This window comes from Prorops nasuta, unplaced genomic scaffold (assembly GCF_024137725.1).
Source record: "Prorops nasuta isolate Cenicafe-Biocafe unplaced genomic scaffold, Cenicafe_Pnas_1.2 PNAS00006, whole genome shotgun sequence".
In the NCBI taxonomy this organism is placed as follows: Eukaryota; Metazoa; Arthropoda; class Insecta; order Hymenoptera; family Bethylidae; genus Prorops; species Prorops nasuta.
This window is the reverse complement of record NW_027116803.1, coordinates 2,260,261-2,377,495: the sequence shown is the minus strand read 5'-3', so window position 1 is coordinate 2,377,495 and position 117,235 is coordinate 2,260,261. Positions and strand designations below refer to the sequence as shown.

The 117,235-nt window shown below is 36.2% G+C and overlaps 12 protein-coding genes across 18 annotated transcripts; 8 read left to right on the top strand and 4 right to left on the bottom strand.

The window, feature by feature from the left end:
- Positions 1 to 3,990: 3,990 nt before the first annotated feature.
- brp (bruchpilot) lies at positions 3,991 to 55,776 on the bottom strand. 5 transcript variants are annotated; one of them, XM_066728792.1, is made up of 23 exons: positions 54,991 to 55,776; positions 41,007 to 41,156; positions 38,819 to 38,915; positions 36,340 to 36,395; positions 31,184 to 31,372; positions 28,815 to 29,735; positions 22,767 to 22,934; positions 21,064 to 21,231; positions 19,060 to 19,323; positions 18,359 to 18,751; positions 16,166 to 16,468; positions 15,894 to 16,046; positions 15,582 to 15,770; positions 15,349 to 15,488; positions 13,060 to 15,280; positions 11,302 to 11,556; positions 11,029 to 11,216; positions 10,879 to 10,936; positions 8,279 to 9,703; positions 8,047 to 8,207; positions 7,832 to 7,979; positions 7,565 to 7,758; positions 3,991 to 7,465 (listed from the first exon to the last, which is right to left on the bottom strand). In XM_066728792.1, exons 1-23 carry the CDS (start codon positions 55,774 to 55,776, stop codon positions 7,384 to 7,386), a joined length of 8,709 nt encoding a protein of 2,902 aa, XP_066584889.1. In that variant the 3' UTR covers positions 3,991 to 7,383. The 5 variants fall into 5 exon arrangements, with proteins under 5 accessions (XP_066584889.1, XP_066584890.1, XP_066584892.1 ...); XM_066728793.1 differs by lacking the exon at positions 31,184 to 31,372; XM_066728795.1 differs by lacking the exons at positions 28,815 to 29,735; positions 31,184 to 31,372 and adding an exon at positions 24,631 to 24,642.
- LOC136774479 (beta-hexosaminidase subunit beta-like) lies at positions 52,576 to 66,732 on the top strand. Of its 3 annotated transcripts, none has more exons than XM_066728798.1 (8): positions 52,576 to 52,696; positions 60,817 to 60,993; positions 61,094 to 61,319; positions 64,732 to 64,853; positions 65,114 to 65,486; positions 65,586 to 65,881; positions 65,994 to 66,253; positions 66,403 to 66,732. In XM_066728798.1, exons 2-8 carry the CDS (start codon positions 60,823 to 60,825, stop codon positions 66,578 to 66,580), a joined length of 1,626 nt encoding a protein of 541 aa, XP_066584895.1. In that variant the 5' UTR covers positions 52,576 to 52,696; positions 60,817 to 60,822; the 3' UTR covers positions 66,581 to 66,732. The 3 variants fall into 3 exon arrangements, with proteins under 3 accessions (XP_066584895.1, XP_066584897.1, XP_066584894.1); XM_066728800.1 differs by lacking the exon at positions 52,576 to 52,696 and adding an exon at positions 55,740 to 55,758; XM_066728797.1 differs by lacking the exon at positions 52,576 to 52,696 and adding an exon at positions 58,401 to 58,468.
- Positions 66,733 to 66,914: 182 nt separating this feature from the next.
- On the top strand, positions 66,915 to 67,840 carry LOC136774465 (late cornified envelope-like proline-rich protein 1). The gene is made up of 4 exons (XM_066728774.1): positions 66,915 to 66,999; positions 67,064 to 67,220; positions 67,465 to 67,669; positions 67,752 to 67,840. Exons 1-4 carry the CDS (start codon positions 66,992 to 66,994, stop codon positions 67,769 to 67,771), a joined length of 390 nt encoding a protein of 129 aa, XP_066584871.1. The 5' UTR covers positions 66,915 to 66,991; the 3' UTR covers positions 67,772 to 67,840.
- Positions 67,841 to 68,936: 1,096 nt separating this feature from the next.
- Positions 68,937 to 72,269, top strand: LOC136774611 (probable serine/threonine-protein kinase yakA). Its single transcript, XM_066729018.1, has one exon. The coding sequence runs from the start codon at positions 68,937 to 68,939 to the stop codon at positions 72,267 to 72,269; it is 3,333 nt and encodes a 1,110-aa protein (XP_066585115.1).
- Positions 72,270 to 72,643: 374 nt separating this feature from the next.
- On the top strand, positions 72,644 to 73,267 carry LOC136774609 (keratin-associated protein 9-8-like). Its single transcript, XM_066729017.1, has 2 exons — positions 72,644 to 72,711; positions 72,845 to 73,267. The coding sequence occupies exons 1-2, from the start codon at positions 72,644 to 72,646 to the stop codon at positions 73,233 to 73,235; spliced, it is 459 nt and encodes a 152-aa protein (XP_066585114.1). The 3' UTR covers positions 73,236 to 73,267.
- Positions 73,268 to 73,868: 601 nt separating this feature from the next.
- Positions 73,869 to 76,834, top strand: LOC136774608 (hydrocephalus-inducing protein homolog). The gene is made up of 13 exons (XM_066729016.1): positions 73,869 to 73,988; positions 74,047 to 74,262; positions 74,342 to 74,540; positions 74,631 to 74,769; positions 74,847 to 74,974; positions 75,074 to 75,275; positions 75,355 to 75,541; positions 75,612 to 75,736; positions 75,824 to 75,917; positions 75,986 to 76,209; positions 76,291 to 76,358; positions 76,435 to 76,649; positions 76,790 to 76,834. The coding sequence occupies exons 1-13, from the start codon at positions 73,869 to 73,871 to the stop codon at positions 76,832 to 76,834; spliced, it is 1,962 nt and encodes a 653-aa protein (XP_066585113.1).
- A 5-nt stretch (positions 76,835 to 76,839) lies between these two features.
- LOC136774607 (hydrocephalus-inducing protein homolog) lies at positions 76,840 to 95,343 on the top strand. The gene is made up of 61 exons (XM_066729015.1): positions 76,840 to 76,950; positions 77,028 to 77,155; positions 77,228 to 77,414; positions 77,478 to 77,716; positions 77,805 to 77,913; positions 77,969 to 78,075; positions 78,132 to 78,313; positions 78,439 to 78,674; positions 78,731 to 78,913; positions 78,989 to 79,109; positions 79,176 to 79,399; positions 79,488 to 79,697; positions 79,765 to 79,983; positions 80,040 to 80,223; positions 80,310 to 80,489; positions 80,582 to 80,838; positions 80,904 to 81,043; positions 81,122 to 81,269; positions 81,329 to 81,546; positions 81,657 to 81,883; positions 81,973 to 82,140; positions 82,224 to 82,395; positions 82,533 to 82,964; positions 83,029 to 83,219; positions 83,296 to 83,486; positions 83,566 to 83,704; positions 83,811 to 83,929; positions 83,984 to 84,061; positions 84,126 to 84,336; positions 84,402 to 84,820; positions 84,884 to 84,984; positions 85,064 to 85,301; positions 85,370 to 85,612; positions 85,721 to 85,944; positions 86,007 to 86,130; positions 86,210 to 86,346; positions 86,445 to 86,726; positions 86,981 to 87,284; positions 87,357 to 87,617; positions 87,709 to 88,027; positions 88,161 to 88,436; positions 89,090 to 89,325; positions 89,394 to 89,684; positions 89,778 to 90,274; positions 90,371 to 90,598; positions 90,676 to 90,980; positions 91,067 to 91,226; positions 91,303 to 91,498; positions 91,580 to 91,813; positions 91,874 to 92,037; positions 92,116 to 92,320; positions 92,398 to 92,915; positions 93,013 to 93,148; positions 93,223 to 93,501; positions 93,584 to 93,802; positions 93,887 to 94,003; positions 94,094 to 94,327; positions 94,406 to 94,633; positions 94,735 to 94,883; positions 94,945 to 95,128; positions 95,203 to 95,343. Exons 1-61 carry the CDS (start codon positions 76,855 to 76,857, stop codon positions 95,341 to 95,343), a joined length of 12,945 nt encoding a protein of 4,314 aa, XP_066585112.1. The 5' UTR covers positions 76,840 to 76,854.
- Positions 95,344 to 95,761: 418 nt separating this feature from the next.
- LOC136774183 (neuralized-like protein 2) lies at positions 95,762 to 97,664 on the top strand. The gene is made up of 3 exons (XM_066728331.1): positions 95,762 to 96,521; positions 96,595 to 96,918; positions 96,998 to 97,664. The coding sequence occupies exons 1-3, from the start codon at positions 96,185 to 96,187 to the stop codon at positions 97,114 to 97,116; spliced, it is 780 nt and encodes a 259-aa protein (XP_066584428.1). The 5' UTR covers positions 95,762 to 96,184; the 3' UTR covers positions 97,117 to 97,664.
- LOC136774606 (uncharacterized) lies at positions 97,596 to 102,445 on the bottom strand. Its single transcript, XM_066729014.1, has 15 exons — positions 102,038 to 102,445; positions 101,602 to 101,789; positions 101,470 to 101,514; positions 101,287 to 101,396; positions 100,968 to 101,181; positions 100,730 to 100,907; positions 100,505 to 100,657; positions 100,095 to 100,426; positions 99,133 to 99,459; positions 99,015 to 99,059; positions 98,836 to 98,945; positions 98,559 to 98,760; positions 98,304 to 98,481; positions 98,090 to 98,242; positions 97,596 to 98,003 (listed from the first exon to the last, which is right to left on the bottom strand). Exons 1-15 carry the CDS (start codon positions 102,090 to 102,092, stop codon positions 97,606 to 97,608), a joined length of 2,688 nt encoding a protein of 895 aa, XP_066585111.1. The 5' UTR covers positions 102,093 to 102,445; the 3' UTR covers positions 97,596 to 97,605.
- Positions 102,446 to 102,965: 520 nt separating this feature from the next.
- Positions 102,966 to 106,689, top strand: Tmem214 (Transmembrane protein 214). The gene is made up of 9 exons (XM_066728329.1): positions 102,966 to 103,181; positions 103,280 to 103,485; positions 103,560 to 104,252; positions 104,326 to 104,536; positions 104,613 to 104,752; positions 105,518 to 105,644; positions 105,716 to 105,981; positions 106,059 to 106,210; positions 106,282 to 106,689. The coding sequence occupies exons 1-9, from the start codon at positions 103,055 to 103,057 to the stop codon at positions 106,406 to 106,408; spliced, it is 2,049 nt and encodes a 682-aa protein (XP_066584426.1). The 5' UTR covers positions 102,966 to 103,054; the 3' UTR covers positions 106,409 to 106,689.
- A 142-nt stretch (positions 106,690 to 106,831) lies between these two features.
- Positions 106,832 to 108,930, bottom strand: LOC136774182 (deoxyribonuclease TATDN1). Its single transcript, XM_066728330.1, has 5 exons — positions 108,790 to 108,930; positions 108,476 to 108,655; positions 107,727 to 108,120; positions 107,463 to 107,666; positions 106,832 to 107,387 (listed from the first exon to the last, which is right to left on the bottom strand). The coding sequence occupies exons 1-5, from the start codon at positions 108,827 to 108,829 to the stop codon at positions 107,282 to 107,284; spliced, it is 924 nt and encodes a 307-aa protein (XP_066584427.1). The 5' UTR covers positions 108,830 to 108,930; the 3' UTR covers positions 106,832 to 107,281.
- Positions 108,931 to 109,317: 387 nt separating this feature from the next.
- On the bottom strand, positions 109,318 to 111,475 carry LOC136774140 (dolichyl-diphosphooligosaccharide--protein glycosyltransferase subunit 1). Its single transcript, XM_066728251.1, has one exon. The coding sequence runs from the start codon at positions 111,354 to 111,356 to the stop codon at positions 109,521 to 109,523; it is 1,836 nt and encodes a 611-aa protein (XP_066584348.1). The 5' UTR covers positions 111,357 to 111,475; the 3' UTR covers positions 109,318 to 109,520.
- Positions 111,476 to 117,235: the final 5,760 nt, after the last annotated feature.

Sequence of the window (117,235 nt, the reverse complement as noted above, 5' to 3'; positions counted from 1 at the left end):
ATTAACAGTTCTTTAAAATAATTGGCAATAGCAATATTTCAATCAATAAATAAATTTGCTCCTGCATAAAAAGATAAAGATATAAAATATCTGTAAAGTATATTGTACAATAAGTCTCTCTCTCTCTCTCTCTCTCTCTCTCTCTCAAAATAAGAAGCTGACATTTGTAAAAAGTGATACAACTGCTGTACCGTTATGTCAAGCAAAGAGATTTTCAACAATTTATCATTTCTCTCTCAACGCTTTTTTATTATTTTTTTAACAGTACATTCGATTCTTTCAAGAAAAGGATAAAAATACACAGAAATTAAGTTACTCTAAACTTCCCCAGATTAGGAAAGCAGCTTGAAATAAGAAAGAATTTATAAAGATTGCCATGTGTATCAGCTGGTGATGGATTAAAGCAATTTTGCAAGCTCTTTAACATCAATTCCGTACCGTCTGTCGAAATGGCACATTATTTCTTGTGTTATTAAATTCGGTATAACAACTGATAGGTAATGCATCATCCTATGTAACGTGTATATAGGTTTTAACGATTTTTTGCTTTGGTATATAAAATAGAGAATTATAATTCCTTGTTAACTATCTTGTTTAATCCGTTGTTAGCAAATATTTAAATAACAACGTTTAAAATATCATGATGTAAAATTTGGATATATTAACAAAAATAATATAATTTTAAACTTCATAAATTAAGGAATTTTCTAGAAACAAAATACTCAAGGTTGTATTTATCTCTTCTAGGTTTGGTCGGTAAGATACCGATATATGTATATAGCAACTCATTGGATAATGCTCTAATATTAGAGCTATAAAGATAAGAAGCATATTAAATGACTAAATACATATATTAATTACGGGCGTCGTTCCACACCAAGAATTTCGTTTTAACGTACATCGTCAACTGTTTCATTTTACGACGACTAGTTTACCAAAGTAACAAATAAACATAAGATAATAGTGGCTCTGCTTTAAATTACAAAACATAAATAGTGCTAATAAGGATGAGGAGTTTGGTATATTGATAAACACAGATTTTGTTCATAGAGTATTTATATTTATTTAATTAAGCAGTAATTCTATAAGAGACTTGGATGGGGTATGTTCAGCATCAACAATAAATACACTCGTCGGACAATAGACAATATGTGTTTATTTAATAGTCTCGCTATATATATGTATAGATACTTATATGACTTGTCGCTCTAACAGATCGCTGCCTACAACGTGACGGCCGAATTTTATTGTGCCTGGCCCTACTAGTCCTTATTGTGCTTGAAACTATAATGGGTCAACGTCTTCTTTGCTTTTTATTTAAATAGTTCTTTTTCCACACCGCCTCTTCGGCTTTTTTCTTCTTCAACTAACAATTCAATTATACGCGCTACGCAATACATCACGATAGCAAAATTTGTTTTTGCCTTTCGTTCCTGCACGCAAAACTCGCCTATTATTAATTATTGGCGCGCCCTTCCACAATTTCCCAAGCGCCCTTTCCAACCAACAAAGATAACAAATTTCATATTAATATTTAGAGTTCCTGGAACTTTTTCATCTTTAATTTGTCCATTTTCTGATTTGCATCCATCAAGTTTTTTATTCAAAGACAAACAGGAAGTTTTCGGAAATCATGGTTGAACATTTGTCCTAATAGAGCGATGTATCTTTTAGAAAGAGAGAAGATGAAAATTGATAATGTTTAAAAGTATTTGACTTACGATGCATCGTTATATACAATGAGTTTTGTGCTTTGCTCGAAAGGGAAGTTATTAGCGAGAAAGTATAGCTATAATAATATGATAATTTTGCAATTGCTAGGAAATTGTGTGAAGTGTTAGAGTCACGAGAATTCTTTATACATTTTAGAGCAATGATTTCTTTTGTGTTTCGCAGTAGACAACACGTTACTGACTCTCGCATTTAATTATTAATATCTTTATAATAAACATTCAAACGTTTGTACGTGCAAGAACGAATTCCTTCTTTTGTTTCCGTCGGGTGAGTTTTGTCCACGATTGAACTTACGAACTAACTGAGAAAAGCTTTGTGCACGTACCCACGCGTTATACATACACACTCGCACACACTATACAAGCACACACACACACACATTTATATTATATATATATATATATATATATATAATATTTATATTCTTTATTTATATATATTATGATTTTTAATATTTATTAGCGATCCACGGTAATGTACATGCCAATACGCGCGGGCAAGTACACAGATTATTTAAGAAATCAGAAGAATGTCAAAAGCTAAGAGACATTTTCAGAAATACAGTACGTTTTCTCGCATTCATCTTGATATTTATTCTCTTTGTTGTTGTTGCTGTTAGTTTGTTTTGTCGTCGTTATGGATACAATAATAAAAAACCCATGTGTCCATTGACTATTAGAGTATTGATACGTATTATCGATACAATATTGATGCAGTATATCAATGAATTCGTATTAATACGTATATATTGTTTCGCAAAGAAACGTCTGTATAAATTATATTTATAAATGATATATATGTATGTACAATCATATATTTGTCCAAATGTAAAATAATAGCCTAATAGTTGCATGAGAAAAATTATATACTTTTTTTACGTATGGTACGCCAGTTTTCTTAATACTGATATCCTAATGGTGATTTAATCGGCAAATTGATACATTGTTCAGTTTTGCTAAATAGTGTTATAACAATAACAGCGATATACAACCTTCGTCCTTGGAATCTATCTAATCACCGAAAAACTCCGAACAATATATCAACGTGACCAAATACATAATATAACGAAATCCCTCGAGAATCTTTTCGTGTCTTCCCCCCACATCTTTTTAGTCGTGAAAAGAAGTCATATTTCGTCTTCCTACAGCGAGTCGAAAAATACTTTCACGGATATTATTAAACTATATTATAAAATTTCCTTCGTCAAAGAGGATCAATTAGATTTATTCGATAAACAGCTTTAATTATAGCATTAATTGGTAATGATATTTATCGATTTGAATGTTATTAATATTAATACTTATATTTTAGATATTAAACGTGTACTTTGTTGATAATGTTTAATGTGAAAGTGTCAAATGGGCTTCGTCGAAGTGACAGTGGAGAGTTTCTTGTTGCTTTGTTTGAATGCGCGAAAACGGTCGTCGAATAAAGAAACTGTCAAACTATCAAAGTGAAAATTCTCTTTTTCTTTTTTCTTTTTGCTTGATCTGCTATCGTTGAAATCCCTGGGCGGTGAATTAACGAAGGAAAACTCTAAAGTTTTATCGGATAGACAAGAACGCGCACAAATATTTAATTTTTTGCTATTTACGACAAACGTGCTTCGTTATTATAATGGCACACAGCATGGCAGTTGCAACAATGTGCTTATTTCATAAACTTTTACTCAGTAGCTTAATTTAGCTTATTCGTTAAAATTCTTAAACTCTAGCCTGTCTTACGGCGCGGTCGGTTCGAACAAAAAGCCATGTTAAAGAAATCCTGGAAAGTCTTTGTAATAGAAAAAGGGCCATACGATTTGTTCTTCGAGAATTCTTTCTCCAGAATACTTAGTTTTCTCATGAATTTCTTTACAATTTTCTTTGCTCCTCTCGCTATACGTCTTACTGATATTTCACCGATTTTAAGCGTCGTAAGGACTATATAGGCAAAACCTGAATCATTAAATGCACGCACACATTCTCTCTCTCTCTCTCTCTCTCTCTCTCTCTCTCTCTTCCTTTCTCTTCAGTCACAAATTTTATTATCGTCCTCTTAGATATATATACACGCGAATGAAACAAGTATTGCATCTTTATCAATGATGAACGTTATCCACGTAGAGAATATATAATTAATTCCAATACACCCCTGATCCTTCTTCTCGTACTCTGCTTCTCTCGGTTTATTCCTATCGGAGATAATAACACGTAGAAATTGGAAATTTTAAAAAAGGAGGCGGGAGGAGCCAAGACGTTCCGGCGTTCGAGTCGCGCTGAACATTATATTTTTCTCTTATTTTTCCTCTTCTGGAATCGTTATTTATATTCAAAAAAATATTACGGAAAATATAGCTTTTCATTGCGAGTTTTGCTTGAAAGTTTAAATGCAACAATAAACAGAAAAAGAATATAGAAACGATATTCTACGATTTTATGGGTAAAAAAGAGTGAATCAAAAATGTTCTCTTATAGTTTTTGCACGAAAGGACTGTGGAACGCGCAGGATTGCCTGCACTGCGGCGAAAACGAAGAAAAATCTTGGATGAGGCGCGTGTCACGAAAGATAAATCGGTTGCAACTTAGCCCGCAAGTTGATAGGGCAAACGACCCTGAGGAAAACTCGATTGGAAAAGGAACGCACGCGCGCGCGCACCATAAACACTCACTCCCCTTTTTAACAATCGTATCGATTAACGTTAATATTCCATTTGTTTCAGCTTATATATATATTTATATATATATATATATGACGTAACACGATGATATAGGCTTGATATGGTACGATGGCATACGTTAACTAATCTTCTCATCTTTTTCTTTTCTCCCTATCGCCAACCTTCGATCAATCACACACGCATACACGCACACACGCGCACACACATACACACACAAGGCGTGCTTCCGGTTCACTGATAATTCGACATTCGAACGATCATGGATCGTGGTGGTTCTCGAGATTCTATTCCTTTGGACTTCTCATTTTCCTCGCTTCCTCCACTTACACACTCTTTTCCCATTTCTCTTTTTAATTACGCGAACAACCCATTCCCAGCATTTTTTTCTCTCTCAATAAACTCGCTTCTCGCATGAGAGGTGAAATATCAGCGAGAAAATATTGTGAATACGATAGCCTTGAAGCCTCGTAACTAATAGCTATAAGAATCACGACGAAGGGCGCTTTCGCAAAATGCCTGTCGAGTGTCGAGATAAATTTCGAATTGGTTTTCGAATTAAGCGGGGGATGAAAGATTGGTGTAGGTTGTAGGGTTCAAGGCCATCGTTTAATGGAAATTTTCAATCGCTTTGATACTCGTCCTCGCATCTTCATCAATAACTTTTATCCCTTATTTAAACGATCAATCTCGCCGTTACCCTTGGCGCGAGTCTTACAATTCACAATAAGAATTTACGTGCCTAAGCATAGGGGGAGGAAAGGGAAAAGCCAGATTTACTTCCACTTTATGTAACAAGATAACTCGATCGGTGGGTGAAAATTTCCATTCGATTATGATAAATCTTCCATCAGCGCTTAATAATATAGTATATGTCTAATTGTGTCAGCAATAATTACACCGGGAAAGCGGGAACGATATAAATACGTACACGATAATTTCAGCCATGTATACTTATAGTATTATGATATATAATGTGTATACGTGTATTAAATGGATTATCCTTGCCAAAATATTCGAACACCAATATTTGCCCTTTCCCCTCCATATGCGGGCTAACCAGTACAAGAATCACTTAATTGGCGTGAATCGAACGCTTAATGGGTTCCCCCGCGATATATTTATTTCTTTATCTTTATCATCTATATTTATAGATTTATGTTTATGCTAATAATGTAAGGTACATGTTTAGCCTAAGGTTTGGGAGAAATAGTACTGGGGAATGGATTTAAGAGATTTGGAGCGGATTTGGGTGGGTCTTCCGAGCTCTCCTTCACGATTAGCGAGGAAATAATGGCGTATGGGGGTTCAAGAGAATTTCATAAATATTATTTACAACCGATTTTTTAGTGCCTCGAGTCAGTTCTCCTGATCTCCGCCTGCGATTCTCCTACGCGAACCTTAAGACTTACGCAACTTGCGCAGAAATCAGCTGCGTATCGGTTAACGTGTAACTGTCCGGGGACTCTCGCCGTGACCCTTCGAGGAACCCAGGGAATCGTAAACATATTATTGATTATCGATTTACGTCCCTGTGCCAAAGAGCCGCGACGAGTCAAACTGGAGGAGGGAAATATTAATCCGGTGCTATTTTTCCTTCACGAAATTGCCAATAGAGCCTTTGCGAAAATCTCTATATAGGTTTTACCCATAGACCGAAAAATCGTTGACTCTTCGTTAGATTTTCAGCTGCTTTTCGCATTTTCGTACACAAGGAAACACGACAGTTTGCGCTATAATGTGTTTTTTTTTTCACTATCTACTATTTTATTGCAACTTTGAACGATAAACACTGTTGCAATTAACAAATCTAAACAGACGACAACGTATGGCTCTACGAGTGGATTGGGGAGCTAACGTAATACTGTCCATTAGGAAATCTACGATTCGCTTCATCCTCCTCATTTCACCTCGGTTTATTCCCATATCTTCTTTCGTATTTTACGCTTTCTCGATGCTTTTAGGGCTGAACAATTTAACGGCACTTTCCATATGTGCTTTTTTTTCTATCTTCCAGTTTATTGTCATCTTGAAATCTAATCAGCACCATTTTCCTCTCCGACTTGCATTAAATTCTAAACCTCTGCGCTACGGTTTACCTCGGATCATCCGCTCAGCCATTCCCCTTTCCGCAAAATACACAATATATTGCTTATAATAGATTATCTCGTAATGTCACATGGTTCTTCCTTCGTCCTGTTTCTTTCTTTTTTTTTTTTTTTTTTTTGGTAATTTCTCTCTTTGTAAATTTACTGCCGACTCCCGTTAAACTAGAATTATAATTCTCATTACACAACGACGACTTTGGACCCGTAGTAAGAAATCCAAAAAAACAATAATAATAAAATAAGTCTGCTGCCCTTACAATTGGCTGCTGTTTTGTCACATTGGCTAATCTAATTAGCGCGATGACGCGTGAGAATCGGGAATTCGAAAGGATCACACGATTACCGAACTCAGATCAATGTTTTGAATTGTCGCGTTACACTACTTCCGTGGTGCATCCATCGAGTCTATAGACTTTTGAGATCAAATTCAGGGGTTTTTATTTTCACGATTCATCTTGCTTTACGAAGAAAACTAACGTATTCCTTCTTCGTAAATGGTCGAGAAGCTATGAAATTAAACGTTGGCATTCGCGTGATAAGCAGTCATTGGGTGGTTTGGTCGTTCCATGTATTCTTCTTAGTAAAGAAAAGGAGCAGGATCCTCGAAGCGCAACAACAATTACTTGCAAACGACGGATATACAATGATGAAGATGAAGATGATGAAGATGACTATTGGGAGGATGAAGATGGAGATGTGGACGAACAACACAGGCGGGAATCATTGTTGCTGTTGATGTTCTTGTAGTTTGTTGTTGGTACTTTCTACGATTCTAGAAATTTTCTAGGTAACTTCTACGATTGTGTGTGTTTGTGTGCACGTGACAACATCGAGGAGCCAAGTTACCCCAGCCCCATTCTCCGATACAGCAAAGGTATCGGCTACTTATCTGCTATCCTTACTGGTATCCCTGTTCTCCAACTGCTCACCCTGGCTCGCTTTATCCACTAAACTCGCTACCCTTGGCCTGTTGAGTCATTAAATTTTTCATCAGTCCTAATACTATAAACTGTCATCGATTAGAAATTTTGAAAATTGTCTTTTGTCATCGAAATGTATTACTCACGCATGACTGTTGTGTCTATTTCCATTGGATGCGAAAAGTCTTGATAAATCCGCATCATTTGTAGGACTGTTGGTAATGGTCTCATCAGTCTCGTACTCTTCGTCGGATAAATCCAACATTTCTGTAAGCAATTCTAAGGAATCATCCGGATCCGAGGGAACTTTGTCGATCGATAACTCTATACACTTCTCATCCTAAAAACCGTTATTAATTATTCTAAAATTGCGAAAATCCTATATTAGACACTTTACAACGAGCAATAATTACTTCTTTCTTGAGCCTCTCCAAAAGCTGATTTCTCTCTGCGTTTAATTTCTCAACCTGTTCAATTTGGGCTGCTGTTTTGACCCCCGAAAGCTCGAGCAGTGCAAGATGTGCATCTTTCTCAGAAACAGCAGCTTTTAAAGCTTCGCGCCTTTAAAAATCAAAGTGAATTAAATAATGTTTAATTGTGTTAAACTGTAAAACAAACATTCACATACTTCATTTGGTAAAGATCAGCCAAATGCGAAGTCCTTTCCTCAACGAGTATCTGAAGCTTTTTCTCAGCTTTCGTTAATTTAGACAACAAAGGCTTACAGGTGCTGCACTTCAAAGCAGATGCAGATTGAATAGATGCTATTCTTTGTTCCAACTTACTAACCTAGAATCAACGGACTGCATAAATATATTAGCTAATAATGAAATTAAAGATAGGTTTTAATTAATATTTACCCTTTGAAGAGCAGTTAACTTAAGTTTTTCTTCATCTTTGAACTTTTGCTCGCTTTCACCGGCGATCATAACGCTTTCTCTCAGCGCTTCGTTCAACTCCTCGATTCTGTTGTTCTTTCTCTCAAGATCTCTCAGATATTCCAACTCCTTGTCTTCTTTGTCTTTGACAACGTTCACCAATTCCTCTATTTGTTCGAGATCGATTCGATCGTTGAAGGCCCTTTCGAGAGAATCCAGCTCGTCCTCCAGTTGGAGTATCCTTTCGTCCCTAACCCTGATTTCTTCCTTCAAAACTCCAATGTCTTCAGCCTCGTACTCCTTGATCTCTTTCTCCAAATCTAGCATGACCTTCCGCAAAGTATCGATCTCGTCCTTGTACTCGCTTATCCGATGCTCGCAGTCTTGAATCTTATCGTCCTTCTCCGAAACCTCGTGTTCCATCTCCTTCATCTTCCTCTCCTTCTCAAAATGTTGCTCCTCGACTTTCTTATCTTCGAACGACTCAGTTCTCCTGTTCTCTTCCGTTCTAAGTGCTTCTTTCTCCAGAGAATTCACACGACCCTGCAACTGTTCGATTCTACATTCTCGATCCTGAAGCTTTTGCTTCAACACATCGACATTGTGCTCCTTCACGTAAAGTTCTAGATTCGTCACCATCTCCTCCAATCCTAGAACTCTCGACTGGTCGAACCTAGCGTCCTTGACGCTCGCGTTCTTCTGGATCCAACGTTCCAACTCCTGGATTCGCCGTGCGCCAATCGTCACTTGCTCCCGAAGATCGTGCAAATCCTTAACGTCAGGATTTTGCTTGAGAAAGTCCTCAAATTCTGCAACGGTCTCCTCCAGCTCGTCGATCCTCCTGCTCTTCCTCTCTATAATCAGCTCCATTTCACGAACGTTTTCAGCATCAGCGTGCTCTTTCAGGAAGTTCTCCAAAGTCGCAATCTCTCCCTCGAGATCGACTATTCGATGTTCCTTCGTCTCCAGCTCTTTCCTCAACGATTCGTCGCTTGCAGGATGACCTTGACGCTCCATCAGGGTCTCCAACTCGACGATTCTACAGCCAATCAGCTCCATTTGTTTCAATAATTCGTTCTTCTCCAGACAAACCTCTTCCAGCTTCTCGTCCAGTTCTAAAATTCGCCGATTTCTCGCCTCGATTCCTTTCATCAAGATCTCATCGGACTTTTTGGCGTCTTTTATGGACATCCTGAGTAGTTCGCTCTCCTCGTCGTCCTCCGGATGCACCAATTTCCCCTCCTCCTTCAGTTTTCTCTTTCTCTTCCATGGCTCGCAGTGACCTTGCATAGCTACTTTTGCCTCCAATTCAACGATCCTTCTATTCTTAGCCTCGATTTCTCTCTTCCAGGACTCGTTGTCCTTCGTCCTGTTAAAGTCCTGCTCGCTCTCCTCGGAAGGTGTCAGCTGTTCGCAGGTAACGTCACACGTGTGGGTGCAAAATGAATAAGCGATAACAGAGACAGAAGAAAATCAAAGTAGGAAATGGACGGGAAGGGAGGGAAATTTTTCGGGGACCAAATATTTCTCTTCTTCGTTTATTTTTCGTTAAACAAATGCCTCTTATCTTAATTACTGCATAATAACTTCTTATGTCTTGTTCAGAATCAACGTTACATGTAAAGCCATTGAACCGTTATACACACAGGTGATTCGAAAAATCTCCATCATTTCCCTTTTTCTCCTGTTCTTCCCCTTACGTAGAATGAAATATACGTGTATTTGTGTGCATGTTTACATTCGTCATCACGCATCTGTACACTGCGTTTGAATATCGTTCATCCGGTTACAGCTAATGATGATGATGATGATGATGATAATCGTAATAATAATAGCAGCGCGAATTTTATCGATGCCTTTTTTCCCTCTTCTTGCATCTTCTCGTATTTTTCTCTCACTCGACGATTTTCTCTTCGATATAGCTATTTAATTATAATTAGCATTTATTATTGTTACCACCACTGGCTTCTTGAATTATTAAATACGTTAACAATGGTCTCGCAGCATTACGCAAAATAATTATCCTATATTCTTCACGTATGATTTTCACACATGTTGGATCCGTAGATCATTCGTTAGATCATATAATCAACCATTTTTGTATACTTGTAAGTTCGCTTAATATGCAAATTGTACTAAAAAGAACGGAGAAGGCATTTCCAACGTAAATCGATCTTAGAACAAGCTTTTCAGGAAACCAGCGGGTCCCGCCTGTTTGGTATACAGCGTTAAATCGTTTTTTGTTTGATTTGTTTTTTAGACGAAGTTGAGATTTTGGTCAATCCCGAAGAGGAATGGAGAGAGAGTAATGATAATGCGAAAATAATGAAAATTAATGAAGGAGTGAAATAAAGTGAGCAAATTGACAAATATATGGGAAGCAGTACGTCATTTGCGTGTTTTTAGTAGATGGAATCCAGAAGCAGCGTGGAAATATAAAAATAATGTTATTATTCAATCATGAATATTAATGGACGTTGCATACTTATTAAATATTACAATCTAGTCATTTATTAGCTACAGTTGAATATTAATAGGGTCACAGTTATCGAATATGCAGGCAATAAAAACTTTTCACTGACCTCTTGTTGCTGTGCAGTCACGGCTTGTTTCAGTTTTGCTTGTGCGACTTTCAGTGCACTAAAATAATAAATAGATTTCGATTAATGTTTATTTTCATCCTCTCGGTACATTAATTCTGCAAAGTTTGCTCCATAAAGCAATATACTTACTCCGATAGCTCTCTGATCTGTTTTTCTTTGGAGTTCTGTTCCTCCTGAGTCATTTGCACAAGCTGCAATAATCTTTCCGTTTCTGCTGCACTTCTTCCAGCATCCTCCTTTGATTTTTCCAACTCTCTTTCCGCAATCTCCAATGATTTCTGCAATTCTGCCAATCTTTTGTCCGGGGCACCACCGGTCTAATGCAAATCAATTACGTTATTTAAAATTACAAAAGATCTATTAATTTTATAAATATATACATTTACAGAGTTTTATACGAACCTTCTGCAATTGCTGTTCCAGCTGATCCATTTTCGCTTTTCGTTTCTTGAGTTCTTGATCGAGATTTTGGAGCTGCCTCTCCCTCTCCTCTATTGTTCTAACTTTCTGATCTACGGACTTTGCTCGTTCCTCCATCTGCCTCCTCTGTTCTTCGAGTTGGCGTTTTTGCTCTTCCAATTGTCTCCTCTCCTGCGTAGTATCGCCAGCCTTCGCGGCGCCAGCTTGCAGTTTCTTGTTCGCCTCGTGCAAATCGACCTGCAAAAGTTTCCAATTCAACCACACAAATCTTCACGGATCTCTGCTAATCCCAGCTCATTTTTTCCAACAAAACTATACTCCTTTCGAATTCATGCTGATATTTCAAACTCCTTTAATTAATTTTCTATTTTTGTCCTCTACGTTTAATCGAATATCGATAAATTAATAATTTTTTTAGCGACGCAAATGCAGCAAATTCGAAAAGCTTACAGTGCGTTGATGAACGAGAATTCTCACAGTTGGAGCATGACAATTGTAAACATGATAATGGATAAACCATTACTATACTCGTATTATATATACACAGGTGAGTGATAAAAAAACACAGGTAACGCTTAAATACAACAAATGTACATGAGCTAAAATAGAGATGTATACCTTGTACAGAATCATAATATGCTATAAAATTTCATTAAGTGCACTAATGCAGTGCATGCTGTAAAATTTTAGGTGACTCTATGTTGTCACCATATTTCACACGTGAAACAAAATAATTAATAATTCACAGCAATTACAATAACAAGAATATATATGATATGACATTCAAAGAGAAAGTGAACATTGATGGAACAAAGCTCGCCTCGCATAGTTTTCGAATGGGATATTGAAAATCAATTAAAGTATTTAAAGAGAGACGAAGGGAAATGATCTCAAATTTAATTTACGAGATAACTTGAATCCTCGAGTCCTACTGACGCGAGACGTGCTTCATCCATGAAATACTATATTATAATCGAGTATGTACAGAAAAAACATTTACGCATAATGCTTTCATAAGAACAACAATAGTAAATATATAGAATACAATATAAAATGTAATCGCATTAATAATAATAACATCGACAATAATAATAGAAGAAAAATAGAAGTAAGGACTACGATAAATAATAATAATTACAATAATATGAAAATTATAACAATCGCAAATAATGACAACAGTAATAAAAAAAATTAAACAGAATATGCAGCAGATACACACTTATGGATTTTAACTTATCTTGTCTGTTTCGGTATGATCAGATTAAATTTAGTTTATAGAAGTGAAAATATTTTAAGGAATAATGAAAATTGGAAAACTATGATTTTGGAAGAAGGAAAATTGTAAATCGAACAATTGAATGAAAGTCATTAAACGTAGCAAGTGTAATATAGTAATATTGGTTCGTGCCAAGGTAACATTCGAGCAATAAAAACATAATATACGAGCAAGATTAAAAAGACGAAGAGAATGAGATTGAAAAATTCTAAAAACTATAGAAAGATGAAGAAGAAGAACACGAAGAATGTGAGCAATCCGATTTTGGCATCTTATGATCAATGAACGAGTAGAGTGTACGAGTAGTGGAGTGGTTCTTCGTCGATTCTGGTGAAATGGTCGAAAGTTCGAGGTTCGATAACTGTATAATACAAGTGAGGCAGAGTGCAGGTGTGAGCGTAGCGAGCGAGCGGGCAGCACCAGCCGATACGAGTAGGTGTTGTTGTTGGTGGTGGTTGGCTAACCTGATTTTTCTCGAGTTCCTGGCAGAGCATCTCAAGTTGAGCCTGGAAGCGCTCGCGTTCGACCAATGCCTGTTTAACCTCCTCGCGCGCACGATCCAATTCGTTTCGGAGCCTCGATACTTCCTGTCCGTTCTGCTGCGGTTGTTGCTGCTGCTGCTGCAGTTGCTGTTGCATTTGCTGTATCTGCTGTTGCTGCGCATGCAGCTGCCTCTCGGTGTTCTGAATCCTTTTCTGCAGCTCCGTCGCGTTCCTCTCTGCGGTATCGGCGCGTTGCTTTTCGCTCTCGCACAGTTTCCTCCACTGTTCCATTTGTGCCTCGTTGGCCGGCGCCCCGGACTCCGCGGTTCTGCTGGCCAACTGCTTCTGCAGTTCCTGCACGCGTTTCTCCGCTTGCTCGGCGCGCTGCCTCTCCTTCGACTGAGCCTGCGTGAGACTCTGCACCTGCTGATTGAGCTTCTGGACCTCTCGCATTTGCGCCTCCAGGGCCTCCTTCGAGGCTCGATCGGACGTCTGTGCGTGCGTCCACTGTTGCTGCAGCTGCTGCAGCCGGTGCACCTCCTCCCGCTGCTTCTCCAATTCCGCCTCGTTCGCATTCAACTCCTGCTGGAAGTTCACCAACATCTCCTGGCTCTTCTCCAACTGCACCACCAGCTGATCCCTCTCCAATCGCAGCTGCTTCGCCTCCGCCTCCAGCTTCTCCTTCAGCTTCTCGATCTTCTCCGAGTGCTTCTCACGGTTCTCCAAAATGGCCGCCATCTTATCGCGTTCCCTCTGCGCCAGCTGCAGCTCGTGCTGCGCGCGCATCAGCTCCTCGTTGCCGGCAATCTGTTGCTGCTGTTGCTGCTGCTGCTGCTGAGTCTGGAACCTGATGAGCTCCTGTTTCATGGCATCCCTTTCCTCCCGCAGGACGTTCATCTCTTGAGCGATTCGCTCCTGGTCCCTCGCGCTGGCCGCAGCAGCTTGCTGGAACCTGCTAAGTTGAATCTGCGATTTTTCCAGCTCCTTGGCCAATCGGCCAGCCTCTAGCTCCACCTGGTCCCGAGCGACTATCGCCTTGTCCAAGCTAGCCCTCAACCTCTCCACCTCGATACTCGCACTCTCCGACCTTGTTTTACCTTCGGTCTGCATCAGCCTTTCCAATCTGATGATCTCCACCCGCAATTTTTCATTGTCCGCCTCCAGCGAGTCGGCCTTCAGCTTCATCTTGTCGTGCCGATCGCGAATCTTCTCCAACTCGATCTTGGCCCTCTCGACATCCGCCTTGCTGCGCTCCTGCACTTCCGTGACCTTGGCGGATTCCTCCTTCATCCTCTCAAGCTGCAGCTGCGTCTCGTGCAGCTTCGTCTCGAGTTCGGCTATCGTCGCCTGGTTGCGCTTGGTCTCCGCCTCTCGACTCTCCAGCCGCTCCCGCAGCTTATCCACCTCCTGCTGTAGCCTACTACCCTCGCTCTGCCACTTCTCCTGCTCGTACTGGTATTTACCTCGCACCCCCTCCGCCCGTTCCAGATCGGCACGCAGACGGGAGGTTTCCTGCTCGGCGCGCCGAGTCCTCTCCAACTCCGCGATCGTCTTCTCCAGCCGGTCCCGAAGACGCTCCACCTCCAGCTTGGCCCACTCGTGCTCCTCCTTGTGCCGCTCCTGCGACTCCTGATATTTCCCGAAGCGAGAAGCGTACCTCTCGCTTTCCTCCCTCGCGCTCTCCGCTTCCGTCCGGAGTCTCTCCGCTTCCGCTTGAGCTTTCCGCACTTCCGCCTGTTGCCGGTCGTGCTTCTCGTACATCTTCTCGATCTCCATCTGCATCCTGGTCAACTCCTCCTGCGTCTTCTCCGTGGCAGCCTGAGCCTTGTTCAGCTGCGAATGGGCTCTCTCCAATTCAAAAGTGATCCTCTCGTTGTCGGCCACCAACTTCTCTCGCTCGTTCTGCAAACGACGCATCTCTATCTGCGTCTTCTCGTAACGCTCCCGTACCATTTCAAGATCAACCGTTAGACGATCCAAATCCTCCTTGGACTTCTCCTCGTGCTCCTTGGTTCTACCCAGTTGCAGAGCCGCCCGGTCGTACATCTCCTGTACCCTCGCCAGCTCCTCCTGAGCTTTCCTAGATTCCTCCCTGCTCTTCGAAGCCAGCATCTGCTGCTTCTCCGACTCTAACTCCAAACGGTCCTTATCGGCCTCCAATACCTCGACCCGATTCTGTAGTCGGAATACCTCGTTTTGAGCCCTAAAATTATTTTATTGCCTTACTCTTTTAAATATAAATATTGATTTTAAATTAATCCTCCGTTATACCTGTCGTATTTTTCCAACATCTTTTCGAACTCTTTACTGGCGTTCTCGCGTTCCTCGTGAGCCTTGTTCATCGAGTATTGAGCTTTTTCCAACCTGTCGGTTAGAATCTCGATCTTTGTAATAGCGTCGTCCTTCTCCAGCTAATGCAAAATGAGTAATAGTTGGTTACTTTTTGTGTTCAATAAATAATCATCTTAAGTGTGAAAAGATTTTGAACTTTTTTTTTTTCTTACCGTGAGCTTCTGATGGGCGTTGTGTGCTTTCTCCCATCTTTCCTTAACTAAATCAAGCTCGGACAGCAGATTTTCCTTTTCTCGTTGTAGCTTCGTTATGTGATTCTGTTGGAACTCCAACCTTTCCCGAAGCTTCTCCATCTCCTCCTGGAAGCTATCTCTTTCTTTTTGCAATCGCTGCATGAATAGCTGCAAGTAAAGTGCTTGATTACTAGTGAAAGAATTTACTGCTGTTTAGTACTACAAGTACCTGTATAAATGGATAACATTATTGGAGGCTATTCGCGAAGAAAACTTTTCCGGCAAACTTACTTGAGCTTTTTCGTATTTATCCTGCAGGCGATCAATATCCAGTTGAATTGCTTCTTTTTCCTTCTGCATTCTAGTTGCTTGGCCAAGTGCCTTGTCCAATTGACTTTGAATGTTGTCAAAATCGTAGTTTTGCTTCTCTCGTTCCATTTGCATCTGGAAAAATTAATGTTTTATAACAAATCTCAATAGTTGTTTAGTTATACATGAGAACTTTACTTTTGTGTATTTTAAGAAGCAAATGATTACGATACTGCAGTTGTAATAAAATTTACCTTTCGCACTTCTGTCTGCGCTTTCTCAAGCTTCTCCTGAAGTTTATCCACCTCGCTCTGTGCTTTGTCCAGAAGATTTTGCAGCTTGTCCTGCTGCAATTGGGCTTTACCTAAGGTTGCCTGGGTGCGTTCGAGTTCCTCCTGTGCTTTCTCGAGCTCGCCAACGGCCTTGTCCCTCTCAGAGTGGAGCCTGGCGACTGAAGCTTGCGCCCTATCGTACTCGTCCCGCAAACTCTCCTGCTCACCTTGAGCGTTCTCCAACCTAGCTTTCAGCCGGTACACCTCTCCTTGACTTTTCTCCACCTTAAAATTATACGATCACTCATTGATTAATGTTAATTTAACATGTCAAATCTATACTACAATTTTTTTAACGAATTTTTGCTTTCCCTCTTCAATATTCTTTCTCCTCATCATTGAAATAATTTTCAAATTGATTAAAAAACACAATTTCCAAAGGTAGTATGTATACATGGATAATTGGAATTTACAGGGAAATAATTTATGATATAATTCGCATAGGTACAGGTTAGCAGTGTGCGCGAGCAATTTTCCAGCCACTTAACTACCTAGATCGTTATTCGTCCTGCTACCCCCGCGGCAATAGATTGCATGTGGGCGCTGGAACGACACGGTGTGATTGGAAACTCATTCCTATTGGTTTGCCAAGATCTGAGAGACAGGACATTATCCACTGGGGTATTACAAAAACGAAACTTCTTCCGACTAATTTACTTTTGCAATTTTATCATTTTTCTTCCGGTAGAATTAATGAATTGTTTATAATATCATAGTCTATTCCGCTTTAAAATAAAATCAACGAGGCATAGGTTGTGTGAAGGTCCTTGAAACTTTTGACTTTGGCCGTTGCAGGTACAGGAACACGCACAGACACAACATAAACACTACACTCGCGCTGCGCACTGACAATATTTCCTATTTTTTCAATCATTACACGAATTATTACGAATATAAAAGCCTTAATTTTCACTTCACACTGCAATTCAATATTATTTATTTTATTTTCAAATATCATTATATTATTAATAAAGAAAAGTACGAATTTTCAATCGCAATACATCAAACGCACTACGCACTAACGATATTCACGAAATTTTTAATTATGACATTGTATTTTAAAATATAATTTCATTGTAAATTGAGAAAAGTTCGACTACATGGACCAAACGCAATACACGTACGGCACATTGACGATATCCACAATTTTATAAGTCATGATACTGTATTTTGAAAGAAAAGTTGAGCAAAGCACGTATCCACACACAAACGCACCACGCGCACGAGGCACTGACGTTTTTCACGATTATTTCTTTAATTTCACTGTATTTTGAGATAATTTTGGATTCTGAATGGACAGAAGCACGAATTCCGCTGAATTTGTTGAAGAAAAGCGTGGAAAGTGCACCGGGGCGCGCGAAAAGTGAAAAAAGTGAGAAAGGGGCCGACCCCTTTCTTCAACAAATTCAGCGGAATTCGTGCTTCTGTCCATTCAGAATCCAAAATTATCCCAAAATACAGTGAAATTAAAGAAATAATCGTGAAAAACGTCAGTGCCTCGTGCGCGTGGTGCGTTTGTGTGTGGATACGTGCTTTGCTCAACTTTTCTTTCAAAATACAGTATCATGACTTATAAAATTGTGGATATCGTCAATGTGCCGTACGTGTATTGCGTTTGGTCCATGTAGTCGAACTTTTCTCAATTTACAATGAAATTATCTTTTAAAATACAATGTCATAATTAAAAATTTCGTGAATATCGTTAGTGCGTAGTGCGTTTGATGTATTGCGATTGAAAATTCGTGCTTTTCTTTATTAATAATATAATGATATTTGAAAATAAAATAAATAATATTGAATTGCAGTGTGAAGTGAAAATTAAAGCTTTTATATTCGTAATAATTCGTGTAATGATTGAAAAAATAGTAAATATTGTCAGTGCGCAGCGCGAGTGTCGTGTTTATGTTGTGTCTGTGCGTGTTCCTGTACTTGCAACGGTCAAAGTCAAAAGTTTCAAGGACCTTCACACAACCTATGTCTCGTTGATGTTATTTTAAAGCGGAATAGACTATATATGATATTAAAATTTAGTCGAATGATTCCATAAAGCCATATAATAAAAGTGTAGTATTGTCGAATCGATGAATTATAAAGTTTTGAGCAGTTTGAATGTACCTTTTCCTGAAGAGCCGCAGCTTCGGCCCTGGCCCTCTCGTTATCAGCTTGAGTAACTCTAAGCTCGGCTTGAGCTCGTCTCAATTCTGCCGCGGCCTTCTCCGCCCTTTCTTGCACCCTGTCCATCTCCTGGGACGAGCTAATGTTGCTGCGTCCGTAACTGCCTGCCTGTGATCTTTCAAGGTCATGCCTGAGCCTCTCGTTCTCCAACTCAAGTCTGGTGAGCCTCTGCTTCGCTGCCTCCCAATCTGCCCCACTCCTACCGACCTCCGATGCAGCTTTGTCAAGCTCAGCCTTGCTTTTACCAAGTTCCGATTGCGAGCTTTCCAATTTCGCCTCTAACCGGTCCTTCTCAGCCTGTGCCCTTTCCAACCGCGCTCCCAATTTCTCCACCTAAAACAAATCAATTCCAACGATTATTTCAGTCTTACTGATTTTTCCTCGAATTTATTTGCCTGAAAGAATCGGTATTTCATTCTTGTTAAAAATTCAATCGAAGGAGCTAGTGATAGAGACACGTGCAGCGTCCATCATTACTAAAATTATCCCTCGATGCTTTTGTTATTTCAAGTGACACGGATCAATATTGGTTTAATATTGATCCCGGCTTAGCTATTTCTGAATGGTTTGGATTGTGTAGGTGTTCCAAGTGGGAATAGTGTTATAATAGGATAGAGAGATCCGAATATCCAGGGACTGACCTCAGACTCTAGGGCGTGGATCTTCATTTTGTACTCGGCGATTTCGCGCTCGTGCAGTTCCTTCTCCTCCTTGATCTCTTGTTCGGCGCGATCTCGCTGTTCCCTTAATTGAGCCATCTGCTTCTCCTTATCCCCAATCGCTTCCTCCAGACTATTAAGGGCCCCCTCGCTGTTGCACTGGTGAGCCTGCATGGCCGTCAACCGTGCCCTCGCCATGTCCACCTGGTTGTCCTTCTCCTTCAGCAACTCCTCCAAATTTTCTATCTGAAGTTATAATTACTTTACTACCGCAGACACGAAAGCCTCCCCCTTACCTTTCCCTTTGTTCCATATTTCTTCGACTCTATCAAATTCATTCGCACTATTATACCGAACAACTCTCATTTCTAAAATTAGTAATTCATGCGTTGCAAAATTTTCTTTCAGTATTTTCTCCAAATTTCCTGTCCAAAGTTATAATTACTTTCGTAGCCTAGCTTAGCTCAGTCTCGCCGAACTGGAACATGCTAGCCAGTCTTAATTAATGCTGATGATCCAAGTTTTTGAATTTATACTCTTCTTCGTTGTATACCTTGTGTTAGTTTTTCTTTTTTTTTCGGCGTGAAGCAACGGAAGCGGATAAAATAAGGTATTTGTTAAACTAAGTCTCATTCACGAGGAGTTCCAAGTTTGTTGTTAATACATTTAAATAATTAATGAAGTTAAAATGTGAGCTAACCAGCTGGGAAACTAGGCTACTTTTCACAAGTAATTAAGAGTGATGACTATTTTGCTAGTACAATGAGAAAAATAGGATTGACGGACATACCTTGTAACAAGCTGCTCATCTCAATTGGTTTTAGCATACATCTACTTGCCTTTATAAATGAAAATCTGAATAATTTATGCACAAGCATAATGTGCAATACGCGCGTTATCTACTCAAAGAAAATAATAAAATGACACATTATACAGTTGGCAAATTAAGAAACAGAAGCGTTGCTATAAATAATAATATTTTATATTATATAATATAATGGGTGTTATCCCATAAATTGAGGTAAAAAAGGGGTATAAAAATACTTTATTGAACGATAAGTGGTTTACAAAAGAAGGTTACAATATAAACTTATAAAGAGAACTTGGAGGAAATAATAGTGCTTGTTTTGCTATTGTCTCGACTTATAACAGTAATGGAGCTTGGTGAAACAAAAAAGGGGGAAAAGAAAAAGTGGCGCGAACTCAACGATGATTAAAACTTAAGGCAAAAATGTTGTTTAGCCAGAAACGGAAGGAAATATGAAAAATAAGGTCGTATGAACGCGCGCATGTTCCACTTGTCTCAATCGACGGTTAGATTCGCACACATGCGCGTTTATGTGCCTAATGTGCAAAATCTTCTAAAAATATGTGCTTTTCTGTTCCTCCTTTCTCCAAACTCCTATTTTAAATGATCGCTTTGCACGCTACAGTTACAACTCAACATCCTTCCACACGCATTATCTATCAAACTAATTTAAACAAGCAATAAAATTACGCATTTTACAACTGCATTTCGTGATATAAACTTAAGGAACAAGACTAAACTAAGAATTACGAGGTAGCTTTCAAACGAAAGATTACGTAACATCCTATTTTCACCTACGTGTAATAACAAGTGCAACAGAGATTTACGAATTGTAAATGAACTTGTGAAATATAACGATAAATTGGTCTTCCAGCTCAAGTACAGGAGTTCGTTACAGGTATTTAATTACTAAACTGTGAAATGCACGAATGAATGAATATTATAATAAATGATGGTGTCTCTGAACGAAAAACAGGTAAATGGACTAGAAAGGGTTTTGGAAAAGAAAGAAAAGAATGAATAATTTATGACGATGATGAATAAAGATGATGGATAGGATGAATAATATATGTATTAGTGAGGCTGTCTTACCTTGTGGGAGTTGAACGATAGATGTTTGTGATTAATATATAATAATGACGAATGGAAGTAAATTGGAATGAAAGGAAGTGACTTACCTTACGTTGAAGGACGTTGATTTTTCTATCTTTGATGTCCATGTGATCCTTGAGCTCCGTCAGCTCGGTGTTCACGCGATTCCGTTCCTGCTGGGCTTGTATGGCAGCCTGGGTCTTCTTCTCTATCATACGGTTCTTCTCCTCCAGTCTTTGACGCATCTCGTCCACCTGCGAAAATGCCAACACGTGTCGGTAACATGTCTGATCCAACGATCAATGACTCCTTCGCCGGAGATCGAAAAAGCACAAGGTCACTCGATTCACCGACTAATCTTTATACTATCATTCCCGAAGCGTCCATAACCCCAATGACGGAAAACCTTGTCGCAAACTGATCGTTAATCACCGTGATCTATTTTATGACCAGGAAAGTAGAAAATTTTGAATGGAAGCTAATGGGAGGATTGATGGATCGGGAAAGATTTGGGATTTGAGGAGGGAGGGAGGGGTGAGGAAGAGAGAATCGCGTGAAAATAGGGTGAAAGGTGTTGGAAAAAGCAGGAAGAAGAGTGGAGAAGTAGTTGTGTACGCGAGGTAGAAAGAGGGACTGTGCTGCGCGTAAAAGTAGTGAAGAGGCGCCTTGGCGCGCCGGCAGCAGACATTCTTGCTTGGCCGACCCACTTTCATGCACAGCTTTACAACCACGTTACCTTCCCTCACCATTTTTCTTCAGTTTTCTTTCTCCCTCCCCCACCCCATTCCCACCTTTCGCCCTTTCCTTTCTTTTTATTTTACGCCTTTGCCCTCCCCACTTCCTACCCAATCTGCTTGGTTACATCCTAATTCTACCCTCCCCCCCCCCCCTTTCCCTAAACCCTATCTATCCACCTCTAGAATTCCTAATTTAAATCGCTTTGCGATAATGTACTCTCATCCCCAGGTCCGCATTGCACGATTTTCACCACTCTTTGACAATATTCTTAGCACCCTTTTTAACGTCTTCTTTCACTTTGTAAAATTGCGCAAAACCCATTCATGCAACTTTGTACCATCCAGTCCACGAATCTCGTTTCAGTTGCAACTGAACAATTGTTATTTAGAAGGGAAAACTGAGAATTGTTGTTTCGCAAATATAACTCGCTCTACTGGAGTTTCTTTATGCGAATCTAATTTTCGAGGAGCAGAAAAATGGAAGAAAATTGGAGTTTCTTGCGGTACGCTTCTTGTACATAGCAAGATTTTCCTCAGAGTAGTTTTCGTACACACAGGACACATCTTTCTGTATTTCTCCAAAATACACGCCGCGTAATGCTGAAATAAATATATTCGGAACTTTCTCATATCCGGATATAAATTAATGGCGAATGAAATTTGTTTGTAGCATAATATACGAGACCTTTCTCGACAAATAAACCTGCGAGAAGCAAAACGCGTTATCTGGGAAAGTTAATGAGAAAAAACGTATATTTTAAGGGGCGTTTAATTAGTTTACACATAATGCTCGCCATTACACATATTCACATTTAAAACTGGCTCCTGCGTACCGATAATAAAGTTGAAATTAAATTTTTACACACAAAGAATGTTACTCGTAATTTATTTCATTTTTTGTTATAATAATATATGACGAATTCAATGATACAAAATCTCTCTACGAGGTAGATTGTCCTGAAACTCTGATGGACTGGATGTACAGCAAAAGTTTGTCAGTTTTAAAACTATAAGTTGTAAATTAAATATTTATAAGAATTTCAGCAACTTACGTCAGCTTGTAGCATATTGTAGTGTTCCTCCTTAGCACAAAGGGATTCCTTGAGTACGGCTATGTGTCTTTGATAATCTTGGTGCTGTTCCTCGAGAGTTTTCATCTTAGCGGACATGCCGAGTAGTTCCTGGTCCCTTCGCTGCACTTCCGTTCTGAGTTCGTCCAACTGCGAAAAGATTCGGCGTCCAGGAAAGGATCAATCCCTACTCTCCGTCAGCCAGCGCGTTAATAAGACGTCCAGCGACGGAGGGACTAAACCGGACATTTGTTATTTCGGCCGACCCGAGTATGCCGATACACGAGAAACAATATATACCAAAATTACACCCAGGATCGCAGAGAATCCTAATTATTTAACCCTCGCCTCAATAACCCTATATACTACGTATTGTTTCCTCTAGCTTACATCCTACCCATTATAAACAGTCTCCATTACTCAAATTCCTCATTATGACATTTTTGAGCAGCTTTAATATTTACAATAGGAAGAAAGCAAAATTATTTAAAAAATATATTCACTTTGAAATTGAGCTTTATTTGGTGTCAACGTTAGTGTTATTCTTGATCGAATTTCGATAAAACGCCATACTCGGGTGGGATCGGGCATGCAGTGTGGCTTTACAACCAACAAAACGAACAGTGTTTGCTCAGTGTATATATACGTGTGATTGATAAGAGTGTTGGGAATACATGGAAAATATTGAGCACAAGAGGAAGGCTTGATATAAAAGTGTGCTTGTTCTTCTCTCGTTGGCAGTCAGTGTACGTACCTAAATCGGTCTCATCTACTCGACGGTGTCGACAGGCCGCGTGATCGTGTCGGTGCAAGATCTCGCGAAGCTCTTTCGCCATTAAACAACCCCGTAATAACACCATAAACATCCCTCTCTCTCTCTCTCTCTCTCTCTCTCTCTCTCTCTCTCTCTCTCTCTCTCTCTTCGCGAGATCCAGCAGCGAAAAGCATTTTTTCGTGTAGCAGCTAAGTTTCTAGTTCTAACAGCTATACGTAGAGAACTCTCGAGAGATCGTGAAACGCTCAGAATTTCTAATCTTTATACTATAGCTTACTAAAAAGTAGATATTTATGAAATTTGCCCAAGTTCAAAATGGTAAGCACGATATATGGTAAGGTATTTAAGAGTAAATATACACAGAAAATAATTAAATATAAAAGTATTACGCTCACGATAGTCTCTCGTATAAGATCTACGACGTTCAAATTGGAAGTTGACGCGAGGAAGAGTCGATTTTCGCGTGGACGGAGAGCCTCGGCAGCGGTCTAATCTTGATCAGACCTAGAAGGGTCAAGAGCAAGAGACTACCGGTAAGACTCGGCTGCTCCCTGTCGATGACAGCAAAAATATAAGGACTACTGGACGACTATTGGCTAAACTGCGTACAAGCACACAAAAATCCACACATACTTTATCCCAGAGTAAACGGCTGGAGGCCATTTTGGTCCCTACCATATCGTTGAAGCGAGTGAGACGAGAACTACGGATCTAAGGACCCCTAAGCGTTTCTCAGCTTTGCGGAATTAAGAATTTAGAACAGTCGGTCAATCAAAGATTCATACCAGAGATAAAGGGATAGGCTAAGCCTGAGAGAAAAGAGTGGATGAGGAAAAGTGCGAGTAAGAAAGATAAATAGAGGAAGAGAAAGAGACAAGCTAGAGAGAGACATAGGTATGCAGTCACAATTGAAGCAAACGGAAAAAATACTTATATATAGACAAACAATCAGACTAAGCGAGTGACTACGGAACATCGAACACTCCGTTAAAATAATACGATTTTATATCACGTGGATGGAAACGAAGGATAGGTGACTTAGAGGTGCTGCTTGGTGAAGAATATCCTTACCTCCTCAGAAAGCTAAAATATTGGGCACCACATTTAATAATGCTTCGCTCTCCAGGAAGGCCATGCAATTCTGCATTACCCCCAGCTGGTTTAATGTATTTCTCTCATCGATACATTTTTCCCTTTTTCTATTTTTTAAAACAATCCACTATCATATTGTGAAACTAAGCACAATTGATTTTGCCATCTCGGAGTCTTGCGAAATTCATGGCCACTTTCGTTTGCTGCCTTAAAACTAGCTTAGCTCTAATGCCTTAAACGCTAGTATTACTTTAAGGTCTACAGAAACGGTGGAAACTTTGATTTGGTTTATCCGAGAGTTTCGCTTAATCGTCAGCCACAGCGGTTGATTATCTCCTAATTCTAAATCTGCTGTATCAAAAGGTACACCGTAATACTTGATAATCGCATAAAGAATCTTCATTTGTGTTTAAAGTCTTCAACATCATAGGTAAAGCTTCCTATTATCGTCTAGCTCAACTATCGAACGTTAAAGCTTATTACACTGTATATAGTGTATTTAATACCATTGGAGTAAATTGCAACACTAAAGTATCTTTGATTACAATCCCAAAACTCTTCGGCTATTATTCGAATAGAGTTACAGTCTAGTGTGAATTGAATTAATAGCTGCTTTATAGCCACGGATTTAAATTTAACGTTCGATCCTAAACGGATGGGACGTGACGAAAAAGCGAAGAATGATTAGATAAACCAAATTGTGCTCCTTCCTAAAATCGTTATACGATTTTATTATAAAAGATGGATGCACAGTTATCCAATGGTCTTTTACCTCACTGAGAATAACGTGATGAGCGAGATGATACAGAAGCACTGATGGTTCAGACAGACATCTGATGAATAGACCGAAAAGAAAATAAATCAACAACAGACAAATTACAGGTTTCCAGAATAGATTTTCTTTTATCTGACATTTGTACTATATAATGTTTTATCATATTTATAATTTTTTTGTCCCGTTTATTGTTAAGTTATCGTCTTCCCAGCTATTCTTCAAATATGAAATTGGATGTTCATGAACATGCAACATACACGTGACACTTATGGGAGTATCAAGCAGTCATCCGTAGGGTCGAAAGATACGTGCAAAGAGCGTCGAGAAAGATGAGAATGAAGAAATTATGCGAAAAATACTAGAATTCTGATATTTTTTATAGTAGTTTGCCCTTATTTAATCCTAGGCGAAAGCCTCAACCCGCACACTATTTTCTAAACAAACGTTAATTTTTCGCCTAATTGCTGATCTATCGAATTGTTTCTTTGCTCGTCTGTTAATTGAACACACCTGGACCGATTCGTGATTGCATTTTCGATAATTCATGAATAGAGGAATCACAGTAGAACGAGGATTTCCACCAATTTCGTAATATTGAGCAAACATTCCTTTGCTAATTTCATTTTAAACCCAAATTATTCGTCATTTCTCTATAGATGTCTGACAAACAGGTTGAATGCAATTATTTTCGCCTAGGATAATTGAATTCAATGAGAGATATCAATCACCGAGATAACAAGATGAATGAATATACAGCGATTATTTTGGCAAATGAAGAAAATGGAGAGTAAAAAGAGGAGAGACAATGGAAACAAAAGTGAAGGGAGGCATGCGCGCTTTTCAGAAATGTAATAAAACAATAAAATTCTAAATAGCGCAGTAAAGTGAAGTTAGCTGTGAGAAATTTCAGATGCGATTAACGTGTTGCTATTTTGGGTTTCTTCCCTCCCTGTCCCCCTTTTCTGTTTCTTGCCTTCTTCAGATTTTTACAATTACTGCGCTACACTTTTGTCGAACGTGCGTTGAAGATCAAACGATAAGAGGTTTTCTAAATTCTTATCAAGGTGTATTTCTGACTAGGATTTTAAGGATGATGTTTCAAAGTACGAAACTAACCCGAATACTAATGAGTTATACATATGTACTTATATGAAGTTTTCTGCTAGAAAACACATGGTACGAATGTCCATCTATTATATATATATATATATATATAAAAGATTGACTTTGGATTAGAAAAATGTAGGTAATACAAAATAAATAAGAAACGTGGATAGGGGAGGGTATTATGTTATTTATGAAATTTTTGTATTTAATCTCTTGCTGGTTGGGCAAATATTAATTAGAAAATGTATGAATCGGTCACAATCGAGGTGTATGTATAAAATGGTGAAATAATTAATCGTGCAGGAGCGAAAAACATATATTGAGTGTAAGGAGAGCGAGTTTTAAGTGAAATGTATAAGGGTAGGGAGGCAGACAGATAGATAGATAGATAGAGAGAGAGAAAATTAATAATTAAATTTGCCTTGATGTTTTCTGGCTTAGGGATAAATAGCGATTTGCTTCTGTGACCGAGAATGGAGAAGAGAGTCCGTCAGAGGATCCGTGAAAAGGCAATGGGCCAGTTTTAGCCAAGGTGACCTTGCGAGCGTAGAGCAGTCGGTCTCCAAAATGGCGGGTGGCGCCTCATCTTCAACGACGATGGATGCTCGGTGGGTACAAAGAGAATAGCAAGACGCTGTTGCTTTTCTTTTCAATGCCTCACTTGATAAAAACCTTTCTCTCGAATTTGCGAGAGATCAAGAGAGCTTCTCACGGCTTTTGGGGTAGGAAGGAACGTGTTACGCGTTCTCGAGGGATTTCTGGGTTTCTTTAAATCGCTCTGAACTACGAAAATATATACTTTTGGAAGCTTTAATCGAGTTTTTCTTTCTTTCTTATCTGTACACGCATATTATATAGTATATACACGCAGTCATATGTTTATATATGTATACCACACGTTTCTCACTATATATATAGGAATAAATAAATAAATATATATATATATATAATATACCATTTTCTCATCAGTATATATTTTTACGTGTACTCCATCTGTTCTTAATAGGATAAATTTTCGATATCCTCGTGCAGCCTGTACACGAACACTCATAGACAATTCCGGGTTTGACGATAAATTATTGTTTTTTATTTTAACTTTTCTTTTCTTTTACTTTAGATGTCTAAGGCCTAGAATTTAGGTACACAGATTTATGCTCGGGCTCTCTATAACCGTAGAAACTACCGAATGTGACTTTCTTATTAACTTTCCATCGCTTATTCTTCAATGACTTTGAAATATTACACGAAACTCCGCAGAAAAATTTGCCACAAGAAGATCTGATTAGCAATGTCTATCTCCATCGCTCAAAACAATTCTAAGGGGGGGGGGAATTAAATATCTACATTCTGCGAAAAACACAAACAATAAAATTCACCTTGATTTCCACGTTATTTAATTAATTATTCGTGAGAAGCGTGATTTACAGATTCTTTAATCATAGACTACAAGTCGCGAGGATCGGGGTCTACAGGGATTTTCACAATTTGTCAAGCTACCAAATCTACGTACAATCGAGTAAAAAAATAGAAGTCTTTCTCTGGAATATACATTTACGAGACACAAAGAAGAGGTTAAGCTTAACACGTGGGAATTAAAAAGAGGCAAGGGGAGGGGGGGAGGGGACATAGTGTTTTTACAAGCCGACGAGATTATTATTCATGAATGAGTAGAGATGCGATGCGGGATATTCTCCGTTATGGAAAGAAAGAAACGACAAATCCATCTGAATGGTGAATAGTAAAAGTACGAATGCGGTTGGGATAAGGCGGATTCTCGTCGACTCGTATAACAAGGGGAAAGTACAGAGCAGCCAAAAGGTTGGGATTTTAATGGGGTCTGGTGAATGTGGTCTTAAGAAGAGGACGTTGAAGACGATAGTGGAATTAGGAAAAACCAGGGTCTCATAGTATGTTACAAGAACAATATAAGAATACAGAGTAAGAGTAAGAGTAAGAGTAAGAAGAAGACGAAATGGAAAAACAGAGTGAGAGAGAGAGAGAGATAGAGAGAGAGAGAGAGAGAGAGAGAGAGAGAGAGAGAAAAGTTAATAGACAGGAGATAGGAAAAGGGAGAAGCAGCAGCAGCAGCAGCAACAGCAGCAGCAGCAGCATGATCGAGTTGTCAAAGGGCAGCGGTAGTAGAGGAGGAACCTCAGCTTCCAATACAGAGGGAGTCTGGCGATGGAAGTAGACGAAGGCGAAGACGAAGACGAAGAATCCGCTGACCTTCCTAGACGGCGTCGTTCTTTTCGATGCGCACGTTGTCGATGAAGAAACTTACTTGCCGTTTGAAGTTCGTGTCGTGCTTGTTGAAGGTATGGGCGTGGAGGGCCAAGGCTCCCGCTGCTGCTGGCTCAATAGCATTCAAGTGCTGCTGCATTTGGTGCTGTTGCTGAAGGAGCTGTTGGTGATGGTGGTGAAGGCTATTATGTTGTTGCTGTAGATGACGATATTGATGATGAAGATGATGATTTTTGTATCGATGATGGTGGAATTGGTGATTATGGGGATGATGGAAATCGGCGTAGCGATCGGTATAGGGATTAACGACGCCGGTAGAGGCACCCGAGGAAATTCCGGCAAGGCAGGAGGAGCCAACGGCGCTGATGCCGCTGATACTGAGGTTGCTGAGGTTGCTGGTAGTTGCGGCAGTGGCATTGGCAATGGCATTGCTGGCACCTGTCGAACCGGCAAGCAACGAACTGGTTAGTGCCGAGGACGACGTTTGCTTGTACGGTACCAGAGAGGTCATCAAGGATGGTCCCCTCGCCAGGGCCAACGACGACGAGCTCTGCAGACCCAAACCGCACGTCTTTCCCTGCCGCACGTGCGATTCGATACCTAATGATGCGTTTACGTTGCTGCTCCCGTGTTGCTGGAACGTTATTCCACCGCCGGAAACAGCGGTGGCTTTTAGCAATTGCTCCCGCAATTTTCCTCCCGTATCTTTGATCCGTTGCAACTCCGTTTCCAGCAGGGACACTTCCTTCTCCAGGGTTTGTATTCTCGCGTCTTTAGTCTCCATTATGGCAGTCAGCGTTGTACTCCCGGGTATGCCACCTGGCACCGCGACGCTACCCCCGAGGACGGTCCCGGTGCTCCCTCCACCCGCTACAACTGCCCCCGAGGACGCCGTCGACGCGTACGCCAGTTCCAGCTGCGTCTGGAGACTCTTCAGTGACTCGTTCGTCGCTTTGAGCTCCTTTACAACACAAGCAACAATACACCCAATTGGTTACTACCACTATGCCCACTCCTCACCGATAACCACCGTCTCTATCGCTCGAAACGCGCCGTGTGTGTGTCTTTCTTTCTCTATTCTCCAAAATATTCTCTGCTACGTTCCGTTTTATACGTATTGCTCTTTCCGTTACTCTAGTAAATTATAGACAATGTCGAGCAATCGTCGTTCAGTCGCAGTCGTCATTGGCCAGTCCACTGTACAGTCTGCGTTAAATTCGTCTAATCGACATTTTCTCTTTAATTTTTTATATAGATAATCGAGAAAGAAGCGGTGGTACGGAGAGACGTGTGCTTTGTGCTTTCTTTTGCATATTGCTTTTGCACGAGATTGCCCGCCGGGAGCACATGATTTCTCTTCCTACTTATCAAAATCGTAATTCACGCGGATTACTCATCGATTTTGCTTTGTTCGTTGTTCTGTTTCCCGGTGACGGGCAGCCTCGTGAAGGGCAAATGGCACCGACAGCGTCCCGGTTGACGAAAGAAAAGCGACGCTCCGCCGAGCTTCCATCCTCCTTCGTCTCGCAAAAAACAGATCGTCACTTCCGCAACTTTCGCTCTCCGTTATATTCAGCCCTCAATTTTCAACGAGGAATCTCATGGATCGATTGCTTCGCGTTCGCAAGGTCATTCATTGGCATTTGGCTGTTGTTTTCATTTTTTTTTGTTCTTTCTGGAAAAAATATCTTGCCTCATCGTTGCCTCGACTGGTAAATTTTCGCTTTCCTTTGCAGGATCATCTTCCGGACGCCGGGCGCCGCCGCAGTTCTTTCGCCCACCGCGACGTACGACCGACATCATTGTCCACATTTCGGCGCGCGGCGTTTCACAATCAATTTATTTTCTCTCTTCCCTTCCTCCCTTTGTATTTTTAAGAGAAAAAAAACTCAATCTCCTGCATCCTCTTTATTTCTAAAGCAGTTCTCCGCACTTATGAATCACACTCGGTCTCGTTTAAAAACTGACCATTTCCATCGAATTCCCTCGCTAATTTTTTCTCCCTAATCTCAATTGGGTTCTCGACGATTTCGAAACGCGCTCGCGTTACATATGGACAAGATCTCCAAGAGTGATAGTATGGGCATGCGTACTCGTGAGTTTGTTAATCCTCTCATTTTCTTATGCAGCGATTCAAAACTTTACAGCATTTATAACTTGACTTTAATCAAGATTCACGAATACGCAGCAAAATGAATTTACGTGTGTGATGTGGTAGCGGTACTCGCACTTCGATGATATGACTTGGATGCTATCAACGTCCTCGGAAGGGTCAGATGCGAGGTACCAGTGGGAGAGTGGGTGGGGGATGGTTGGTCAGTGTGAGGGGATTCGAGCTGCGAGTACCGTACGATTATAAAAGTGATGGAAGGTGTGTGGTAGATTGTAGAGGATAAGAGAGTAGATTACGCGAGGAGAACGGCGTCGTAAGACGGCATGTCGCACCAGGTCGGTGCCAAACAGTCGCAAAGTCCTCCCTTGGGCTTGGGAACGGCCTGCCTTCACGCGACTTGACGACTTTCGGACCGTCCCGCTGCTCGTGCATCGATTACGACGATTGGCGATGATAGTGGAAAGTCGTGACTGGCAAGAACGTGTCTGAGGCGTACAAGAACGAAAAAGAGAGACTAGATATAATTGCCTGAACATCCAGTGTGTCACAGCGATGATAAAACCATTTAAAGGCTGTGCATATAAGATATATAATATAATATAATAGTATATCAATATAGTTCCAATGGTATACGTTGTTCTGGGAAAATGATCCCTCGACAAAAAGCACCTAATGACTTTTTACTAAAATTTTTCCATGTAAAGAACTCCATAAGTTGCCTGGAAGAAAATATTTTCAACTAAATTTCAATTTTTGCTATTTCACTGTTTTGTCGAATGTTTAAATATATATATTAGACTATAGAATCTAATTTATCTAAGTCTAACACGTGCCTGGCAAGATCAAAGTTTTTCAGATAACCTTACTTTCTAAACTAGGATGCTAATAGAATAAATTTTATGAAGAATAGTAGATGCGAAAATTTAGTAATACTGAAAGTCTAAAACCTAATGGTTTCTAGTTTGCTTTGTGGCCAAAAATCATTTTTCCCACACCGTATACGTAAAACAGAAAGATCATTCAGTATGTATAATATTGAATGTATACATGATAAAAGAAAACACATCGTTTTGGCATAGTATAAATGGGGTTTGTATGCCCTATGTTATGAGAAAGAGAACGTGACTATTCGTGGAAAGAAATGATGAATAATTATTCTCTTGGGGATCGTGAACCAAAAGTCACGCGCAGTCAGACTCCTGTAGTGTCAATTTTCATATTCGTGCTCTTCAAGAAGAAAAGCAAGTTTTTTTTTCCAAATTTCAGCTGCTGTTTATAACTTCTTGATTTTTAATTTTGCCCGATCGTTTATTGAATTTTTATTTATTTTTTGTGTTAATCAACTGAATTAAGTCATTCAGTATTAAGAAAAATCAGCTTATACAGATCCTCCTCTTATCATTAACATCTGATCAGTGACTTTAAGAAAGCAGCGTGCAAACTTTTGTGAGCTAAGCGAGTGATTTCTAATTTTCACTGAGCCTCTTCCTTTTCTCTTTAGGTCTTTTCCAATTTTCTCAACTAAAACATTCATCCAATTTCATGCGTCTGGCCAATTTCGCCATTTTCCACTAGATTACAGCTCTCTTATACAAATGATTTCCAAAGCCAATTATCAGGATGCCTATAATAATTTGTACTCTCGCTTACTGTAAATAGCGAAGCATGCAACAATATAGGCCGATCGTTCAATTTTATTCAGCCAATGACGTCCGTCATGTCAACTGTTCCAATTTATTTTGAGTCTTAAGGCCTAGTTTTAATTTAAGAAATATAACGAGAAAATTGGAAATAGAGATTTTCTAATAAAATTAGAACTATCGTAAAGAAACTCGCGTGACTTTTGGCCTAAATTAAAATTGCGTACACATATACGTACCCTTACCAAGAAGGAATTTCATTCTCAAGTTTATATAACCTGACAGAGGTTGAGCGTGCTGCCACTCTGTCAGAGGGCTCAGCCTACTACGACAGGACATCGCTAAACTGACCTTGCTCCACCGATCACATTTTTCCTCTCCATTCATCTTAATCGAATTAATGAGAAATATCTGAATAATAGAATTTTGACAGAAAGCAGCATCTTTCTCATTTGTCTTAATGTATTTTGAAACTGATGATTCGCCACTTTCCGCTGGACAATTTATTGATGAAAGAGTGTGCGAGGGGTTCAAGGTCAACATGTAAAGTCTTAATTTGTATGCAGTGTTTTGTCTTTATTGGGGAGCAGGTCGGGGTTTGCTTCGATTCCTTCGGGTCTTTCGAAATAAAGTGTTTCTCTAAGGAAATATCAGTGTACCTGGTGGGTCCTTCGCAGTGGGTCTCGGAATCCTAATTTCACGGTCGAGATGGGCTTAATTTGGTGTCGATGATGAAGATGGTCATGGGCGATATTAATGACGATGTTGATGACTGATGATTGTTGTTGTACTTGTTGTTAAACGGGGTGGAGGGGCGGATGCGGGCGTGACCCCCCGTGAAAGAGGGTGGCTAACGTCTTATCACCTACACATCCAAAGCAGCTCATTCCACGCATTCCAATCACAGCGTATATATTCCTTTATTATCTGCCTTTTCTAGTTTCTTTCAGGTTTCCCGCTGGTCGTTCTTGGTTACTCGTTAGTGCAAAGAGTGAAAAGAAAGACAGGGTGGGAGGAGGAGGAGGGTATAAACATAGACTAACAATAGGAGACAGAGGTAGAGGGAAAGTAAGAATTAAAGATTCAGAGCGAGAGAAAGAGAGAAAAAGAACAGAAATATTGAAATATTCGAATATCTTGTAGATAGAATCTTATGTGGGATCGGAAAATAGATTTGTTGTGATCTCTAGAGACTTATTGGTCTATTAGTATGATATTTCAAACAAAAGGAAATGGAAAATCTACAGGGTGTCCCATGTTGAAAAATCTAAATAGAGGAGAGGATTTTAAGAAGTCAGCCTTTTTATATAAATTGATCAGGTTTAGGCATTAAAATTAAAGACTCTTTAATAATTTTGTAATTAAAGGTTAAAAAAAAATCTTAAAATTCCCTCCCCAAGCTTAATTTATCTTGTTAGGAAAGAGGCGAAAATTGATTCTGCTCTATTTTCCGGATTTTATCAAATTGATGTTTGGATAATTAGGAAGCGATCGAGGCTTATGGCAGGTATAGCACAAGGTAAATCGAATCGAAACAGAATCTGGTAACTTATGCAAATATAAGCTCTAAAGCAGGCTTTCTAACTGAAGCCTCTAAAATTACTGTCGCTTCTAATTGATTGCGAAAAAATAAATATAGAAATAGGAAATTGACGAGCAAATTTTTACACGATGCACCCCTGAAAACGTTGACAGAGCATTATTGCAAATAAAAAATGGTACAATTGAAGACAAAATCTGACATGTAAAAATTTGATAGACACCTCCAATCTTTATTCGCAGAGAATAAAGGTTTGAGGCTAGAAATATAGCGAGAAGTAGAATTTATTTTAATGATAAAATCTGAGATCTTATTTGTCACAATACCAGCTTCAGCTTCGCGATAAAATACTCGTGCTTGGATTTCAGTGCTAGAGGGATCGTTAAACAATCAGCGAGAGCCCGAAGACAAAGACGTGCCTAGGATTTCTGACGATCAGCCGGTGGGGGAAACGAGAAAGAAAGCTTATTCCTCTATAAGGGGAGGGAATAAAATATAAAATAGAAAGGAAGAATGGAAAAGGAAGAAACGACCATCGCAACCCAGCAGTAACCGCATTCGGTACGTGCTTCGTGTCTGGTGCTCTTCACTTTGCTCTACTTTCCTATTTTTTGACTTTGCACAGTTGGGAATGCCACTCAAGCCACGTAAATTCCACCTAAGTCCTACACCAACATATCTAACAGGCACATTTACCAGAATGCAAGGACCTGACCAAACGGATGCGACTAAAATTCGTGAAATCCTTTAATTTCCAATGTTTTTAATCCAATAATCAAGTTTCTTTATTCCCTGCACACTTTAATAGATAATTGGACACGATATTCTCAGGTTGATTATCGTTGTAAATTGCTCGCAAAAGAAACGAGCGAAACGTGATAAAATTGTGGGTGGAATTTTCTTGTCGCATCCGCATGCCAAGGGTAAATACTATAGGTCGGGGAGTAGAAAAGGACTATAAGTACGAGAACGGTCTCGGATATACGGCTACAACTGCTACAACTGCTCTAAAATGAATTACGCATGGGTGAATTATGATGGCAGTGTTTATGAAGGCACGAAGAAGCTCTCGGGCAATGAGTATAATAATGGAATGCTGTTTGCTGTGTTTGATGTTGCGTTGATATTATGCTGGCTTGAGAAATATGCGAGTTCCGTGTTCTCGTTCCTTTGAAACAGCGGATCGTAAAGTTTGTTCTGACTAAACGTGTTTTTTATCATGAGAAGAATTCTGTCTTGCAAAAATAATAAAAAAACAATTCCGTCTCCAAATAGGTGATAAAAGTACGTGTTACTCCTGGGAGTATCGCGTAAAACCATCAAACGGACTTTTAATTACTCGTGAAGCTAATTGATTCGTTAAATTTAGTTACTCTTCCTGGATTAACCAGAATTTCACTTTGATTTATTTTACGATTCTGTCTTGTATTTCTTGCTCCGAGTATCAATCATCAGTCAAACGTTGTCCCTAACGGCGCAAGAAAAGCTGTTCCATTAGTCGATAAATTTGTATAAATATATTTAACGCGCGATGATATATGAGACGAGAGAGAGAGAGAGAGAGAGAGAGGTTCGCGTCCTGTTTATTTTTATGAAAAGTTAAAGATTGAAATAGAATGAGAAAAAGAAAGAGAGAATAAGAGTAATAGCGAGAAAGATGAAGATCCCAAAGAAAGATTTTGGAAAGCTTCATGAAATTGCGTGTTTGCAGAGTATAACGTACCTTGTTTGGGATGAGTTATAGAATTATAGTAATCGTTGTGTGTGGACGAGTCAACTGGCTCTCTGTGGAGAGTGATGAAAATACGAAAGTCTCAAAAAGCATGACGAGAGAGAGAGAGAGAGAGAGAGAGGCGAAATATAATTTCATAAGAGTTTCATATAAATAAAAAAGCAGCTGAAAGCGCAATGGAACTCTACTTGCAAGCAACTACGTACAACAGTAGACAGCGACATGTTGATTATGCCTCATATACGTATAAGATATGTCTTTATGTATATTGTGATCAGCATATACATATTATACACATACATATACATACATTTACTGATGGCAATGATGATTATGATTAGGTACGGGAACACAGATATTATTGAAATAGATTAATGTATATATAAATGAGCGAGACACAATCGTTGAATTGAGCAAGTGAGAGGAGTGATAGATACTTATACTATTGATTTATATATATATATATATATTATATATATATATATTCTATAGTATAGATATTATTTATATGAGCGAATGATTTAGAAATAGTTTAAGGACCTGCTTCTGGGCCATAGACTGCATCTGCTGGAACATGATCCTTTCCTCCTCTTTCCCTGCAACAGCAGAAAGCAACGAGAAGCTCTTCGATCGGCCAATACAGCTTGCGAGAACAGCATCGATATTGATTTTTTTTTTTTCATTTTTTTACACTTTTCGCGTTCTGTCAATAACTTTATTTTAATTTAATGACCCTGTTTTGCTTTTACATACTTCCCCGTGAAACAGTAAAAATGCAACTACAACTTTTAACTCCCCCCGTGATAAATAAACGTGAACAATGAGCTTTTTTATGGCCACTCAATCCCAATGTTTCACAGCCAGATACAGAAGCTGCAAAATTAAATACATTTGCAATGGAAGTGTTAAAGACCAAAGACTTTCTTAAGCCGGTGCAACCAAAGTGACTTGTATCTGCCTGTTTAACTGTAAATGCACAATGAAAAATTCATATAATAATATATATAAAATTTGCGGTATTTGCACCTTCTTCCAAAGGTCTATTTCCACAATATTTATACGTATAAATAAAAGACAATTTTAAAGCTGCTATTTCGCACAAATTAGTCTAGATTATAGAGTTCTCGCATCGCGAACGCATTTGTAGCTTGTGTGGGAATAGTGTGAGCCCAGATGCACATGCATGCATTTATCAAACCCGTGTAGGTATATAAAATTGCGTTGAAGCCACGTGGAATCGACTCGTTTACAAAAATGCATATAGAATTAACACATCGTCAAAATCGTATTTCTCGAAAATTATTAAACCCGCTTCGATATTTCCAGCAAGAAGCCCTTCACCAGATTCAGACATATTTTTCGATAAGCTTGCACTGCTGGAGCTCGCCACCGAGTTTCCAATATAAATCTCCAACTATTTTCCATTAACTTCGCGAGTCTTCAGTTAAACAATCAGATTTAAAACTCCATTTTCTTTCGATCTTAAAGTAATAAAATAAAATTTGCACCAATCGTTCTATATATACTTAAGATTAAAGTAAAAAATATTGATCAAGTGAATGCCAAATTAATCAACTAATTATAATCCCTACATGATTGTCGCATAAAGCGAAGGAGCAATGTTTTTTGAAAATCCGGATCATGTACGACAGAACAAAATAATTCTTCAACGAGTCAGAAATACTCGAAGCAGCGAAATATAAGAAAAATTATTGTCATTATATTATCTTACAGAAAATAACTGATTTTTTGCCATAGTTATTAAATTTTAAACAAAGGACAATACAGAGTCTCTTTGGTTAAAGCGACGTATGATGCCAGGAGGGATTATCAATTGTTCTAGGTTGTTCCAATATCACTCGCGAATGAATTAATACCAACAACACAACCCCCCTTGTTTTTACCGGGATTCACTAGAGTTCCTTCTCCTTTTTGCGATTCTTTACAACCAGAATTTCGACTTGGAAGATATCCTACTGGAAAGACCGGTGCTCTGCGTTACTTAAAAACTGGACTTCCCAATTCTTATCGACGTGACTCTTTTTTCATCATTTTCCTTCAACTTGAACTCTTAATTTGAACAAAAGCGCGATTAGACTGGCCCTCGAAGAAGCGATGAGCTGATAAAACTGTCCTCCCGATCTTCGGTTATTAGTTATAATCCAATCCACAAATAGATCCATGAAGCGGTTGCAGCTAAGCGAATGAAATTTGTGCGCCTCGCCGATAGAATATACATCGTATTCAGTGGTATTACTTATTTTAGAAAACACGATCCTTGAAATGTGAGTGAGCTGTTGTTGTTTTTTTTTCAGTGTTGTTTATAGTCGTTGAATCCATGCTGTGTAAGAAGGTTTCCTCTCGTGTGTATGGGCGAACGCACGTGCGGCAGGGTGACCTTTGTCCTGTATTCTCGAGAATTCATATTATCACGATTTTTTGCACTACTGGAATGAGAAGGCCGTGGCACTTTTGTTGTTCCACCGGCTCCCTTTATTGCCCTCGGTGGCGAGTCTACGCAATTACCCTAATCATCTGACGAAAATTTCGAGTACAGAAAAGAGATTCCCACTTTTCCACGTTTTCACCATCCCTGACGCTTCCCCGAAACCAATTACATCTAGTACACCACATTTTTCTCAAACAAAATTTTGCTCCCATTGGGACCAAGCAGCCAATATCAGTTACCCTTTTCAATTCTGTTCAATTTCTTATGAATGTTTTCAATATTTATTGTATACAGAAAAGATCTGTAAGACCTGTTCGTTGATTTTGTTTCTTGTTTAACATTAAAGCTACCATCAGCGGTTATACGACCATAAACACACGTGTGTGAATGATTAATCGATAGTTTTAGTTTTTAATGATCTCGAAGCTCTTTTCTTACTCGTGAGAAAAGTAGAGGGAAGCGCGACATTCGGTTTAAAAATGTTCAGAATTGATCGAACAAGAGGTAGTGCTAATTGACGCGATAGAATAATGAAAAATGATGAAGGAAATAATAAAACGAGTATCTCACCCATCCCCTTGTTTTGAACAAGCTCAAGGAGCTTTTTGATGCTTTCGTCCCGAGCTTGCAGCGTTTGTTTCTGTGTCTCTATCCTTAGTTCTAATTCCTGCAATGAGAAATAAACATTTTAATATTGTACTTAGATTTATATATATATATATATATATATATTTTTTTAATAATTTAACGAGCGATGTGTTATCAGTGGCATATAGTATGAAAATGCACATATAAAAGTTGAAGCGTCGTAAACTAATTTACTGTTTTAATATACTATAGATTTCAATGTTCGTAAACAAAGGCACCGCAATTAGTGTTATGGCGAGCTTGGAGGAAGCAGCAGCTAGTATCGGATCGTGCGTCGTTAGTAGATAGTGGCCTTGCTTGGCGACCGTATAACGAATTTAGGACACCCTTTTCATGCCGACAACGTTATTATCCAAACGAATTAGACACCAGCTAGCATTCTCCCTTCATTTTCCATGTGGTGCATTTATACCAGCCTCTTTACACTCGTTAAAACAAATCACAAATTGTTTTGCGTCCTCTCCTAATGGCCATCGCACCCATTTTAACCCTGTAATTTATTTCTGGAATAACCAAATAATCCCATCCAGACAATCCCAGCTGAATCATCACTGAATTAATTATTCGTTAATATACAGCGTATTTTACTTTGGAGATTTGAATGAAACATGAAATGCAGTGTATTAATTCAAGCCACTTTATTCTTCCTGTGTCCACACAATTTGTCTGGCAGTATAACGGTATCTCGACAAGCGGAAGCCTGAAATGATGGGTGGAGTCGGGGGGGTGGGGGGGGGGGGGGGTGGGGAAGTTGCTTGGACTTGAAGAAATTCGAGTAGATGGACCGAGACACGATTGCTGGTTTTGATAATGAGAAAGGAACGCTGCGAGAAAGCTGTTTCATAATCTGGCCAACCGCCAAAAGGGGACCAGTTGCTTCCCGCGAAAGATCTATATACGTTTGACCACCATTTGCTCCAATTAATTCTGCTCGACTGCCACTACATCTATTGATAAAATGACACTTTATTACGATACATTTGTAACGCCATATTATTAAGACACACTACAAAACTTTCTCAACAATTGCGTTATATTATTATAATTTTTGCAAGGAGAAGAATAATGAATTTAAATAATTATTGTATACCAACGGTATCAATAACGAAGGTCGTATCATAAGGTTTAATATCTTTTATTTCATCCTTGAGATTAATCTCTGGGGAACAACTGTTGATTACTGTTATTGTCGCGGTTCTAAATTTCGCAGAGCCGCAAGATTGTTTCCGGAGCCACAAGCTGGTGCCTTAATAGAATTACCGGTGATGTTCGTCGCTGCCAAGATTTCCGGAAATGCCAGAGTCGTTGGCAGACAATCGGTCGTTTACCTCTCCTCTATTTTCGGCCTGAAATATGCCGAGCAAAAGTCGATAAACCGTTTCACTCAGCGATCTACCAATCGCGCTATAAATTATTTCGCTGCCTCAAATAGGAACGGACGAACGAAAATCGAAACTTTGATATTTATTCAGCTCCAGTGAAGAGTTGCTCTGCGAATCTTCCTATTAAAAATTTATACGTAGTATATTTCAAACTATTTTTTCTAAACTAGTCATAAAAAAAGTTTAACTTGCGATATAAATTGCTTCGCACTAATCATTTGTCGAAGAAAGCAATCCATGATATCTCGACGATCTAGATGCTGAAGCGAGGTAAACTTTGGTGCGAAAGGATCAAAGTTTTGGAGGAAAAAAGATAGCTCGAAAAAGAAATGGAGCAATTGGATACCCGATTATATAGAGAGATCCTCTCTTGAACCTGTGAGTATTTCAAGGATTCGTTTGGAAGTCATAGGTTTACACCCCTTCCACCTCGAAACTTCCGTTTCCTTGCTGTCATCCCCATTATTCTCGATTATGGAAGATTCTTCCAAGGCGTTCTCTGTTGAAGGCCAACGCGATCATCCCTTTATATTCACTATCAAAATTAGTTTTCGACGTCAAACAGCAAATACGTCAAATTCTATTTATTACTTAATCCATTTAAAAACCTAATTCGCCTCAACAATCTTATTAAATTCTTCGATCGATTTTTGCCATTTTTCGCCGTCATTTTTAAATATACTCTGCATTAAATTAAATAATTTCTTCGCCTCATAATGAAATCTCACCTTTATCGTTTCTTGGAGTATGGCTATTTCCCTTGTGAGGTGTTCATTTTCATTACACAAAACTTCCATTTGTTGCTGCATTTCTATACTCGGGCCTCGCATCCTTAACCTAAGCTCCTCCTCCAATTGTCGAACCATCATACTTTGTTTCTGAAAAAGAGAAAATTAAAAATATTAATATTTTTCGTATAACTTCTGTATCTAATAGTACAGATTAGAGGATTAACATCTTAATGGATAATGAAATGTATAATTATATAACAGTTTGTAATGAATGTGAATTTAGTCGATTGTGCTACAACTAATTTTGCTGCAGGCCTAAATCGTTTTTATTGATTTTAGAATTTGTAAAAGATTGCCCGAGATTTGTCGAGACGTTTTAAAAGCTTCACTTGGCGGATATTTATAAGGCAGAGAGACATGGAGAAGAATGATGTTTTCATGGAAAGGGTGCAAGGGTGTAAGAAATGCTTAATAGGATTTCGTCTTAAGAGGGGCTTCGTTTCAATTTTAAACTCCCTTACCTTTCCTGTGCTTTAGTACTATACTTCCAAACCCAATTCCGTGCTATCCTAATTCAACCCTTCGATTTAACAATCGACCATTCTTGTCAATATTTCCGCACTTTAAAATTCATCATTGTCCTACATTCTTTTCTATCATTAGATATTTCATATATTTTCTTGATATTTAATTTAATTTACTTTAATTAACTACATTTTTCAATGGAAATTGATTAAAAAAAAATTGGTTATCTAAAGTTAATTTTCTTGATTGAAAACTCTTGAAAATATTAAGAAAAATCAAACAAGCATTTAATAAAGATTTCTATGAGATTAAATCTTTACAAATTTAGGAGAGTATTCGTAGAAGAAATGAAATTACTTTAGGTTAGATGACCAGTTATAATTCTGGAATGGAAAATAGGACGTCGCCGTACTCGCCGTAGAGACAAGCAAAATGAAGAAAAGAATTTCTACTTCGGATCATCGCATTCCTGAATCACTAATAGATCTAAGCAATAAGAATTTCCATTTTTATCCAATTAAATGAAAAAAATATCACTTTTTCATATAAAAGTGTATACATAAATATTACAAAAAGATATGATTGATTATATATATCTTCAGTGAAATGAAAAAATCAAAGCTAATCTATTTAAAAGTTGGATTGAATAATAAAGTAACTTTTTCAACCTAAGATTTATTCATAGCCAGTTATACCGATGCTGATATGAATAAATAGTTTACATTAATTTTTATTATTTCATATCATAAGGTATGTACACCTTATATGCGTATACCATAACGTAAGGCTGAAATACTTTCAACATTAAAAATTCATTTCACTATTTTTGCAGTGCAGTGATAGACATAAATCTTATTATATATTAGTATATAGTCTGGTGTTCAAAATTCCAAATGTCCTATCTCCATATATTTCAGCCCGAGCAAACACGCTAATTCGAAGCATATGCGTCCACCAAGAAAACACATCTTTCTCAAGAACCTCTGTCCCCTATTATGTAAGCAGGAAATGTTCTTCTCAAGAAATAATTTTTAAACTGCATCATCCACCCGACAGAGTTTTTAGAAAATTTAAATTTAGAAGCACTACCGAAAGATTTAAAAACTAATATCTTCATTTAACAAGATTTATAGGAAGTATATAACTATAAAGACGATATTTTTAAAAGGGCCGGATATCTTTGATAAAAAAATGTTCGAAAAAAGTTGGTAAATAATTTAGTTTGTAGAAAATTAATTATTTCACTATAACAATTATATCGACGACCGAGCAAAGACCTAGTTACTGATGGTACATACAACAGTCAATACTCGAAGGTGTAAAATGGATCCAGAGCTTTTGTCGAGGTCGTCGTACTCCGGATCGATCCTTTCCAAGAAGGTTTGCCAGCGTAACACAGAGGCCATAACACATTGCGGCTTTAACCCTTATTTTAAATCTCTCCATTCATTATAAATTATCCGAAAATTTCGAATACTTAAAATCTTTTAAAACAAGTAATGCAATATGGATACTTGAGTCACAATCTGGATTTCACAAATCTATGTATCTACAAATAATTATAATTTTTAAAGGAACTTGTATTTTTTCCTGTAACGAATAATGACTGCACGGAACGAATTTCCGTGCGTGTAAAAGAACTGCACGAATAGGCCCTTTAAACCTCGCAAATCATTAACTTTTTCCTTTGAAAAAGAAATCGATTCCCACGAAGACAATCTCTGATCGCTTTTTCGCGAGTTTCTTTTCTACACGATAAATTACAGTAAAAATACGCAGCATAAATTAGCTTTTTTAAGTCAAGTTAATCTGTATTTTATCGTAAGGCTTTAATGTTTACTTGGTTCATATACATTAATCTACAAGTTCAAGTTGTAAGTACCTCCAATTAATGCCAGTGATTATAACAAAAATGATATGTTACTTAATTTAGAATTATTTTCACTATTTTTTAATGAGTAACTGATTGACTTCATCAACACTAATAGTATAACAATTGGTAGAGATACAGTTTAACATAAATATATGTTGACCATGCTATATGAAAAGCCTACGAGAATGACCAAGCTTAAGAGTGTAACGTGGGCTGGATGCAATTTGGATAGGCATGTGGAGAATGAGAAGTTTGATTCATGATTAGAAAAGGAGTGCTGGAGACGGTTAAAAGTACGGCCTGTGTCCTTGAGACGGTCTTGAGAGCCGCAAATAGAAATTAAGAGTCGAGAGGAGAGGCAGAGACAGAGGCAGAGAGAGAGAGAGAGAGAGAGAAACAGAGACAGAAAGAGTGAGAAGGTAGGAGGGACATGAGAGTCTCTCTATAAGTGCGAAACTCATGCTGACACGTAGGCATCGACAAATCTTCAATATACTATTAACCACTCATCGTCACAATTATTATTTATGTATAGCTAAACACGTTTCACCTTATTCCACATGCCCTTAATAAATTCTAAACTAAATTCATTATATCCCTATAAAATACCAAAATAAGAGAATGTCACACATTAACAAATTAGAAAAATATATATTTACTCAATTTTCCCAGTCGAACTAATTAATGTAATGAGGGAATTAATGCAATATTCAAAATCCTACTAAATAATGGTTTGACTGATAAACGTAATCATTTTTCGAATGAATAGGATTCTTAGAATTTTAATTTGATAAGGTAAATTAAGATTTCTCAGGATTTATTTGATACCTAGAACAAATGTAGCATAACCCTATATATAGGATGCTCGGGGCTGAATTGGAGCTTTCTACTACATTCCCTCGGAACTACAAGGGAGTCTCTCAATCAACTTATACGTCATGTGACGAATGTCAAATGGATCGAGGCTTTCCCAAACACCGATCCCACTCTACAGTCGTATCGGCTAAAATCATTGTCGAATATGCACTCGACACACCAATTTACGCCAACCACTGGTTCAATTAATCCTAGATTGAGCTGTTCAATAATATTCAGGGTGATATTAACTAATCATCGCTAACTCTAGCTTAACAAACACCACCAAAATAGCACCTATTCTTGACAAAGATCAAATCCGATATAACGAGCATATTAAATCAAGCATATGATTAAGACAATAATCTCTATTTTTCATGATTATCGCTCTAGTTTCATATTTTAAATAAGGAAGAAGTAGTTAACCTAAAAAAAATCATGAAGAATTGAAGAGTATTATATCAGAGACAAGAGTCTACTACGAAAAAATCGATTAATTTTAATGTTTATTAAAAAACAATTTATAAAACTAGCTGTATATACAGGGTGTCCCACGAACGATGGCCACGCCAATATCATCGGATAGGGAATAAAAATCTAAGTAAAAAAGTTTTAAAAACTTTTTGACTAGCACCCTTAGTTTAAAAGCTACTTGCAATTAAAGATTCTCGATTACAATATAGCCTTTCTTAAAGAGGAAGATTGTTTTGGCCGCATTATAAGGCCAAAAATGCTAAGATTCTGTGAACTAAAATGCTAAGAAAAACCCAAAGCCAAACATCTCCACTTGAGCCTTTGAAGTGGTTGAAGGCCGATCGGCAGTCTCAAGTGCGAACGCCATAAAAACATTCAAAACATAAACAGTCTTGACAAAAGTTGTAAGCTAAGATTGAAACTTTTGCAACTTTCGTTTAAAAAATTAATTGTTTACATTTTTGAATTGTGCGTATTTTTACGATGAAAATGAGTCCAAACGCAACATAATTACGTCAATTCTAAAGTTAATTAAAAGGTTTAATTATTTAATAGTATCGCTAAAAATAGTCGTAATTATGTCACGTTTGGACTCATTTTCATAGTAAAAATACGTACAATTTAAAAATATGAATAATTAATTTGTTAAACCAAAGCTGCAAAAGTTTCAATCTTAGCTTTATTTATAGCTTTTCTCGAAAGTGTTTATGTTTTGATTGTCTTTATGGCGTTTGCACTCAAAGCTGCCGGTCGGCCTTCAACCACTTCATAGGCTCAAATCGATGTTTGACTTTGTGTTTTTTTTAGTATTTTAATTCACAGAACCTTAGCATTTTTTGGCCTTATAATGCGATCAAAACAATCTTCCTCTTTAAGAAAGGCTACTGTAGTCTGTAATCGAGGATCTTTATTTGTAAATAATTTTTTAACCATGAGTGCTAGCCAAATAGTTTTAAGAATTTTTTTGCTCAGAATTCCGTACCCTGTCCTATGGTATTGGCATGACCATCGTTCGTAGGACACCCTGTATATTCAAAAAGATTAAACTCTTAATATTCATTGGACTTACTAAGTAAATTTCTCATTTATTTAAGCAGCAACCATGCGGAACATTGAGTAACTCGAAGAAGATTTTTTGCTCATTTTGAGGTGGTACAGTGTAATGGAGAGGGTGAGTTAAATGCTAGTGGATTTCTGAGTTTGGTGGGACAAAGGTTCGCACGGTCGATCGATCAGCTATTCGCCAGTTTCATGGCTTTCTACCCCTCGCCATAGAAACGACCCGAGACGGTAGAAAAACGGTGCACAGTGCGCTTCCCGATGCAAAGTTTAACGCCACACCAAAATGGAAGTAAAAATTAAAGGGACACACACGCACTTGACCCTCTATATGCCAATAACGAAAACCTCGAATCAAATCAACATACGACCCTCGGTGATCCTGATTCTTTCGCTAATTACTTACTAAAGTTACCCATCTTTATCCCCCCCCCCCCTCCACATTGCAGATACCTTATATCAAAAATGAAACTTCAATCCTTATTAAACTCAATCGATCCAATTTTTCTTTCCATGTGAGATATCTCTTAAATATATATTCACATATTCATTTAGCAGTCTAGTCTAGTATCCCAATTTTCAAACTAATTTTAACATCTCGATTAATATTTCAATGGTTTTAAAATTCCTAAAAAAGTTACTATCGATTGTTAGAACAATATTAACTATTTACTCGAAAGAGCTTCATCCAGTAGTTTTATTTTATCTCTCCATGCTTATTTTGTTCCAAATTTAGCCATCATATAAACATTAGACATTTGCTCCGTATTTTCCACGTTTATTTTCACTATGCGTTATACTTCCGGCTCAAACCGGAATCTGCTTTGGATTTTGGTCCCAGCTATAAAACTACACTGCCTACTCTACGTAAACTCGCATGGCTGAGCGAATCCATTAAACTTTACAAAACCAAAGAAATTGAATAAACTTTGTACAGAAAATGAATTTTCCAAACCACAAAGTCCCATTATATAAATTTTGTTGGCTCTTTCAGCTCTCTATCTTATAAATGTATTAAGTTGATTTAACGTTAACAGCTAAATTTGATTAGTTTGTTGATTTGATATATGGTAATTTCAAAGAAGTCTCGTATGTTTTAATTATAGGGAGCTGTGAAAAAATGATGAATGCAAGAATGTGGTGGAGAGATAGAGAAGAGGGCGGAGAAGAAGGGGTGTATTGAGGGTGAAAGGGGAAAGAGGGGAATGCGTTGGTACCGCTCGATAACGCTTCTGCTCTTGGTCCGCCATCATCCCTTTTCCCTCCCAACCCCTAAAGGGAAAACTCTCCCCTCTTCTCTCCGTCTCACCCGATAGCTCACTCTCTATCTCTCTCCAACAGTTCTACCCCCTCCTCTCTTACTCCACTGAGTACTTTTGTCCTCAAATTTTCACTCTTATCTACCCCATTCACCAGCAGAAATCACTGGCTAACTGCAGTCTCGCAAACTCCTCTTATAAAAACTTCACTCAAATTATTGCAATGGTCGTAAACTTTTCGCAAAATTTAATATCACAATTTGGTCGAGTAAACCCTTCCGTTCCAGCTTTGTGAAAATCTGAAGCGATTAAGGTAGAATGGATGAAATCCGATAGCTATCCAAATCCTGATAGACTTCTGAAATTGTAATTTTTTAAATCCAGATTAGTAATTTTTTTCTTACCCATATATTCTTTTTTTAATTTTAACTCATTGTGTCTCGAAATTCGTTTTCCCTTGTTTGAAAAGGCTCGGTGAAATGTAAGATGTACGTGTAGATATTACCACACGACAAACTTGGATCATTTTTTAACGATTCAGATTTTATGTAAGCTTTAAATAATCTGTCACCCAGTATCATGATTTTTCCAATTGTTACCATTAAGTTTTAAGAAAATCGTAGAGGATTCATTTTGCTAGGAAAACAATGTTAACGTTAAATTAGACGCGAATAAGATCATTGTCAATATATTTTATACATGACCCTGAATTATTGAATAAAACTATATTTTAGCGAAAATTAAACATTGGATTGTACGATTGAGCACGCTGTTAATTTAGCAACTGGAAGAGAATGATGTTTTATGCAATAAAATCGGAAAATTTGAATCGTTCGGAAGGTTAATTATCTCTGCACGTAAAATACCATCGCAACGGACAGTTAATCATTTGTCGGATCAAATGCGAAATAAAAATTGCCAGAGTTATGGCATAGGGATTACCGATGTATAAATTGGCAGTATCCACGGTTTATCAAAATCCTATAAACTACCGGTTGGATAAAAGCATTGATATAACCTTTCCTTCTTCCTTTTATTCATAAAGAAAAATTAAATATATACTTATTGATCGCTACCTCTTTCACATTTCTTTGTATTTCCCAATGCTTTCAACTCTTTTCACTAAACTTTCTCGTTAATTTATATATAATAATATTGAAGGAATCAACATTTTTACAAGCTGAAGGATAATTTTTGCTAATAAGTAAATAAAAAAACTAATGCTATCATTGATTATTCCATCGCATTTCATTTTTCCTATCTAGAAATTTATTTCTTCAAATCTATTGACAGACATTGTATTTCAATCCGTATCAATTCTTACTTCATATCGGAGTATATCATTTTTCACTCTCATTGCTATGACTGTCGAGATGCAATTTATTCCCTTCTGAGCTGTACGAGATGCATCTTGTCTATGTATTGTCAAGCAATGCGAAACTTACACTATGCATATAATAATAAACATTTATTATATCAATATTATTGAAATTTAAAGAATATTAGTTATGTGACTAAGCTGAGATTGTGGGACAAACCAGTAATCATTTTAATTTCTTTAAGGTTTTTGGGCTTATAATTACGATTGACTTATATTCCGTTGCTGACTAAATTGTATCAAAAATGTAGTAAAATAAGACAAGATAAGCCTTTTTAAAGTATCAACGATTTTGGAATCTTTAAACAAAATTTAGAAACGTTAATGCTTGATATCATATTCTTCAGATTTTAATTTATCTAAAGAACAAAAACTTAATAGTGTAGTTGGAATAATATTTGTTGGTATTTCCCAATAGAGGGTCTAAATACGTCCATAGAAGCATGGCGTTACCTGTGATAGGGATATCGATCGTAAATGTAGAATAAAAGTAGAGTTTATCGTGTCCCCGGTATAACCCAGAAGCGCAGGAACATGACCCAGATATAAGGGAGCTTTTTCTAATGACGATTCCTGGCTTTCTGCTATGACGTATCAACGTCTAGAAAACAGTATCGTTGATTGTTACTCCGTCTAATTCACCTTACTCCTAACATTTGTAATTATTAAAACGCCAAATCATTATCAGCAAATCTGAACAATGAACGATACATAATTAACTGGTTCGTACGGATTGTTCTCCAAACCAATTATACTATATTTGCGGTGAGTCTGTATTGTATATATTGGAGTGATTTCAAATATGTACTCGTACGTGAGCCTAGTTAGAAAATCTATAAAATGTACATAGCGAGGTGAAGCAGATAAGCAATAACTGCCACTAAGCCGAGGAATCTTCAGCAAATTGAAATTCTTGGAATAACCCTCGATTTGCTTAAGGCGCAGCAAAGTATTGGCTATTTTCCCCTTTGAATTATGCGAAAGCTTATGAAGAGTTGAACTAGCTGCGGAAAATTTACCACGAGAAACTTACTTCTCTTCAATTTTACTATGTTTTGTAAGATATAATTAACGTATCACTTTGATTCGATTTGTTTAAAAAAACATATCAGCTCGTTTCAAATTAGACGTCTATTTTAAATTTATCAGGACCCTCGAATACGAAAGCGTCAAGTTATCTAAAAATTTATCAATATGTCTTTAAATAGTATTAAAATATTGCAACATTTACCAAAATATATATAGTGATAAAGGTAATAATGAAAAATGAAAATTGAGTTAAGTGGAGATAATTAAATCACTAATGAAAGGGATTAAATAATATTTTGTGGAAGCTTCGTATTAAGTTGATAAGAGTATATAATAAGATTTATTTTACTGACACTTCTATTAAAAAGCAACTCTGACGCAATATACTATTTCAGGAATATTACAACTTTGTACAAACCTTTTAATTATATTGTTCAATCGATTAAACTGTTTTACGCGTAACTTAGCGAATAGTGTGATTAACTTTTCTCTTCAAAATGATATTAAAAAGTCCAAACTTTTGCATTAAACAAAAAGAGGCTCTTTATCACCAACACAATTTTTTACGTGCTGAAAAATAAAGAGATTTTAAATATAAAATTAAATGAGCAAAAATTGTTTTTAGTAATTTAATGAAACTAATAGAATTAATAATTTAAAATAATTAAATTAAGATAAATTTATGAAACTCGTAGCATGCTTTGTTTCATTCCATCGATCTGTACTTTTGATTAGACTATCGATTGTTCCCTCTAAAATTGATAGATAGAGTAGTCTGTGTCATATTTCCTTCCTGGGTTGCCTAGTTTATCTAGGATTCTACTTTGAAGTTGGCTATACAAAGAAGTCAGAGTAGTGGAAGGGGCTGCTCGTTCGACTGGGATGCTTGCCGGAAATCGATCGTGTTCACTTCTTGCTTACAGAATTCTCTATCTTTCTGTCATTCGGCTTTTCCCTCAAATCGATTCAAATTCCCAAACGAAACATTAGAAATTGGAAGCTCAGCGAAAACAAACCTCTCCCCTGTTCTCACCCAATTTAACTTTCTTAATTTACCAACTTTCAATCTCAGTGAGAATTTGTTCAACCAAAATATTAAAATCTATTAACGATCGCTATTAATTCTCTACGAAAAATTAACTTGCAGCTATATCACTCTTGGTACTTTATGATTTATATAATATACCTATCTGGTTTAGCTGCTCGAAATTCTATACCATGTAAGTATCAATTATGCAGTTGAGCTAAAACGTATACTAGAAAAAAAACATACCCAATCAAAACATCACTTTTAAAAATCCGGCTTATTAATTTGAAAAAAAAAAGAGAATGTATAAATTTCTCCGAATAAAAGGATTCTCAAATATTCATGAGAGCATTGTTATCCATTACAGCAATATGAAATTTTATTATTTTATTTTCAGACTAATAACATGGAATAATTTAATTATGTTTGAATTAAACTTAATGGTAATTTAGAAGGGTCACATTTAAGAGTTTTATTTTAAAGAGTGCAGCATGGCAATGTAATGGTCAGATGTAATGAAGAAGAGCTTTGATTCGATAATGGTAAGGTCGGTGAGGAATAATGGAGTTGAGGGGCTATGGGAAGAAAGTAGGTGGAGTGAAGGGGGGAGTGTTGTGTTCATCCGCTTAGCTAGTGTTAGCTTCTTGAGCAGCAATAGGAAACTAACAGTTGCAAATTGCAACGTCAACGGTGTTGCAACGATTACTGTCACGTAATGCTGAGCTGCAACATGGTCACTTGGTTATTTGATCGTTCAATGGAAGACTCTGCGTCAGGAATCGCCACATAATAGTTCCTACGACTCTATTGTACACAAAATTAATGTAAACATCATAGTGACTTCATCGTAATCATTCCTACACAGCTATGAGCACTCAGTAATTAGCATAAATAGTATTGCAATAATAGACCAGCTACACCTGTAAAATTAAACCATTAACATAAATAGCTACAATATTTGCCATTATTTATTCTTCATGAATTTTTTAAGAATTTTTCTATAAAAATTAAAATTAACCTATAATTAACCCCTAGCTTTAAAAAAATGAATCTAGTTCATGGCAAGCATTATGTTACATAATACACTCAATCATCATCTACATTTATCATTAATTAATTCTCTAGAACTTATAATCATACGAAGGCTGACTGAAAATGAATAAAGCTGAAAGCAAGTTTTGTAACGATTGAATAATAAGAAATTGAGTTTGCAAGAAGATCTAGTAAACGTATATATGTTCCTTTATTCTTTTTCTGTTTAAGCTAATTGGCTTTAACACGGTAAGCAAGACAGTACACTATTGCTGAAAGAAGACTGTTGGAATGAAGACTGACATTGGCTCACTTACTTAGTTTCTCTATACTATAACCGAACAAAGAAATTTTTTCTCAGAAATGACATGCGCAGGCGTCTTTACATTTCAATTAATCAAAATGACTCGATGAAAAGAAAAATAATGATAAAGATTAACTGGACTGTCTTATATTCTTCGATTATTGATGTGAGAAAATTATTTGCATTAAGTGTCACTGTGTGTCGAGTGTAGATTTCACCAATAAATGTAAACTCGTTAAGACAATCTCGGTATAAAACGACCGGATAACGACGCGAAGAAGTACATAAACACGTGCACTGCGCGCACTAACACAATTAACGAGGCTTTATATATATGTGTAGCCTGGGGTGACGCATCTCGCGAGTCATTTCCTCATTAACCACCCACGGTTCCTGGCATCATCCACAAACCGTGCAAACCATAGCATGGCCTATATATAAACACTCAACTCAACCACCCTAACCAACTATTTGATTTCATCGCGTACCTCAAATACAGCCATAATACCTATCCTATAGTTATATGATATAAAAGAATGACATGGAAATATACAATGAAAGGAGACTTGTCAGATCCAGTGTATCTTTAGATTTCTTGTTATTCAACTATCCAGCTCGTAGGTTGAGTTTCCTTGAAGCGATTATCACGTGCGGAATTTAATTACAAAAGAAGCGTCAGCTGTATCATGTGCAAGCGGTATTTGTGTGAGAGTGTAAAGCAGTGAGAAATATCGTGGAACATGGCGCGTAAGTGTGGGATATCCGCCTATATCGATCGGCCTAAATATAACAGACGAGACGGATTAGCGAGGCCCTACACCATATGACCGCTCTGTATCCAACAACCACCGCATTGTTCTCTTTATACCTCGGTTAGTCGACCTTTCTTTTCCAGACTGCTTTCCTTATTGGCTTACCGAAAGTTCCCTATAAACTTCTCATGACCTGTAATTTATTGTTTAGAAAATTTAATCAATGATAATAAGCTCCATGTACCGTATGGGTTTCTCTCTGGGATTTTCTCTATTTCACCATTATTCTCTCTTCGTAATTTGCCACTGCCAGCTCTTACTTTCCATCTTCCACATGGCTCAGTAATAATATTATTAACTAGATTAACAAGAGTTTTGGTGCTGGTGCGTGGAATGGTAATGAAAATCTAATGTGAAATTACGAGTCCTCGCCCTGCAGGGATCGAAAGCTTAGAGGCTTCGAGTTTAAAGTGCACTCGTGTTTAAATGCAGCAGAGATAGTGGAATATAAAGCGAGCATTGAGATGGAAGAGAGCAACGAAATGTTCCATTTTTATCATGATTTAAAGAGAATCGTTATTTCTCGTTATCGAGTATCGAATGGCTGAGCCATGTTTAAAAAGTTAGAAGGGGAAAAGGAGGAACGCAGAAAGCTACTGTTTCAAACGAACGAGAGCGAGCGTTTGCTCCTTTTATTATATCTTATTTTCGGCTTTGGTTGATTTTGCACGCCGTGCGAGATGGAGCTCGAGTATAAGACCTGTCAAAAGAGGGTTAATTTTCCCTTTTCTCAATTCTCAGCCTCTCGTAGACGACGGCTTAATGCGTTTTTTACACGGAACGTTCTGGAATTCTCATCCTTAATGGAAGGAAGAGGATTTCTAAGTGAAGGATACTGCTATCTTTGGCAACGAATCGATTCGTCTTCCGTTCTTACGCTTCACCTGGATAACAGAATATTATTTCAAGAGCATTTCGATTTATCACAAATTACACGTAATATCAACCTACGCAACGATAAAAATTTTCACAGTTTTCAAATAGTTTACCTCTCGATTCATAAATCTTCGCACTTTAACGCAAAATTTTATTTCTCAAGGTGCTATAGGTAAATGATGATAAGTGTTCGAGTATTGACAGATGTTCTTTAAAGATTTCAAAGGGTGAGGAGAACAATAACTGGGAGTGGTAACTTTTTCATTTGCACAGGAATAATGAGAGGAAGATCTGCTTTTTTTCTCGAAATGTTATATAGGAATAAGAGTTGAGAGAAAGTTAATGGTGAGGAAATAATAAGTAGGAGTGGTATCTTCTTCATTTGCATGGGATAAGCAGCATAAGCCGTTGCACAATAGTTTCATGTGGGCCGATAAACACATACAAACAAGCAGTTCAGGATAGAAAGAGACAAGTTTGGATGTGGGCAGACAGCCAACGAATCTGGCTCTTTCAGATTCTACTACTCTTGGGAGCAATGACTCATCCAACATCAGCTCTACCACCACCAATAATCGTAAAATATGTTCTCATGCACAGACATATTTATAAACTCAACAAGCACGTACGAATGAAAATTAAATGATGGAAACATTCGTGGCTAATCAAAGAATCACACTATAATTTCTTTTCAAATGATATTTCTCCTTATACATTCATATTCATTTTTTCATAAGTTTGTTCCTCTAATTAAAAGTACAGTTATATGTTTTGTCACGAGTGCTTGATAATAAAAACCAATCAGGGATTAATTATTCAGTTTGCTGGTAGAAAATGTGAAGAAATGAAAAATCTGAATCAGTGCTTCTTCAATTGAGCAAAAACATCGAGAGAAGGAAAGATTTAGGAAATCATGTGTACGTTTGTGGCTCCCCCTTCGCGTTGCATTCTTCGAGCAATCGATAAACGTATATTGGATCGCGCATTCAGTCCCAATACGAAATGACTGCGTGACACATATTTATCCATAGCGTTGGAAGAAAAGCAGAGCAAAGACGAATCCTTTTGGAAAATTGAACAAGATCAATGAAAAGGGTCACTCGTATCTCGCATGGAGCATGCGCGAAAAAAGAGTAAGTATTGGTAATCGGAGGAAAGATTTTTTCGTGATGAAAAAGGCTGAAATTGTTGATGTTTGACGTCTGACGTTGATGGGATAAGTGTTAGGGAGATGAGAAAATATCGTTACGATGGCCTGTTTCGCTTTATTACGAGTGGCCTACTTTCACAGGAACTATATAGAGCTGCGAGCAATCCCCCAGAATCGTCGAGTCACCCCTACATTTACGTAGAAAGCACCGTATCTCGTAGGTACGAAATTCGTCGTGAAAAAATGACGAAGAGAAATCGATATACGTGCAGAATTGCTTTCAGTTTGGGGGAAAAAGGAAGAAGTATGCTTGGTACGAGGGACTAACCTGATTTTCCGAATTGAGTAGCCTGAGCTGTTCGTTGATGAGGCTGTACTTGGTACTCTCCTCTTTCCTCAAGGCGCGTTCCTTTTTGAGCTCGGGACTCCAGAAGGTCTTGATGCTGTGCATGGAGCTGTTGAGTTTCTGGTTGGTCAGCTCGAGCTCCTTCTTGAGATTCGCCAGATCCCTAAGGAGATCGTTGTTCTGGTGCTGAAGCTCACCGAAGTAGGCCCCACTGTCGCGCAGCATGTGAGGATTGGGGCTCTGCCTCGCTGATCTGGATCCGTAAAGCTCATCCTCGAGGTAGAAACCGCGTTCGCGGCTACGGTCTCTCGGTTCTCGGATCGGTACAAATTCACGTTCGTGGTCGAGAATTCCGGCCGTGGCCCTGTCGAGGCTGGTGTATCTTGCCGACATGATCCCCGAGCTGGACATGGCGGGTCTCGTGGCGCTTCTGGATCTGTGGTGCCCCCCGCCCCCGGCTGACATACTCCTGCCCCTCTCCTCGAGCGTCACGGGACTAGGGAGGTCCTCGTCGCGGGAGTAGTACGGGCTGCCCAGCTGATGATGATGGTAGCTCCCGTAACTGCCGACAATGTGCTCTGGCGAGCTGTTGCCACTGCGCGTACCGCGTCTTCTACCAAGGGGACTACCCCGACCGCTCGCATAGTTCCTCGAGGGACTCCGGTCGACGGTCGGTAGCTCCCCGACCCGACGACCACTTCGCGGTGAGCGCGTACCACCTCCTGGACCGACCACGCCGCTACCACTCGAGTAAGGGTCCCTCGACATTCTGTCCTTTCTTCTTTACCCCCTCCACCCCTTCAACCCTTCTCCCTCCCACCTCTCTCTCTCTTCTTCTCTCTCTCACTCTCTCGCCCCACCCCCACTCCAACCTGCTAGCACCAGCCGCGCACTCTCGCGGTGCTAGCCCGTTTCACTCTTCTTCCACACTTTCAACCTTTCCCTCCTTCTCTCGCTTCAACTTTCTTCCTTTCCTCCTTTAATTCCTTCCTTATCCCCGGAACGGTCGATCCTCAAAACTATCGAACAATCAATTTCTCTTCCGGCCAGCTCCACATTCTCCAACTCGTGCACAGCATCCAGATATCGCGTTCACTCGTTTACCGTCCAACGAGTTGGGAGTCGCTACATTTAAACTGCTTCTGCCTATTTCCTCATTCGTTCCGCTCTGCAGCCTTTGGTACAATATCAGCGTCGGATATTTTGGCGATCGAGCGTGGAGGAAGGGGATTGTGTACTCATCGTAGTAAGGCGCCACTTTCCGCTCGACTAGGCTACTCGGGACATTGGCTGCGGGCAAAGGGGAGGATGAGGTCGCTTTAACCGTGGGTTAATGCGATAGAGATGACACTCCGTAGGTACAGAGAGAGAGAGAGAGAGAGAGAGAAAGAGAGAGAGGCGAGCAGTTTACCGGTGGCCCCTTTCTCCTCCACCACGTGCTACGAAGTCTGGCCGATGTGCTTTCTCACTTTTACTACTACGAAAACGTCCCTCGAAAGAAAATCGATGCGGTGACCCGGGCGTTGTCGACGATCCTCGTCCGATTGATCCTTGCGTCCCCCAAACTAACCCTCGCACCAGTATTCCCTTTATCCCTTAACATCTATTTCACCTTCCAGCCTCTTCGCTAGGAGGGCTATCGCGTCAGTCTCGCACCTATTGGATAGTAAAAACGGACTAGTCTTCGCGCGCACTTCCTTCCACGCGGAGGATCAGCGGTCAGTTCCAGTTCCTTGACCCGCCGGGTAGCCGAGCATTGTGTACTAGCTTCGGAGCAATCGCTTGTTTTGCCGGCCATCCGACGATCCTTCCGGTTTACCAATAGCGAGAGAGCGTTGCTCAATTGGAAAGCTCGAGGTCACAACCCTCCTCCTCTTCTTCTTCCTCCTCCCCGACGATCGATCTACGACCACATCATTGCTGGACAAAAAACCCAGCGAGCACTTTACCCCAACGAGGACGACGAACACCTCGCGCACCTTCCCTCTTCTTGCCAGCAAACGCGCGGCTCTCACCTTATCTCACGAAACACTCGACTTGTAGGGGCCAATGACCTTTCGTTCGAAGCTCCGAGCTCCCACATGTAGCCGCAACCTACAGCGCGGGGGTGGCTCTGTGAAATCCACGGCGTTTTCTCGCGGTACGTTTTACGGCGAGCGTATGCGCGTGAAAAGCCGTTTACCGTCCTCGTACCGTGTCGGTTTCTGGAAAACCGTTCCTATACACCCTCTCTTATCGATCTCATCCTCTCGTCTCTTCCGGTCCCGTCGTCGTCTCGCCACGGCGCGGCTCTTGCCTCTCGACGCGTCTCTTCTATTTCGTGCTGTGCCGACTACCTCCTCCTCCTCCTCCACCGACACCCTTAACAATCCAACCACCTAACCTTACCCCTGTCCCTCTACACCCACTTCTCTTCCCCTTGTCACCCACCCCCACCGGTCACCACCACCGTTACTATTACTATGATACTATCATCACCTCCGTCGGTCCCCGAAGCGTGCGCTCAGCCGGCTATTCAGCCAAGCACGCATTCACGCACACGACGCACGCACGCGCACCAAATATCCTTTAGGCCGTGCGCGTGTCGATCCGCGAGAAATTTTTCTCGCCGACAGAATGAAATTCACGCCACGACGGATCCGCGCGCACTGGCAACACTACTAATGCCAATGCCGGTTCCCGGCTCGCGTCCGTCCAGTCCCCGCTAGAACACAGCCATCCTCCTCCTTCTCCTCGCCCCGCCGCCCCCGCGACCAGTTCACAGCCTTCCCCTCGCTCCCCCCGGTATCCCCGAAGTCCGTCGCTCCGTGACGTTTCGCGTGCCACCGCCACCTCCACTTTTCCCCCCGCCTCCAACCTTCCCTCGCCGCCAAGCGACTCTAAGCGCGCGCGCAACTCGCCAAGCGGCGCTCCCAACCAGCCGCCATTTTACCTTCCGGTGTGTCGAGTCGAATCTATCTCTCTCCTGTGTTTGCGGACGCCAGCGCCACTACGTCACGTCATTCCTACTGACAAAACTCACAGTTCCGTTCCGTTCCTTTACTATTATTTCGTGCGAGTTACGAACACTACGGCCTGCCATTCTCTAACCGGCATAAATACTTCAAATACTTTACTCGCCTTACAGCTATATCAAATTTTCTGCTATTCGCTGATGCTGGGAAAAAACTACAAACATGATAACCAGTCTTGAGAAACTTAATACTTTGTTGTAAAACTTTCTCATGTCTCTTTTAGATAGATTTTATTTATTTTATATTTTTCTACTTTATGTACCACGTAATAGTAATAAACGTTAGCATCGCGTATAATATTCTAATAAAAATTATCATGCCAGCGACTTTAATTGCATTTTTCGCATTTAATGCAAATATCGTCGCTATGTTTCACAGTATAAGCACAGAACTTAGAGTGTGGAAATAATTTATACCTTTCTGAATTTTACAACGGAAATAGCGCAGTAAGTTCTACTACATTTTTTAAGGTTTTAACAAGGTTTACAGTTTGTCTAAAATGAACAAACGTATATTCCATAGTGTCCGTAGATATCAGGGTAGCAGGATAAACGGATAATAAGACGCGACTGATTTCTGTCTCTCACTTGCAGATTTAACAAATGTCCTCAAACTACATTCATGAAAATACTGATTACCTGTAATTTGACACTAAGAAATATTATAATTTTTCTATATTTTGCCTTAATTTTTAAAATTAGTAAATTATATGAATATCCTAAAATATACTCATGTATAGTGGAAGTTTTAAAGTAAAAAAGTATTTTGTTAGAAACAATACTGGGACTGAGTTAGTTTCAGGGTAGGAGTCCTTACAGGTTCCGTTGAAAACCTGTGTTTTGCTTGATGGAAGGGTGCGATAAAAATGGTTGTTATACGTGTATTTGAAAGAGTTGCTAAAATTTCTAAGCTGAGTGGGCACTTAGACTATGAGAGTCAGCACTGAATGCACGTTCTACTTCGGGTTCCCCCTCCCCTAGTCGCGACGAGCGTCGACCCGGCGTACGACGTCGCAATCAATGAAGCTACGATTCACCGACCAGTGACGTAACAGACCAGGGTGCCATCCAAACCTTCCATTCTCTCGACACTCAATGAACAGTACTCTAAATCCACTACGTTTCATAACTTCGTTCTCCAAATTGCACCCCAAAATACCCTCGAAACGTCGACTTTCCATCTACCCACCAACTATTCGGTGAAAACCTTCCCTCGCATCAACAGCAAATTTCGTTTATTGATTTTTACCTACGCTCCTGATTCTGAGATTGTTCATCGTACGCTGTAACATTGAAATTCAGCGTAGTCGTATTTTAAACTAGGGTGGGAATGCGCAAACTCCCGCTCTACGACCGGAAAAACTCTAACAGAGATCCTTTCTTCTATCATCCGAGATTCACCGCTCTTCCTCCACGCCAATTTCAAGAATAGTTCCATCCATTTATCAAAGTCTGCTTAATTATTCCGATAATTGTATTGTTATCGATAAGAATTCCCTCTATAAAGATGAATATTCATCGATAGAGATTAAATAGTTGTATAAAATTATTCATATCATATCTGATTTATACATTACGCGTTTGCTGCTTTGTATATATATTATCATGAACGTTTCTTCACGGCTCGACTGGGATTGGCTATACTGCGCAACCTAGAATACAATTTCTAATAATCGATGTAATCCTCCTATGCAGTCGCTTTTACCTTGCAAGGAAAAATGCTTTCCGATCTTTAAATATGAAATATTTGTAATATTATCTAAATATGGAAAAGTTATGAAGGAAGAAATAGATTTTAATTCCTTCTATGTGTTGGCTTTCAAAATATTCCTTTTTTTTCACGATGCTATTATATAGTAACAAAATAATACTTGGCTCTAAAAAGGATCGTTAAGCTTTGCACGGTCCCTATTCCGCCCGGTCAGCCACTATACACCGATAAGGGAATTGTAAACAGATTCTATCACCAATCGATAATATTTAATAATTAATTTACATTTTACAATCGTCGTACAGGAAAATAAATAAAGAAGATGCGATAATAACGGAATTTACGCAGATAAGCAATTAGTATTTATCAATTTGAGACATTTTAATGGAAAAACTTTATAGCAATGAAAAAAACAACAAGCAATTACTATCGAGTAAATTGCTACAAATCAATTACTTCAATTTAATTTAATCGATACAGGAAGTTGGCTGCTTCGATGATAAGCTTCTGAAGATTATAATATTTTCACCAATATATTTATTTTACAAATAAATTAAAAAAAAACAATACAAATTTAAGACCTTGAAATTAAAGAAATGACTTCCTTGCAGGAGTTACAAAGTTTTAACATGAGTCAGCATATTTTCCGTATAGATCTGTTGAATAATATTAATATATGCGTGCTAAAAATAGAATAAAAAAGGCTTGGTAGATTATTGATACAATTAAGGTATCGATTGGACAAAGAGATTATTAATAGCTGGACTGTAAATGTATGGAGAATCACACACACACACACACACACACACAGATTTATTAAAGAATGTATAAATATTATGAAGATTTGGGGTTCGGCATAAAAGTCAAAGGACCATCAACGCTGCTGTTACGTCTGCCATACGAAGTAGTTATTACCACTTAACCGCGAGCTCTCTCGGGGGCCAAGATGATAAAAGCTAGAGTGACAGGCTAAGGTCTATCACTCTCGTTACCGTAGCGTGTACAAAAACGTCTATCCCCGGACAATCGTGCTCAGTCTGTGATCACCATTCACCGCTGTCACATCATTTTTATTCTCTTTTAGTCAAATATGTGGTCTCCCCTGCTTATTTTCGCCATCGTCATTATCGCGTCAACGGCCGAATGGCACGAAGAATTTGGTCCCTGGGTCATTGCTACCAAAGGGGAAGTTTGGCCCATTCCCAAAACTCGAACCGTCAAAGATCACTTTTACATACTCAGACCTGGATTCACTATTCACGTAAGTTTTTTTCTCTCTTTTGGATCTTAATTTTTCTTGTTTCTAATTTACACTCATAATCGTTATAAAAAAATCGAAGAATGTTAATTAATCCCCACAGACAGTCAGAAGAAATTGTGATATACTGAAGGATGCAGCCGAAAGATATTCCGCTATAATCTTAGCGGAAGCTCGTACAGCACGTCAAGAAGCCGAAGGGCGGCGCAGGAAACTCATTCGGAATAACCCACTCTGCAAGGGTACCCTTCAGAGGCTTGAAATTCGCATGCACACACCATGCAACGAAAATGGCCAACACTGGCCATCCCTTAGCATGAACGAGAGCTGTAAGTTTATATAAAATACACGGAGAGAATATTACAGTACATTTTACGGTGGAGCCACAGTACTGATGACATAACCCTGCATTCCAATGTAAAATGCTTTAATTTCAGTAGCACTTACAATGTCGCACAGTAATTTCTAGTATAATTTCTTCAAAAAAATCAAGTTCATAAACTTTGCAGTAGTAAACCCAATCGATAAGTAATGTTTATATTTCAATGTTTACTGAAGTGTACAGTAAAAATAGTCCTTTTTAACACAGTAAAAAGTTAAAAGTAATTTTTACTGAAGTGTACAGGAAAAATAGTCCTTTTTAACACAGTAAAAAGTTAAAAGTAATTTTTACTGTGTATTACAGTAAAAATTCGTCAAATTAAATAATAAATGTACTATTCTTAATATGTATATCTTGACCCCAATAGGATATGACTAAAATCGCCCTGTGACATAATTTCAAAATTCTACGTTACAATCATTACACTGTGGACTCTAAGTGTGTTATGTGACAGAATACAATCCGTTATTCTATACACATTAATGTCTATTTTATATTAGATGTGTTGGTGTTACTTTGCACACTAAATATAACGAAAGTAACACGCTTATCCGTGTTGAAAATATTAAGTGTGTAAAAATATTTTAGTTCCGAGATGAAATGTATTGAACGACACACATATTATAGGTTTACATCATTTGAAGAAATTACACACTTTTTATCACATAAGTGTGTTATTTTTGAAAATATTAAAGTTTATGTTTCTTTATAGGGTGAAACTTTTAATGTATATCTTTCAATAAATTTGGTATCCAACCCAAAATATTTTTTACACATCTAAAATTTTTAACACGGATTAGCGTGCTGCTTTTGGGCCATTTCACGTCAAAGCGACCAGATTTCGGAGTACAGCACCGATCCTTTCTTTTTTTTTTTCAAAATAAAATTTTAAAATATAAGAAAATATAAGAGTTTTGGCGCAAGTTAGAGTGAAGAACATGTTGCTTTTCTGGGATGCGAGCTGCTAAAGTTGGCATTTTTGATGTTTTTGGCAAAAGCACAATATTTAAAAACCATGTATTCTAAACAAATTAAGATTGAAGATTCTGGCTGAAACCAAAATAATTAGGAAGATTCATATTTTATTAGAAAAATATAAGTAAAATAGGTTGCTATAAATTTGTAACACCATTAGCAATTTTAATAAACATTTAAATTAACAAATGTGTTGTCATACTCTGACAATTATAAAAAAAAATCAGAAATTTTCCTTAGGATGCTATTTAAAGATAAAAAAATGATATTGTATATACTCTCTTGGTGTTTATAGTGAAAAAAAAAATATTTTGTCAGGACGCGCACGGTCAGAAGCTTCGGCAGATCGCATCGTGATAAAATCGTTTTCTTTTTTATTATAAACACTCTAAGACAGTGTATACATTATAATTTTTTTATCTGTAGAGGACATCTCAAGGAACATTTCTGTTTTTTTTTTATAATTTTCAGACTAGGACAACACATTTGTTAATTTAAATGTTTATTACATTTATTAACGGTGTTAAAAATTTATAACAAATTATTTTTTTATATATTTTTCTAATAAAATATTAATATTTCTAAGTATTTTAGTTTAAGCGAGAGCCTTCTATCTTAATTTCTTTAGGAAATATGAATTTTCAAATATTATGTGTTTTACTAAAAACAGTAAAAATATAAAATTTGACCGCCTGTATGCCCGGAATAGAAAAGGAATTTTCGCTTTAACTTGTGCCAAAACTCTTGTATTTTCTTATATTTTAACATATTTTATTTTGAACAAAATCGGTAATCTGCCCGCTATTACGTGAAGCTTAATGAAAGTCCAATTCTAAGCCTATACTTTATTAAGGAGCAAATAGCCGAGTGGGTTAAACGCTGGACTAGTAATCACTGGATCCTAGGTTCGAATCCCGTCAAGGTATGTGGTTTTTTCACAAGGAAAAATTGTATAGTTCGGTCAGAAGATAAGTTGTGAAGTGACTATATATATACACTTATAAATCAAATAAAAAAATTATATATATATGCTACTGTGATATAATAGGGCCTTTCATGTCAGTGAAAAATGTGTTAATGGTGGGGGGCATATCTTTCATTTTTAAGATTTGTAGTGCTAACACAGTAAAAATTCAAGTATTAATTCTTACTACAGCTTTTACTCTTGGAACCATAGTTTAATTCTTACTACAGCTTTTACTTTTGGGACCACAGTAAAATTTCCCATGCTTTCTTGCAAAAATCAGTGATATACACAATAGATATTCGTGGTTTCAAGTTTTTACTGTGTACACTTTAAAATGTACTGTAATGCAGACTTATGTCAACCATACTTTAAAATACAGTAAAATTGATTGTGTTTTTCACTAAATTGTACTGTAATATTTTCTCCGTGTAGGAAAACTTTTGACCACAAGAAACTGTTCCCGATTTTTTTCTTCTCACCTAATAAAATCTAACCGTAAATCTTGGTGGAAAATAAGAGAGAAGAGAAATTGTAAAATTGTTTAATTTAATCCAAGTATTCCTTTATCATTCGAGACAATTGTATTTTAACATGTTAACTGTTTACATAGCACATGCGGTTTGTAGACGGAAATTACCATCAGTTCATGGACCATATGTGGTCTGTTTGTTAATAGAAATTTAAGACTATTTAAAGCTATGGAAGTAGATAAAACGGCGGTTATTTGACATGGACTTAATAGGACATATTTTAGACAACACAAATAGTGCTGGGACTTGGAGAAGAGACGTACAATTTTTTGAAAAGATACGTTTGGACTGTGAACCTGTTAGTACTGTTATGTGTCGAGAAACACACACAATTGTTAATACAGATTCCTTGGAATGTAAACCTTGACGGTACTCTTATTTCATTACGTTAACAGAGTTAATAAATTGTCAAGGAGACTGATCAGGAAAATTGTTTGTTTTTCCGTATGTATACAACAACTTTCAGTGAAGCAGACTATATCATGCTAGCTCTTCTTTCTTTCAAGTGCAGTGCACTTGATGATCTATTCCTTTAAATAAAATGACGTAAAAAACTTTGTTTTTATTTGCATCAGTCATAAGCAAAATTTTTACGATGGAGATTACTACACAAAAAATCTAATTGGTGCAGAGTAGAAAGGATTTGAAATCTGACATTTGTGCAGTTTTGGGAGTGAAAGAGATGGAAAAATATCGTAATTAGGTCGATTAGAGGAAGAAGAGCGTTCTTTATAAAAATTCCATTTGTCTTTTTCACGTTATCTCTTGGAAGATGCTCGGTGAGGTCGTAGGGAAAATAATTATCGTGAAACCGTAGATTACATGCATGTGGTCTTTTCTCTTACTCATCTGCAGATGTTTAATCGAACGCATCGTATTCTTTCCAGATGCTCTTCATATCAAGGAAAGTTCTACTATTGCCGTTCTGGAAGCACCCACCGTTTGGGGAGCCCTCAGGGGGCTCGAAACTTTCTCCCAAATTCTAATGCCTTCCGGTGACGGGCCAACCGTGAGTAATTATAATCGACAATCATTTCTCAACTTAATAAAAATACATTTTAACAAATTAATTTTCGTATAAAGTACAAATTACATTACCCGTTAATTAGTTCTCAGTATTCATGTGCTTTTATTATTCTTTTAGAAATTAACAATTTACATTCTTCCGATGCTCCCGAAATTTTTTTCGTTAAATATCCATAGTGTTTAATTTTCTCAAAGGAGATCCTATTCAGACTAATTAATTATTAAATGTTTTGTAATGTTCAGCTAATAGTCAAATGTCAGACGATTTTGGACGAGCCAAAATTGCCACATCGAGGCCTTTTATTGGATACCGCGCGTCATTATTTTCCACTGCACGATATACTTTTAATACTGGATGCCATGTCTTATAACAAACTGAACGTATTACATTGGCACATAGTGGATGATAACAGTTTCCCATATCAAAGTATCAGGTATCCCGAACTCTCTACCAAGGGCAGTTTCCATCCTTCGATGGTATATACACCTAAAGACGTACAGAAGGTCGTCAACTATGCCAGATTACGAGGAATTCGTGTGATACCAGAATTCGATACTCCTGGACATACCAAATCCTGGGGTGAATCTCATCCGGAACTTTTAACCCCGTGTTATGGTAATTCCTGAACAACTGTCTCCGACGCTTTTTTTATTTATATCATAGATCGCCTCAACATACTATAAATAAAAGAGGAACATTGTGAATGTTTCACAGACCCTGCGACAGGAAAACCAAACGGACACCTGGGACCGATGAACCCGATAAATCCAAAAGTTTACACATTTTTGCGAAGCCTGTTCACGGAAATCGTGAGCGTTTTTCCTGAGAGATACATTCATTTGGGTGGTGACGAGGTGCGGTTCAATTGCTGGGCCAGTAACCCTAGTATTCTTAGGTACATGGAGGCGCACAATATGTCGCATGATTTTGCCACACTGGAAACTGCATTTGTGTTCAATTTGCTGGATATCTTAAATTCATTGGACGCTAGCACTATTGTGTGGCAAGAAGTGAGTGGGACACGACCTCGTGTCGAATTTAGGTTCCCGGGGTCGATCTAGACTCTATTATTTCAGTTGAGCTTGTCTAGCCCCTTACTAATTAGTTTCGGTGGGTTTAAAGGTCTTCGACAACGGGGTCCCACTGCCTCCTACCACTGCAGTTCACGTTTGGACTGGATTTTGGATGTTCGAACTAGCCAAGGCAACGAAAGCCGGACATCCTGTTCTACTATCCGCATGTTGGTACCTTGACCATGTAGCTGGTGGCGGTGATTGGCAAAAGTTCTATAACTGTGATCCACTTGGATTTCCGGGATCAACGGAAATGATGGACTTGATGCTCGGTGGCGAAGCTTGTATGTGGGGAGAATTTGTCGACAAGTAATTATCTCTTTGCTATAGTTTCGAACTAAATACAGCTGTCGAATAGAAAGAAACCGTCAAATTTACAAGGAGAAAAAATGAATGAGATGGTAGATGTGGTATGCATTAAACGTTTTTACTTTAATTTATGCATTATTCTCTGTTAGGAATAACGTTCATTCGAGAATTTGGCCACGTGCCAGCGCCACGGCTGAAAGACTATGGAGTTGGGCTCCGGTGGATCTGGAAAATGCTTCAAAACGTTTAGAAGAGCACGTCTGTCGCATGAACAGACGCGGGATACCTGCTCAGCCTCCAAATGGTCCAGGCTTTTGCGTAACATAATATAGCTACTCTTATTACTTTACTAACACAAAGCTCACCTTATTATCACAAATGTTAGCTGCACAATACGAACACCATTTCATATATACCTGTTATTAACACTAAGGGGATCAATGTATTAAATAAAGAATAAAGAAATTACTCACACAATCAAATAATAACTTGTTTATTTAAAACAAATGCCTTCCTCAGCGACAAATATCGACATAACAAATTCTATATGCGTTTTACGAGTGTTACGAATAGTTACGATGGTAACAAGAAAACAGTTAGAAAACCGAAACCCCAAAAACATTTCACATTCATTTCAATTCTGCATGCAAGTTGATCAAGTGTAATTTTTTTTGGCCCATCTCAATGATGATCGAAATTTTCCAATTTTATGAAGCCTAAAATTTTTGGAGGCACACAATGCCATAGTGAGTGTATTATTTTTAAAAAATTAAATTTAAAATTGCTATAAACAATGATTGAAATTTGAAGCCGGAGCTGTTGTGGATACGTGACTTGTCTTTCGAGGCCCTGTTCATCGCCGTGCTTACCATATTGCCGACCATATTGTGCACCAGTTTGCTCACCATGCGTCCAATATTGTCCATCATGCCCACCAAGATGTCCTCCAAGACCATTGAAAACTACGGTAATTGATCTATCTTCATAAAATTTTAAATTACCTCTTCTTATATTAAAGCAACACTGCAAAACTTCTTTATCAAATTGATATGAATCTCAAGTTTTATCCGCTCTGAAAAAAATTTATTTATCTTGGCCAGCTTTCTATGTTCAGGAGTTTCTGAGAAATCTTTACTTTTTGTTAACTTCAAGCAATCTTCGGTTACAATAAGGATATTTAAAAAAATTAAATCACATTCTTTATTGTTTAGATTTATTTACGGCCTTGTCCACCGTGTCCACCCTGCTGTCCTATGCCGTGTCCTCCAAAAATAACGGTTTCGTGTTATCCAGCATGTAAACCTTGTCTACCACTAACATCTACCATAGTTTATTTTTGCACTGCAAAACGAATACCGGTTATGCCCTGTCCACCACCTACTCCTCCAGCTTGCTCTCCCTGCAGACCTATCTGCGGTACTTAACTTTCGTCTTTCACAAACTAAAGGATATTAATTCAAGTGAAAGATTTTAATTGTCCTTGTTCTTGTTGTCACAGGTCCCTGTTTACCATGCTGAATATTATATAAAATATTATTTCTGTAAAGTATGAAATAATAAACCAAAAATAAAGCATAATTTGAAAACCAGATAATGTTTATGTTCATTGCTTTCAAATCTCTTCATCTAATCTACCTATCTTTCTCTATTCATATTTATACGATTATTTTCGATCTATTGTGATGTTTTATCTCGATGTTTCTAGTTGTACTTTATCTTATCTAAAATTATTCATCACTGATATAAATATAATAAAGTGCCGATTGATAACTCTTAAAGTTTTAATGACTCTTAAATTGTTTTTATTGCTATGATGTTAATCAATTTTTATCATTATACAACTTATGTCTCTATACTGGAAAATAAGGTTAAGTCATATATTCAATATAGATCGCGCTCACGGTGACGCTATTTAACGCTATTTGTGCTACTGCACAGAAAAAATTACCTATTATATATGCGCAGTAGCGTTGATAGCGTCTCCGTGAACGCACCCATAGTAAGGTTAGTTTGACATCACCGAGGATCGTTCATGAAGGGCGCGTTCACGGAGACGCTATCAACACTACTGCGCACACACATTTCAATCATTTTTCTATGCGCAGTAGCGTTGGCAGCGCTAAAAGCGTGCTCCGTGAACGCGCCTGAAATATCACATTTCTGCGCACAGCCTAATAGAATCGCATAACGGCGCAAAAATTTGACAGATTTTTGAACGGCTTTTCCACGTTCTTCTTGATGTTGGAGCAAAGATATATGTATATGTATATATATAGGTATAGTTTAATCGGTATAGTTTTTAAAAGTCTTCATAGCAACGTGGCAACGCTCGATATTACAGAATATTACAGTTATCAGGAGACCTCACTTGTTTTTATATTTTCTTATTACAGATGGTAAGGCTATTTTCAAGCTAAAAATTATTTGCCAAAAGCAGGACGATAAACGTATAACAGCAAATCACAGTCTAAATTAATAAATTTCTCTATCGAGTAGCTGAAACGCCATGGATATAAGGTAATCGATACAGTAATATTTTTATATCTCAAATTTAAACCAGATGTATCTTCATCCGACTCCATACCTAGAACATGTGAAATTAATATTTGTTAAAATAATGAAATTCATTTTTAGAAAATCGAAAGATAATTCGAAGCGAAAAAGTCCCATGCGCAGGCCTAGTATGGTAAATTTACGAGTCAAATTGCCAATGACAAATCAACCAAGACGTTCTCGCCCAAAAAAATTACCTTCTAACGAGAATGTGGGAAGTTTGCGGAAAAATCAATCATCAAAAGCTCTACGTAATATGGGCAGGGAAGAAATTTGTGTTCCAAAAACGAGATTCACCTCACAGGACAGGCCTCATGAGGCCCGATCGAGTTGTTTAACACGCTTAAAAAATTTTCCAGCGGAGAAGATGAAAAGACTGGACGACCCTTTGATGTTTTCACCCAAGCGACGTGAACCTGCACAAATGCGAGGGGATCAGACGGTTCCACCTTCCGGTGAAATGTGCATAATCGCTCCCGATAGATATATTGGGCACGGTGACATGTCTTCTAACGTGATGAAAATGGAACAACAAAATATACCGCACAATATGCCAATTGATCAGTCTGCTGCTATACCTCATCAAGCCCATCGACCATACGTTGGCAATACTCCTTACGAATCACCATGCACCAAGCCAATGGCCCATAACCAACCAACCGGAAATATGCAAACTATGCCAATCTCCAATGAACCCCATTCTGAAGTATCATATCCATCAACTAGCGATCAGAATAATTCGGGGGAAAGCAAAAATAAAGCTAAGACTAGTTACGAGAAGCAACCCATCGGTGGCAAAAATTCATTGATACACCGACGAACAATAGAAGAGAAGCAAAAAAAAGAAAACGAAGGCAGTGAGAATACTGACCTAACAAATGCTATACAGAATGAATTTGATCAATCTCAATTGCAGACTCCTCAGAATCAAATCCCTCACGCTTACAATCTTCCTTCTGATAGCCAGATGAAACCTCAGCAGGCCTATTTAAACGCGCAACGGAATATTGCACAGCAGCATGAAATGCAGCAACAGCAATACAATCAGGGCCAGCATTTCAATTATTACGCGCAGCCAAATCAGGACTTGACTAAACTTGAAATGATTTCGCCCCAGAATGTAGTTTGCAATAAAGTGAGTGATGGGAATGCTGCAAACTTGATGCAACAAGGTTATCCTCCACCCAATTTAAATTATTACAATCAACAGAATTTAGTTGTACCTCAGAATATGGGGATGCAGGTCAAAGATGGTACACCTACCATGGTCCCAGTAAATCAGACTCCCATGCAACCACCGGCGGCTGTTAGGCAGTATGAACAATATCCGAATGCTCCCCAAAATATGACCCAGGGTGGAGAAACTTCTCAATATGCAGCTAATCATCCCTATGAAGCACCACTCAATTATAATAATCCACAGCAAGTAAAAAATCCCAAGAGTCCAAAGAGAAATAAGAAACGGAATACCAAGAATCAGTCTTTACGTTATACCCAAGAGATGGTTAAGGACCAAACATTGTTACTGGCAGTCATGAGTGAACAGCTAACATCGCATGAGATTATGCAAAGGCACTACGAGGCATTGTTGAACGAACAACAAAAACAACTTGCTTACATCGAGCAAATGCATTCACAAGGCCAACATCACCCCAAAAATAGGAAATTTCAAGTGAAAAAGAAATGGCATAGCACTGATGAAAAGCCAGATTGGATGACGCATCTGACTCCACCACGCGGATCTTATAAAGACTTCAAAAACTGGCAATATAAAAATCAAGCTAAGATGGAGCAGCACGAGAAAAGTAAAATACAAGAACAGATGGCGGTTCAAGGAGTCAACAATCAGCAGTTTAACCCTCAAAGTGTACAACCACCATATGCTCAAGGACAATCCGAATTTGTTCAACAACCGAATTCGCAACAGGTCTCTTATTTCAATCAACAATCAGCTATTAATCCGTCTATGTACCATGATTTATCTGCTGGCCAAAATCCTAATTATGTACAACACCAACAACAACAAAATACATATCAACAGAACCAGCAGCAACAGAATACATATCAACAGAATCAACAGCAACAGAATACATATCAACAGAACCAACAGCAATATAATACATATCAACAGAACCAGCAGCAATATAATACATATCAACAGAACCAACAGCAATATTATACATATCAACAGAACCAACAGCAATATAATACATATCAACAGCAGCAGAATAAATATCCACAGAACCAACAGCAGCAGAATACATATCCACAGAACCAGCAGCAGCACTATACATATCCACAGTACCAACAGCAACAGAATACATATCTACAGAACCAACAGCAACAGAATATATATCAACAGAACCAACAGCAGCCACCCAACAATCAATCTCAATCACAGCAGCAATTTAATGAGCAAAACGAATCAAAACAATTTAAGAGCAAGAAAGAGGAGGAATCACCAATATTCGACATCGATTATTTTAAGGCTTCGAGTAGCGGAGAACCGTCCAGTTTATTAAAACTTCGTGTATACAAAGAAATGGTTCTTCCACAGAAAAGAAACAATGGACTGCAAGATCCAGAAATTCTTCACAATGTAATAGACATCATGAAATGTCTGGAAAAGAAAGAAAGCCCTGAATATTTGGTCAATTCGACGCAGGAAAATCCAAACCTGCAGTTAAACGAAACTCAAGACCATCAAGAGATTGAGAATATTCTTCCACCCAACATTGAAATAGATCTTGCAGCTCAAAATCAGAAACAAATGTCTGCAAACGGTTTGGGAAACAGTAGGAATACGAATAATCCTCCAGCACAACGTTCGGCGCATTTGAAGAATGGCCAGCAGAAGTTAGCAGCGGAATACCCACTGCAAAAGACTAATGTAGCTCGTTACAATATGACCCATGAAAGCGAAAATGATAGTGTAGCATTAACTGCACAGGCGAATAGGCCTGCAGAACCAGCGTCGAATACCACATCTTCTAACCAATGTGAACAAATATCAATCAATCCTGGAAATCAAACTATGAATAACTCTAATTTACCATCTTCCAGTAGTGATCCTACTCATTCGCAGCAATATGAAGAATATCAGCAGTATATCCAAAATCAACGATCTTTATCTAACAATGACCAAGGGGATAATAATGTTATTCTCAAAAATCAGATTAATATGACAAAACACTCCAATCCTGCCCAAGGCGACTCTTCCGAAGCAGTCAACGAAATAAATCCTCCTCAACAAAGCACAGAACCGAGAAGTGCCACTGTACCATTCCCAGAAATGATTCAGCCTATGGATTCTGTTTGCAGTCCTGATGATATTTATGAAATTAAAATTATTGGTGGATGTAAATTCCATGCTAGAAAACCCAAATACCTACCCAAGCAACAATATATTTTGCCAAGCGCGATGATGCCCCACAGATATATGATGCAACCCGCGATGGCTTGAATTTCGTTCCAAGCAAACCAGCGAGTTTATTTACTTGTTTATATCTAATTTACTATTTTTATAGAACTTTTGTGACTGTTTTGTCTTTTTTACAGTCTTACGTTTATAAAATATTTTGTATACAGTCTTTATATATAATTTTATGAAAGTGTACAAGAATTATTCAATAATATATATTTTATTTATCAATTCGAAGTGATTTGTCTTAATTGTTAAAAATAGTATTAGCGGCCAAACCAATGCAGAAACAAAACACAACGGTACCATCTGTTTCTATTCAGTTTCATACATTTGTTTAAAAGGACATTCCTCGTTTTGATCTCTATCCAAATTTTTCGTGTAAGGGCAGTCACCTAAAATTATTTCATACCACAATGAAGAAACAACTCTATCGCAATTATATGGACGAAATGCTAGACATAATTAGTGAAATAGACTGCTTGTATGTATTGCAAACTTATTTTACAATTTTTAACTCAAAATGTTTACATCAGAAAATGTCATAGTAACCTATAATAACGTTATTCAGTAAGCTTTATTTAAATCGAAAGATTGACGTTGGATCTGTTTTTTAGAAAGCCAGAACCGGAAGCTTGTAATGTCAGATGTCCTCCTTTGGGTTGCCCAAGAGGTCCTTGTCCAGGAATGTGCTGTTACGACGGAATCTGTAACCCCTTTTGCATGTCTCAAATGCCAAATTTCGTTCCACCGGTGCAACCTCCTCGCTGCTGTGCCCCTCCAGGATTAGCCGAGTTGGCTAGATTGGTCGGACGTGGCCCACCACCGTATTGTTCACCTGCATATTCTACCAAAACTGGCTGTCCACGACCCTGTTATCCCAACAACTGTTCACCAGCTGTTTCATGGCCCGGTTGTTCTCCATCTTGCAATTCTCCTGGTCCTTTCTGCTCTACTTGTATTACACCATCCTGCTATCCAGGTTGTCCCACTCCATGGAGTTGTTGAACATTCCCTTCGAATATTCCATAATAAGAAAAGTCCTGCAATTATTCACCCTCATATTTTTTATTCAAACATCCTCTTATAAAAATACAATAAATTTATTATTCTATTCATAGTGAGAGAATTGGTTTTTTATTATAATGCTAATAGTTATACAATAGTCGCGCTCAACAAATTTAGCAACTTTTTATCTCCTATCAAAACATATATTATAAATGGTCCATTTAAACTGGCGAACCAATTATATTGAGTATATTGGTAGCAGCTACAGGGCTATTAGAAGGACCATGGATACCAATACAATGACAGTGAGATGAGAAATTTGTATCGATGTAAACGTATACTATCTAGACAGCTGACAGTCTATCGGCAAATTTTTGCATTTCTAGGTTGTACCTTATGTATGCGTAACAGTTACACATTGACACATGGCTATCATTGTATTTATTGCATTTTTCCTATACTGCTGAATACATCTAATAATAGATTGCAATAACTGTGTGAAGTAATCGGAAAGAAAGTATAATCGATTTTACAGCATTTACGCAGCTATATTCGTGATGTTTTACAGCAAATGGCGAATAGAAATCTGTTCGGGAGCTTAATATTTATTTATAAGTAGAAGAAGTTTCGAGAATGAGTAAAAAACACGATGTTACCGCGTGGTACTCACATATGTACGAGGCAAAAAGAATGCTGATATCCCTGTTTGATGATAAGCAAAAAGTTGTTACATATTTTTATCAAGAGAGCGAAGTTTTATTCAACTAATAAACGAGAGATTTGGCAACTAAAGTGTGACGTATTTTTGCAGAATGCCATATCTCCATCTGAATATAAAAAACAAATGTTACAAACGACAGAAGAGAGAATTGCGCACCTTTCGAAGCCGGAATACCTACAGAATATTCGTTCCACTTTAGAATCTTCCGAGAACGTATTTCAAGCCACACCACCAATCCTAATTTTCCAGAATTTCACCCCCGGGGCAACTTACAACGTTCCATTGACTATTCGCAATAAAACGAAAGTAAGTATACCGAATTTCTGTGTAATCGACGCTATAATAATACTATTATATAAAAATCTTTTCGTTCCCCTTAAATTAGCAACCTAGATCTCTGAAGCAATATTATGACCTTGACCCTATCGTATCTGTAGAATTTCGCGGTACCAGTTATAGCTCTCTGGTAGCACCGGGTTTGGCACACATTTATAACGTAAAGTTCTGCCCCGAGGAGAATCTTGATTATGTTCATCAAGCTAAATTTACAACGGACACAGGATCCCTCGTTATACCCATTATAGGTAAATCAAATAAACAGAAAGAGGGTGCTAAGTTAATATTATACCAAGTCATTAACTCTTATCACTGTACAATAATTTTTTTATTATCAGCTATTGGACCTAGACCAATCCTAGATTTTCCTGATTTTATCGAGGTGCCTGTGACAGCTGTAAAACTTCAATCCTCAAAATCAATTTTAGTTCGAAATGCAGGAAATGTACAAGCCGTGTTTTCCATTCATTGTGATAAGTAAGAAAAATATTCAATGTCCCTTTTTTCCAGTAATTAGTTCTTTAACTATTAAGTATCCATATCTCGTATTTCAGTGCTTGCTTTTGGGTAGAGCCATCACGCGGTATAGTGGACAAAGATGAACAGGTACAGATAACTGTTCACTTTTTATCTAAAAAGATTGGAGATTTCCGTGCAACTGGATTTTTGTCGTACGATACTGGTAAAAATCAATTTTTCATTGATACTTGTTGATATACACGTGGTAAGATCAACAGTAGGAGGTGTTGCTGTATAAAAACAATTTGTATAAAAATTGTAGGAGAAACTTTGTCCATCGACCTTCACAGCTCGGCTGTCAACTGCGTTATTGAAATGGATAGGAGCAACATCAGAATGGAAGAAACTTATCTAGGAACGTCTCGCAGTGAAGTTTTAACAATTCACAACAGAAGTAGTTACATAGTTCATTTCGAGTGGATGAGATACAAAGACAAAGAAGCTGACCAAGAAAAAAGACACGAGTAAACAATTAATTTTTTTGTACATAATTAGAAAATTAAAAACGCATACATTGTTAGCAATACAAAATAATAATTTTAGGTATCAAGATATTTATGGCATGATTTACAATATGGAGCTTGCGCGCTCTACTGATCTCCTTTATTATAACGTTTGTACACTTGATGCTCATGAACTAATTTGCCAAAGGATATACAACGATGAAATTGATTCGTTGGACAAAGAAACGTTTCCATTTAATCATTTTTCTTTTATCTTGACACCGGAAGTAAGCTCTTTACTGTAAAAAGAATTCTGGATTTTTTCCTCAAAATGTAAGAAATTTTTATTCTTCTCAGAAAGGTACTATAGGGCCTCATAGTTCGACATGTGTGACGATATTTTTTCGTGCATTGAGCGTGCCTAAAGTTTTGAGCACTGCTTATTTGGAAGTAACTGGCCAAGAAGACAGGATCCCGCTGAGGTAATGTGATTGGGGCAATAAACCTTTTAAACATTTTACGGTAACAAATTTGAAATGCAATGTAATTAGCAGCTGCAAACTTTTTAGCTTACACGGAGCTGGCAAGGGTCCAGTTTTACAACTCAACGTTGTTACAATAGATACGAAAGATATTTACTTGTGCTCATTACACAATTTTGAGGTATAATTATTTTTGTAAAAATTGTGTGTTTAATTGTAACGAATGTTGAAATTTTATTAATATTGCAGATAGTAGCAGCTAACGTTGGATTAATTAAAGGAACGTTAATCTATCGTCCAAGACCTACCTATTTTGGTGGTTCAATCACTGTTAATCCTACAAAGTTAATTTTAAAGCCCGACGAGTACAAATCTTTTAATCTTACGTTTACCTCCAATCGCCAAGGAAAATTTGTTGAAAAGCTTGATTTTTTTGTCAAGGAAAGCCAGGAAACCATACATTTACACGTCAAGTGATTAAATCAAACTAAATTAAAAGTATTACCGTAATTGAAATAACTTCAATCTATTATAATATTTATTTTGATTTTTAGAGGCTGCATTGTACTTCCAAGTCTTTTATTTGATAAAGATACATTAGATTTTGGTGTAGTTCCTTTGGGTATTTTATTGAAAATTATGTTAGATTGGGTAAAGGAATAAAGACGTTATAAAAACTAAAAATTGATTAATTTTAGGATTCAGCAGCTGTCAGGAGGTTAACATTTGCAATAAATCTTCAGTGTCTGTTACTTTTAACATAACTATACCAGACGATGGAAATGAACCACCTTTATATCACGAGAAATTTGCTTTTGCTCAAACGAAACCAGACTTTCCTGAAAATCCTCGTGAATTTCTTATCAAGCCAACGCAGGATATTGTGCCTAGCCAAAGTTCTCTGAGATTAAAAGTAAATGTTTAAAAATATTAAAACACCCTACTTTATTTAAAAGAATGTCATCTTATTTTAGATCGTCTATACGGCAAACGTTGCTCGTAAGCAACAAAGTCATTTAAAGCTTAGAATGTGGGATTCTGATGCTAATTCAGTTTATCTACCCATCAAATTTTGTGGGGACGTCGCTCGACTTGTAATCGAACCAGATGAAATTAACATGAATTCTTGCTTCATCAATTTTCCATATTCACGAAATCTTGTAATAATAAATTCCTCAAGCATAGATGGATATTTTTACTTCGTACCTCAAGAAGTTTGTTTCTCAGTTTTCCTGCAGTAGAAATTAACATCAATTGATATTGACTTTCTTCGTAAAATGTTATTTCACAGGTCTCAGAAATGAATGCTACAGTCTACTCCTTGTCAATTTATCAGGGATATGTAAAGGCAGGTGAAAAGAAAAATATCCAATTAACCATTATGACAGGAACTGTTGGCCATCAAATGGTTACTCTTTGGTAATATTTATATAATTGCTAAAAAGATAATTACTTATCAATATCTCCTTAATTAACCCACGAGCTTTGCAGTATGAAAATGTTGGGTGAAAAATTACCAGTCTCCTATTGCGAGATTACTTGCAATGGGCAGGGTCCAGTCGTCTCTGTGGAGCCAGAGTGTTTAAATTTTGGTAAAGTCAAATTGCACGTGGAAACACCATTTAAATTCTCCATCGTAAACCATTCTCCAATACCAGCCTACTGCAAATTAAACATGGTACAATTAATGATTCTAGTTTAGTAGTAGTAGCTGAAAGTTGTACATTTAATTCTTTTTTAGACCAACAAAAATTCTCCATGGTTTTTCTCCAAGCATACCTACGAGCTTAAAGCAAATTGCGCTGTGGAAATTGAACTAAGGCTAGTTTTACACGAGACTGGAAAATACACCGATAATGTTTTGTTATCTGTAGTCAATAGCGAAGTAACCTCATTTCCTGTACTGGCAAATGGGGTTGGTTGCTGCATCGTTTTTCAACCCGAGATACAGCCGGTTTTCGATATGGGTTTACTATTAAGGTAATTTCTACGTATAACAGATTAAATCTGCCTAATATGTTTATATAGCATTAAAATCTACACATTTTTAAAATTAGTCATCAAAAAGTCAGTATTCCTATAACGATGAAAAACATGAGTACTCGGCCCCATCAAATTATTTGGACAAATATGCCAACGTTAATTATTCAAAGAGGTCACATCATCCAACCACCTTGGTAATTAAACGAACATAAAATCACCAAAGTTTAAAGTATGCAATATATAATTCAGTTTTTATGCATACCGAAATCTAGCAAAAAGTTCCAAGTAATTCCCTTTAAAATTAATCTATTGCCTGGAGAGACAAGGGAAGTGCAGTGCAAAATTGATTGCGGAAAGTATGTTTTTGCGATAAATCTTGTAATTTTAACACTTCAGTCGATAATTATTTAAGGAGCAAAGTCATTATGGAGGACTGGTACATATATTGCTATACCAGAGAGGACGGAAGACGCGAGTTACTATGCACAAGTACTTTTAAAGCTGCAGTTGTAAAGTCTAAAATTTTGTTTAGCAAACGAAAAATAATTTTTCACCAGAATATGCCTTCGATGAACGAGAAAATAAATCAAAGGGGTAATTACCAATTAAAATAGCTTACTTTTAACTGGTTGAAATAAATTTATGCCTGGATTAAGAGAAGAGGATAGGATTGATTTGAACTCTTTCTTGTATCAAAGGCTTTATCTTAAATTTCACAGCTGAATTGTTCGTAACGAATGAGTCACAATTAAATTTGCACGCCCGGCTTAGCGTGGATCCACCGTTTAGTTTGATTACCGAGTTGGAAGAGAGTGTAAATCAAATGAACGTTGTTTTATTGGACCAAGCAACTACCAGAATTAAAGTTTCCTTCTCACCTTCGGTGAAGAATATTTGCTCCTCTAAAATATATAGGAGCTTATTGTGCTTCGAATATCTCGAACATTCAAGCAAGGTGAAATAGTGTTGCATTTTTCATTTTCTGATAGACTAAACATTTTAATCTTACAGGATAAATTAAAGTGCAGAGGATATTTGGATTTTCCCGATATCGCCTTGAGTACAACAAATATCGAAATAAACTGCCTAGCTGGCTGTAGTACCCATGAAACATTGTTCCTAAATAATGACGGATCAGTACCTGTCAATTTCAGCTTTAAGTGGATTAAAGAAAGCATTAAGATTCAATACCATGTGAGTGTAATTCTACGCCTTGTACAACGATCAATCTGTTAATATAAACAAAGGTTATTTCCAATAACTTTTTAGAAGAATCTGTTATCTCGACTTGGACAATCTAGGGGCCCTTGTAATAGGGCAGATGAATTATTAGACGTTCATTTAAACGGTTCTGGAGATGCATCATCAATTTTAACGGTGCAAGGAAATTGTAAGGATTCAATAATTGATTTTTAATTCCTTCTTAATTATTTACGCTGAATTGCATATTTTCTAGCACACGTTCATCCTACGTCTGTCAATGACGTTTCAGCTAATGAAGGATGGTCAACCGAGGCGTATATCCCACTTAACATTGACAGTAATGAGCAAAACGTCACAGAGTCAGAAATTAAACAATTTCTTTTTCCATTGATTGATCAGTATTTTTTCGAAGATACGGAAATACCTGCGATTGAAGGTCTTGACACAAAGCCTTTCGTGGATAATTATATAAATGAAGTTGGTTCATACATTTCTTAAAAGATTCGTATGCTCGTATATGCTTCGTGTGCTGTGTTTGATAAAAAATTTGTTACGTTTTTCAAAGATGCTGAACATTGTACCTTATCGTGGAACGATTTTTCCAAATTCATCACAGGAAATATACTTTATCTTTTATGGCTTGCAACCACTAAAAGTACAAGCTGTTGCTTTTTGTGATATAGAAAATGGTCCTTCCAAAGAGATTTTAATATCAGCTACATCGGATGTAATAATTTATAACATAGACAAAAATTCGATCAATTTTGGCAAAAAGGTAAATGTTTTAATAGTATTAAAGATAATCTATTCTGAAATTATTTGTTTTCTCAATTTAATAATAGTTATTCTGCGACTGTTTTCGAGAAAATATTACTCTAAGGAACGATAGCATGATACCATTTATATTCAAAGTGGAGATACAGCTTACAAATAATAATCAGTTGAATCTATTGAAAGTTTTACCTTGCCAAGGCACTTTAAGCCCAAAATCCAGCATTGACCTGGAAATCATTTATCATCCTATGGTCATTGGGACATTCAAGACTTCCTTCGATTTAAAGGTTTGCCTTTTCAGTTATAGTATATTGAATTTTCTATACAGCCGTTTCTTATTTAGATCGATTATTTACCCCCTACTACCATACATATTGAGGGAATCGGAACGTTACCACAAATTTATGTCTGGGCTACTAGGGAATGTAATTCAAGGCAAGATATTCTTGACGGATATCTTGCCTTTTCTATGATAGCTGATTTTGAAGAAAAAGCAAAGATTCCTGACGAGGAAGGAATTTTATCTGGTATAATTTTTTTATATAGTAATAATTATTTTGTTGTGAATAATAGATTAATATCAATCGTGTAATTTTTCTTGTTAATCATAAAGATTGGAATATAATTTCTCGTGATGAAAATATCCCTGGCTCAATAGATATCGAAATGGCTATTGAAAGATTTCAAGCTGATCGATTTGTACAACAGAATATTCAACTTATAATGGACCATGCTAAAAACAGTAGTAAAGCAGGCCCTATTCCTTCACTTTTTAGCCCAGAATATATTATTGGTAATTTTATAAACCCAGTATACTAAGTGATTTTTACCATTTTTGTTTTCCAAAGTTGCAATTCTGATATTAATTTTAATGCTTCCATGTAGATTTGCATTCCATTGTTATTAATGATGTCACCAAGCATTCGGTAAATTTGATCAACTATGGTTTCCCAAGTGCAGAAATTAAACTGAAAAAATTGCGGGACAAGGATTCCGTGGATAATTCTGGAATTATTGTGCGTTTGGAAAAATCCTCCAATTTTCGATTAAGAAACAATTCACTTTTGCAAATTATTTGCCAGCCTAAACGTGCGAATTATCCTGAGAGAATTACTGAAATAAAACATACATTTAATTTAGAAGTAATACAAATTTGAATTCGATTCATACTATACACACACATGCTAATCAATTAATTATTTTGCAGATTACAAATGGTTATACTTTACCTATAGTTGTAAAAGGACTAGTAACTTATCCTTACCTAACTTCTGATATACATCATTTAAATTTTGAATGCGTCACTGTAGGTGAATGCTTAATGATGAGTTTTATTATTGAAAACACGTAAATATTTTATTTAAAGACTTATAACATAATCATTTCATCGCAAAATTACGACTTTTATTATATGTATTTCTATAGTGGGTTAGAAGTATGCAACTGGGAAGCGAAATTACTAAACACCCGAAAGAAAGGAGATGAAATGCCGTTTTTTCTAAAAACTTATTCCGGTACTACTGTACTAAACCAGAAAGACATCATAAAAGTTTATTTCCAGCCACGAAAAACGGTTTGAATTAAATAAACTGGTTTATTTTAAAATAATAGCGGTTTAATTAATCATTTTAGCTTTATGCGAAAGCAACTCTTGAATTTACGGTGAAAATGGGTTTGGAAACTTTATCGGTTACTCTAGTCGGACGAGGAGTGCAAAATACATTAGCTATTACAGACTCAACGATCAGTTTTGAGCCTACAGTACCATCGATCAAAGTGCAAGAAAAAATATTTCAAATTGAAAACGAGAGTCAGCATCCGGTGGAATGCTTTTGGCACCATTTAGACAAGTATTACCAATATTTAAATAAATTCACTCTTTTTTTAATACAGTTCTGAAATAGGGGTAACATTATTTTGGGTAAAAAATGTAGTTAATTTGATTTATCGGTCTGATTAGGGACTATCTGAACGACATGCGTGCAATGGATGCTTTTTTGTATTATCATCAATTGGAACAAACTTTATTGCCAAGACGAAAGCTTGGAGATAGATTACCAGAAGAATTTAAAAAATTTTACGAGGATCTTTTACGAGAAGCAATACAGAATTTTCAAAGTGGAGAATCCTACAAAGCATTTGAAATAGATGAAATGGACGACGAAGAAATTCGGTGGCTTCTTCATAGTAAGTTATGAAATTTTATGTGCTAATAAAAAGAAAAAAAGTTTATACCGTTTAATTTAATTTATATATTGTTTATTGATATTTTAAAGGATACATAGATGTTTTACACAGCGAAATTGATTGTCATGATAAAATCGAGAATTCTCTGAAAGATATTTTTAAGAGACCTGAAACATGTGCTACGAGTAGTTCGATTGCTGAAAATGTTGGACCAGATGAAAAGATCCTGATTATTTTTCACGGCGCTCCTTTTACTAGTATAAATGCAATATATCAAATAATCTAAAGAATAAAATAAAAATATTATTATTAATTTCATTTTTAACCAAACTTTTCATAGAATACCAAGAGGCAGCTTGTAAAACCGCCAAACTATTAGACGTGCCTTTACTAGACTTGGATAAACTAATTTTAGAAATTATAGCATTTTGTGAAACTTCTTACGGACTAGAATTGCAACAAATAATTGATGAAACTTATAATGATTTATTATTGATCATTAAAAAACTACGGTAAAATATTTCTGCAAGTAAATGTATATATATATATATATATATACGATATACATTTAGGTGGATAAAATAGATTAAGAAAATTCAATTACGTTTTTACTATTAAAATTAAACAAAAATGTTATTTGGAAATGTAGACAGGAACAAAGATCAATAGGGTTGAACGAAGAAGAACCCGAGGAGGTAGTTGCCAGTTACAGGCAAAACACTCCAAAATCCGGCAAAATGAAATCTTCAAAAGGGATGGCTTCTTCCGTAAAAAGTGGTAAGGGAAATGCTGAATCTGAAAGAAAAAAGATCGAAGAGGTACCAGCTGATTTCGAACTGCTAACCAATTTACTGGTTGAGTTTGATAAAATTCCCAGTGGGAAAAAATTGGAAGAGCTAGATCATTTAAGCCGATATGAGTATAAAATAGAGGCAATTGAGATGCTGCAAGATGCAGCTGCTCTTTACACACGTTCTTCCGCAGCAAGTAGAAAGGCTAGTGAAAAGCCTCTTAAACAAAAAGATACAAATCTATTTCTTTCAATTAACATCGATCTATTGAACCAAGCCATTGCAGAAAAGTAAATTATAATTATTTTATTAGGCAAAGTTCTCCAATTAAATAGACTCTCATTCATTTTACAGATTAGCAACCAGGGATTATAATAAAGGCTTTGTACTTCAATCGTTGAAAAACAAATTTGTTAAAGATGAACTCACTATGCTTCTTATGTTATTGCAAATAATGGGCCATGTTGAATATTCTTTGTTTATAAATTTCTTCAACGACATAAGCAATTGTATTAACAGAGAGAAAGAATTAAAATTGCTCGATGGTAAGTGGGTAAAGCTGGTTTCGTACTTTTAAGATTTAAACAAAAATTTTAACAAATTGGATTTCATTAAAAACAGATAAGAAAAGTGAGGATGCCTTGGCTGAAAAAATTAAAGGGATCGATGAAATGTCTTTGAACGATTATGAGAATTTAGATGAGAAAGATAGAAGAATTTATTTAGATGCAATTTTACCCGAGAGACGAAAAGATGCTTTAGAAAGGCAAATGCGATTCTATCATCGTGTAGCCAATGTAAAGAAACTAGAGGTACGCCTTATACCCTGTATTACATGCATGCTATATCGGTATAGACACTATTAAGTAAGATTAATATGAACTACGGTAGAATCCAAGCACTTCAAAAAATTCCACGATTAAGAGTGCTAAGGATAAAAAAAGTAAAACTGCAGCATCCAAATCAGAATCCGTGAAAAAAAAAGGCAAAATAGATAAATCAACTAGCACCAGAGGAAGTGTTAAAACAGGTAACAAGAATATTGATCAGTGTGTGAAAATATTTCTGCTTAATTCAAGCAAATTGTTGTAATTATTTTCAAAGATACCTTCCATCATTAGAATTTTTTTATACAGATCGCCTGCAGACTGAAGAGAAGGAAAAAGAATTAATTCTTATGATGGATAATTATTATTATACGCTTAAGAAAATAGAAAATGTTATTCACTATTGGAATCCGATAAAAAAAATTGTGGTAGGTTTTTGTTACCTTATAAAATTAGTATCGCTACTAATGAATCGTTTCCAGGATATCCCGAGGAAAGAGTCAAAAACACCAAAAACTGCCAAATCAAAGGATAAATATTCCATTTTGGGTTTAAATGAAGTAAGCACGCTTAACGGGATACATTCTTAATACTATTTATGATTGATAAAAAAAAAACTTTTAGATACCATTTGAAAAATTCCATATTTGGTACGTGAAAGCTAGCAATCCTTGGGACGATAGAATTTACGATTCGGTCTTATCTGAAATAAAAAAAAATAATTTCGTCAACGGTGCTAATGACAATAGACAAGAAACAACACTGGATACGACTCCAATATTTTTCTCTGTCCTTTCTAAAAAGCAGCCTCTAATTTATCCTAAAAATTTAAACCGTGAGAGTTATTGAAGATTAATATTATTCTTAAAATTGCAGTGATATAAAATAATATTTTTTTAGAAGCCTTCCAAATATATCAACTGCTACCATTTACGGGAGAAGACTCCATAGAAGCTTTACCAAGCACAAGTAGTTTCCATAGCAATGTAAGCCTTACGAATAATCGAAGGAAAAGGCTAAGGAAAGCTAAAAAAGATAAGAAGTTGCGGCGATCCGATCTCTCTCTTGTCGAGAGCAAATTATTTGATGACTGTAGCATAGAAAATCTTATGGAAGAGTCTATAAAAGCTAGATGGATCATGCAGCCACACGAAATTTTAAAATTTAAGATCCATTTTCTACCAGAAGAAACAGGAATTTTTGAAGAAACGTATATTATTGGATTGAATGATGGTTCAAATCAAAACTATGTCCTGAACATTAACGGGATCTCGGATATTCCACGAATAAGCATGGATCCAAAAATGATTTTTCCACGAGTAAGTCAATATTTGTTAGATTAAAAGAGTATTGTTAATATTGATTTCATCAACCTTGCGAAGGTTTCCCCATCGAAGATCAACCAAATGCACGAGCCTACCTACTTTCTCGATAGCGACTATTTTGATTTTGGATTGGTTGCAGTGATGGAAGGAGATGAAAGGTTTTTTAATTTAATTATAAAAAAACATCTATTATAACTTATTTATTCACTTGATTAAATTGACTATTTTTTCTATTAGAATAGATCACGTGGAACGTGAATTTAAATTTTACAATACTTCGGAAATAGACGCTATAGTTAAGTTTAGTTTGGAAATAGATAACTCAGAATTGTTTACCATTCATCCAGAAGAGCTAAAGATAAAAGCTGCGGAAACCGGTTATGTAATAGTCGCAGCACTGGCGACAAAATTAGGCTTGCATTCTGACAGATTAATTGTACAAATCGAAGATAATCCTAGCTCTGAAAGTATAGAAGTAAGTAACTGGTTTAATTAAAGGATTATAAAAGGAGAGCGATTCAGCATGATTAATGAAACTTTCAGCTTCGAGCAAACGGAGTGCCATTAATCATTGAATTGGACCAGAAGCAATTAAATTTTGGTCGAGTGCTATTATACAGAAAAGAATTCCGGACAATAACTGTTTACAATAAATCGCCAATATTAATTTATTGGCGTATAGAGTTCGAGATTGGTGAAGATTCTCAAATCACTTGGACACCAATAAACAATATTCTTAAAGCTTGGACGGACCAGAAAATTGAATTTTGCTATCATGCCATTAACGTACGTAAGTCGTAAGTTAATAACTTACCTTTTAGTTCAATTGATCTGTATATATACATATATGTATGTGTACGTGGAAAATATTTTGTATGCTTTATTTTTTTACAGATAGAAACTATACTGAAGAAGAAATTACTGTTCAAGGCATTCCTGGACCAAAATAGGATGAACCCTATTTTTATAGAAACAATTTTAATATCCAGCGAATCCTACGATGTGGCCATTGATATAGATTATGCGAATCCTATTGATTTGAAAAGCGTCCGAGTAGGACATCCAATAACAACATGTTTCAACATAAAAAATCGCTGTCTCTTTGAAGTCAGATATACGTAAGTCTTTTGGGCTTATCAAAAATTAATTTTTGATAATTAAATAAGAGTAATTTTCATAGCGTGGCAATGGAAAAAAATGAAAAATTAGCACGGGTTTTGCCAAAATCTTTGAATTTGAAGAAACTTCTGGATATTGAACCTGTATCTGGTACTATCGAAGCACAAAAAGTCCTTCCAGTTTACGTAAGCAATAATAATATAGAAACTTCGAAGTATGTCGAGTTTGAATATCCAGAACAAGTTTTGTTTTTTTTCGTAATAGGTTACATTAACTCCAAATGGTGAAATAACTTTGAAAGAAAGCCCCATACTGGTTCTCCACATTTTAGATGCAACAAAGGAAAACACTATTGTAGCCGAATTTCCATTAACAGTATCCCTTGTAGCTTATTACACAAGGTGCATTGTTACAGTCTCAATTTCACATGATTTAAAATTAATTGATGGTACACATTTCAAAATTGCTCATTTCATATATTAAACATTTTTACGAGCAGGTTTCGTATTTATCCAAGTAACCGAGTAAATTTCGGCTCCCTGGGAATTTGCACAAGGAAAACTATGTATTTGAACATAGAAAATATTGGCCATTTCCCACTGCACTATTCTATTCACGCTGTGCCAGATACACAGCCTGCCCCCCACTATGTGACTCAGTACAAAAAAGAGAGCCTTTCTGATAGAAGAGATTCAATTTCTACAAGAAAATCAAAGGATCCTTCACTGAAAGACAAATCGCCAAAAATCGAACGAATTGCCAAAACTGTTAAATTGACCAGGTTATACACACTTTCTCACCCAGGAAGCAATAAATATGTTTTATTTGCTTCGCCAATATGCTTGATTTTACCAATAAACCACTGTGCATTGAGAGTTCAATGAGTAAAATATTTTTCATTGAAAATTTCCAACCACCAAATAGTTCTCTTCCAGTCAATATGCTAATTTTTCTATAAATTTTAATTCATCGACCTATACTTTCTGCATTTTTGAATTTACGCAAAACGGATAAAATCATAAACTGTTCCATTAGGGAGGATGCGTCCGGAAAAGAATTAAAAATTGGACCTTTCACGGTGGAAAAGATAAAAGGACAGTTGGACGCGGGTCAAAATGACTGTATACCGATTGTTTGTTACCCCGAATGTGCAGGGAGCCAAGAAACAGAAATTATACTTATGGTACCGGACTGTTATTCAAAAGAAGATCGAACTGGCAAAAATATCACCTTGATGGTTGACTCGTGCATACCCAATATCGATTTCCAAGACAAGGATGCTATTTTCTATGAAAACTATATTGTCGATCATTTAGAAGACTTTCAGTGCCACAGAAAAGTTTGTTTAATGCCTTTAGAATTTATTCCATCCTTTTGCTCACACATATTTGATTGAAATATTTCTTTGTAGATTGGTCCACACTCTCTCTACGTTCGTAAAGAAAACTGTTTGTACATTCGAAGAGTTCCAGTATGGAAAACTCACGTTGCCAGTTTAAAACTGCACAATAGCAATCTTATACCCGTTGATATAAAAGTAGTATTTCTGCCAGATGAATCCATGCCAAAAAATACTGAGTCAAAGACATTTTTGGTTACACCAGAATTTTGCAGAATTGCATCGACCGGCTCTCAACGATTTACAGTTTCATTTACCCCAAGCTTAATAGATGTAATTTTGCTTTGGATATATATCAGATATTAAACCTATAATTCTTTGTATGGAGTTTTCTAATTAACGATATAATTAAAATTCGTGATAGACATATCGTGGAAAATTGGAAGTATCAGTGGAATTACCCGGCCACTTAAAGAGCAAAAAGTTCAGGGTGAAGTTAATAGGCGAGTCCTGTATACCGGAAGTTGGAATAATGGAGCCACCCATAGAAAATGGGGAAGCTATTATGAATTTTGGCCGAGTACTTATTGGGGACGTTTTGGTCAAAAGATTTATTGTTAAAAACCTCGGTCTTGTTCAGGCGAAAGTTATAATTAGAGTTCACAAGGATACTAACTCCCCGTTCAGATTTCTACCCTCTACACGATCGGAGAACACTTTGATGCTGCCTGACGAAGAAGGAGGTCAGTTTAGGCTGGGTAATATTGTCGTATTGACAAGGCCGATCTATCCGTTAAACACAAACTCTATATAAGGCACTTGTACTTTATAATTAATTCTCGAGACTGACTTCATTGTAACAAATTCAATGGACAGATTGGAGCACCGGCCCAACAGTATTTCGTTTGCTGCCCGAGGAAAAAGCTTGCTTCAAAATCAAATTTTGTCCAAAGGAAATTGGATGGAACGAGGACAAGATCTGTCTGACGATAACAGATAATCCTTATGAAAATTTGATCCTTCGTGTGCAGGGAGAAAGCTATTTTGAAATTATCGCACTTCAAGATCTCCCATTAGTGGAGCTAACCAGTGTCGAATCCCAAACCAAATTGCGCAAGAATTCATTAAAACGATCGAAAGAACAGCGACTTTGTTAGTATTGGAAAGGATGAGGGTCTACAAGGAGTATTTTGGCTCTGAATATAAATAATATATCAGATTGATAAGGAGTATACCATTTTTACACTTAATTATTTTATCACACATGTATTCTAAGTTTGTACTATTCTTATTTATACTGTCTTAGTAATTTTATGTTCCCCTGGGAGACTCAAAAATTCACAAATTTGCATTTTTTTACAAAAACATTCCATTTTTTTAGATCTGACCTACATCTTTTTATATAAGCGAAAGGTGTCAACACTTTCTAATTGAAATACACTGTAAAGTATACTATGAAGGAATCATATATAAAAATAAAAGTGCTAAAATACTATGTACATATAAAAAGTAGGTTAAATTTAAAAAGTTTTGGCTAAAGATGCAAATTTTTTAAACTATTGACCTCTGGGGAACATAATCATTAAAATAGTGTAAATAATATCGATACAAGAACATAAAATATTCATATGTTCTAAACTAATTAAATACCGAAAGTTTCTACGCTTAATAGGTTTGATATTTTCTTCATTTTCAGGGCTGAAGAAACCCTTATGGAACCTCATCCTTTTTTTCATGAAAATATGAATGTTTTCAATCCATAAGAGGGAGAGAAAGAATTGAATTTTGTTTTTGGTTTTTTTCAGCAGCGTTGCTAGTGCCATCTTTAATATATTTGTTAAACTACGATCGATGCGATATCAATAAAATGTACAAGAAGAATTTCAAAATTGCGAACAAATCAGCAGATCGGTGTTTTCGCTTTCAATGGTTGACCCATCCCGATGTGGTCATCGAACCTTCGATTGGCCACCTTAAACCTCTAACAGAAAAAAGTTGTACAGCAAGTTTTTTCTCATTACAGCCAGTACAATACACAAACGTAAGAAACGAATGGAAAATGTAATGAAGGTTCTGTTTCAAATAATTAATTAATTTACTAAATCGTAGGTACCCATTGACTGTACGATTTACGAAATAAAGCTGATTGGGGAAATAAATGAGATACCTTGGGACGAAAAGCAAACTATCGTAAATCCAACTCCTAATGACAATATTCCAGCCAATACATCGGACCGAAAGATAACGAAAGAAGTAGTAGAACCCATTATCGAGCCAGACCACGAAGCGATCCCCAATACCATGAAAATCATTCGAATATTGCTTAACTCAATCGTTGATTTCTCAAAATATTCTTGCAATGTCTCCGACATTGAGTTCGAAGACACCCTCATTTATCAGGTCAATAATTAACCAAACCCATTAGCAATTCTACTAATTCTCTCAATTTCTACTTTCTACTGGAAACCAAAGAAACGTAATTAAAATTTTTAGACGAGGACCTACGAGTTCACTTTGAGTAATAACGGTGTCGTCGATTTAAGATATAAATGGAAAATAGATGTAGGGGATCAATATCCAACGCGACCAAAGTGTAACGTCAGTCTTGAGGATTCCGAGGAAACAAGAAATTCCAGCTTCAGTTTGGACTACAGAGATATACTTTCCAGCTCCTGTGAACCATCTGGCCGAACGTGTACACCTCGACCAAATCTAGGAAGCAAGGAAATTATGGAATTGCATAATATTGAAGTTTCATTCTTGAGGAAAGTCATGGAGGAATCAAGCTCAACTTCTTGCCAACCTTCTGACCTTTTTAGTAATACCGCGGAAAGGACCGATCGTACTACTGACAGCTGGTTCGAGAGCGATGGTTTACCATTTACCATATCTCCTGGAAAGGGAACTATCAAACCTGGAGAATCTATCAAAATTTTATTAAAGTTCTCGCCTATCGATTTCTGGGAGTATGCAATTTATTTAACTTGCAAGTAAGGTTTCCTGCATTATATCGAATTAACTCCTAAATCTAGATGGATCCATTAATTTGCAATGATAACGCGCCTTGTTTGAATTTTTAACCGTAGAATTGAAAATCTCGATCCAGATCTACCAAAATTGGTCATTTCCGCCACAGCGAAAGGTCTACTGCCTTTTTGCCATTTCGACATACCTGATAGTGACTATTTGACAAATAATAGAAGATCCTCAACGATGTCTGGGCCTATAGATTACGACTTGAATGATCAATATTTGTTCAACAACACAAAAGTAATCGAATTTAATATATTTGGTGTTGGTGACATACATATAAAGTTAGTAAAAAGCAAATTGCAAATAGAATGAATTCACAAATGTGCTCTATTAATTGATAATAAAACTTTTATTTCAGGAAGTTTAACTTGATCAATATAACTAGATATTCTTATAATTTCTCTTGGACGAATAAAACAGGCAATTTTGATGGGGATGTCCAAAAATTTCAATGTCTAACTCCTGAAGGAAAAGCAGAATCTGGTAAAAAGGCTGAAATGTGTTTTTCATTTTTAGCCGATAACATAGGAACCTACGAATCTTTTTGGCTCTTCAGCATTAAACAACTTCGTTTTGAATGTTTATTCCTTTTCGTTGGTATCGTCAAAGAGCCTTCGGTTTATTGTCAAAGAAATTACATCAAGATGAAGCCAACGGTTTTAGGTAGTGCCTATACTCATAAGCATTAAATGAAAAGTTCTCTTAGTACACACTTAAGAAGTTATTGTATTTTTATTATTATTTTTAAGGAATCAACGTACAAGATTTTATAACAATAGTGAATAACGAAGAAATTTCCATTCCTTATGAAATTCAAGAAGATTCGTTATATTCCGAAGGATCTCAGGAATGTCTGACAGTAAACCCTATGTCTGGAATATTATCACCAAAAAAAGAGCAGAGTTTAAAGTAAATAACTTTTTTAAAGAATTATTATTAAGGATAAGAATGAATTTGCTATTCAATAATCATCGTTCATTTGTAGAATTGATTATAATCCATTAACAGCTGGAGAACATAATTATTTGGTCAAATGTTTCATAAAAACGAAAACAAAACCTCTTATAATTTGTGTAACTACTATGTCGTATGATTTAAACTTTACTGTGAGCTACATCAATAAAGACGAAGAGACAATATTGTTGAATAAAAATATTGATAACGTAATCGACCTTGGAAATGTAAGAGTACAATTTATATCTGATCGTACAATATTTCAATATTTTAATTCATTATTATTTAATTATTATTATTGTTTTTAGGTAATACTAAAACAACCTGTTTCGATCAAATTTATAATCAATAATATTGGAAGCGTGTCATTTTTTTATACATGGGATCTAGGAATAACCACAGAAGTGATTAATAAAAATCAATATACTATCACAGCGCAAGAGTCTAAAGGACTAGCTAGTCAAAACAATAAATCAATCTGCCATTTAATAATAACTATGTTACGAAAAACCCTACTTAAAGAACACACAGTATTGCTAAAGGTAATGATAACGATTTTACATGATAATTTTAAGAAAGTACATTTTTGTTGTAAATATTAGATATCAAGAGGCCCGACATACCGAATTACATTGAAAGCGTTTGCCAAATGTCCTGCAGTGCATTTTAACTTGACTCACTTGAATTTTGGTCCTTGCTACATTGAAGAATCCAATTTGTATAACATGAAATTGCACGTGACAAATTGTGAGAATACTCCAATGATGTAATAATATTTTCTCTAAAGGCAATTATTCGTAAAATACTTTCTTTTTAATATTTATTACGTATTTTTCTTGTTTAGTTTGGAATGCAATTATGAAGAAAAACCATATTTGTCTGTTAAAACGGAAAATATTTGCCAAGCAATTCCGCCAAATTCGTCCGTAGACATAGTAGTCATCTTTAAGCCATCGGAGCTAATAATTTATGAAGAGAATATTAAATTTTTAATAGATTCCCTTTACGAAAAAGAAGTTATTGTAACTGGCGAAGGAATTAATTACCAAGTATTGAAACACATTCTTAAAATAAACTAATAAAATAAATTCGTGCTTTACAAAGTAAAGTGATTAATTTGTTTTAGGTGAATCTGGTGGATCCCAGACAAAAACTAGTGTATTTTAATAATGTTCCAGTAGGAAAATCTGTGACGAAACAGATTTCTATTGTAAATGGGGGTCGGGCACCAGTTGAATTCACGTTGCATCTTTGTGAAGACAACCTATCTGAAATGAACAAAGATTTTAAGGAAAGTGGAAACTTGCAATCGGAAGTTATAGACACTAAGGACGTTGCGGTGGAAGTAGCAGAAAATATTAAAAAAATAATCAGTATCTCTCCCATGAATGTAGTCACTTTACGTCCTGGCAAGAAGATGACTGTTGTCGTTCAGTTTAATCCTACGCAAAAAATTCAACCTTTTTCAAAAAGAATTACTCTGAAAACAGCTACGGCTATATTAGACCTTTTTAAAATCCATGCCAGCTGTATTGCCGCCGATTTTAATTTAACCAAAACTTTTATACAATTTGGCATTGTGGTCGTAGGCTGCTCCAGCAGCGAGAAGGTTTTCTTAATAAATGAAGGGGATATTGGAGCTAAGTATGTGTTTAATTAATTTGTCTGAAATCACGATTTTTAGTTATATTTACATTAATAGACATTGACGATTAATTTGGATAAAATTTTTCTCTTTTAGATTTAAATGGAATCTATCGACGTTATCGTCAAATTTTAAAATTCAACCTGACAGTGGCTACTCTTTTCCTGGTAAAACTGTTAATTTTGTCGTTACTTTCGCTCCTGTTCGTGAGGGAATTGTCAGGGAAGAAGAGGTAAATATACATATGAAAATAATGAGACAAAAACATTTACGTTTTCTAACAATAATACCTTTATTCATTTTCAGGTGACAATCGAGATAGAAAAGTTTGGATCGTTGCATTTTAAAGTTGCTGGTGGAAGCTGTAGATTACCAGAACCGAAACAAACTATTAAATTCACCACAAACGTGCGCAAATATCAAACAATCCCGATTGAGATACCTAAAAATTCTAATTTCATATCCGAGATTATGCCTGAAATATCAGGAGATTATTTTACCATATCGAATTTTAATTCGACAGAATCAAAAATTTATGTTACATATCAACCTCTTACGATGACTATTAACAAGGACCCGCATAAAGTAAAGAAAAGAGAAATATTTTGTTCATTGATTCAATGCTATTTATATCCTTAATTTAACTACACACATTTTTTTTTTAAAGGGAATGTTAATTGTTAAAATTCCAAATGATATTGCTCCAATAATATACGCACTTGAAGGAAACAGCACATCACCTGAACCGATACGAAAAATTGTTCGTCAATTTCCAGCTAAAAGGAAACACGTGGAAGTATTAAGAGTAAACAATTGGCTGAATAAAAAACAAAGTTTTAATTGTACTATTGAAGAATTACACGGTTCAGCAAATAAAAATCAAAAGGTTTGGATTTCGATTGAAATTTTCATATAATACATATTTTTTGTAATTTAATGTTTCGCTAATGAAAATTACTTTATTTAATAGCAAAAGAAAATTTTATATACATTCACTGGTAATAATAGAATTGATGTATTTGCAAACAGCACTCGAGATTATCAAGCTGTATTTTACTCTTACGAACAGGCTGATTTATTTTTTAAAGTAAATATTTCTTAATTACGCATCTTTCTTTTTTTCCAACTGTAATTCTATTCAGTAACTATTATTTAACCATTATTACACATTTTCAAGGTAATCTTCACTAATTCCGAAAATGAATATCAATATTATGAAATTCAATATGAAATTATTGAACCAGAAGTAATAGAAACTATTAAATTATTTACTGTGGTACGCAGACCATTATTCCACACTATACTGATAGATAATCCACTTGAAGAAGAATCTATTATATACACCGTATATTGTGAAAATCCTTCCATTACAATATCTGACACAAAAGTGAAAATACCACCCCTCGGAAAAGTTAGTTGTATTTCTAAAATTATTTGCTAAAAAAAAGAATTATAATTCATTTAATGACGAATTATTAATCCGTACTAGGAAAATATAAAAATTGAATATTTCCCTTTACTGGAAACGAAAGAGGTTTCAATTAAATTGGACATAGTGTCCGAAAAATTAGGCCGTTTCCCTTTTATATTATGTTTGAAAGCAAATCCACCGTTTCCTGAGAAAACGACACAAATCACGGCCATGCTTGGGTTTTCCAATAATTTCTCTCTTCTAATAAAAAATTATGCCAAACAGGATACTAGTTTTTCATTAATGGTAAGAATGATTAATCATACAGTATAGTGTACTGCTTTACTTAAATGTGTAAATTAATAATTTGCTTAAGTCCTATTGATAAATATTATTTAATCTTATAGATACCTAGCTCCTGTTTCATTTGTCCCGAAAGCATAATAGAAGTTCCTGCCGGCAAAGAACATCATTTTGATATCACGTATGAACCATCGAATGCGACAAGTATTTCTTCCACGCTAATAGCTTCATCCGATATCGCAGGAGACTTCATGTAAGATTAATAATAGTTTTTTAAATATATCTATATCCTAAATATATTGCTTGGATTGCAGCTTTCCAATTATCGGCTCGTATTCCTTTCCAAAACCACAAGGCCCATTCACTGTATCAATGGACAAACCTGTTTCGATAACATTAAAAAATATTTTCGAAGAAATCAAGACATTCGAAATCTATTTGGATGAACCGGAATTTTTTTCCAGTAGTGTATCTTCTGCAGATGTAGAAGCGAAAGAGGTAAATAATTATAACACGACAGCATAGTAGTACGTACTAGTATATTAATAATAAAAAAATAATCATTTTTCTAGGCTTTAAATATTGTTATCAGTCTACGACAATTAAATCGAGAGATATTTTATCCAGTAACAGGAAAAGTCATAATATCCTGCAAGAATTTAAACATTAATAATCTTAAATGGATTTATTATTTAAAAGGAATTTATGACTAATCATGTTTGTAATCATTTTATTTTTAAATAAATAGTCCAGTGTGATGAAATACGATTTATTAAATCTTATTCAATGGGGCTAACGCTTAATATTATATTGTTCAAACAGTATTAGAGGAAAAGGAAGAAATGTACTTTAATTAAAGTACGCGCCATTTTATCTTTGTTGCACGTCGTTTTCTTGTGCAACTATTAATTACATTGTAATAACTTATAGTTTGTTATAGAAATCTATTTAATTATAATTTAAATGATCCATTTTTGCATGCCGCTGCTGGCTACTTTGGAAAGCAATTGTTCCGAACATTTCTAGTGACAACACTCCCTCCAGTCTTCATTTCTATTATTTTCTATACCAAAATCCACTTACTATAGAGCGTAATATACTAATATACTATTCAAGAATCAAGATGCCGGACTTGGCAAACTTGCAGTCCAACACACTTCGACAATCCAACAGTTTAACATTGATCTAAAAATTGATATAAAAATCATCATGATTATTGCATGTAATGTCGAACATCTGTTTAATAAGGAAAAGAAGATACATTTTTAAAAACAGCAATCTACATGTCAATAAACTTCATTCATGTGACATTGCCAAAGTGGCTTCGGTATTTTCGCTTTATTATGAAGGTGTAACAATAATTTTTCGCCTTTTGGCGTTTTGACTAACAAAATAACATTACCAAATTAAACATTCCATTTAAACTTTGAGTTGAAATAATAGCTGTGTCAGAAAAGTGATTGGCATTCCCTGATGAAGACGTTTATGGCGAAATCATTTCGAATTCTGGACGATTCGTAGTAACAATTATCATCTAAGTGGCTACTCCCTGGTATGGCTGAGAAATGCAAAAAAATTGTCTCGAGATTCCATCCAACTCATGGAGGGAATCTGAGACTTAGCGAGGATGGCACCCAAGCCTGTCGCTTGGTTGGTTTTGCCAATTCCTTAGCTTTCAGTGAGAAACCGCTTCAGCCTGGTGAGATCTTTGTTGTGGAAATTGAGAAAATTGAGATGGGATGGAGTGGACACATGAGAATAGGTGTCACTCTCATTGATCCAGCCACCATAAATGATAGTGTGCCACAGTATTCCCTGCCAAATCTTGTTAAATTAGGAAACACTTGGATGTTCGCTGTTACCAAGGGGCGTACTTGTTGTGAAGGCTATGGTAATTTTCTTTCAGTGCTTTGACATGGGGTACAATAAATTACCTCAGTTAATAATGAATTTATTTGTAATAGGCGAAGTCAGAGTACCTAGAGAAAAAAGGCTTACTACGGATGGAATAAATGTACAAACTTCTCGTGGTATTATTCCCTTTGAAGCTTTGAGACCTAATACTATGGGCTCTGCTAGAAATATATTGCCAACTGACATTGGTAGTCGAATTGGTATTATGTATGTTCCTCAAGCTGGGTCTGACAAAGCTGAGCTACATTTTATTATTAATGGAGAGGACCAAGGTGTATATGGAAAGGACATACCTTATAAGACAGGACCTCTACGAGCTGTTGTAGATATCTATGGTGCTACAAAACAAGTCAGGATAGTTCAATTGTATGGTGGTATGTATATTTAACGTTATAAATTGCAGTTTCTTATTGATAAGTATACTTTTTATCAGTAATATGGTTTGTTTTACAGTTTCAACTTTACAAAGTGCTTGTAGGGACAGAATATTGCAATGTATCAAGAGGAATGAAATCAATTCTTTACCCCTGCCTCGAGTATTGAAAGATTATTTGTTATATCAGTCACAATGATAGTGAGGTCATCTCATCTTCTTTTTTTACTTTCATATTATAAGATAAATTTTTTACTAAGATTACAATTTTATCATTATTTTTATTAGCTCATAAAGAAAGCTTACAGCAATCTTCATATGAACTGTGAGTTACTTTTTTTAAAATGCATTTACATTTCAATATGTATATAGTGTAACAAATTGTTAAAAAAAGCTTCAAATAATATTATTTTTAATTATTAGATAAAACAGCCTCTATTACTATAATGCAGTAAATTCTGTTAGTAGTAAATTCATTATAAATATCCATATAAATAACATTCAAAATTTAGACCATATATTAATTAGTCTGGACTGAAAACAGTGACTCGTTATTTCCATTGATTTACTTTTTCATTCTTTTATTATATCTATAAACGACAATGTGAATAGACAATTAATTTGTCAACATGCAGATAAAAAAATTCGCCACAAGTAACTTCTAAATCATTTTATAAAATAAATGTATTCAAAAAAATAAGTCTTTTAGCTTAAAGTGGCTTTTTAGAATAAAATTTTTTGAAGGCATTGGTCCCGGTAAAAACATTCCTAGAATTATTATATATGTAATTAAAACTGAGAAAAAGGCAAACCAACTTATTAATACTGCGATATATTGCCATGCTGAAGTGTTCTTAAATTCAACTAAGTTTGCATGATCATCAGACTTTAAGTCCAGGTTAGCCATTGTTTTCGGGTCCAAAATACTCAAAAGTAAAATCTTGCCAATTTTACTTTGAAGTATAGTTATAGCTCCATTTGAAATCCAAAGAGGTGGTTCTTTTTCCAATTTTTGTATATGTCTTAACAGTAAAGTTAAAATTAAAGCAAACACAGCAAGGGCTAAAGAACTTTGGTATAAAATCACTAAAACATAAATCAAAAACATATTAATTCATTTAATAGCAAACAAGTGCATCAGTAAAATAGCATGAAATAATATCAGTACTCACACAAATTCGGAGGACTTGAACCGCTAGGAGGTATTTTCCAATGAATATCTCCTAAGCATAGTAAATGACCAACAAAATTTAAAGTTGCTAAAATCATTCTCTCATTTGATTTAACATCTAGCCATAAAGTAGTCAAAGTCATGACGACCTTCGCTGAAAAGAATCAGATGAAAACAAAAGTTTATCCTAATTTATTGAAAAAAATTCGTCTTACCAATTATTGGTGCCATATATATCGCGTACAAAGATTGTGGCATTCTCGCAAAACAAAATTGAAATTCCACAGCTGATGCTTCTATAGATTTATAAAACAAATAGGGATTATTCTTCTTTACGACTTGAAAGCCTAAGAGATGCCATTCTGAGTTGATCTTATACTCTGGTTCAAATAGCTAACAGTAAAAAAAAATTAACAATCAATCGATAAGATTAATAAATGAAATTTTAGATGGAAGTATATTCATATTACTTTGGCCTTAATGTTAAGTTCATCACGAGTAGTGGACCAAGATGTCATTTCTAAAGTGCAGACCATCCAATCGTAAGGCCAATATCTTCTATCAGGTAGACAATGTATGCTGTATGTATTTTCAGGCACACACTTCACGTCTCCTTCATGTGTTATGAGACAATTACTAAGAGGTATACTGGGCTTAGAATTGCTGAACCCTCTTTATATTCGAAAACAATTAAAGATCAAACTTTAACACATAGCTCACTTTTATCTTCAGATTTTAGAAACTTACAACTTATTTACTACAATATCCGGAGTCCAAATCTCTTCACTTGGAATTTGCAGCAATCGGATTCCGTCAAAATGATTAGGGTCCCAAGAAAGGTGTGCATCTTTCCATGACTTACACAGAATACACAATAATTAAACAATTGCAAGGACAAGTTTTTTGGTTCATTTTACAATACATACTAAAGTAGTCCAAGTATGAAGATCCAGCACATTGGTTCGATCGTTCTGTGAGGCAGAGATGCAATCAAATGACAAAAAGAAGTTTCTATAAATTAATGTACTATAAACGTGCACTTACGTAATCGGTTGATTTAGGGATTACTGTTACAGTAACGAAAGTACCAGAATCGTTATAACGAGGACGAATGGACTTGTCGTATTCACATATAATATACCGTTTCAATTGCAATATTTTCGACTTGCTGAGCACAACATTGCATTGCGAAAATACTTCCCGGTTACATAAAACAGCTGTAGCACCAAAACAGAGGATAACTATGAACAATGGTTTCACCCTCATCTTCATACGCAATGGTATTAACTGATTGGTGGTCCACGAGCGACTGATTATCTTCGAAATAATTGTATGAAAAATTAGCATGTACGCCCAATGAAATATAATACTCTGGAATTCCGCCCCCCATGCATACCGGTTCAATAATCATTCAGATAAAATTAATCAAATGGAGCAGGATCTACCAAAAAATTTACTATAAAGATATTATCTTGGTACATTAAACAGATTAAAACGTGGATATACTACAGTATTTGCTATAAAGTTTTCCAATGACAAAATATTTCGAAAATAATAATTTTTTAAAAAAAGTTTCTAGCAAAAGTTGTTAGGTTTAAATTGACTTATTTAATAATCTTATCAGTTTGTCTTCGAGTCTCATCTAGAAGCCTCTTATAAGCCCCGAGGGGTAAGCCATATTTCAACGGTACAGTACCTTTAAAGCTTCATAACTCGTTCGATGACCAGCGGAGGATGCATGCGTTATTTGTATAATAAATAAAGATATAACAATGAAAAATACCATTAAATCGCATTGAGATTATATAATTTATCAGTTTACAGTTTATTGTTATTAAATGTAACGATCAATATAATTAAGGAGGGAAAATGATCATCGACTATAGGAATTAAATATAAACATTTATTGGTTTGAAAATGCATCCACATTGCTTAATCTTGTAAAAAGAATTTTTTGCTGTAATTAAGCACATCAATATCTTAAATTAATAGATATTTTATGGAACCAGTATGATTATAATGATTATGTATGTCAGCAAGACGCAGAAAAATGCTAGCCATTCGATGATTATCGCAAATTCAAGCCATGACTTCTTTTTGACACTTGTTGCTGATCTTTCAGCATTATCATCGTTCTCACTACTTAAAATTTCCTCAGAAAATTTAAAGTCCTCGTGGGACTCGATGAAGAAACGACCAGCCGGATTACTCACAACGGCAGAAGTTAGAGAGGACAACCATCTTGGTGTATCTATATTTATACTTTTTAATTTTCGCACTGCTACTGTTATCACCAGGGCGAATGTAGCCAATCCAATAGAATCTCGATAAAATATTACTAAAGGCAAATACAGAAAGAGCCCGTGAGTATAAACGTATTTAACAAAATTTAAATAAGATGAGTAAAGTGGCTTACGTATATTAGGAGGATTGGTACCGTTTTGTGGCAAAACCCAATGCATGTCAAACATACAAATCAAATGGCAAATAAAATTTATAGTTGCCACTGCTAGTCGTTCTACAGTGTTTGAATCCAGCCAAAGAACAGTCAACGTAAGAAACATGAGAACTATAAATAAAACGTTAAATATGATTAAGCTTGAATAAATATATTTTATAGTTTATTTATATTGTTACGTACCAACCGCGGGGGTGACAAAGATTATATGTTTTATTACAAAATTCCTTTCGATCCTGAAGCTGTACGTGATGAGGGGAAAAGTATCATTAGGACAGCATTTGAATTTTTTCACTTCTACTTTTCCACTCATATTTTTTAAACTCCATTCGTCATTTTCCATGTATTCTCCCATCATGACCTAAAAAATTGCTAAAAGATTACCGCGACGTTCTCTTCAAATAATACTTGAAATTATTACCGGCTTTATTTCAAGGATAAAAGTGATCTCTTCGCCTGTATGAGACCACGAGCCCAAATTAATATCGCATTTGTGTACATCAAAGGGCCACTTTGTAAAATCTGTATCGCAAATGGTCGAATATTTTATAGTGGGTACGCATAGGATCATTCCATCATTGGCGATTACACAATTGGTCGATGGAATTCCTCTACTCTGATCGGACACGTCTCCTCTTTTCCCATAAAAAATAAAGAATCGTAAAGTAATTTATCACCGTTCGACCCCGCGATACATTTCTAATGATGAAACTCGAGATATATTCACCATCTTTACTTACGAATTATAAACGAAAAGATCAGGTACCCAAATTTCATCACTCTTTATTTGAATATGATCTATTCCGTCGTAATCGACAGGATTCCATGTAAGATGCTCGTCTTTCCACATCTATAAGAAGGATTTATTTACCAACTATTTCTTATTATTAAATTAATTTATTAAAAATTCCTTTGTTACTCACATAAGACATCCAGCTGTAAAGCTGTATCTTACTTTTCCATTCTTCCTGAAAATAATAATACGTCGTTTGAATCCTTTTAACTTAATAGAGTTAACTAGCAAAAAACATGATATGACAATTAATGAGAATTACGAAGTTTAATGTTCTAGGCCTCAAGACGATGGTAACGTTAATCGAATTCCTGTGGTTTAAAGCTGGCCGAACGGCAGGATCGTAGTCGCAAAATAAGTAAGTCTTTAATCTTAATGCGGCGGATTTGTTTTGGATGGGCTTGCAACCCTGGCGCACCGCAGCCATGGTTTCGTCTTCCGTTAAAGCCACTGTGGTACACAAATATGTCATGTTTTATTTCAAGTTTTTCTCAATAATAAATATTTATGTCTATTTATATTTTGGTTAATTAGCTTCTGATATAAAGAAACTAACACTAAGGAAAAGCATAAAAATTTTTAAATAAAAAATGGTGTATACAAAAATATCAATAAATATTTTAAAGTATAGATTTGATCAAATTAGAGCTCATAAATTTACTCTTATAAGTTAATTGTAATGCCAAAAGGCGACGTACTTGCCCCTTTAAAAAGGAGAAGGGTGAGGATCCCTATTGCCGGAGGTATCCACATTTTCAGTTAATTAACACGGACCAAACACCTTGGCTCCGAGGCAACTGACTAACTTAACTAATATAAGAATCGTTGGACGCCCCATGTGGAATTCGATTACCATACACACGATACGCCCCCAAAGTCACTGCGTGTGTGTGATAAATGATATTGCATGGTTTATAAATTTCACATCTCCATTAACAGTAGATAGATTTATGCACTTTGACTTAGCTTCCACTTCCTTCCGCCTGCCCCTAAAAACGATAAACAAATAGAAATTATTTAGAAAAAGTGACGTTAATTTAAGCAATTAAGATTTTTACTGCAATAAATAAATTGCGTTACGATATATTGTTATTTATAAGGAAATGAAATACGTTCACATAAAGTTATTTTTTCTTAAGTTTTCTGTATCTATTCCAAAATAAGTATATTTTGTTAACAACATTTATTAAGCTTTCAATAAATATATATACACCGATGTTTTGTATAATATATACACTATACATTTAGCAAAAGGAGAATTTTTTAAGAGTCTGCATCAGGTTTATTTAACACCAGATTTACAAAAGATTTATTACGAGACGCGTCAATTTATCAATAAAAATGTTTTATTTTTTTTAATTTTATTTTCTCAGCTATATCAATAAAGTCTCATTTAATTAAGTGAATCGACTATTAAACATTAATATGGTATATTTAATTAGCCACTGTAATTTACAATTAGATATATCAGTTTGCTTGTAATTCTAGAATTAAATTGAAAATGCCGTTGGCGCGCATAACATTTATCAAGTAGAACGCATGCGCGACCACGACGACACGAGTTGGAATGGAATTGGAAATGTTGGAATATATATTTTTGGATTGAGGCATACACGTCTAAAGTTTATCAAACCTGCAGTGCTACGTACGGTGCCTTCACACGTCATTCTTGTCAATTTTTATATATTCTCTAAATTCATATTATTTCATGTAACATGTCGTCAGGCGGATGGGAAGTAGTTGGCAAAAATAAAAAGGATAAAAATAATGCCAAAGCTGCTAAACTTTCGAAAGCGGAAAAAAAGAAATTTATTGAAAACGCACCGAAAGTTGAGGATTTCCGTAAGCCTAAAATTTAATATAAACTTTTACCTTCAAAATAACATAAAGATCTCCTAAATGATTATTAGCATGATAATATTTTTTTTTTTTTATTTCAGTCCCATTAAGTCAAGTTAAGACACTTTATGAAAATTTCAATGGAAAGAAAGAAGAGAAGAAAGTCCAAAAGGGAAAAGAAAATAAAACTAAGGAAAATGAAGAGAAAAAAAAGCAGCAGAAACATCAGCAGCAACAACCTGTTGTAAAAAAAGACCAGCAGTTTAAAAAGAAACAGCCAAAATCATTGCAAGAAGCGCTGAATGCAGTAAGAATTGAAACCTAGCTTTCTCTTTGCTTTCTCTTTAAAGAGAAATATTGATTTGTGTGTCATCATTTCAGATTAATGTCAATGAATTTAATAATTTAGTAGCTGTCAGTCAAACACAGCATCCTGAAAATCCATTCGAGTGGCTGCAAATATGTGTTACATATCTTAACACAAATATTCCCATTGACAAAGAAGACCCCATATTTGCAGGCAAACCTAGAGATTATCCATTAAGTGTAGTACCAGACATCATTTATTCTACTCTAGATAAAACTATTAAAAAGGTTGGACGACATTCTACTCAAAGATTTTATACTACCCTTCTCTATGACATGGTTTCTAGAATGGACAAAGATCAACCAGTTGTGGGGCATAAAATTGTTCTACAACTTGTATCACTTTTATATCCAGAAATTCCTCAAGCTAGCATTAATATTTTAACAACTCTTAGAGACTCTTACCAAAATAGAAAACCTATTTGTTTAACTTTACTGTGGGTTTTGTCTCAAGGTGGAAGAAAGTGTTTGGATTTAGGATTGAAAAATTGGCATGAAGTGATGACTCCTTTGTTGGAGTCTAAGAACTATAGTAGTTATGTAGTGCAAATTCTCCATGATCTTGTTTTTGGACATGATAGTGTGCCAGATACAAATCTTTGTCTTTCTACTCTTTATCTCGAAATCATTGAAAATATTTATTCTGGGAAAATGAATATTTCTGCTCCAATATTCAATGAGCTTAATGTCATTATTGAAAAGTTAAGGGTGAGTTTTTTGTTTTATTCAGACAAGCTATAAAATCTCAATTAGGACATTGACAAAATTAATTTTATTATAGGCAATTTTATATACAGATAAAAATATAAATTATGAAAAATTATTTGAGAAATTGATGATAAAAATAACTCAAAAAACAAACGTTAACTACCGAAATGAATTACTAAAAGCTTCAGTAGATGCTCTTATAGCAGATCCAATGGGTTTTTCAACTTGGAGATTTTTGTACATCAAGCATTTATATCAATCTTATCAACTTCTAGGATATATCAGTAAGTAGATCTGTTGGTTCTAATCTATTAACTAGTACAATAACTAATATCTCATGATAAAATAATTACCTCGTAGATAAAAACTGGGACATTTTGTCCAAGTCTTTGAAGAAAAGAGAATTAAAATCAACTCTAGAAGTTTTCCAATTATTTAATGAGGGGTGGAAAAATAAAAAGGATGAAAATCAAATTAATGCTTGCAATAAAGAGTGCGAGGTAAATTGCTTTAATATTTAACCTTATTTAGTATAAATTTTCTTTAATACTTTAATGGTGTTTGAAACAAGTGAAAGTCTCGAGATTTCTGTTTTCTTTTCTTCTGTTTATTATAATTCATTGCTTTTACACTGCCAGCAGTATAAATAACCAAATTATTTCGTTTGAATCAAGATAATTTATTCTCAATAAATTTTTTGCAATAACGTTCCACAATTGACATCTACTCGAGTTTTGATCGGATTAGGTTAGACTATACGGGAGAATCATAGGTTAGGCTTATTGTTGGTGGGCAATGTGGGCATAGGTATCGATCGCTATTACCCAGTTTTCCCAACCCAACTAATACAGCCACAGTCTGTCTGCATACATAGTAGCATTGTGAACGCAGCCAATCGCGTCAGGCGGGTTGTCTTACCACACAGAGACACAGGTCATATCTAGCTACTCGCTCTCGCTCGCTACGCTACTGCCGTCAGTTCAGTCAGTGACAAAATTGACATCGTCTCGTCCGTTATAATCAAATTTGTTAATATCTACATATACTGCATAAGTTTTTGATAAGAATACCTGGGATTTTTAAATTTAACATTGAAGCAGAGGTATGCGGACAATTAGAAAGTATTAGAAAGTGATCTTGTTCACTTTCAACATCTCACTCATATTACGCATTATAAACTGTACTACCTATCGACTCTTCGTCAAATACCGTTAAAGGTCATTAAATACGATTAAATCACTAATTGCTTGTTGTTAAACTTATAGACACTATTACAAAAAATGACAGCTACAACGAAACGTCGATTCCCATGGAGAAAAGGAAGTACACTGTTATTGATACTTATTGCTGGGCTTGTAGCTTATGATTGTCAGAATCATGGCTCATTTGAAGGTATACCATAATTTTGTAAAGAAATTGATTATTTTCTAAAGGAAACCTATAATGAAGTAATTGCTCTTTAGCATCCAGTACAGGAAAATTTTTAAAAGATAGTGGAATTATTGCTTATACACAAATTGTTTTAACTACCACTATGGATTATGGGATGCAGATTTTAATATTTTTAGAAGAGACTACTCCGCCTTACTTCAAAGCAATTGTTGATTTTGTTTCACCTTACGTCAAATTAACAGGAGACCTTCTGCTTATTACTAGAAATTTAACAATCAAACTTTACAACAGTGTAGCATCATATGCTGAGAAGAATGATATTCATATAATATCACATGTAAGTATTCATTTGATATATTATCACATTCCATTTACAATACTGAAATGTTTATTAAATTTTAAATTTGTTATCAGATTGAATATTATGTTCCACTAATTGTGGAACAAACAATAGATGGAATCTTACAACTTTTAGCAACTGCTGTATTACTTTCTCTACAGCTCCTTGACAAATTAATCGAACTTACTTTTATTTTGATTAAATGGTTGGAGACCAATGTTTTTGTGTATGTATAATAAGATTAATCATTTCTGTTTTTTCTTTCTAGAAATAATAGATTAAAAATTTTTCTTTTAGTGGCAAGTTGAGTCCTGCGAATCTTCAAAGCTATGCCAACCAAGCTATTGATACAACTCATTCATATGCAAGTCAAACTATTGAGTGGGTTTATGAAAAAGTACAAACACTTTCAAAAGTACCATAAAAGCATTTATTATAATTTATAACCGATACAATCGGTCATGAAAACTCCATGTGTCAGCATTTATTTTCAAGAATATATTGTGTGGTGGCCATTTCACCTGTGATACTTAAAATATTTCGCTTCTTTTGAATCAAATTGGGCCATTTTGAATAATCATGAAATTACATCAAAATAACTCCTGAATAAACAAATACTATCAAATCAATTATTGTAATACTTTAGTATGTCTGTCAGTATGATTTCATATTTGATATTAAAGATGTCAACCAATTTTTTATACATTTATCAAAATGTATCATCATTTATGAACTTTTTTAGTTATTAATAAAATTTGTCTTAATGATATTTTTTTGAAGTTAAAAGAAATGTAAAAACAAATCATGCATACAACCCATTAATAATATTTAATTGCTACTTTGATGTAATAGCCTAGAATAGGATATACTGTCAGTAAAACAAATTAAAATCTATAAAGAAAAGAATCGTTATTTATAAATAAAAGATTATTAATAATAATAGTGAAAACAGATCAAAACATGATACTTCTTAATAAATATTTCCAAAATAAGACCTAACTAAAAACGTTTGTTTACAAATAAATACAATTAATAATAACCATAATTAGAATATATTAAAACTTTTGTTTAAAGAGATCAATGGAATGTGACATTTGCACACTCAAAAAGTAATATAAAGCTTCCTTTATCCTTACAATTAACTGTAAAACTTTTGAATTTATAGGTTTTTGGTTCAAGCTGAGCATTTTTACAGCTTTCTCTTCATAAAGCTGTATATGTATAAAAGCACATTAGCAAAAAAATATGATTCAAAAAAATTGTTTTGTAACCTTCAAATATAATGCTAATTAATGCATTATAGCTCGTATGGGAAAAAAAGTTTCATTGTATTTTTATATATTTGATTGCACAAGTATTCCTCTTCTTCGTCTCTTATACGTGCTAAGACCTCCAGTATTTGTCTAAAACAAATTTTATATTGCTATGAAATTGTTATAATTATTTTTCACATTCGGAGTTATTAAATATATATTTACACTATAGTACATGGCTCATTGCGTCCCTTCACCATACGGTCAGGTTGCCATTTCTCTTTTTTAACTGAAGGGAAATGAGTTATAACATCTTTTGCAGAAGCATGTGTTGGCCTAATTTCACACCAGGGACAATCGGTTTCAATCATAAGTCTATCCGAAGGGATAGTTGTGACAGCAAATAGATTTTCTTCTGTTTTAAGAGAGCTAGAAATTGTACATAATAAAAAAAAATTATATAAGAAAAGTTAATTAACTTTATCTTACCATCCGTTAATGCCTATAGATAATCCCAGCTGTAAAATTGAATTGGCATCTTCTGGATTTCCATCAAATGAATGTACAACACCTGCTGTTAGATCCTCTTTATGTTTTCTCAAAATTTTCACAAAATCCTCAGTTGCATTACGGCAGTGTAAAAACATTGGAAGTTTCAGTGTTGAGCACAGGGATAATTGCATTTCAAAATATTTTTTTTGTGTTTCTTTTGGACAAAATTGTAGCCTATCATAATCTAGACCCATTTCTCCAATAGCGATGATTTTATCTTTATTATCTAAGGCTAAATCAATTAATGATTTGAGGTATGCTTGTGGATCTCCAAACTCTTCAAATTCATTGCAACGAGTAGGATGACAGCCAACAGTAGAAAATAATCTTTCTGAAATATCAAGAAATATCACCAGTCTAAATATTAATCTACATTCCAAACTTAAATTTTTGTGTAATAAATCAAATTAAAATCACTAGTCATCTCCTTTCGTTTGCTCTTGCTGCTCTTATTGTAAAACATTTGCATATTATTAATTAATTTTACAAAAATTTATAAAAGAAAAAAAAGAAAGTTACAGAAAACAGTTATGGAAAAGAGTATTTAATTAGCTATAATATGCACAAACTTGGCAAAAAGGAATGATATTTTCAAACTTTCATTAAAACTAATTTGCAACTAAATCACATATAATAAAGTACATCGATAAACTAAACACTGTAAAGTATATATTTAAAATATTCACCATCCGTTCTAGCTAGCTCAAGAGCTTTTTTACTTTCTTCTACATTTCCAGCAGTGATAATGATCTTAGAAAGATTATTGTTCCAGCTTCTCTCTAAGACCTTATCCAAGTCTGATTGATGTTTTTGCGAGCCATGATAAATACCTTGGTACATTGGATCAGTCAAATTTGCTCCAATATCTACATCAATATTTAAAACATTTAATAAAGCACTCTTCGAGTTTTAAATACGTCAATATAACCTTATTCTTTATTTTGTAACTCAATTTCACAGTCAACTTTAATCATGCAGTTTCTTAGTAAAAATATTTTACCTATAAACTTTCGCAAATTTGCCATCTTTCGTGCAAACATTAACCGTGTAGAGTTATAAAATAGTCTAAAATAACCATAGAAATTTCAAAGATGTCTTTATGTTTGTACTTGTTTAACCGGCGTTGACTGACACATGTGCCTGCTGATAGTGTGAGAGGCGAGGTGAGGCGAGCATGTATACTTCTCCACCCACTCAGTTTTTTTTATAATTTTTATCAATAACATATCGGTGAGTTTCATACATTTTGTATAAAATTAAAAGCGCGTGTTATGATATAACCGCCAATTTTACCTCTAATTATACATTCCTCTTGCATATTTAATTTTGAATTAGATGCTTATAATTAAAAAAAAAATGGGTTATATTGCAAAAGGATCACAAAAAATTCTCTTTTATTTTACTCTTAAAAAATACACATACTGCATAACAGAAATTTAATTATTAAATATGAACTTTACTTTGAAATGATGACTTTGATATAAGTTATAATGAAACTGAATTATTTTGCATAAAATAGTAGACAATATACAGTTTTATCTTAATATTTATTATACAATGTTACACAAATTTTAGATGATATAAGAAATGTATTTAAATGTTGCACTGAATATATCCAATTCTATAACTATTAAATGTATAAAATATGAACTGATTAATAGGCAATCTAATAGTTTTTTCGTAACTGAATTAAGTCTTTTATAGAATTCTTTTTACAGATAATAAGTGTCATTACTGAAGTGACTTTACTATAGCATTTATTTTTTCCACATATTCTTCTTTCTTCTTTGCAATAGCAGTCTCAGCTTCAACAAATGCTTGCCTTCCTATTTTTCCTGGAACTAATTTATCAACATAAAGTGATTGCTGTTGATTATAAAGTTCTTTCAATGCTCTATCATGTTTTTGTAATTCTTGAACACGATCATGCATGTCACCTGACTCTCCTTTCAACTTTTGAGCCAATTCAACAACTAAACTAGTTGCAGTCTTGTATTCTTGATTAATACTTTTTATTGAAGATAGAAAAGCACTAACATCTTTATTAGTTTTTAAATTAACAAGTTGATCATCCAGATCATTGTAAGATGAGACCCTACGATCTTGAGCAGCTAGAATCTTCTCACATTGCCCAGCAATACGCAATTTACATTCAGAAGTTTCATCTTTATCAATAGAGAAATCCAAGCGAACATAAGTAATAACAAGTAAGTAAAGTAAAAACAATGCTGCTGCAACCAGCAAAGGTTCTTGGAACATCAATATACGAGGAAAGTTGTATTTTAACTTAAAGTTTTGAATATGATTTTCTACAAGGTTAGTCTTCATTATAGAAATTACAGGACGTCCAGTTGTGTCCAAATAAGTGTAATGTAAGGAATCTGGTAATCTTGTTGCTGAGTATGGAAGATTTAATTCAATATTACGACAACCTTCAGGCAGTATTATCTTTACAATCAATTCATCTACAACCATATCATCAAATATATGGTCTAGCAATCTCATTTCAAGAAGATATTCATCACCAGACTGGAATAAATACTCATAACTTGGAACATTATAACCAATTGTATATTTAGTTTTCCATCCACCAAACAGTGGAAATCTTGGTCTTAAATTAACTTCTACAGAATCTTTCTTGACACGCATGTGGGATGTAGAAATGTTACCAATCTCATCTCTGTAATAAATATCTGATGCTGCTGCAGGCAGAATAGTATCAAAACTTTGGATACTTGCTTGGCCAGATTTTGATTCCCTTGCATACTCATAACGAGAAAATGAACCCTTTAGCAATGCACCAGTGTGTAGTAAATCAATATTTTCCTCTACAGCAATGTTTCCCCAATGTGATATTTCAATAGTTCTTTCAATCTTTGTGACAGTTAAGAATTTATTATTGTTTTCAAAGTGTACTTCAAGTCTCTCGTATGAAAATGGTGGAAGGTTTTCATACAACCCATAAGTAATTGTGGAATCTGCCAAGGAGAATGGCTTGACTTTTGAATAGCTCTCAATATGCCGGGATGGTAGAGAAACAACTGTAGTTTGTTTAGCAATAGAGTATGGTGAGTACAGATATAAATTTCCTATGAATTTTACAAGCTGCTTCTCCTTCTGAGTGATCTCTTTAGGGTGAGGTACTAGCTTGTGAGAAAAAACTGTTTCAACTTCAACAGATGTAGTTCTACCTGGAGCCAATGGATCTTTAAGCTCTATTGAGTAGAAAAGTACATCTTTATATTCACTTATCTTAACCTCATTTATTTTAAGCTCTACGTGTCCAGGATCTCTAAATGCTCCAATGTAACTAAGGGTACTTTTATCTTCAGCGTGTATTGCAAAGAGAAAACTTTTAATCCGACTACTACCAGAGTTTTCCAACACCTGCCTTGATGTAATTTTTGTTAATTGGGATTGCAAATCGATATGTTTGTCCACATTCTTCAAGCTTAATCCCGGCTCCACGAGGTTGGCGGCTTCGGTGTTACAAATGTACAAAATACATGCTATTGCTAAACAAAATATCCACGAATGTGATGTATTTCGAACTAATTTTCGTAACATTTTGAATTTTTACTTTTAATTAAAAACTCGCTCCTTGAGTGTTTTCACCTATCACCGGTTATAGGTTAAACACGCAAACAATTGACAAGACCGCTGTGGGCAGACGTGGCATTGAAGCAGTAGCCAGTAATCACTAATCAGCAGTAATCCTCAAAATCCTTACTCAGTCGGTGGCGCCAACGCCAACATTTCATCTGAAGCGTTATTTGAGATACCCGTATAGCCATCTGTCGAAAGTGATATGAAGTAATAGTTTGTAATCTCGCCAACAGGTTGTAGCACTTGTAGGTTGGAATGGAATCATACGGGGCGGTATCAATAAACAAAATTTAAATTTAGTACGGTTTTGATTATATAAGATCAATTGTCTCACCTTAACTTTCAATACAATGCTTAGCTCGATCTTCGTTTTAAGTATTTGCTAAATTAAAATTCCATCTTAGTTTGGTTTATTGATACTGTGCTATAATTGAAATTTAATCTTATATAATTCCATTTTACAAGCTCTATAAGATATGTAACATAGGCTGTAGATTTTTCCGGCCTTAAATATGAGTTTAAGTTTAAATTTCGTCTATAGACTCAGGCCCTAGTTTTTATCAGTTAAGCTAGCGATTGCTAAATGTTAGCAAAAAATTGCGGCTAGAAATCAGCATTTAGCAGTATATTGCATGTTCTGAACTTAAATGGAAGATCCCAAATATTCTTTCCCGACATTCAATCCCGACACATTTAAAAATATGCTGGAATATCTTCATTCGTATTATTGCATGAGATGAACAATGATGAGTGTCATAGTCTAAACCGCGCGTCTGATATGGATATAATTTGAAGGAAGTCTAGCTCAGGAGGACTGTGAAATCTTGATAAGGAAGACCTATTTAGATACCGGTAAAAATATTTAACGCCTCCCCTAATAACATCTTATTGATTATGTTACAGGATAATGCCCTGGACCCAGATCAGGCTTTGGTAAGGCTTCCGTATAAGGTCTTGTAAGGCCCAGAAAAGAGGGAAACTTATTCGGATACGAATCAAAATGTAACGCCTCCTCTGGTAATATCTTTATCAGACTACGGGACAAGGTTCTGATCAGGATCTTATCGGAGGAGGTCCCTATATTCATAAGTAATATTAAAATAATGTTAATTATTCTGTAGTTTTTCAGAGGAATTTGTATACTTGCCTTTTAATAAAATCCGAAGTTCGTTAAGAAAATAATTGCAAATGTTCAATCCTCTTCAACCTACGCGTCTACAAAATTTAGAAGAAACATAAAATATGAGAGATTGAAAAAATTATGAAACGTTATAAGTTTAATGGGAACAAAACCAAGTGTCTGTAAACTTTTGTAATTCTAAATTTACAACGAAGATAACGAATGGTATAACAGACTTTTTTGTAGATGTATTCGAAACATTATCGCAAATGGTAGGTATTTACTAGATTTCAACAGTTTCGACCTAAAGATTTAATATAAAGTCATTTATATTATTTTTACTTTTGGAGATCTTTCAAATAAAAATCGTTAATTAAAAATTGTATCTTTAATCATTTCAATTACATCCTAGGTAATTTTATTTCCATGGGCTTTGACAACATCAATATCGTATTAAAATTTATTATTATGAAACTATATTGTCAATAAATTTTCAAGAGATATTATAGGGATGTTTTTTACCGACTTTCAGCTCTGGCTGCTTTATCCCCTTTTTTTCAACTTATCTGCAGAACTCTTGGAAACAAAAGTACCTACGAAGATATAAAATTGTAACATCTACCACACCTGCATCTTATTAATACACGATTAAACGCAATTTTCTTTATTACCATATATGGGTACGCCAGAAAATATTTTTGAAGAAACATTTATACAAAATGAATTATTCTTCATCTTTTGAATGTCTTTAGAGACATGCGATCTTTATATAGCTGCAAGTTTTAATGTGGATTACCTATCGTCAGCTAATAAAATCGTTGCGGAATGGCATGAAGGCGATGAATAATCATATTTCTTTAAGGAGAGTGGAAATCTGAAAAGAATAATTACCAATTACTTGTGATGTTACTCAAAAGTAATATCCTTAGCGACAATTTTGTAAAGTTTGAAATTTGTGGTCAAGAAGTGCTTTTCCAACATTAGCATCCCAGAGAATCACGATATAATCAGCATATTCATGAATTAGCAGGTAGCTGTTAAGGTTCTGCAGATAAAATAAGCATTTCAAAGTAAAATTAGGCGAAAGGCGAAAAGACAAGCGCAGCTATTCCTGAGGAGTTTCACTCCATAAATACCTGATCCAGAGATTTCAGCGAATCTCAGCAAAGACGTGCCGATGCTCAGGTGGCTTTTAGACTTCTTCGCGAGGCTCGAAATGAGCAAGCATCTATAGAAGGAAGTAGCTTATAATCCTGTAATTTCACGTGCTTCCTCGCGAAAGGACATTTCGCACGTTCTCGATCGTGCCACGTACGAGCTGCTTTTCATTCGGCTTTCTAGCCTCATGCTTTCCAAGGCTCACTAGTCTACTTCAAGATTAAAGAAACCTTACCGAATACTATATTCATTGGTAATATATTCGAAATGATTATATTTACGTGCTACCAATATACGGCCATACTGAATCGCATCATGAAATATTTACTTCTCATACTCCTATAGCACAGCACTGACATTTTCTCACTCCTTTCGATCATTTTTCAAATTTTCCAAATTTCAAGTTTTACTTCGCCCTAGATTCTATTATTTTATCTTTACTAATAACCGCAGCAGCAAGTTTATTGAATGATTGATACTCGTTCAACGAGAAATGTCAAGAACAGTTATTCCATCTGTGCAATTATTATTTTTCCCATTTTACCAAGATATCAGCATGTACCTTTACTATTTTGAATTGTATAACATATTTAGCCTCAAATATTGACCTTTGTCGTGAATTTCTAATGTTTACATCATTTGAGATATATTACAAGAGTTTCGCAAGTTTCTTGTTTAATTATGATATTCTATTCAATCTTGATCGATGAGTGATCAATCTATGGAAAAGTTTTGTATTCGTTTAGCCAGAGGATGGCTATGAATTATTGCTGCGTTGGTGCCAGATCACACGTACACCTATACTACTTAGAGGCTTAAACAGCTAGGATCTGATGTTTACGAAAAGGGAGGCTAAAGGGATCTTCATCAATCAATAGGGCAAACTATTTACGGCTACTGCATGTTGGATAAATAGTATTGACAGTCTCATTGAAATATTTGTCGGGCAACATTAAGCGCAGAAATATTTGATTTAAAGGAGATATGCTCATAAATCCTAAAGCGTGCAGAGTAATTTGGTTTACGGTATAGTTTAAGCCTACGCGTAAACCGGTAAAATGATAAGCCATTAACGCGAGAGGCTTGTAAAAGTCGATAAAGGAGCGCATTGGAGGGCAAAAAATATATTGGCACTTGCTGCAGACATTTTTTCCAAGCACTTTGTAAGTGAGAGGCACGCTCAAAGGTTATGAAGTGATTTTCGAGAGGTTCTTACAAGAAGGCAGAAATTCTTGTGCCAAGTAACGCAGTTAACTTTTCCCCATTTTTAGCTCCCACAGAGTTCGAATTCTAAGACTATTGTGACTCGAAGCGAGGGTAGGTGCGGTATATATATATGGCTCGAATATGCAGATATTTCATTCATTAAAGTATATATATAGCTTCGAAATTTCGCATTACCCGAATCGCTCATGAGTTTTGGCGTACTTTTCACGCTGCAGTGTATCGTTTCTTCCACAAAACTTCCCATCTTTGCATCCTTGAATCGCATGTCAGCTATGCAATTGAGTGCTGCCTGTTACAGCCAACTTTAACACAGTTTCACCGCTCGCTCTGTAAGTTTTGATAGAAGCGCCAAATTAGTCAGTCAGAACAGTTTGTATCTAGCAAAATTTTTTTAATGAAACTTGTAAATACAAAAGTTTCCTCTTTCGGCGGTGCTTCGAGAAACAAGTGCATACAAATGTGGCGCGGGGGCAAAGTGTAAGCTCAACTTCCGCGCGCGAATGCGATATCAGGAAATTCAGCTATGCCATAATCGATGTACAATAGCTTCGCGTTGCTCTTCGGGAGGTTTATACGAGAAATGTATATATCTAACACAGCCACACTGAAAAGTACAGTGAGGGAAACCGTTCGATCCATCTTCGGTGTGGAGAACGTTTAATGTATTGCGAATCACCGGTGGCACATTCTCTTTCCATATACATGCTTGCGATTCTGTTATTTTACAACTAAAATAAATCATTTTCGCTCCCCCGGTAGCACTTTCCAACAAACATTGCTGACTCATTGTCCCAAACTAGAAAAATCAATTCTCCTGCATGAATGTAAAACTATATAGTCACGTTAAACCTTTATATCCCTCTTATTTTCAAGAGAAATTATCGAAAGGAATAAAAAAGGCTGGGTTTATATATATATATATATATATACATATAGTTACAAGTGTATACGAACAATAAATGAATTTTCTTCGTAACATAAATATCCTTAAGTGGACGTTAAAAAAGATTTGTGAAGCAACAAAGTTTGTTATAAGGAGATTACGGAATTGGTTCTTTAATCTTGAATGCGTAATTCAGGGAAGCAGTGCATTCGTGGTATCTAGCCGAGGGTACTGCGGTGCTATAAAATGCCTTAAACTTTTGCACAGCACTATGCTTATAGTTAATGCACCACTGTACAGGTTTAAAAATATGCTGGTCTACAACAATAATTATGTAATAGGGTGTGATAGAGAGTTGATCCCGTAAGGTGGAGGAGAGTGTTTGTGCGATAGTTGATTAAAGAAGAAAAAGCCGATCCATCTAAAGTTTCATACATGCGTATTAACGATGAAACTGAAAATCCACCTAGCTCTTTTATAGTTATTCCAAGATTGATATCCAAGATACTCATATTTATCGTTGTGCGTATATACATTCGACGTTTTTAGCGAATGCAAAGCTTTTCGCCCCAATCATTCAGCATCGTGCCAAAACTACTATAAAGGTTATAAGCATAGGTATATGGATATACAAGGATCGTTCGATTCGCCTTATAGTCGTCAATTTCTCTTTCCTCGTCGATGCCTCCCTTATACATGCTTTCATTGCTGATGGATGGGTTCTGGTACGATAAGAACATTTATCAGATGTGCAGAGACTGAAATTAACGAATGTCGATAAATTTCACAGTTTTAACAGGTCTATTGCTCCATATTGATTTCTTTAGGCTCATCGTTCCACTTTGGTGCACCCAATAATCTCGCTACCGCTTATTTTATTCTTCAATAATTCGATTCAATTGGTGAATCTTCGCTTTTCAACCAACGCAACGAGTATTTATACTACATAAAAGATTGCGAGAACATCAGTATATTATATATTGATGTACTTTTAAACGAACAAAGAATCAAGCGTATATATTCGATGCATTCTCATTTCCATTGGATATATTTTATTTCTCAACTGGTGTAACAGTAAGTGTATTATATATTACTCACCCGAGAAATATCATTCTGGATTTTAATGAGAGAATTATTGTATCTGGTATAGCCACGTAGCAGAAATCGTTGAGCTGAACAATTGTTTTTCTGATATAAAAATCGAGAGGCAGCTGGGGAGAAATGGTTTCTTTGGCGAAAAGTCTAAGCAATGGCGACTGAAAATTCAGCATTTCTATTGTCACTGGTCGAGACGCGTTCGGGTTACTCCGCAGATCAGGGAAAACCCCGCTGCTGTGTTGAATAGTCGACGAGGAACGGTTATAGCGATAATACAAGAGATACGACAGAAGGGGAGAATATTCTCAGCGTTATAAGTTGAATTCGCGAGATCAGCTAGAGGAAAGATGAAAT

What these genes read in the sequence shown, in the direction of transcription:
- LOC136774140 (XM_066728251.1), bottom strand. Translation starts at nt 111,356, where the DNA reads ATGTTACGAAAATTAGTTCGAAATACATCACATTCGTGGATATTTTGT.
- LOC136774607 (XM_066729015.1), top strand. Translation starts at nt 76,855, where the DNA reads ATGAATTCTTGCTTCATCAATTTTCCATATTCACGAAATCTTGTAATA. An exon ending in ATCGAAAGAACAGCGACTTT is followed by an intron (nt 88,437 to 89,089) that starts GTTAGTATTGGA and finishes GGTTTTTTTCAG; the next exon opens with CAGCGTTGCTAGTGCCATCT. An exon ending in GTTGGTGACATACATATAAA is followed by an intron (nt 90,599 to 90,675) that starts GTTAGTAAAAAG and finishes CTTTTATTTCAG; the next exon opens with GAAGTTTAACTTGATCAATA.
- LOC136774465 (XM_066728774.1), top strand. An exon ending in CAAGACCATTGAAAACTACG is followed by an intron (nt 67,221 to 67,464) that starts GTAATTGATCTA and finishes TTTATTGTTTAG; the next exon opens with ATTTATTTACGGCCTTGTCC. An exon ending in TCCCTGCAGACCTATCTGCG is followed by an intron (nt 67,670 to 67,751) that starts GTACTTAACTTT and finishes TTGTTGTCACAG; the next exon opens with GTCCCTGTTTACCATGCTGA.
- Tmem214 (XM_066728329.1), top strand. Translation starts at nt 103,055, where the DNA reads ATGTCGTCAGGCGGATGGGAAGTAGTTGGCAAAAATAAAAAGGATAAA. An exon ending in GAATCATGGCTCATTTGAAG is followed by an intron (nt 105,645 to 105,715) that starts GTATACCATAAT and finishes ATTGCTCTTTAG; the next exon opens with CATCCAGTACAGGAAAATTT. An exon ending in TTGGAGACCAATGTTTTTGT is followed by an intron (nt 106,211 to 106,281) that starts GTATGTATAATA and finishes TTTTTCTTTTAG; the next exon opens with TGGCAAGTTGAGTCCTGCGA.
- LOC136774609 (XM_066729017.1), top strand. Translation starts at nt 72,644, where the DNA reads ATGAAGAAACAACTCTATCGCAATTATATGGACGAAATGCTAGACATA. An exon ending in ATTAGTGAAATAGACTGCTT is followed by an intron (nt 72,712 to 72,844) that starts GTATGTATTGCA and finishes TCTGTTTTTTAG; the next exon opens with AAAGCCAGAACCGGAAGCTT.
- LOC136774608 (XM_066729016.1), top strand. Translation starts at nt 73,869, where the DNA reads ATGAGTAAAAAACACGATGTTACCGCGTGGTACTCACATATGTACGAG. An exon ending in GACCAAGAAAAAAGACACGA is followed by an intron (nt 75,276 to 75,354) that starts GTAAACAATTAA and finishes TAATAATTTTAG; the next exon opens with GTATCAAGATATTTATGGCA. An exon ending in TTTTGGTGTAGTTCCTTTGG is followed by an intron (nt 76,359 to 76,434) that starts GTATTTTATTGA and finishes GATTAATTTTAG; the next exon opens with GATTCAGCAGCTGTCAGGAG.
- LOC136774182 (XM_066728330.1), bottom strand. Translation starts at nt 108,829, where the DNA reads ATGTTTGCACGAAAGATGGCAAATTTGCGAAAGTTTATAG. An exon ending in AAATTTGCGAAAGTTTATAG is followed by an intron (nt 108,656 to 108,789) that starts GTAAAATATTTT and finishes ATATTGATGTAG; the next exon opens with ATATTGGAGCAAATTTGACT. An exon ending in AATGAGCCATGTACTATAGT is followed by an intron (nt 107,388 to 107,462) that starts GTAAATATATAT and finishes AATTTGTTTTAG; the next exon opens with ACAAATACTGGAGGTCTTAG.
- LOC136774479 (XM_066728798.1), top strand. Translation starts at nt 60,823, where the DNA reads ATGTGGTCTCCCCTGCTTATTTTCGCCATCGTCATTATCGCGTCAACG. An exon ending in GACCTGGATTCACTATTCAC is followed by an intron (nt 60,994 to 61,093) that starts GTAAGTTTTTTT and finishes TAATCCCCACAG; the next exon opens with ACAGTCAGAAGAAATTGTGA. An exon ending in CTTCCGGTGACGGGCCAACC is followed by an intron (nt 64,854 to 65,113) that starts GTGAGTAATTAT and finishes TGTAATGTTCAG; the next exon opens with CTAATAGTCAAATGTCAGAC.
- LOC136774183 (XM_066728331.1), top strand. Translation starts at nt 96,185, where the DNA reads ATGGCTGAGAAATGCAAAAAAATTGTCTCGAGATTCCATCCAACTCAT. An exon ending in TACTTGTTGTGAAGGCTATG is followed by an intron (nt 96,522 to 96,594) that starts GTAATTTTCTTT and finishes TATTTGTAATAG; the next exon opens with GCGAAGTCAGAGTACCTAGA. An exon ending in GATAGTTCAATTGTATGGTG is followed by an intron (nt 96,919 to 96,997) that starts GTATGTATATTT and finishes TTTGTTTTACAG; the next exon opens with TTTCAACTTTACAAAGTGCT.
- LOC136774611 (XM_066729018.1), top strand. Translation starts at nt 68,937, where the DNA reads ATGGTAAATTTACGAGTCAAATTGCCAATGACAAATCAACCAAGACGT.
- LOC136774606 (XM_066729014.1), bottom strand. Translation starts at nt 102,092, where the DNA reads ATGTGGATACCTCCGGCAATAGGGATCCTCACCCTTCTCCTTTTTAAA. An exon ending in GGCCTAGAACATTAAACTTC is followed by an intron (nt 101,515 to 101,601) that starts GTAATTCTCATT and finishes TATTATTTTCAG; the next exon opens with GAAGAATGGAAAAGTAAGAT. An exon ending in TTCATACTTGGACTACTTTA is followed by an intron (nt 98,946 to 99,014) that starts GTATGTATTGTA and finishes ATTCTGTGTAAG; the next exon opens with TCATGGAAAGATGCACACCT.
- brp (XM_066728792.1), bottom strand. Translation starts at nt 55,776, where the DNA reads ATGTCGAGGGACCCTTACTCGAGTGGTAGCGGCGTGGTCGGTCCAGGA. An exon ending in TGACTGCACAGCAACAAGAG is followed by an intron (nt 9,704 to 10,878) that starts GTCAGTGAAAAG and finishes ACCTGCGAACAG; the next exon opens with CTGACACCTTCCGAGGAGAG. An exon ending in AATAGACACAACAGTCATGC is followed by an intron (nt 7,466 to 7,564) that starts GTGAGTAATACA and finishes ATGACTCAACAG; the next exon opens with GCCAAGGGTAGCGAGTTTAG.